Source organism: Miscanthus floridulus, chromosome 15 (assembly GCF_019320115.1).
Source record: "Miscanthus floridulus cultivar M001 chromosome 15, ASM1932011v1, whole genome shotgun sequence".
Lineage (NCBI taxonomy): Eukaryota > Viridiplantae > Streptophyta > Magnoliopsida > Poales > Poaceae > Miscanthus > Miscanthus floridulus.
In genome coordinates, this window is record NC_089594.1 from 41,281,555 (window position 1) to 41,425,733 (window position 144,179).

General features: G+C 42.1%; 1 pseudogene; it reads right to left on the reverse strand.

The window, feature by feature from the left end:
• Positions 1–12,589: 12,589 nt before the first annotated feature.
• On the reverse strand, positions 12,590–110,082 carry LOC136507405 (uncharacterized; annotated as a pseudogene).
• Between the last annotated feature and the right edge of the window lie 34,097 nt (positions 110,083–144,179).

Sequence of the window (144,179 nt, forward strand, 5' to 3'; positions counted from 1 at the left end):
TGTGCTTCGTTTTCCGGCAGTGCTACCCTTCGTTGTCGTCCGCTTCTGTACCTGGTGTGCCTATATCTATCAATCTATTCTTTCCATGTCGCGTTGGAATCGATGTAGTCTACTGTATGACAGCGGAGTTTAACAGGCTTCATGTTTTCTAAATTTTTAGTTTAAATATTAATTTTGACTAATCTCTATTCACACTGCTTTCCAAATTAAAAATAACATGGAGATTAACAATCATCTTTTTGTGCGCCACTGTTAACTTGATTAATAGCAACATAAATATGTTTGTAAATAATAATTTGGTTAGTGTAAACAATTACCATGTATAATTCGAATAAATGATCTGACATGTTACGTTATTTTGCAAAGTTAAAATCTAACTTGCTTAAAACTATACGATAATATTTATAAATAAAAAATGACTTGTTTTAACTCAGCTTTTGTATTAAAATTTAATTTATCTAATCTGAATTAATAACTCTTCAATGGTTTTGTTTAATGATAATAAATCAAGCTTGTAGTTGTTTTCTTTTCTTTTACAATATAAAACTCCCATTAGTCATTTCTTTTTAACAATAGTTCCGTAATTGGCATTTCTTGCATTCTCTCGATCGTAGCAGCGAGTTCTCTCTTAGCACGCTATTTTAAAGCTCTCGCTCTGCTATTCTTAGTTGCTTATATGATTGCCTATGTGTGGTGCTTGCTACGAGTAGACAAGAATTGTTTCTGGACGCTGAAGATCAGAAGGTGATGATCGAAAGCTGATGGTATAAGAGTTGAGCAAGTGCTTAAGGCAAGTATAGCATGGGACATCCTTGTTACCTATTCACATTTAATCACTTAATTCATATTGCATGAGTCTACCTTGATGCCATTAAGGATATCCTAGATATTTGATATCTTGTACCTTGAAACCTTTGGGTCATTGCATTGGGTAGTTTTTGCTAGTGCTTAATCAAAACCATGATCTTGTAACTTGACTAATGGTATATGCAATAAACATTAAAATATGACTTTTTAGTAACATGGAAACAGGGGGTTGGAGTATTTAACTACTTTCTAAATGCTTCAGATTCCTCTCCCTAAGGACTTATCTGTAAGAGATCATCCAAGACTTACAGTATAGCTGTGAGGGCCATATGGCTCTGGCTTTAGCTCAGTATGAGGACCTTTTCTAGCTTGTTAGTGGTTACCTTTATGGCGCATAAGGGTATGTTTCCTTTTCTGCTAGGTTGTGTGTACCGTGCTGCGATGCCCACGCGTGCCACTCCTAGAGATGGGCCACATACGCCTAGCGGCCATAACTTGTTAGACAAACCTTTGAAAGGCTTCATAGTGAACCCTGCCTACCTTCCTTGGAAGTGGGTCAAGAGATTAGCTACCTCGGGCGAAAGGGTAAATCATGACTCACAGTGAAAGTGTACAACCTCTGCAGAGTGTAAAACTGTTATAACAGCCGTGCTCACGGTCACGAGCGGCCTTAGACCCTTATGAAATAGAGATGATCACAAATGGATAATTGTACTAATGATCAATTGTTTATGCTATACATTATTCATGTTTACCTGATCATGTGTTTATGGGAACGATAAATTCTTTGCCACTCAATTACTTAAAAAGATGATCTATTAAAGCTAATCGCAGTTAAACCAGTGTCAGCCTTTTTGAGCATCATGAACCCCATGATATAATTGTTAAGTATGACATGTACTTACGCTTGTTTTACTTTTCTATACATTTGATAAAAATCCCGGATGGGTACCAGATTGCTGGTTTGGACGAGTTAGGCTTGTGGTCAACTAGTCAGTCGTCCCTGTGGATTTGGAGTCTTCGCCTGAAGATCGGAGTCGACTTTCCATTGTCTATGCTCTGAGGGTACTTTTCTTTTACTAATACATTATGTAATAAGTATTGTCTCTTGATATTACCCTTATTTGTGGCTATATGTGAGATTTGACTTCCTAGACTCACATATAGTGTGTATCTGGTTTTGTCTTTAAAACCGGGTGCTACAAAGTGGTATCAGAGCAATGCTAACTGTAGGACGCAAGCCTAGTAGAGATTGGTCGTTCTAAGGTTTAGAATTTGCTACAAAACTATTTTTTCATCTCCTTGACTAGTTGAATTGATTATTTCTTATCCTTGTCCTATTTTCTTCTCTCCTTGATAGCTTCCTTTGAGCTATTGCTTCTTATCTCCATGATTTTAATTTCTTGGGTTTACTAAAGTTTTCTGATCTCACCTTATTCAAATTTGCGATGGCCTTTCATCATAATCCACTCTTTAGGATGCCCGCCATTGCTATAGAAGCACGTATAGTTTCGATGTTGTGATGCATGCTTCTCTTGGTTGGTGTGTTGCTTGTTTGTCATCCCTATCTTTGTGATCCAAAGGAAGGCCCTGAAGACTACACCAACACGAGGATCTTCGTATGGAATATTCAGAGTTTAGCAAAACTTTTGTTAAGTGGGGTAGCATCCTCTATAAAGCATCATTGACCTTTATCTTCCTTGCTATCCTGTGTAACTCCCAAATCTACTTTATCATGCAAGTTCATCTCATGAATCTCGAATCAAAGAAGTGTGGAGGCGTGAAGATCTTCTTTATCTTTCTCCCTAGTCTTTCTGAATCTCAGGACGAGATTCCTGTTAAGTGGGGTAGTTTGTCACACCCCCAAAATTTTTGATTTTGGGTTGTGCTTAGAAAACAATAAATAAAATAAATGATTTCAGTGTTGATATAAAATTTTCCAAGATTAGTTTAAGATAGTGCAAATTTAGTTATAGAAAAATGTGAGCTTTCAATCTTTTCCAAATTATTTTGATGGGTTTTGCTTGATGTGATGTTTTCTTGTTGCATGATTTTGTGTGGTGAGTGAGAAATGTTTTAAAAACACGTTTAGTAAGTCGTTTATCGTTCTCTGGCATGTCTCTATTTTTTTAATCAAATACCTGCTCTCTTGATCTTAATCTTTTCATTTGGAGATTCATAAGATCCTTTTTCTTGTGCTCCAAATCACTTCTTTGAGTTCATAATCCATCGGCCTATCTCTAAAATCTTTCTGGGAATTTTTTCTGGCTTTTTTTGGAACCTTTTTCTATTTTTCTGTGAGCATAATCTAATTTTTAGATGCTCCAAAATATTCTTTCGTGGGCTCCAAATATTTATTTGGGTTCCTCATGTTCCATAATGTCTCTGAGATTTTTCCCTGAATTTTTAGAGGTTTCAGAATATTTTTCGCGGCTTAAATATCAATTCTGGACTTTTCTAGAATTATTTTATCCATGAAGTTAATTAATTCTGAAAATAATAAATCTCTCATTTTTCCCAATGCTCAAAGCCCATGTGCAATAATCTTAATAAATCCTAAAGGCCCATGCATTTATTTACTAATAGGCTTTAATGTTTATTTAGGCCCATTAGTGCTTGTGGAGAGTGCAACATCAATTAGTACCATATTACTAGTTGATGTAGATGTGGGGAGTTTTTCTCCCTATAAATTTATACCAACCCCTTAGGCAAAGCACACCAAAACTATCGTAAGGGGAGCCCCTAGTTTGGGAAATCCCTCGTGTGGTAAATTAGATTTTTCTCCTCATTCTCTCGTCGTTGCCATCGTCGTCGCCACCGCGCTGCCTAGCCTAGCCCAGCCATCCTCTCCTCGGCAACAAGTAAGGCCGCCTGCCATGTTCTTGCCGATCTCCAACGTGGCTGCGTCCGATCGAGTCTTTATTCCCAACAATCTGCTATTTGCTTATCAACAATCATAAGGTACCTCTCTTCGTTCTTTGCATCTTATCAACCTTGTTTGTATCAATCCATTATAAGACCTATCCCTGATGATAATTCCGGCGAACTCCAATGGTGTGCACTGTGGTTCGTTTTCCGGCAGTGCTCCCCTTCGTTGTCGTCCGCTTCTGTACTTGGTGAGCCTATATATGTCAATATATTCTTTCCGTGTTGCGTTAGAATCGATGTTGTCTACTGTATGACAATGAAGTTTAACATGCTTCATGTTTTCAAAATTTTTAGTTTAAATATTAATTTTGACTAATGTCTGTTCACACTGCTTTCCAAATTAAAAATAACATGGAGATTAACAATCATCTTTTTGTGCGCCACTGTTAACTTGATTAATAGCAACATAAATATGTTTGTAAATAATAATTTGGTTAGTGTAAACACGTACCATGTATAATTCGAATAAATGATCTGACATGTTACTTTATTTTGCAAAGTTAAAATCTGACTTGCTTAAAACTATATGATAATATTTATAAATAAAACATGACTTGTTTTAACTCAGCTTTTGTATTAAAATTTAATTTGTCTAATCTGAATTAATAACTCTTCAATGGTTTTGTTTAATGATAATAAATCAAGCTTGTAGTTGTTTTCATTTCTTTTACAATATAAAACTCCCATTAGTCATTTCTTTTTAACGATAGTTCCGTTATCGGCGTTTCTTGCATTCTCTCGATCGTAGCAGCGAGTTCTCTCTTAGCACGCTGTTTTAAAGCTCTCGCTCTGCTGTTCTTAGTTGCTTTTATTTGTTGCTTGTATCATTACCTATGTGTGGTGCTTGCTACGAGTAGATGAGAACCGTTTCTGGACACTGAAGATCAGAAGGTGATGATCGAAAGTTGATGGCATAAGAGTTGAGCAAGTGTTTAAGGCAAGTATAGCATGGGACATCCTTGTTACCTATTCACATTTAATCACTTAATTCATATTGAATGTGTCTACCTTGATGCCATTAAGGATATCCTAGATATTTGATATCTTGTACCTTGAAACCTTTGGGACATTGCATTGGGTAGTTTTTGCTAGTGCTTAATCAAAACCATGATCTTGTAACTTGACTAATGGTATATGCAATAAACATTAAAATATGACTTTTTAGTAACATGGAAACAGGGGTCTGGAGTATTTAACTACTTTCTAAATGCTTCAGATTCCTCTCCCTAAGGACTTATCTGTAAGCGATCATCCGGGACTTACAGTACAGCTGTGAGGGCCATATGGCTCTGGCTTTAGCTCAATATGAGGACCTTTTCTAGCTTGTTAGTGGTTACCTTTATGGCGCATAATGGTATGTTTCCTTTTCTGCTAGGTTGTGTGTACCGTGCTGCGATGCCCACGTGTGCCACTCCTAGAGATGGGCCACATAAGCCTAGTGGCCCTAACTTGTTAGACGAACCTTTGAAAGGCTTCATAGTGAACCCTGCCGACCTTCCTTGGAAGTGGGTCAAGAGATTGGCTACCTCGGGCAAAAGGGTAAATCACGACTCACAGTGAAAGTGTACAACCTCTGTAGAGTGTAAAACTGTTATAACAGCCGTGCTCACGGTCATGAGTGGCCTTGGACCCTTATGGAATAGAGATGATCACAAATGGATAATTGTACTAATGATAAATTTTTTATGCTATACATTATTCATGTTTACCTGATCATGTGTTTATGGGAATGATAAATTCTTTGCCACTCAATTACTTAAAAAGATGATCTATTAAATCTAATCATAGTTAAACCAGTGTCAGCCTTTTTGAGCATCATGAACCCCATGATATAATTGTTAAGTACGACATGTACTTACTCTTGTTTTACTTTTCTATACATTGGATAAAAATCCCGGATGGGTACCAGATTGCTGGTTTGGACGAGTTAGGCTTGTGGTCAACCAGTCAGTCGTCCCTGTGGATTGGGAGTCTTCGCCTGAAGATCGGAGTCGACTTTCCATTGTCTATACTCTGAGGGTACTTTTCTTTTACTAATACGTTATGTAATAAGTATTGTCTCTTGATATTACCCTTATTTGTGGCTATATGTGAGATTTGACTTCCTGGGCTCACATATAGTGTGTATCTGGTTTTGTCTATAAAACCAGGTGCTACAAAGTGGTATCAGAGCAATACTGACTGTAGGACGCAAGCCTAGTAGAGACTGGTCGTTCTAAGGTTTAGAATTTGCTACAAAACTATTTTTTCATCTCCTTGACTAGTTGAATTGATTATTTCTTATCCTTGTCCTATTTTCTTCTCTCCTTGATAGCTTCCTTTGAGCTATTGCTTCTTATCTCCATGATTTTAATTTCTTGGGTTTACTAAAGTTTTCTGATCTCACCTTATTCAAATTTGCGATGGCCTTTCATCATAATCCACTCTTTAGGATGCCCGCCATTGCTACAGAAGCACGTATAGTTTCGATGTTGTGATGCATGCTTCTCTTGGTTGGTGTGTTGCTTGTTTGTCATCCCTATCTTTGTGATCCAAAGGTAATGACACTTTTTATTTTCGTTTGAATGGTGGATTGAAATATTATGAATGGGAGTTAAGGTTAGGAGGAAAATTATGTTTGGGAACTATGGGCTATGGTTTGGAGGAAGATATTAGTTTGTTTTTGTCGATGTTAAGGTTAATTATTTAGTTAGAAGTATGTTTACCATGTATAATTTTGTTGCTATAAGTGTTGGTTATATTATTTGAGTTGCAATGAAAATGATTATATTTTACATTAATTTGTGTTGTTTTGATTGATGTTTAATTTGAACCATTTTATTAGATGGAAGACATGTTTCGGGAGCAGTTGTGGCGAAAACAAGGTCGTCCTAGAGAATTGTACCCCGACGAGTCTAGCAAAGATACCCCTGTCCCTCCTAACCTCCCTGTCTCCAAATGTGACTGTGGTTGTCCAGCCAACGTGTTTCAATCGAGACATCCAGACACAGCGGCTCATTGTTTCTACACATGTAGTCGTTTTAATGTAAGTAATTGTTTCCATATGTTTTTTCTTCATTTGTATTACTAGGTTACTAATATTTTGTTGGAATTTTGTTGTGTAGGCCCATGAGAGGTGTTTTTTCTTTCAGGGGATCAACGGTGCAGACAAGTTTGATACCAGGTACCTCCTTTTCGACGATTGGTGGAGAGGGCGACATCCACGAGAGCACTTCGAGCGGTGGGTTCCACCTCCCCCTAACCCCCCTCCAATGATGGCTAAGGAGAAGCACTTAGCCATAGTTAGATGACTTGAGGAACCTCCTCTATGCGATTGCGAATATCAAGCTATGATAAACCCTGAGAATACGTTGGAGTTTGTGTCCAAACAAGCACGAAGTAAGTGCAAAGTGTATGTGTTGAAATGTTGAGCTATATGTGTTCATGTGCTAATGTCACCTTATTTAGTTGTTTTCAATGGCGAAGTGTCATTTCAAGGAGTGGTTGTATGGTCCTAAGAACCAATGGCCGGAAGAACCGCCAAAGGTTAAGGAAAAGAAGAAAGAAAGGGTAATTTACAAAGCACCTCCTGTCATGTGCGAATGTGGTGTTAAATCCAACATGGCCTAGTCCCTTCGGAGCTTGGCATAGGCCATTATTATGGCCATATGGTTGACTATGATGAGGTTGGTTATTTTTGTGGTAAACATGAAATCGTATTTTGTTTCTTTTGCTAAGACATATATGATATGATTTTTCGTTTGAACAGAGCACTAGGAAATGCAGGTGGGAATGCTATGATGGTCAAGCTAAGTTCTTGGATGAACTGAAGGGGAGGCAAGTAATTGCATGGAAGAGGGGATATGAACCTGACTACGTCAACCTATTCATTAAACATCACAAAGACAAGATGCGTGGGTTTGCTAGATAGCGCATTATTCGTAACCCGATCGATGTTGGGCTTGACAAATGGGGATTAGAGAGACGGAGGGTGTTAGAGGAGGAGAGAGCAAGCAAGGAGGCAAGGGAGGAGACAAGAGTACAGATGCAGGTCTTGAACGAGCATGTTGTTGCATTATGTGCCAGTGAGTGCTTGAAAGCCATTTTTTCGTTGCCTGATTTTAAATGTAATATAATCGCATTGCTAACTGATTGCATTTTATAAATGAAGGGATTGGATACAGCGAGGACCATGACGGAGAGGTGGCTCATGCAAGGTATGAGGAAATGAAGTTAGATGAGCACAGAACTCGAGCTGGTCGCACCGTTCAATCCTCAATTATGTTGTCTGATGAGGGGGACGAGGATGAGGACGACACTACCAGACTGAGCGAGCTCATCGCTCTAGCAGAGGCGGGCTTGCAGGCGGAGGAGGATAAGGATGACACTGGCATACCCAGTGAGCTCATCGCTCTAGCAGAGGCGGACTTGTAGGTGGAGGAGACTAAGGACAACACTGACAGACTGAGCGAGCTCATCGCTCTAGCAGAGGCAGGCTTGCAGGCGGAGGAGTATGACGGCGTGTTCTTTACTCAGGCCGTAGAGGCTGCAGATGAAGTGGAGGATGCTTACTATAGGCGAAAGACAGATCAGGGCAATGCAGATGACCCTAGACATAGCAACAGGGTTGTGGTAGAGGATTGGTACTCAGACGGTGAGTTGCTTACCTAGTATGTTTCTAACTGAGGGTTTTTGATTGCGCCGTCTGTTAGTTCCTTGCTTTATTAATGATCAATGTAGCTATGTACTAGAACTTTCATTGTGTTGTCTTGTTTTCCTTTTGAACTATTGATGTATTGTACCCATGTATCATGTACTCAGATTACCCATGGTCGATCTTAAGTGATCCCATCCGTTTGTCACCCTCTAACCCATCCGTTTGTCGCTCTTCGATGAATCCAAGTTTTTTTTAATAATAGCGAATGCGTTGAGAATTTCTAAAACGAACAAAATTGAGTAAAATTATTTCGAATACAGTTGGCTAGCATATATATCTTGCATGTTTCCCATGTATTTTAAAATAGTATCATGTAATTTATGTTATTAGCATCAGATCAATGTAAAATAATAGGGCCCACGCGTGCGGCACATTTGGTAGATCGATGTTCTCGTTTGGCATGCAACCCTAAGCCCAGGTTCTGCCACGCCATAGCCCATGGTGCGATAGTGACGCACCAAGGCCCACGGCGCGGCAGGACCTGCATGTAGACAGTAGTGGACCAGCCTCAATTCCAATTAAACGAGAGCTGTTGTCGATGCTATAAACAACTACAAGTGCTGTCGCAACGCATTGAAACGAATATGAAGCAAATATATGGAGTTCGTGTGCAAGTTGACAAGTTGCCACATAACATTTTATTGGTTCATGAGTCTACAAGTTTCGAACAACAATATTCGTTCGACATAAGTTCAACATAACTAACTAAGTCCCAGGAGTGTAAGGATCCCTCGGACGCCTCTGTCTCTTTGGATTTGTAGGCAACACAGTGGGAGTGTAGCCAACGTCGGTGTGGGGCAAGGGCACCTCTGCGTCGATGTCAGTCAAGAAGTGTGCTCGGTGCAGGTCGTTGTACTCCACCTCAAGAAGGGGGTACAACTAGTGCTGCATGGGAGGGGCCATCCTGTTACAAATTGATGAACAAAGGGTTAGAGTATTCAAATTAACAATATTCAAATTAACATGTAATACGAACACAATATGAAAGCACATGTATATATTCAAAGTAACATTAACAATATGAAAGCACCTGCTGCCCTCATCTTCTTGCCTGCTAGCCTTGTGACCAGGGTCTTTGCAAACAAAGCAAAGATTCCTACCACAGGTCTTATTGAAGTCTGCCCTCCGTACATGTCTTCGCCATACCCTCTCATAGCATCCATGTCCCCCTTGAGTTACTTCTTCTTCCTCCTACCCTTCGCTACCTTCATTAGATTCAGATGCGGCACGTAGTCATAACCATTATAAGGTGGCCACTGCGTCAGGTCAAGGTATGGCTCGAAGCTCATCTCCCAAATACTAACGGTGTTCGAACATAGATACAAGGGTGACATATATGGTAGATCCTCATAGTTGTACCCACGAACCCTACAGGCCATGATCATATGAGAGCAAGGGGCATGCATGATCTAAGGGATGTTGCAACTACACTCTACCTTTTCAAGATCAACTCGGTAGTTTCGTCCACCATAATGTTCGCCGCCCAAGCTTGTGCCACCCTTGCCCCGTACACTAAAGATATGGCAGCGGGGTCCATACGGCTCAATGGTGTGCTGCTTGGCCAATTCCTCGACCTCCTTCAAATGTTCTGCTCTAGCCTTTCCAAAATGCCCCTGCTCAGCTATATTTCTTTGTGCAAGTTCCCACCTCTTGACAAAATATTTGTTACACTTATGAAAGGAGAACTCAACAATTCTAAACATAGGCAACGATCGAACTTTGGTGAATACACGGTTGAAGGACTCTGAGGAGTTAGAGGTCATGATGCCATACCTGAAACCCCCCTTGTCATATGCTACACCCACTGAGCCTTCTATTCCATCTGCGCCTCTAACCGGGCCTTTCTCGCTTCATTTATCATCTTGTCTAGTTCTCTCTTTGTCTCCTTGAACTGGTGCTCTGTACGTACACAACATAGAGCATTTACCTTGTCACGTACCTCCTGCTTCCTCTGACACCGCCAAAAATTAGTGGCAAAGTGTCTCATACACCATCTATGCACTAGAGGCGGGAACCCATCTATATGCTCAGCTGTAGCATTAAGAAGCCCTAGGTGATGGTCCGAGATCAAACATATAGTGCGAGATGGGCCAAGCACTTGTACACGTAGAAGCCGCATGAACCATGACCATAATTCATTGTTCTCTCCCTCTACCAAAGCAAATGCCATGGGTACTATCTGGTCCTCAGGATCAACAGCAGCAGCCATCAAGGTGCCCCTGTACTTTCCTGTTAGGAAAGTGCCATCAACAAGTACGACTGGCCGACAAAACTGCAATGCATGTTCTGTTTGCGCGAACGACCAGAACACACAATAGAGGACATGCCTCAACGGGGCCCAAAAATACATCCCTCTAGTATCCACAAACCATTTCAAGTCAGGGTTGTAGTAATGCATTGCACATAAGATGCGGGGCACCCCGTTGTACGCTTCCTCCCAACTACCCCAACGAATCTCCAGGGCAATTTGCTTAGCACGCCAAGCCTTTCCATACTTCACATTGTACTTAACGAATCCAGATATGGACTGTTGTAAAGAAGACACCGAAATGTTGTTATTGTCATCAACGAGCCCCAATAAACAACGGGCAAGGTAACGTATAGTGAGCTGATGATGATTTTCCTTCCCCCTATTTGTTAGGCAAGTGTGGGGTTTGACAACTTTACTTATCCTCCACTTGCCATCACTCTGTCTCTTTCATGTATTTAACCTCCACATACAACTGTTTTTGCATATCACGTGGTACCTCAACTCCTAGTCCGAATGAGTGACACTGTACGACCTATGGTGATACACAACATAGTCCTAAAGGAAGAGCTTCATCTCTGACATTGTATTGAATATCATCCCCTTCCTAAGGGTTTCTTTCTCATGGTCATACAATGATTTCCTACACCTCTGGAGATCGGTGTCACAAACTGCCATATCCGTCATGCTGACATCCCTATAGTTCGGAATGCCCCTGAAAGGTACGTTCAATGACCTTAGTTGCTCAAGCTCAATCACTGTGTAAGGTGGTGGTGGAACATACTACTATGCTTCGCTAATTCTGCCCCATGAATCATAGGGGGTATCATTTGCTGGTAAATCTATGACTCGTCTACCCTAAGCCTGGATAGCATGCAAAACCTCAGTTGGTACTGGTAATGGCATACCATGAACAGGTACTGGCATGGCATCAACCGGTGTGGGCATAGCATGTCTACCTCCCTGGTCATCATCTGAATCATCCGAATCACTGCTAACTACATCACTAATCATGTCCTCCTCCTACTCCTCCTCTTCCAGTTCGAACTCATTCACATCGAAATCATTGCTTATATAGCCTACTTGACTTGAATGAAACTGCTCCTACGTCAATTGACCGTCGAAATCCATGTTACCCTGAGCTGCTTCCCCTTTGACCCCTAGTTCTTGCTCATGGCCTCCAACACTGTCAATGGACAACCCGTCTAGGACACCCTGCATCCTGTACCCATTCTCCACCACCACCTCAGCCATGGGCACATAGGAACCTTGGAGCACCCTAGTGTAGTGGGACTAGTGAGCAAGGTCGCGCAAGGGCATGAGGACATAGTGTGCCCTAGTCTTCCCAGTATCAAACCTCCCCTTTAGTGTGAAATCACCGCCAAACTTTGCATTCAAATGGACACAAAGGTCATTGAAGCTAGGAGGTTCATCAAATCATTCCAATTCTTCTTCCATATCCTCAAACATACCATCTTCTCTCCTAACACTTCCTCCATAAAAAAACTCTAACACAACAATCCATCTACAAAAGCAATTCAAGAAACTACATCAAATCATCGAAATCATCGTACGTAATGTCCATAGTAATATTAATACTTATTCTAACTATAACTATACTAACTAATCTAATATTAACATCTATACAAGGCTAACTACAACAACTAATTATACTAAATACAATGTATAACTAGACTCATTAACTGTACTAACTAAACTAACTAACTTTACTATCTATACTAACTTACTATATTGCCTATACTAACTAAACTAACTAACTTTACTAATTATACTAACTATACTTAACTAATTATACTAACTTTATTTATTTTACTAACTTACTATACTAACAATGTTGATTCAATCAACAAATACACTAGGGGAGTACCTCACGGCGAGGGCACGCTAGACTAGGCCAGGAGGCGTGGGTGCGGCAGTGAGGGCGGTGGCGGGCGTCTGTGGTACGGCGGGCTGCCGCCGTGCGTGGTCGGAGGGCATGGCGGGCGGCCGGAGGGGGTGGCACGCCGGCGTGCGGGCGCGGTGGGGGCAGCGGGCGGCCGGCGGCCGTGGCGCGGCGGGCGCATGCGGGCACGGCGGGAGTGGCGCGCTGTCGCACCCAGTTTTAAAGACAAAACCAGATACACACTATATGTGAGCCTAGGAAGTCAAATCTCACATATAGCCACAAAGAAGGGTAATATCAATAGACAATGCTTAAATTGCCACAAAGAAGGGTAATATCAATAGATAATGCTTAAATACATAATGTATAAGTATAAAGGATATAACCTCAGAGTATAGACAGCGGAAAGACAACTCTGATCTTCAGGCGGAGACTCCAAATCCACAGGGACGACTGACTGGTTGACCATAAGCCAAACTCCTTCAAACTGGCAATCCGGTACCCATCCGGGGTTTTCATTGGATGTAAAGCAAGTGTAAGCTCACCATGCTTAGCAAGTATATCAAAGGTATCTATGAGGCTCAAAAGGTTTGACACTGTTTGACTGTGGTTTGCAATTTTAGTTGATCAAGTTTTAGCATCTTGTATCACTACTTTAGTGAACAATCCCAATTCCCAAGTGATATTAAAGTATAGTCAAGTTTATATCAATTCTCAATCATCCACCATCCACAGTAACCACTAATCTTGAAGGATCCAGACCACTCGTATCCATGAGCATGGCTGTTATAATAGGTCAAATATTTCTGTAGAAATTGTACATCTTTACCCACCAAGCCGTGATTCCTAATGCCAGGGTTTGCAAGGCCCACTACACCTCTTCCCAGGAAGTGTGGCAGGGTTTCACTATGAAACCCTTAGCTAGTTGCACTAACTAGTCATAGCTATAAAGGAGTGACACATGTGGGCATCGCAGCACGGTACACACATCCTAGCAAAAAAAGGAAAGATACCCTCTTACGCTTACTGGAGCTATAGACAAGCTAGTATAATCTAGTTAATAGGTTAAAGTCAGAGCCATATGACACTCGGGGTTGTACGGAACCTCCTAGGTTGCCGCTTCAGGATTAAGTCCTTATGGAGAGGCACTAGAGTACTCAACCCCGTACTCTAGCCCCCTATCTGTTGCTAAAAAGCTCCATTTTATCACATTGCATATAGCCTTTAGTCATGTTTAACAATTATTTTATGTTAAGCGCTGCAGCATCTATCCAAAATGCCTACCCAAAAACCCTAGGTATCAAGGATATGTGGTACAATAATTCATCTAGGTAAAGTCCTTAAAGGTATTTCAAATTAAACACATGCATGAATATGAATGGTAATAGTTCATAGGTAACAAGGGGTCTTTGGTACACTTGCCTTAAATACCGATCCTTCGGTAAGCTTTAATCTTCAATGTCCTTCTTCTTCTGGATCACCACATATATCTCACCGACTGGACGTAATCGTAGAACACCACACAACGTCCATACACATACATGCATAGCATACAATTGCATCTATATTAGAACAATACACCAATCATAGAAAAATAAGTAAAAGAGTTTGAAATATGATTCTACATATCGCTACGAACACACAGTCGCGAGAGGTACGCTAATCGTAGCTACGATTGAAAAGATACATCTACGGGAAGATTTTTGCTTATAAAACAATATACTAAAAGAGTGAGATCGTCGCTACAATCACAGGAACGCAAGAATCACCGATAACGTAACTATCATTAAAAAGAAACGACTACCGGGATTTTATATTACAAAAGAGAGAAATAGCCTATATGCTTGATTTATTGAGCAAAACTATATGAAGCATATTAATTCATATTACATAAAATCACATTTTATTTTAAAACCCGAGTTGAACTAGTCATATTTTATACATAAACATGCATGTATCATTTAATCAAATTAACTTTAACTTTGCAAGAGAAAAATGCATGTGAAAGCATCTTAACCGACTTTATATAAATCATGTTTAAACTAAGCAAATTATAATTAATAAATACATATTTAAGTTGACATTAATTAACAAGTAATTATAAAAAGTGGATACTGTCCTAGGTTGCTGTTATTTAGAAACAGGTTTACATAATCATTAATCAAATTAATATTTAAATTATAATATTATGAACATGCGACATGATAAACATTGCTAATAACATATAGTTCACGTCAGCACGAACCAAACGTAACTTAAACGGTACAAAACGGAATTAGAACTTAAATTGCTTTTAATTAAAAAGTTATTGAATAATCATTAATCAAATTAATATTTAACTTATAAATTTCCAAGATGTGAGACATGTTAAACATCGCTGCTAACACGTATCACACACTGCGATGAAACTCGCGCAATCGAATCGAAATCAAAACCTAAATCGATTTTTCTTAAACAACGATTAATTAATTATAGACACAATTAATATTTTAATAAAATAAATTTATAAACATGTGATATGAAAACTAATAACTCTACTACGTAGATCTCTACGACATAAAACTAATGCAACTGGAACGAACTGAAACGGAATTAAAACGAAGAAGATTTAACGAACCAGTGGCATTCTCGTAAATACGACCATCTTCCTCGGTCTATCTACAGAACGTACGTGGCCTCCATGGTTGAGTGCTGCTGCTGTACTCACATCAGGGAAGGAGGGCCTCGGCTAGGGCTTGTCCAGCCGGCTAGGACAAGGCGGCAGCTGCTCTGCGCACAGTGCGCACGCGGCGAAGACGAAGCGGCGCCCGGCTGGGCCAACCGCCTCCCCACGATGCACGCACGTGCAGGGCAGCGACGGCGGCCTGCTGCAGCCAGGCGATGGCCGAGCATAGGGGCTTGGGGCACGAGAGATGCATGCACTGGATCTGTACGGCATTGAGCCGAAGTGCGAGGCCAAGCTCTGCACCCTAGATGACCGGAACGAAGGAGCTTTGTGGTCGCTAATGGAGATCGCCGAGAAACCTCGCCGAAAAAAGAAAAACGAATGGGAAATGGTCAAGCGGTGATGAATTCGAGAAAACAGATACACTATGGTGTAGAGAACGCCGAGATCGACCTTGTGGTGGTAGTGGTTGACGCCGGAACGCGATGGTTTGGCCGGAAAAGCTTGCCGAAGAGTTCGCCGGAAACCTAGCTGTGCCGAACTTCGGCGTCCGATCTGCGGCAATAGGAGTGGCGGCTCGCGAAACCGGCTGTACTTCTGGAATCCTCACGTCGTGGTCTATTCCGGCATATATATAGGTCTAGGGTTGGCAGATTTTGGAAAATCAAGATATTTTAGCATTTATTGATTTTTAGAATTAAAATAACTACAGGAAATCGGGAATTACTATTTAGGCTCCGAAAAATTCTAGAAAAATTTCTAAGGATAAATGGAAGAATGAGGAACACAACCAAAGTGGTTTAGCTCCCGAAAAAGACTTTTGGATTGATCGAGAAAAAAGACAAAGCTCAAGAAATAGAAATTTAATCCCGTGAAAGGTCGAAAAGATTCCCGGAAAGAGAGGTATCATTCTAACGCGTCTTAAAACCTTTTCCAAGCCTTTGGATTTTGAAAACAAGGCATCTTATCTAGCTTTTGTTTTTGCAAGTTTTCAAATTCTTTTTAAACCACTACTTGAAAGTAATATTTTAAAGATTGAGATTTGAATTTATTTTCCAAACCACTCATCACAAAAGTATCAATGCAACGACATGTATGCGCAAACATGTTGCTACTCTTATGTTGGATTTTAATTTTCTTTTACCTATGTTTTTATGAGCACAAAACAATTAATAGAAATAATTTTACTCTTTTTAGAAAGTAGCTAATTTTAGGATGTTACAATTCTACCCCCTTAAGATGAATCTCGTCCTCGAGATTCAGAGAAGAAGAGCAAAGAAGGGAGGGATGCTTCAACTTGAGATCTTCTTCACTTCCTTGAGCGACATCATCTTGATACTCACTTTGTGTTCTATGAGAACTCATCACGTGGCCACTCTTGCAGATTTTTGTTCCATCTTATTCCAAGTCCGATCTTGTTGCTTCTCTTAATCTGTTCCAATGAATCTTATTATCCATATGTTAAGCTTCCAAAAGATCTTGCTTAGCTTGAATCAGAACTTTGAATTCTATGGTTCATTTTTTATGCATTTTGAAATGTTTTACTTTTCAAAAGGAAGACTTTTAATCAAAACCAAACAAATTTTCTTTTTCAACTCCTTCTGAAATAGCTTTCAAAATATGTTTTATGTTTAGAACTCAAGAAAATATTTCAACCATGTTTTGAAACTCTTTTGAATAAATGTTTTTAAGGTTTTGAAATAAACCCAACCATTTTCAAATCATTGGAAACTCAGGTAAACATACTAAGCTTTGTTTTTCAAACTCTTTTGAAAACTCGACTTTATAATCAAATCTCAGATAAAGAGTAGACAAATCAACTCTGGTTCTTTTGAAATCTATTTCAAACAAGTGATTTTCAAAATTTTAGAAAACAAATGAAACATTCGACTTCATTTTCAAACCATTCTGAATGAACTCTTTTGGGATTTCTGAAATCAAACCAAATCAATTTCAAAAGTACTTTAGAAATGAAGAGAGTAAGTTTTCAATTCCCATTTTCTTTTGAAGTCAAACAAAAGGCATAATACACATGTTCAAGTTCTTTTTGGAATAAGACTTTTGAGGAATCAAATCAAATAATTTTCAAACCTTTCAAACCATTTTGGAAGACTCCTTTTAGAAACACACTTTTGAAATCAACTCAAACCTTTTCTTTTCAAATTTTGTTTAATTGTAATTCAAAGCCAAAAGTGCTCCATTTCCAAATGCAAATTGTTGCAAACTTTTGAACCAAAATTTTCAAACTTTTGTAAAATATCTTAAAAGCATTTTGAACACCTTTCAAATAAAATTTGAAATAAGACAACTCAATTTTTTTAATCGGTCTTTTTCAAACAACCCATTTTAAAACACTTTAGAGTCATTTTAAAAGTATTTTAGAATAAAACGGTTCAAAAGTGTTTTAGAATTAGACTTTGAAGAGTAACCGAATACATTTTACTCTTTTTTAAATTTAGTTCAAAGCAAAGTGGATTTTCAAATCTGATTTCACTTTCAACTTTTTGAAGTTTTAGGAATAAGATACTTTCAAACTTTATGAATATCTATTTTTAAACTAAAACCTTGAGTGAAGCAGTTCAAATCAAATTGTTTTCTTTTGAATGAGCAAAAGAGTCTTTCAAAATTCAAATCAAAACTTTTGAAATGTCTCAAATATAGTCTTTAGCAACTCTTTTTGAATCTTTTAAATTTTAATACTCTTTTCAAATCAACTCTTATTCTTTGGCGAAATACTTTTGAAATTATGTTTTGAATACCAACTCTTGAAAATGAGAAAACAAACTTAAACCCTTTTTGATCTTAGTTCGAATCAACTTTTGAAGAAGTTTTTCAAAGTTCTTAAATCAAAAGGTTGTTAATTCATTTTCCAACATCTTTTGAAGATTTTCATTTCAAGGAAAGAGCTTTAAATAGAAATCAAAACCAATCCAATTGTTTTCAAGAGTTAATCTTAGTCTTGAGCATTCTTGCAACTCTTTTGTATACGTCTATATCCTAGGTACATGATGATCGAACTCCCAACCATAGCTAGCTCGAAGATCAATCTTGACATGGATCCAAACTCCTTGTAGTTCACCAACTCGCAACACTCTTAGCTTGGCTACCTTTAATATAAATGAAATTGTGAGCATAACCCACAAATTCACTGCACTCATTACAAAGATTCAACTCAACCATAACATATATACAAACCATTCAAACATGAAATACAAGCTCGTTACTAATTGTTCCTTCTAGCTACTTGGTAGACATTCTTAGGGCAAAACTTCTCAACATGGCTTTGAAAATTTGAATAGAGGTGAGACTAGAAAGTTTGCAAGAGATCAAGAAAAACAACTCAAGGAGATAAGAAAGTATAGCTCAAAGGGAGCTATCAAGGAGAGGAGACAATAGGACAAAGATTGGAAATATTGAATTCAATGAGTCAAGGACATGGAGAAATAGTTTTATAGTAAAATAGGTTTTTACAAATGACCAGTGCTAACTAGGCTTGCGTCCTACAGTCAGCATTGCTCTGATACCACTTTGTCGCACTCGGTTTTAAAGACAAAACCAGATACACACTATATGTGAGCCCAGGAAGTCAAATCTCACATATAGCCACAAATAAGGGAAATATCAATAGACAATGCTTAAATACATAACGTATAAGTATAAAGGATATAACCTCATAGTATAGACAACGTAAAGACAACTCTGATCTTCAGGCGGAGATTCCAAATCCACAGGGATGACTGACTGGTTGACCATAAGCCTAACTCCTTTAGACGGGCAATCTGGTACCCATCTGGGATTTTTATTGGATGTAAAGCAAGTGTAAGCTCACCATGCTTAGCAAGTATATCAAAGGGATCTATGAGGCTCAAAAGGCTTGACACTGTTTGACTGCGGTTTGCAATTTTAGTTGATCAAGTTTTAGCATCCTATATCACTACTTTAGTGAACAATCCCAATTCCCAAGTGATATTAAAGTATAGTCAAGTTTATATCAATTCCCAACCATCCACCATCCACAGTAACCACTAATCTTGAAGGATCTAGATCGCTCGTATCCGTGAGCATGGCTGTTATAACAGGTCAAATATTTCTATAGAAATTGTATATCTTTACCCACCGAGTCGTGATTCCCAATGCCGGGGTTTGCAAGGCCTACTACACCTCTTCCCAGGAAGTGTGGTAGGGTTTCACTATGAAACCCTTAGCTAGTTGCACTAACAAGTCGTATCTATAAAGGAGTGACACACGTGGACATCGCAGCACGATACACACATCCTAGCAGAAAAAGGAAAGATACCCTCTTACGCTTACTGGAGCGTTTTGCGCCGCTTCCTCGCGCCCTGGCACGTCTTCACCGCCATGGCGTCTTCGTCGTGCGCTGTCAAAGCCAGACGAGCTCCTTCCCGCTATAAATAGCCGTACCGTCGTCGTCCCTCTCCTCTTTTCCTGCCTCTGCTCGCCGCCGACGACCTCGCTGCGCTCGCAAAATTCGCCGCCGTCATAGCGTCTGGAGTCAGTAGCATCTGCCAGTAGCTCTGCCTCGTCTTCCTGCTCCTCCCAAGCTTGGTCGTGTTGCTCCTGGAAGTCCAGCACCACCGCGCGACGTCGTCTTCCCCGAGTCCAGCCGAAGCTCCGCCGCGACCCACCTCACCGTGGCCAGGGCGATTCAGTACGCCTCCGTCTACACCAAGGACACCCTCATGATCACGGTGAGCTCCGGAGCGTGATGCTCGCCTTTCTTTTGACTCTACTGCACCGTAGCCCTAGCTACATCGACCACCATCGGGTCCGAGCCGCCATGGCCGGCGTAGGGTTCTATCTGGGGTGCCTGTTGCTGATCTAAGGGTTGGGTTAGGTTCACGACATGGTGTAGATCACGTTGGTACAGTCCATCTCACCGGAGAAGCACCGCCGGCGCGTTTTGCCGATCGGAACTGACCACGCTGCCGTGCGTTAGCATTGAGTCACTGACAGTGGGGCCTAGCTGTTAGTGCGAGTGAGGAAGAAGAACAGTGATAATTTTTATTTTCTGAATTTGTGAATAGTGCTGAAACTTTGGGAATTTGTAGGAAATTCATGATAGCTCCAAAAATTCTAAAATTTTGTGTGTGTCTTCTGTACATGTTCTAGCATGATTTAAAAATTTGAAACTTGAAATTTGAATAAATTTTTAATGTTCAAATATTCAGTCCATTAATTGAAAAATGCAATTTCCATGATTTTTGTAGGTCACTGTATAATTCCAAAAATTTTGAAATTTGTTTTGGTACACTAATTTGTCATGAGGAATCTTACATAAAATTGTCAGGTCATTTGGAACAAGTTCATTTTTGGGCTTAATTCCAAATTAATTTAAAAATAGATAAAAGCAAACCCTAAGTGTTTGATTAGTGTTGGATCTTGTTTTGGTCATGTTTTGTGACTAGTAGGGTTTCAAGATCCATTTGGTCAAGTCACATGTGTGGTTCTTAATGGTAGGATTGCAAGTTGGTTTTGTTGGCTTGCAACTGTACCGTGAAATAAAATCATTTGCGGGTGTTTTTACATTTCATGTACCATGAAAGCATCATGTTTACATTATCATCATGTTAAAGCATATGTTATCATTTCATGTAGAACCCGAGAACGAAACGATTCTAGTTGAGCAAGTTCTGGAAGAATCCCCGATTGTCACGGGATTCGATAATTGTGGTACTGATCCGGAACCTGAGATCGTCAACGAAGGCAAGCCCCAATTTATGCATTAAACCCTTACCTTGTTTACTTTGAAAAGTTTATCAACTATGTTACTTATTGCATTAAGTTAGTTTATTCAAATGTTTCCTACTTGATGCATTACCTACCTTGTTACTTGTTTACCATCCTTGGAGATGTTTTTATTTACAAAGGCGTAGAATGCTTAGTATGCTTTATAGTAGGCTTTCAAAGTAAAAGTTTCGATACAATCAAAGATGGCATACTAGCCAAAGAAATAAAGAAGGTAGAATGAACTAGAGACTAGTTGGGTGACTTATCTTGAATGTTGGGTAATGTTGCCGACTATGTCGCTTAAAGGCCACTCATTGTGGATCTTCTGAACGAGACACTTTGTAGTACTGGTCACATACTACGGTAAGCCTACTTCGGCTAAATCCGATACTAAGACGAATGCCCATGCACTGGGAGTGGAGAGATGGCGGGAGTAGCATGTACCCTCATGGCTGGTATGTGGCCGGATTTGAGGTGTGCTGTGCTCTCGGGTGGCGTGGAGACGGCTTAGTATAGGAAGATCCGGTAGCGAGGTTGATATATGCAAGATTAAGTTCTACATATGTCGTGTGATAAGGAATCCCCAGCTGGGACTTGAATCAATTTGAATTGCCGGTGCTCCGCGGATATGGAGACTCGATTCATTACAGAAGTAATGCAGGACTGGTGAATTACTAAAATATGAGAAAAGAATGGAATGAGAAGGAAAGGAATACGAGAAATGTACATTTAGTTTGAGATAATGAACAAAAAGTACTTAGTGGTAAAACTTGAAAATAGAATGAAGAATAGTAAGCTTTTGGCAAAGAACTTTTGAATCTTGCTACATCCTTACCTTGTCCCAAACCCCTGCATCTCTAAAGTCTTACACCCCGTTACGTCGGGTTAGTCTTATTGAGTACCTTTGTACTCAAGGTTTGTTAACCCTTGTTGTAGGTGAGTCGCATGCGCAGGCTTGTTTTGGTCCCTGCTGCATGTCGGTGTTTGAAGTCAACGACGATGAGGAGTAATGAATGGCCTTTGGACAAGGCACTAGTTTGTATGATAAATAAAGTTAATGTAATATTATCCCGCTACTATGGTTGTATGACACTTATGGTATTGTAAGTTTGAAAACAACTGGTTTGTAAACTATGTTATCTTAAGACTTCCGCTATCTTTTACTCTGATGTATATATTTGATTAAACTGTTGTAATTTGCAATGTCTGTGATTGGGATCCTGTTTGAAAAGAGAATCGTGGATGATTCGGGTTTCCCGAGGACACCCGACAGACCTATTGAGTTGTTGGGAACTCGTGAACGCTATCCGAGGTCTGTTAAGACAACGATAGGTGCACGTGGGCCCAATTCCTTAGGAGGTTCTACCACAGCTGGTATCAGAGCAGTTCCCATCTAAGATCATTGTAGGTTACTTTGGAAAACCTTCAAAATGATTTGGATCAAAGAAAGTAAACTTGATAATTTACAGTTCAAATTTCTTTCTTCTTACCTTTGATCTAGCCTCAATCTTGTCTTATTTGAAAGTTTGTGGCGGATAATATGCTTAGGTTTGTCCTATGTATTAAAAATCTAGTACTTATGATTATATTAATCTTTTGTACTTAGATTCGTAAGATCGATTCATGCATCATGCTTAAGCACATTGCATAATAAATCCCCTTAATAGTGGTTGGGTAAGTAATGTCAATCCCATTCTTGCTAACCTCCATTATCCTCAAGCTATTCTTATAATCCTACCTTAAATCCTACAGGCTATGGCAAAGACCAAGAAAACCGCACGCAAGTCCACCGGACCTCATGGAGTCCCTCGTCACCAGTTGGCACCAAGAAATCACGAGCTTGGTGAAGGAAGTTCCAAGAACCTAGGAGAGGGAGGATCTTCGAGCAACCCCGCCAACGTCGAGAACCTTAACAAGGAGCTCAACACTCTTCGTCGAGCTCATGTCAAAGACCAAGAAGAGCTGGCAGAAATGCAAAGAGGTATCACCATGACCATGGAGCTGTGGAATGAAGCCTGGACACGAGAAGATGCGGCCAATGAACATGTCAATGAGTTGGAGTTCTACGTAGAAGACCTAGAGATGGACAATGCCATTCTTCATGAGAATGTCCACCTGTTGTACGCTCAACTTCATCCTCCTCATGGGGATGGTGAAGTTACCGATGAAGAAATGATTGTAGCTCCAGGAGAAGTCGAGAATGAAGAAGAGGAGGAGGATCCTGAGGAGTTAGTGTACTTCTCAGATGAAGATGAGGTTTCATCCGATATGGGCACGGATGTCGAAGACTGAAAGCTTGGAGTAGTAGTAGTTCCTTTACTGCTTTCCTAGAAAACCAGGGTTGTCTTGTGGGATACAAGACATGCAATATAAATAAGAACCCTTTGTAGCATGCAACCTTTTAAAAGCTTTCAATAAAGAATAATGTAAGTAAATGTGTTTCTCTAATAGATGCCTCGTCCTATCACCCGAACTAGTGCTAGTGGCTCGCATGATGATGATGAGTGCCCAAATCCTCCACCAATGCCCTCAACTATGGCAGATGCCATAGCTGCACTCGTCAACGCAATGGCAGAGAATGCTAGGCTATTAAGGGAGTTGGCGCAGAACCAGCAGGCACCATACCCTAATCGTGGCCATCGTAATAATGGAAATGATGAGTCAACCTATGTGGATTTTACTGACACACGTCCGCCTATATTCTCTAAGGCAGATGAACCTTTAGAAGCTGATGATTGGCTTAGGACAATAGAGCAAAAGTTCGAGCTGATCCACTATACTGAGGTTCAAAAACCAAGGTTTGCGGCACAGCAACTCCGAGGAGCTGCTGGTGCCTGGTGGGTAAATTTGGTAGCAGTACAGCCCGCTGGTCACCAAATCAACTGGAGGGAATTCAAGGATGCCTTTAGGGCACATTATATTCTGGATGGTGTGATGACCATGAAGTTGGAAGAGTTCTTGGCTCTTAAGCAAGGGGAGCACCCGGTGATGCATTATGTTGGGCGTTTCAACCAACTGTCACAGTATGCTATTGAGTATGTGAATACTGACAGGAAGAAAAAGAATCATTTTCTTAGAGGCTTGAACACTAAACTTCAGACCATGATGGCAGCCTGTGGTAATGCAACTTACCATGAGACAATCAACATTGCTATCGCTTTGGAAGAGAATTACCACCGACACAAGGAGGCGAAGAAGAAGAAAATATTTGCTTCCGGATCATCAAGTGGCAAGCGTCAGAAGATAGTATACCATCCTCAGAATCATGGCCGTACGCCATTCCGCCCACAACAAGGCCAAAGCAGGCAGCAAATCTTCATTCGCCCTGCAACTAATACGCCTTATACTCATCAAGCACCGCAGCAGCAGAACAATACAAATAATGCAAACCGCAATGCTACTCCCCAGAATCACAATTTTCCATGCTATAATTGTGGTAAACCCAGGCATTTTTCCCGAGAATGTCCATATCCTAGGAAGAACAATCCTGATGCACCCAAAGCCCCTGTTAATCAAGCTCAGAATCAGTACAAGGGCAATGCTCAGAACCATCAAAAGGGTCCGACTGAGAAGAAAACTGGAAGGGTATTCTATACGCAAGTGGAATCTATTCCAGAAGGAGAACCAATTATGATGGGTATGTTTCCCATTGCTAAGCATCCTGCAATTACCTTATTTGATTCTGGTGCATCCCATACATTCATCAATCGTACATTTGTTGTAAAGCATGGGATAGCTATTGGGGAAACAAAAGAACCCTATCATATACAATCGCCTGGGGGACGAATCAGTACAAGGGAGGTAGTTCAGCATGTACCTATTGATTTGGGAGGTTATGAGTTCCCTACCAATATGCTGATATTAAAGGATCAAGATATAGATGTGATCCTTGGTATAAACTGGTTAACTCAACACGGTGCTATCATAGATGTCCTGCGTAGAACCATAAGGGTAAATGCACCTGACAGCAAAACCCAACTTCTCATCCAACTTCATTTTCCTAAGAGTACAGTGGAAACAATCTGTGCAACTATTGTTGAAGGAGCTGAGGAAATTTCAGTGGTATGTGAGTTTACGGATGTCTTTCCCAATGACCTGCCTGGTCTGCCACCAGACCGAGACGTAGAGTTCAGAATTGATCTAAAACCAAGGACAGCACCAGTGTCCAGAAGAGCATATAGGATGCCACCGAAAGAATTAGCAGAATTAAAAATGCAACTACAAGAGTTGTTAGACAAGGGTTTCATTCAACCCAGTTCATCACCTTGGGGATGCCCTGCTATCTTCGTGAAGAAGAAGGACCAAACCTTGAGGTTATGTGTTGACTATCGGCCATTAAATGAAGTCACCATCAAGAACAAATACCCCTTACCCCGAATTGATTTGCTTTTTGATCAACTTGCAGGAGCTAAGGTATTTTCGAAGATAGACCTAAGATCAGGCTACCACCAGATTAAGATCAGACGTGAAGATGTGCCGAAGACAGCATTTACTACCCGATATGGTCTATATGAGTATCTATCATGTCTTTTGGGCTAACCAATGCCCCGGCTCATTTCATGTACCTGATGAACTCAGTTTTTATGCCCGAGTTGGATAAGTTTGTCGTGGTGTTTATTGATGACATCCTTATCTACTCTAGGAGCAAAGAGGAACATGCGAAACATCTCCGTATTGTTCTACAAAGATTAAGAGATCACCAATTATATGCCAAATTCAGCAAATGTGCATTTTGGTTAGAGGAAGTACAATTTCTGGGTCATGTGTTATCTGCTGAAGGTATAGCTGTTGATCCGAGCAAGGTAGAAGAAGTCCTTAATTGGAAAGCACCTACAACTGTTCATCAAGTTCGTAGTTTTCTGGGGTTGGCAGGGTATTATCATCGGTTCATCCCTGACTTCTCCTGAATTGTGAAGCCAATTACTGGATTGTTGAAAAATCAAACTAAGTTCGTATGGTCAATAGAATGTGAAGAAGCCTTTTAGACATTGAAGAAGTTGTTGACAACTGCACCAGTGTTAGCACAACCGGATATCGAGAGGCCATTTGATATCTATTGTGATGCATCTGGAGTTGGTATTGGCTGTGTTCTTATGCAAGAAGGCAGAGTCATAGCATATGCTTCCAGACAACTCAAGAAGCATGAGGAATATTATCCCACCCATGATCTTGAATTAGCTGCTGTTATCCATTCACTAAAGATTTGGCGACATTATTTATTGGGTAATATCTGTCATATTTATACGGATCACAAAAGTTTGAAATACATCTTCACTCAGTCAGAGTTGAATATGAGGCAAAGAAGATGGTTAGAACTTATCAAAGATTATGATTTAGAAGTGCATTATCATCCGGGCAAGGCTAATGTGGTTGCTGATGCCCTGAGTCGCAAGCGTCATTGTCATTGTTTGATTGTAGAACCAATGCAGTGAACATTGTGTCAAGAGATGGAGCATCTGAATTTACAAATCATAGAACCAGGTTTCCTGTCCAATATTGTAGTTGAGTCCACTATCAAAGATCAGATCATTGCTGCTCAATAGAAAAGTAAGGGCATAGCCCATATTAAGGATAAAGTCAGATCTGGAAAACCAACATGTTTCAAGATTGATGAATCAGATGTCGTATGGTTCAAGGATAGGTTGGTAGTACCCAAAAATCCAGAGCTGCGAAAGCAGATTCTTGATGAAGTTCATTCTATAAGATACTCCATTCATCCGGGTAGCAACAAAATGTATCATGATCTGAGAAAGAGATATTGGTGGACCAAAATGAAAATAGAAATAGCTCAATATGTGGCCAAGTGTGATATTTGCCAGAGAGTCAAAGCAGTTCATATGAAGACTGCAGGTCCATTACATTCGTTGCCAGTTCCATCTTGGAAGTGGGAAGATATCTGTATGGACTTTATCGTGGGACTACCCAGGACATCTGCAGGCTACAATTCAATATGGGTTATTGTTGATCGTCTAACCAAGATAGCTCATTTCTTACTAGTCAGAGATAAATATCGAGCGGAACAGTATGCAAAGCTTTATCTTGATAGAATCTTCAGTCTACATGGGGCACCCAAGACCATTGTCTCTGATAGAGGGTCATTGTTCATATCTAAGTTTTGGAAAAGTCTACACGAGTCTTTGGGAACTAAACTTATCCATAGTTCTGCTTATCATCCGCAAACAGACGAACAGACTGAAAGGGTAAATCAAATTCTTGAAGATATGTTAAGAGCATGTGTTCTTTCCTTTAGTGCTAAATGGGATGAATGCCTTCCCTTAGCTGAATTCTCATATAACAACAGCCATCAAGAGAGCATTAAAATGGCACCATTCGAAGCACTGTATGGCCGTAGGTGCCAAATGCCTTTAAATTGGTCAGAAGCTAGGGAACGTTGGTTCTTTGGACCGGATGTAGTCAAGGAAGCTGAAGAGAAAGTTAAACTCATACAAGCCAATATGAAGGTAGCTCAATCCCGACAGAAAAGCTATGCTGATAAGAGGAGACGACCGCTAGAATTCAAAGTAGGAGATTATGTCTACCTCAAGGTATCACCGATGAAAGGAGTTCATCGTTTTGGGATTCGGGGAAAGTTGGCACCCCGTTATGTAGGTCCTTTTCAAATCCAACAATGATGTGGACCAGTCGCCTATCGCGTCAAGCTACCAGATCACATGTCAGTGGTGCATGATATCTTCCATGTATCTCAGTTAAAGAAGTGCCTTCAAGTACCTGACCAAGAGATCGACTTTGGTGATGTAGAACTGGAACCTGATTTGACTTATGCCGAGTACCCCATTAGAGTCTTAGATCAGAAAGATCGAGTCACTCGGAGACGTACGATCAAGTTCTACAAAGTACAATGGAATCAACACACTGAAGATGAAGCTACTTGGGAGTCCGAGGATTACTTAGAAGAGAATTTTCCTAACTTCTTCGCTTCTATCTAGTTGCAATACCTTGTCTATATTGTAACTTGTCTCGTTTGTCAACAGAATGAAAAACCCCCTCACTAGTCTTTTGAATAAAGTTATGATGTGTTAGCCTGACACATTTCCTTTTCCATTACTTAGCCTTAAGTTTTAAATCTCGGGACGAGATTTCTTTAAGGGGGAAGGGTTGTAACACCTCTGGTGTTTTGACCTAATACTAAAATTTAACATGTCATCATGTGCATTGCAAAGCATTCATATAGTATAAAGTTTTGAATGCATTCACTAAATAAGGTTTATTTCATAAGGTTGTTATTTCATGTGATGTGTTTCAAAAACCCTAAATAAAGATCATGACCACAAGGGTCAAATTTCATGTGATCATGTGAGGCCATGTGTCATTTGACTCAAATAACCCTAATGGGCCATGTTACTGGTCAAAAATCAAAATCTAAGTAAAAGGAAGACAAATCAAATTTGAATTCATATTCAAATTATAAAAGTCCTTTTTGCCCCTTTTGACTAATTCAAAATCCATGAGGAATTTGGGTTTGAGGCAAAAAGCAAAGTTGGAGATTATTTTATGTAGATCAACTTTGGTATTCAAAGTTTTTCAAGTTTACATATAAAATTTGGAGTAATTTTGAAATGATTCAAATGCTCAAATGCACCCCAAATTCAAATTTCAAAATGGAGGCAGAATTTGAAAATATTTCTAGAAGCAAAGTTGTAGAGTTTGAAAAATTGAACAACTTTCATTTTTGGAGATTTTCAACTTCTTTAGAAAATTTGGGAGTAATTTGAAAAATAGACTCAGTGGCAGTTCTGTAAATAATTCAAAAATTTGGATTTACATCACCGCTTACCGCCGGCGCCACGCCTTTGCCGCCGCCGAGCGTTTTGTGCCGCTTCCTCGCGCCCTGGCACGTCTTCATCGCCGTGGCGTCTTCGTTGTGCGCTGTCGAAGCCAGACAAGCTCCTTCCCGCTATAAATAGCCGTACCGTCGTCGTCCCTCTCCTCTTTTCCTGCCTCTGCTCGCCGCCGACGACCTCGCTGCGCTCACAAAATTCGCCGCCATCATAGCATCTGGAGTCAGTAGCATCCGCCAGTAGCTCTGCCTCGTCTTCCTGCTCCTCCCAAGCTTGGTCGTGTTGCTCCTGGAAGTCCAGCGCCACCGCACGACGTCGTCTTCCCCGAGTCCGGCCGAAGCTCCGCCGCGACCCACCTCATCGTGGCCAGGGCGATTCAGTACGCCTCCGTCTACACCAAGGACACCCTCGTGATCACGGTGAGCTCCAGAGCGTGATGCTCGCCTTTCATTTGACTCTACTGCACCGTAGCCCTAGCTACATCGACCGCCATCGGGTCCGAGCCGCCATGGCCGGCGTAGGGTTCTATCTAGGGTGCCTGTTGCTGATCTAAGGGTTGGGTTAGGTTCGCGACATGGTGTAGATCACGTTGGTACAGTCCATCTCACCGGAGAAGCACCGCCGGCGCGTTTTGCTGATTGGAACTGACCACGCCGCCGTGCATTAGCATTGAGTCACTGACAGTGGGGCCTAGCTGTCAGTGCGAGTGAGGAAGAAGAACAGTGATAATTTTTATTTTTGAATTTGTGAATAGTGCTAAAACTTTGGGAATTTGTAGGAAATTCATGATAGCTCCAAAAATTCTGAAATTTTGTGTGGCTTCTGTACATGTTCTAGTATGATTTAAAAATTTGAAACTTGAAATTTGTATAAATTTTTAATGTTCAAATATTCAGTCCATTAATTGAAAAATGCAATTTCCATGATTTTTGTAGGTCACTGTATAACTCCAAAAATTTTGAAATTTGTTTTGGTACACTAATTTGTCATGAGGAATCTTACATAAAATTTTCAGGTCATTTGGAACAAGTTCATTTTTGGGCTTAATTCCAAATTAATTTAAAAATAGATAAAAGCAAACCCTAAGTGTTTGATTAGTGTTGGATCTTGTTTTGGTCATGTTTTGTGACTAGTAGGGTTTCAAGATCCATTTGGTCAAGTCACATGTGTGGTTCTTAATGGTAGGATTGCAAGTTGGTTTTGTTGGCTTGCAACTGTACCGTGAAATAAAATCACTTGCGGGTGTTTTTACATTTCATGTACCGTGAAAGCATCATGTTTACATTATCATCATGTTAAAGCATATGTTATCATTTTGTGTAGAACCCGAGAACAAAATGATTCTAGTTGAGCAAGTTCTGGAAGAATCCCCGGTTGTCACGGGATTCGATAATTGTGGTACTGATCCAGAACCTGAGATCGTCAACGAAGGCAAGCCCCAGTTTATGCATTAAACCCTTACCTTGTTTACTTTGAAAAGTTTATCAACTATGTTACTTATTGCATTAAGTTAGTTTATTCAAATGTTTCCTACTTGATGCATTACCTACCTTGTTACTTGTTTACCATCCTTGGAGATGTTTTTATTTACAAAGGCGTAGAATGCTTAGTATGCTTTATAGTAGGCTTTCAAAGTAAAAGTTTCGATACAATCAAAGATGGCATACTGGCCAAAGAAAGAAAGAAGGTAGAATGAACTAGAGACTAGTTGGGTGACTTATCTTGAATGTTGGGTAATGTTGCCGACTATGTCGCTTAAAGGCCACTCATTGTGGATCTTCTGAACGAGACACTTTGTAGTATTGGTCACATACTACGGTAAGCCTACTTTGGCTAAATGCTATACTAAGACGAATGCCCACGCACTGGGAGTGGAGAGATGGCGGTTGTAGCGTGTACCCTCGTGGCTGGAATGTGGCCGGATTTGAGGTGTGCTGTGCTCTCGGGTGGCGTGGAGATGGCTTAGTATAGGAAGATCTGGTAGCGAGGTTGATATATGCAAGATTAAGTTCTACATATGTCGTGTGATAAGGAATCCCTAGCTGGGACTTGAATCAATTTGAATTGCCGGTGCTCCGCGGATATGGAGACTCGATTCATTACAGAAGCAATGCAGGACTGGTGAATTACTAAAATATGAGAAAAGAATGGAATGAGAAGGAAAGGAATACGAGAAATGTACATTTAGTTTGAGATAATGAACAAAAAGTACTTAGTGGTAAAACTTGAAAATAGAATGAAGAATAGTAAGCTTTTGGCAAAGAACTTTTGAATCTTGCTACATCCTTACCTTGTCCCAAACCCCTGCATCTCTAAAGTCTTACACCCCATTACGTCGGGTTAGTCTTGTTGAGTACTTTTGTACTCATGGTTTGTTAACCCTTGTTGCAGGTGAGTCGCATGCGCAGGCTTGTTTTGGTCCCTGCTGCATGTCGGTGTTTGAAGTCAACGACGATGAGGAGTAATGAATGGCCTTTGGACAAGGCACTAGTTTGTATGATAAATAAAGTTAATGTAATATTATCCCACTACTATGGTTGTATGACACTTATGGTATTGTAAGTTTAAAAACAACTGGTTTGTAAACTATGTTATCTTAAGACTTCCGCTATCTTTTACTCTGATGTATATATTTGATTAAACTGTTGTAATCTGCAATGTCTGTGATTGGGATCCTGTTTGAAAAGAGAATCGTGGATGATTCGGGTTTCCCGAGGACACTCGATAGACCTGTTGAGTTGTTGGAAACTCGTGAACGCTATCCGAGGTCTATTAAGACAACGATAGGTGCACGTAGGCCCAATTCCTTAGGAGGTTCTGCCACAATAGGTAACAAGGGGCCTTTGGTACACTTGCCTTAAATACTGATCCTTTGGTAAGCTTTAATCTTCAACGTCCTTCTTCTTCTTCTAGATCACCACATATATCTCACCGACTGGACGTAATCGTAGAACACCACACAACGTCCATACACATACATGCATAGCATGCAATTGCATCTATATCAGAACAATACACCAATCATAGAAAAATAAGTAAAAGAGTTTGAAATACGATTCTACATATCGCTATGAACAAACAGTCGCGAGAGGCACGCTAATCGGAGCTACGATTGAAAAGATACATCTACAGGAAGATTTTTGCTTATAAAACAATATACTAAAAGAGTGGGATCATCGCTACAATCACGGGAACGCAAGAATCACCGATAACGTAACTATCATTAAAAAGAAACGACTACCGGGATTTTATATTACAAAAGAGAGAAATAGCCTAAATGCTTGATTTATTGAGCAAAACTATATGAAGCATATTAATTCAGATTACATAAAATCACATTTTATTTTAAAACCCGAGTTGAACTAGTCATATTTTATACATAAACATGCACGTATCATTTAATCAAATTAACTTTAACTTTGCAAGAGAAAAATGCATGTGAAAACATCTTAACCGACTTTATATAAATCATGTTTAAACTAAGCAAATTATAATTAATAAATACATATTTAAGTTGACATTAATTAACAAGTAATTATAAAAAGTGGATACTGTCCTAGGTTGCTGTTATTTAGAAACAGGTTTACGTAATCATTAATTAAATTAATATTTAAATTATAATATTATGAACATGCGACATGATAAATGTTCCTACTAACATATTGTTCAAGTACCAAATGTAACTTAAACGGTACAAAACCGAATTAGAACTTAAATTGCTTTTAATTAAAAAGTTATTGAATAATCATTAATCAAATTAATATTTAACTTATAAATTTCCAAAATGTGAGACATGTTAAACATCGTTGCTAACACGTATCACATACTGTGATGAAACTCGCACAATCGAATCGAAATCAAAAACCTAAATCAATTTTTCTTAAACAACGATTAATTAATTATAGACACAATTAATATTTTAATAAAATAAATTTATAAACATGTGATATGAAAACTAATAACTCTACTACGTAGATCTCCATGATACGAAACTAACGCAACTGAAACGGAATTAAAACGAAGGAACGACGAATATTTAACGAACCAGTGGCATTCTTGTAAATACGATCATCTTCCTCCATGGTCTATCTACAGAACGTACGTGGCCTCCATGGTTGAGTGCTGCTGCTGTAGTCCCATCAGGGAGGGAGGGCCTCGGCTGGGGCTTGTCCAACCGACTGGGACAAGGCGGCAGCTGCTCTGCGCACAGTGCGCACGCGGCGAAGACGAAGCGGCGCCCGGCTGGGCCAACCCGCCTCCCCACGATGCACGCACGTGCAGGGCAGCGATGGCAGCCTACTGCAGCCAGGCGATGGCCGAGCGCAGGGGCTTGGGGCGCGAGAGATGCGTGCGCTGGATCCGTATGGCATGGAGCCGAAGTGCGAGGCCAAGCTCTGCACCCTAGATGACCGGAACGAAGGAGCTTTGTGGTCGCTAATGGACATCGCCGAGAAACCTCGCCGGAAAAAGAAAAACGAATGGGAAACGGTCAAGCGGTGATGGATTCAAGAAAACAGATACACTACGGTGTAGAGAACGACGAGATCTACCTTGTGGTGGTAGTGGTTGACGCCGGAACGCGACAGTTTGGCCAGAAAAGCTCGCCGAAGAGTTCGCCGGAAACCTAGCTGTGCCGAACTTCGGCGTCCGATCTGCGGCGATAGGAGTGGCGGCTCGCGAAACCGGCTGTACTTCTATAATCCTCGCGTCGAGGTCTACGCCGGCATATATATAGGTATAGGGTTGACAGATTTTGGAAAGATGAGATATTTTAGCATTTATTGATTTTCGGAATTAAAATAATTACAGGAAATCGGGAATTACTATTGAGGCTCCGAAAAAATATCTCTGAGCTCCAAAAAATTCCAAAAAAAATTCTAAGGATAAATGGAAGAATGACGAACACAACCAAAGTGGTTTAGCTCTTGGAAAAGACTTTTGGATTGATCGAGAAAAAAGACAAAGCTCAAGAAATAGGAATTTAATCACGCAAAAGGTCGAAAAGATTCCCGGAAAGAGAGGTATCGTTCTAACGCGTCTTAAAACCTTTTCCAAGCCTTTGGATTTTGAAAACAAGACATCTTATCTAGCTTTTGCTTTTGCAAGTTTTCAAATTCTTTTTAAACCACTACTTGAAAGCAATATTTTAAAGATTGAGATTTGAATTTATTTTCCGAACCACTCATCACAAAAGTATCAATGCAATGACATGTATGCGCAAACATGTTGCTACCCTTATGTTGGATTTTAATTTTCTTTTACCTATGTTTTTATGAACACAAAACAATTAACAGAAATAATTTTACTCTTTTTAGAAAGTAGCTAATTTTAGGGTGTGACACGCGCCATAGTGCGTGGCGAGGCCGGCGTGGTGGGCGGCGTGCGGCCATGGTTGGCGGCAGGCACGGCGGGCAAGCGCTGCGTCGGGCACGCGGTCGGGCAGGCTTGGAGGGCAGGCGCGGCGGCGGCTAGGCGGACAGGCACCGCGGGCGCGGTAGGCAGGCGGCCAGGCGCAAAAGCCGACTAGGACACGGGTAGGCACGACGGTATTTATCCGGCTCTGCCGCGCCACCGATCAGGGTGCGGTCGAGCCACGCCAAGATCGGTGGCGCGACAGACCCTGCCATGTCACCGGTCAGCGCCCCGGTCGTCGCCACATCAACCCTATCACCGCACCACCATGCATGGCGCGACACAGGCATTTCGCCGTGCCAGGGAAATGGGCGTGGCCAAAAGTGTTAGTTTTGAAAAAAAATAAACAGTGTAAGGTTTAAAATTTGTTTACAAAAAGTGTTAAAAGTAAAAAAAATTCTGAATCAACACCCCGTAGTTGTTTTGTTTGATTCTGGAGCTTCACATTTATTTATGAGTCAAATATTTGCATCCAAGCATGATCAAAGGGTAGTTACTATAGATAAGGGTGGTTATTGCATAAGTGCAGCCAAAAATAATATCTCTACCAACCAGATAGTCAGAGATGTGCGCATCTCAATAAGCAACCTAGAGTATACCTTAGATCTTGTAGTATTGCCAGGGTTGGGGATAGATGTAATCTAGGGTATGAAATGGATGAGTGGCCATGGAGTTCTCATTGACACTTCGACTAGAACCATCATGTTGATAGAACCCTAGGGTAACGATGCTTTCTTAGTGCCACTTCCTAGAAATTTTGATCTCCAAAACTTCATCGGTGCTATTTAGACCTCGACCCTCCTTGATATTCCAGTGGTATGTGAGTTTCCGGATGTGTTTTCAGATGAATTGCCCGAGTTGCCACCCGACAGGGATGTAGAGCTTAAGATTGAGTTATTGCCGGGTACAGTTGAAATCTCTAATTTGGTTTTGATGAATTGATGAAACCCTAAGTGCTAACCTAGTTTATCAAAGTGATGATGAGATAGGTAGCACTACTCCAAGTGATGAAGCAATGGTGAAAATCATGATGATGATGATGGCATGGTGATCATAAAATGCTTAGACTTGGAAAAGAAGAAAGAGAAAAACAAAAAGCTCAAGGCAAAGGTGAAACTTGATAGGAGTTTTTTTTTGTTTTGGTGATCGAGACACTTAGTGAGTGTGATCACATTTAGGATCGATAGCCATACTAGAGGGGTGAAACTCATATCGAAATGTGGTTATCAAAGTGCCACTAGATTCTCTAACTCATTGCATATGCATTTAGGATCTAGTGGAGTGATTAACTCCTTAGAAAATGTTTGTGAAAAGCTAACACACATGCACAAGGTGTTGTACACTTAGTGGTGGTGGCACATTTGCAAAGGAGAAGAAGTTGGTGAAGAAAAGGAGTTGAAAGCGCTGGTCACGGGGTGACTGGACACGTCCGACATGAGGACCGGACACGTCCAATATCTACTGGACGCGTCCGGTATTCTGGCCAGGCGTGGGCAGAGTTGTCGAGGTGACCGGACTCTGGCTCATAGCAGTGACCGGATGCTGAGCAATCACTGTTTAGCGTCCGGTCATGGTGACATGGGGTACGGGTGTTGGTCTAGAGAGGACCAGACGCAGGGGTGCATCCGGTTGGCCACACCGGATGTGTCTAGTCACACTTGAGCGGCTCTAGGAGCTCTCTAGACTAGACCGGACGCAACCCCTCCTATGTTCGGTCGGCCACACCAGACGTGTTCGGTCGCTGTTGAGCGGATAGCCATTGGGCGCGAATGGCTAAACAATTTGAAAGGGACATGTGGTGGTCAGGTTGTGACTGGACGCAGCGACTAGACGCATCTGGTCACCACACCAGACATGTCTGGTGCACACGACCTGTGCGTCCGGTCATCCCGCAGTCAGCCCAATAATTGAGCCAATAACTCTATTGTTTGGGGGTGTCTATAAATATCGTTTGGCTAGCTCTAGCTCACTCTCTTGGCCATTTGTATTGATATAGCAACCTTGTGAGCTTAGCCAAAGCCCTCCCACTCATCTCCATCATTGATTCATCATCTTTGTGAGATTGGGAGAGAATCTAAGTGCATTGCTTAAGTGTTTGCATCTAGAGGCACTTGGTATTCGTGTTTCGCTGTGGGATTCGCTTGTTACTCTTGGTGGTTGCCGCCACCTAGATGGCTTGGAGCAACAAGGATCATCGAGTGGAGGTTGATGATTGTCTTCGGCTCTAATCGTGGTGATTATGAGGGGTTCTTGACCTTTCCCCGGTGGAGAGCCAAAAGGTACTCTAGTAAATTGCTTGTGGCTTGTGTGATCCTCATCTTGCATTAGTTGTGCGGCACCCTATTGAGGGTTTGGCGTGTGATGCCAATTAGCGCATGAACTACCAAGTAAGTGAATCGCCACAATCAGGACTAGCTTGTCGGCAAGCAAGTGAACCTCGGTAAAAAATATTGTGTTATCATTTGATTATGAGGTGATTGGTCTTCATTGGTATTCACTCTTATGATTGTTGGTTCATTCCTTGACTCGGCGGTGTAAGGAAAATGGACCCTTGGCCCATTTACTTTGGATTTTGGTGTTTGATGACCAACACAACCAAATTGGACTAATGAATTTGCAAGTGTTTGTTTTGTAGTTCAATAGGGTGCAAGACGTGACTTGGACGAAGGCGACGTGATGATCCGATGATCAACACCTTAAGCAAGACCTTAGGAGCACAAGAGAAGACCCAAGAGATCAAGCAAAGTCCAAGCATGAAGATAGGAACCAAGCCATACGCAAGATCGCGAAGAAACGAGCTCACAGAGGCGACCAGACGCTGGACTGGACGCTGGTGGCTCGGTAGTCGAGACGACCGGACGCTGGACCAGTGGCTCTATAGTCGGGACGACCGGACGCTGGACCGGTGGCTCTGCAGTCGGGCCGACTGGATGCGGGCGGCAAAACCGATCGGACGCAGGGAAGCAGCGTCCGATCGAGTACAGTAAGGTTCTAGAGCAGCAAATCTGTGACCAGACGTGTCCAGTGGTAGGCGATCGGACACTAGCTAGCGTCCGATCAATATATTGCTAGCTCAACGGTCGGGACGACCAGACGCGTCCGGTCAGGACAATTCAGCGTCCGGTCAGTAGCAGTTTCGCGGGAATTCGACCTCAACGGCTACTTTCTCAGTGGGGCTTATAAATACAACCCCCAACCGACCATTGGAGTAGTGTGGAGCTGAGGAAACATACCAAGGGTATTGATACACCATTTTAGTGATCTCCACTTGCATAGTGCCTAGTGATTCATTAGGTGATTAGCGTAGGTGCTTTGTGAAGTGCTTAGGTTGATTAGACCACCGCTTATGCACTTGTTCTAGGTTTAGGCCTAGTGTTTAGTGACATTTGCATACCTCTTACCACTCGGTGCTTGCGAGCACCATTGTTGTATATCGGAGGGGCTTGAAGTCTTGCAAGATCACACCAACCGCGTTTGTGGTGTGGCCGCCATCGTGTATCGGAGGGAACAAGGCCCGCGGCGTTTCGGCCGGAAGCTTGATAGTGAAGACGGCGGGAGCATCCGGGAGAGGCTTGCTGGAAGGCACGTCGGAGACCCACTTGCACGTGGGGAAGGCCCGAGGCTATCCACAGAGTTATCCGATCGGGAGCTTGGCCCTTGCGAGGGATTCCTTGCGAGGGGCTCCAACAAGGACTAGGGGGAAGCTTGCGTGTTTCTCGATACCTCGGTAAAAATACTAGAGTCATCGATGGGAGTTTGCATATCTCTACCTTGCTCTTTAGCTTCTGCATTTACATTGATTACTTTACTACGTTTGTGGTAGAGATAGCAACACACTAGCAAAACCATAGTTGCACATCTAGATAGTTAATCTTTTGCATAGGTTTTGCTAGGGTTAGAAAAAGAGGCTATTGTTTAGAGTTAGAATTTTTAAGTTGCCTAATTCACCCCCCTCTTAGGCGTTACGGTCCCTTCAATTGGTATCAGAGCCGGTTGGCTCATATTTGGACCTTTGGCTTAATCACCGTTGAGCCGACGCTATTGTAGAGTGGTTGGGATGGATACCGCTAGGCCTCCACAATTTGATGGCACTAACTTGCCATACTATAAAGCTAGAATGGCTTTCCACCTTGAGGCGGTTGATTTGGGTATATGGAGAGTCACTCGTGACGGGATGAAACCCATCAAGAATCCTGAAAAACCCACAAAGAGTGATGAAAAAGAAATGCACTTCAATGCTAGAGCTAAAAATTGCTTGTTTGAATCACTTAGTATGGATGTTTTTAACCAAGTATTCACTTTAAATACGGCACATGAAATTTGGTTAAAACTCCAAGAGCTCCATGACGGCACAAGCAATGTCCATGAGCAAAAACATTGTCTAGCAAAGAAAAACTATGATTCCTTTACTATGAATGATGATGAGCTTGTTCATGATATGTATTCTCGTTTGAATCTAATTATCAATGAGCTCCATTCTATAGGGTTATTAAAGCTAGATGATGCAAACATCATGAGGAAGATCATCTCTGTGCTACCACAAAAGAAATATGCAAGCATCATCACCATCCTTCACAACATGGAGGACTTGAGCAACATGACCCCAGGCATAGTCATTGGCAAATTAGTGGCATTTGAAATGTCACGTAAGATGGGTCAAGAAGAAGCTTCTTCATCAAGCAAAGCTCTCGCTTGTAGCGAGAAAAAGAAGATGAAGGGCAAGCAAGTTGAGACAAGCTCAAGCTCAAGTTCCTCAAGTGAAGATGAGGAAGAAGATGAGGACGATGATGATGATAAAGATTCAAGTGATGATCAATTTCCCCCCTCCACCTCCGATCTTGATGAAGAATCAATCAAAGTGATCAACAAGGTGGAGAAGATGATCCAAAGGCTCAATGTCAAGGGTGTGCCCATCCAAATTCAAGATTTCATTTTCACAAATCAAAGAAATGAGCAAAGAAAGAGAGGATGCTATGGATGCGGCGAGTTGGGGCACTTTGTGGAAGTTTGTCCTAACAAGCTCACACCCAAGACAAAGAAGAAGGCATGCAAGAACCAAGCCCTCACATCAATAAGATCATGGGATGATTCTTCAAGTGAAGAAGAACCCCATCACAAGAGGCAAGGCCGCAAGCACTCATCATCAAGCTCTTCTCGTGTGTGCCTTATGGCACGAGATAACAAAAGCTCTTCCTCTAGTGAAAGTGATAGTGATGATGATATGCCTTCTTATCATGAACTTGTGCAAGACAATCTTAATTATGCTAAAGCGTGCACTAGTCAACACAAGAAGATCAAAAGTTTAAAAGAAAAGCTAGATAGTTCACAAAAAGCATACAAAACCTTGCTTGAACAATATGAGAACTTTGCTAATCTCAATGTTGAACTATCTACTAAAATTGAGAAACATGAGACTAGTGCAACAACAAATGCATGTGCAATCAATGATGAGCAACTCTTAAAGAAAAATGAAAAATTAAAAGAAAAGTTAGCTAGCTCACAAGAAGCATATAATAGCTTGCTTGCTAAAATGGAAACCATGTGCAAACATTGTGATGAGCTAACTAATAAAGTTGCTAATCTTAAAGCCATTAGCACAACCCCCACCAAGGCATCTAAAAGGAAAAGTTCTATCTTTAACATGTCTAAAAAGGATGCCTCTACTTCTTGTAATGATTTATGTTTAGACTCACCTTTGTGCAACCAAGTTTGTGTTGAGAAAGTTGTTGTAGATACATGCACACAAGAGATTGCAAAGGAGAATGAGAAACTCAAGCAAGAAGTAGCTCACCTCACCAAGGACTTAACTCAAGTGAAAGGCAAGGCGAAGCAAACCCAACTTCATCAAGATAACACCGTCAAGGGAGTGAAGAAGCTTGATGAAGGACAAACTGTGGTTTGTTACATGTGCCACAAGGAAGGTCACAAGTCCTATGAGTGCAAGGTGAAGAATGGGGGAGGATCAAAGAAGAAGGAGAAAAAGGAAATAAGTAAGCTCTCCAACACCTACACCAACAAGGTGGACAAGAAGGTCTCCACACCTTATCTCTTGAAGAAGAAGAAAAATGACAAGGTGGTGGCCATCAAGGTGAACAAGCAAGCCAACAATGGGGTCAAATGCTTTTGGGTGCCAAAGGAAATCATTTCAAACATGAAGAGCACCAAGAAGGTTTGGATCCCGAAAGGGAAGTGAGAAGTCTGTCGGACATCGGGGAATTTGGAGACTTGGCAAAGTTTGGGTGCATTTCATGGGGTGCATCATGATGGATAAAGTCATTGCCAAGTAGGTTAGTGAATACTATGGACCCAAATTCCCCTTCCCATGTTAGGTAACTAGATGTCATTACTTTCAATTAGTATTCATTTCAATTGGTATTGTTTTTCAATTGATATACTCTTAAAGCATCTAGTTATCTTTCATGCCTATGTTTGCATTTACATGCTTAAATCTTTTGTCATGCATTCAATAGGTATAACATATGGTAGGCTTGCTCGGTTTCATTATCAACCCTTGGAGCAAACCTACATGGTTTAAAATTGTTTAGGAGCACGGCACATAGCTTGTTTTACAATTATTTATCTAATATGTGCCAAATTCCAAATTGTAGATAATCTCTCCCAAATATCATCTTTTAAGTGGTATTTTGATACTTAAATCAATGTGCACAAATCTTACAAGTATTCAACACTTGTGTGCACAAATTTAGGGGGAGCTTAATCTACAAGTTGGATACTTTGAGACTAACACCTTTTCAAGCTTATCTTGTGTGTAGTAGTCTCATTGCAAGGAAAATGGAGTCACCAGAGGAAAGCATTATCCTTCAATTGGTAGAAATCAAATTGATTTTTCACATGTGGTATTTCTAAACCGATATCACCATGTTGATCTCACTTTGATATTTATTTGCATTCTCCATGCATTATATAGATTAACCTCTCTTGTGCAATAAATTGCTAATTATGCATATGCTTTGCTTTTTATCATATGTATGTATAAATTTAGGGGGAGCTTAGTCTATATAATGTGATAGTCAAGTTTTGTGACCTATTCCATGCTAATCAAATCCTTCATTTGGTTCACAAAGTTTGACCCTCCCTTGTGCTACTAATGTATTCCTTTTGGGTGTTTGGTGCCAAAGGGGGAGAATTTGAAGGACCAAAGACAAGCATTTAGTTACAAGTAGTAATGGTCCGAGAAAGGGAGGAAAGTGAATTATGGGTTAGTCTTCCGAGAAAGGGAGGAAAGTGAATTATGGGTTAGTCTACGTAATGGGGGAGATTTTTTTTACAAAGCTAGGCTTTAATCCATAATATCACATGGGGACATTTGCAAGGGCAAGACAAGCTTTTAAGTAAAGTTTTAATTGGTATCTATCAATTAGTATCATATAACCTTGCCCTTTGCATTGCATCCTAGCAAGTAGGTAGTTTTTAACTTCCAAATTCTTTTTATTTGCTTGCTTTGGTCATGTTGGCATCAATCACCAAAAAGGGGGAGATTGTAAGGAAAATTGACCCTTGGCCCATTTACTTTGGATTTTGGTGTTTGATGACCAACACAACCAAATTGGACTAATGAATTTGCAAGTGTTTGTTTTGTAGTTCAATAGGGTGCAAGACGTGACTTGGACAAAGGCGACGTGATGATCCGATGATCAACACCTTAAGCAAGACCTTAGGAGTACAAGAGAAGACCCAAGAGATCAAGCAAAGTCCAAGCATGAAGATAGGAACCAAGCCGTACGTAAGATCACGAAGAAACGAGCTCGTAGAGGTGACCGGACGCTGGTGGCTCGGCAGTCGGGACGATCGGACGCTGGACCGGTGGCTCTATAGTCGGGACGACCGGACGCTGGACTGGTGGCTCTACAGTCGAGACGACCGGACGTGGGTGGCAAAACTGACCGGAAGCAGGGAAGCAGCGTCTGATCGAGTACAGTAAGGTTCCAGAGCGGCAAATCTGCGACCGGACGCGTCCGATGGGAGGCGACCGGACGCTAGCTAGCGTCCGATCAGTATATTGCCGGCTCAATGGTCGAGACGACCGAACGCGTCCGGTCAGGACGATTCAGCGTCCGATCAGTAGCAGTTTCGCGGGAATTCGACCCCAATGGCTACTTTCTCAGTGGGGCTTATAAATACAACCCCCAACCAGCCATTTGAGTAGTGTGGAGCTGAGGAAACATACCAAGGGTGTTGATACACCATTTTAGTGATCTCCACTTGCATAGTGCTTAGTGATTCATCAGGTGATTAGCGTAGGTGCTTTACGAAGTGCTTAGGTTGATTAGACCACCGCTTATGCGCTTGCTCTAGGTTTATGCCTAGTGTTTAGTGAGGTTTGCATACCTCTTACCACTCGGTGCTTGCGAGCACCATTGTTGTACACCGGAGGGGCTTGAAGTCTTGCGAGATCACACCAACCACGTTTGTGGTGTGGCCGCCACCGTGTACCGGAGGGAACAAGGCCCACGGCGTTTTGGCCGGAAGCTTGATAGTGAAGACGATGGGGAGCATCCGGGAGAGGCTTGCCGGAAGGCACGTTGGAGACCCACTTGTGCGTGGGGAAGGCCCGAGGCTATCCACAGAGTTATCTGATCGGGAGCTTGGCCCTTGCGAGGGGGCTCCAACGAGGACTAGGGGGAAGCTTGCGCGCTTCTTGATACCTCAGTAAAAATACCGGAGTCGTCGACGGGAGTTTGCATATCTCTACCTTGCTCTTTAGCTTCCGCATTTAATTGATTACTTTACTACGTTTGCAGTAGAGATAGTAACACACTAGCAAAACCATAGTTGCACATCTAGATAGTTAATCTTTTGCATAGGTTTTGCTAGGGTTAGAAAAAGAGGCCATTGTTTAGAGTTAGAATTTTTAAGTTGCCTAATTCACCCCCCTCTTAGGCGTTACGGTCCCTTCAGATGGTATAACCATCTTGCTCTCTCTCTTTACATTTCCACAAACTAGTTGTTAAGCTCTTTAGTGTAGCTAGTCATGATAGCTTGTTAGTTTGGTTAGTGTGGCTCTTTAGATAGCCTTTGAGAGCTCACTAACTTAGTGTAGTGACATAGCCATTGTGTGGATAGAGACTGTAGAAACTAGAATTGTGGTAGGTGGCTTATAATTTTAGTAGGCTAGCGCAACACTTGCTTCGCCTCATAATTGTCTAACCGGTTTGCTAAGTATTGTTGTAGAAATTTTTAATAGGCTATTCACCCCCTCTAGCCATTAAGACCTTTCAAGTGGTATCAGAGCCGAGGTCACCGTGATTTGAGGCTTAACAACCTTCGGTGTCAAAATGGCTCAAATCAACAACACAAAGTAGGCACCCCAATTTGATGGCTCCAACTATCCCTATTGGAAGGCTAAGATGACAACATATATCAAGTCAATCAATAGGAAGGTTTGGAAGGTGGTGGAGACCAAGATTGAGATTGATGATGAAGAGGCTCCCACCGCCGCTGAAGAGATGCTACTCCAAAATAATGACATTGCTCTTAGTGTCATCCTTGATGCTTTGGATGAGATAACATTTGAGCAAATCAAGAACATTGAGAGAGCTCATGAGGCATGGAAGAAGTTGGAGGAATCATTTGAAGGCACTCAAGCCGTGAAGGGTGCAAAGGCATACATTCTCAAGGAGAAGTTTGTAAGCTTCAAGATGAAGGAGGATGAGAGTGTGCCGGAGATGTTCCATAGGCTTCAAGTGCTTGTCAATGATCTCAAAGTACTTAGAGAAGAGGTGAAGGACAAGGACTTCTCTCATAAGTTCTTGAGATACTTACCCTCAAGATTTGGCACAGTGGTCACTATTCTAGTGAGGAGTGGTTTGGACACCATGACACAAAGCCAAGTGTTGGGAGATATAATGACCGATGATACATATAGAGATGATAATGAGAAGGAAGAAAAGAAGGAGAAGAAAGATGAGAAGTAGAAGAGTGTGGCATTCAGGGCCACATCATCCAAGGGCAAGGCAAAGCAAGAATCATCAAGTGAAGACGAAGACTTGAGCTTTGATGAGATGGATGATGAGAAGATGGCTCTCTTTGTTAAGGGATTTGGCAAGTTCATGATGAAGAAGGGCTACTGTGCTAGAAGAAAGAAGTCTTCATCCAAGAACAAGGAAGAGTCGAGAAGGTGCTTCAATTGCGGAAGCAAAGATCATCTTGTTGCTCAATACCCCTATAATAGTGACAATGATGACAACAAGAAGAACAAGAAGGACAAGAAGGAAAAGAAATAGAAGAAGGAAAAAATGACCTTCAAGAAGAAGAAGAAGGGTGGTTCATATGTGGTCACTTGGGATAGTGAATGCTTCCTCAAGTGATGATGATGATAGTGATGATGACAAGACCACCAATAAGAAGGCACTTGCAAGCATTGCTATCAATGAGAAGCCTTCTCTCTTCGACACTCTATCATGCTTCATGGCTAAGGCCACTAAGGTACAAACTTGTGATGATGGAAGTGATGAGGAACATGATAATGAAAATAAAAGTGATAGTGATGAGGATGAACCAACTAAGGATGAACTACTTGACATGCTAGATGATGCTAAAGAACACTTTGACATTAAGAGAAGGGAATGCAAAAGCTTGTGTAAGGAACTAAAAGCCCTTAAGCAAGCCTTTGATGAGCTCAATGCATCTCATGAGAGGCTAGAGGAAGCCTATGAGAAGCTTGGCAAGGCTCACAAGAAGCTTGAAAAAGCTCATTTCTCTTTGCTTAATGAGCAAAATGAGAAGAAGCATGTTGAGACATGTGATGTAGGCTTAACTTGTGATATAATTGATGAATCATTCCATACGCCTATCATTGTTGCTCCCACTAACCCTTCTTGTAGCACTTCCACTTCCACCTCATCTAGTAGTGATGGTTTCACTTGTGACGCCTCACTAATGGTTGAGAATGAGACCCTCAAGAAGGAGGTCAATGAGCTCACTCACACCTTAGCTAAGGCCTATGGTGTTGAGGACCGCTTGCTTATGTGCTTGGGTAGCCAAAGAGCTTCTCTCTACAAAGATGGACTATGTTATAAAATATGAAATGTACTATTTCTGATATTTTTCTAGGAGAATAAAATGGAGCTAGATAAATGTTTTTTTTAAATGTTTTCAATCGTGTAAAATGCATAACTTGAGCTTGGAAAGTGATAAAATTGTGATTTCAATTTTGTTGATCTTGTGTTGACATTATCTAGCTAAGAAAAATAATTGGAATACGATCTTCCTATTTAATCTTAAATAATTGCTAGTTTCTAGTGAAAATAAATGGGGCAAAAATACATAACTAATGATCATGCAATTTTTTGCACAGTGTTATGGTACTAGGATGTGTGTAAGAAAAATATGAAATATGTTGTTTGACACTTTTCACTAGGCTAAACTATTTTTTTTCTAAAAAATGAGCCTATGCAACTTGTCATTTTTGTAGAGATGGATATACTTATCCAAATGGCATGAAATTTGAATAGTAGACTTTTGGGGACATAAGTAGGCTACTATAATTTTCTCTGAATTTATGGTGCAATTTTGATATATTTTCCTTATTTCACCTTAGTGTCCAAATAAATTAATAAATGCATTTAAATAATTTATTTGGGCTTGACCATCATGTTTTCTAGAGTGTATATGATGCCTATGAACTTTTGGTACCATTAGTTGTGCCCAAATTTGATTGCTTATATGCAGTGAAATATTAATTGCTCTATAATTCAATTTTAGTGACTGTTTGGATAGTTTCGACTGTGAAGTAAATTGCATGGGTAAAATGATGTTTCTGTGAATCTTGTCAATAACAAAGTGGTAGATAACTTACTTATCTTGCTTGTGTCAATTTTTTATGGCAATAGGCTAAATGGTTTGAGAGTTATAGCTGTTAGAAGTTGGTCTCCAGAAATGCTTATTATTTGGAAATTTCTGGACAGACCTGGTAAGTTTACCTATTTTGACTAGGATAATAGTTGAATCACCTTTTATTGATTAAATGAAAGTTGTGGGAAATTTTATAAGCTTTCCAGAAAGTCTAAGATCATAGTATTTAGTTGAGTAGAACTTTGGATATAGCCAAAATAAGTAGCTGTTGTTTACAGCAGGAAATGACTAAGTCAATTGTAGTTGTTTGTCTTATGTGATGCTTGTGTAGATGCTTAGGCTAATTGAGAGTACTTCTTAGCTGTAGGTTCTAGGCCTCTTATAGATGATGAACAACTTTACCTTAGGTTGCTAGAACTTGGTGAGTGTATGCTTCGTGTATTATAGAAGAGATATGCACCTACTCACTGAAGACCAACTAGAAGAAAGTCATACCTCTACTTGGTCAATGAATGTTAAACTTATCATACACCTTGCAGATAACCCTGATCAGGCATATGCAATTTATCATCTCATCTCTTATGCATTCATGATACTCATTTGTGCATATGCATGCAATAGGTTCCCCGGAAGGAGTGACGCTTCTCGAGTTTGAACCCGAGCATCAAGAGCAGCAGCAGGCCACATAGGAGCGGGAAGTTCAGGCGAAAGGAGGAGTCAATGTAGAAGATCTCCCTAAGTGTCCTAACCACCAACCTTCCTTGTTCTTGAAAGGCAAGCCTTGGAGCATTATAAACCTCCTATGTTTTTATAAATATCACTTGCGTCCTTTATCTTTGATGCATTATGTTATAGGAGTTGATTGGAACCACTTGATGCATAGGACTACCTTGTCTAGATAAATATATCTTGAATCCTTTGTAGGTCCAGGATCGAATATATGCTTAGCCTTGCTTAGTCCGGTAGAAGTCGGGTGATTTCCTATCACCTGCAAGATATAGGTAGATATCTGATCACGGTTGGATATAATTGCTATCATGGAAATAACCATGTGTTGATGAATGAAAAGGAGATCAGACAGGATTGTGATAGAGAAGCACAAGACATGGAGGTCTTGGTGCCTATTTATCCCCATTTGTGTTGGTTAAGGACTAATTCATTGTACTTCCTCATGTCATGTTGATTGCATTCCTAACACTTAGTTGGCCAGATAAGTTGTTCCGACCACGAAGCCGAGTAGCTCAATTCAGGCCAGGGCCTAGTAAGTGAAAGTGCGCACACTAGAGGTAGTAAGGATGTGCAGAGAGCTAATGGCGTGAGTCCAAGGTCAGGTTCGAGTCCCGATCTTCGTGGCAGATTGGTAGAATCTCTGAGGGTGCGGCGCTGATCGGACCCGCGAAGTTGGTTCCTGAGTTGTACCAAAGGTGACCCGATGCGACCCTAACGGGGGAAGTATGGGTTTGTGTTAGGAATAATTCTCCAGCTAGGTAGGAATCAATTTGAATCGCCGTCTCTCCCGGATAGTGAGAACTTGACTGAGCAGCGGCAATGTAGAGTAACTTAATGGAAACTTGATGGTTAGGATGATACTCAAATTATAATTATAACCGGATATGGTGACTAATGCTTGTTAGCTTAATCAAGTGATTGCTCTAGTACAGGTGCTGATCTAGAGATGTTTAATTGAATAGGTATTCAAATTGATGCTAGAGTTATTAAATCTCCAAGTTATGTTACTTAAGCTTTTATGCAAAATGTTGTCAAGCTAACTCCACTGAAAAAGCCTTGCATACTCCTTGGTGTCATAATATTTTTGGTTTATGATGGGTATGTCTAGCTGAGTGCATTCTCGTACTCAGGGTTTATTCCCTCTTGTTGCAGATGACATGATGTATCATGGGTATTGTAAGAACTGCCTTCATCCTGGCATGGATGAGGACTAAACCATGGGGCATGGTACTCCTGAGTTATTCCCTTCTATTCTACTTTTGCTGGAAATGACCGTGGACTGGCATATTTTTGAACTAAGTGTGATATTGATGTCAAACTACTTTGCTTCCGCTATTTGAACTTGGTTTGTAATAACTATGTGAACTCTGATGTATGTGAGATACTTGTGAACTATTTGTGAACTGTGATGTAACATGTGACTGGTTGTGTTGAATCATGTATAATCTTGGTTTGTATGTTGGTTTGTTTGAGATCTTTCATGATTTCATCGGAGTACCGGATTTATATGGGCTCAAGTATAATGGTTTGATCACATCGGTGATTGCTATTGTACTTGTGCTCTTATAAATTGGATGATTCTGTTACACACAACATAGTCAAGCACCAATGGTGTTAACGTTATTTAGTTCATTTTTCAACATTGGGTAGCACTTTGAGGATGATAGTCCTGCACTAGTACTATTGTAGTACTTTGTGTATGGACAATGTGATCACTTAGGAGTAGACCTTGTATATTTATAATTAAATTGGATACACACTTTGAGGATGAAAAATTCCAGAGTAGTACTATGGTACTACCTTGTGTATAGCCAATTCGAAAACAAATAAAGATGGTCACCCAAAAGTGTAGACCAAATTGTTTCAAAACTTGATATTGGGTACGCACGTTGACAAATGAATCCCGCAATAGTACTATGATACTAACTTGTGCATGGCCAATGTCAAAGTTAAGAAACTTGAGAAATCTACCGAAAGCATTTGCATAAATAATATAACTATTTAGAGCTTTGTATGGAAAGCTAATGGACTTAATATTTAAATTGCATAAGATAAAATGCAATAAATAATGTGGAATATATTGTTATTGGGAATGCCAAAGTCAACACTTTGAATAATATATTCAACACAAATTGTACATTTATTGGGAATTGCATGGAGCAACACTTTGAACATGAAAAAATATAGAAATGTCACTACTACACAAAATCTTTTGCGCAGCGTTTGCAAATAGGTCTCGGAGGCGGGCATGCTTTTAAACCGCCTCAGTTAATGCCTGGATTAACCGAGGCGATCATTTTTTATTAACCGAGGCGGTTAAAAATAACCATCTTCTAAAATCTATTAACTGAGGCGGAATACCCCCATTTTCGGAGGTGGACCTCTTATAAGGCCCGCCTCAGTTAATAGTGGCCAAGCCCACTAGCAATCAGAAAAAGCCCAAACCAGCCCGATATCACCCCTGAGTATATATACAGTGACCTAGAGTTTCACTCAGTCCCTCACTCTCTCAATCCCATCGCTCCCTCTCTTTCCCCTGTGTGGAGCGGTGCTCCCTCTTCCCCGCGCGGCGCGCGGCCTCCCTCTCTCCCCTATGCGGCCCTCCCTCCCTCTCCCTCTTCCTCACCCTCTCCACAGCCGGTGGCGGCTCCTCCCTCTCACTGGTGACAGCGGCGGCCTCTTTCTACCTCTCAGTAGCAACGGCGGCGCCTCTCCGTCTCCACGGCGATGGCAGCGCCTCTCCCTCTCGCCGGATCTAGTGGCGGGCGGAGCAGCAGCAACAGTGGGCTGGCCCAGATCCGAAGCAGCAGCGGCCTCTCTCCCTCTCCCAGGTGACGACGGCGGTGCTCCTCCCACCCCATGCCGCGGCGGCGCTCCTCCCTCCCCTTGGAGCAACGAGGGGGCCAGATTCGGGCGGCGGCGGCAGATCCGACGGTGGAGCGGTCAGATCCGGCGGTGGCGACTTCGGGGAACCAGATCCGGCGGTGGGCCCTCCCCTAGTGGTGGATCTGCGCCCTCCCATCAGCAGGCCCTCTCCCCCGAGCTCTCCACCGGCGGTCCGCAGAGCAGCTACGGCGGCGCCCCGTGGATGGGCTCAGCGGGTCCGTTGATGGGCTTGCTAGGCTTGTCCATGGGTTTTCATTTTTTTTGTTTTTTATTTGATTAACCAAGGTGGGCGGCCAACCACCTCCGTTAAGGCCACGATTAACCATGACCTTTGCATCGAGGCGGTTGGCTTGCCCACCTCGGTTAAGCGATTTCGTTCGCCTCCGTTAAATTTCCTGTAGTACTATGTGTAATACATTGCATGAAAACACATATGTATTATATACGTAGTCTAAAATAGTAAAGTAACTTAGACTCACTAATGAAAAGTACAGCAAAATTAGCAATTATCAGAATGGTTAATAAGCTAAATAAAGCAGAGATAAATAACTATTGTTAATCTATTAGGAACAAGCTAGCCAACGGCCACTAGGCTCATCCGGCATGAATGTTGTATGAGGGTGCCAGCAAAGCTGAGCATGCAGCCAGCTAGCTAGCCCAACCAACAGAGGCTGATCAGATAATAAGAACGAGGAGCATTTAGGATCGAGAACCCCAATTGGCTCAAGCTCAAAACCGTCACCGCCGCATCCTGCAGAAGTGCCACCACATTGCCTGTAGAGCCATCACGGTCGCTGATTCGCACCGTTTCCAGCGGATTCAAGCCCCTAGACAGCACTCTATCCTCCCTTGAGGTGCTCAGGCTGGCGAGAGGGCACGTCCCTCATCCTCGTCGGAGGAGAGGTGCCCCGCGCCGATGTTCTCACTTGGCCCGGCATGGCTGTTGGGGTGAAACCTCACAAAGGGTCTGTGAGGAACCTAGATCTAGGTCCAGTGGACGCCGAGGCGGCGGTTGGCTGCAGCACCAACATGGACACATCATGGAGTGGGCGTAGCCGACAGAGGCGAAAGAGGCGGGGCGGCGACCTCTGGTATGTCGACGACGCGACTGCTCGAAGCCTCGCCACATGATATCGAGGGAAAGCGCGTTGGGGCTGTGCGACGTGCCGCCATTGTTGGTGGAGAGCGGCTTCGTGCCCTCCTATAGCCTATCATGGTAAAGGACGATCAGTGTTGGCAATGCCGGCTCAATGTCCATAGGCTTAGGCGCGGCCCAGTTAAAGGGGCCAATGACGTTAGGCACATGAGGTGGGCAGGGGCTATGTCCATGGTCGGTGCGAAACCTCGGTAGCCACGGCAGACACAGTCTCGGTCCGTGCTTGGGGCAGATAGATCTCATTAGTGGCGCCGGGGCCACTACAACATTGGTGGCATGACGACGTCGTCCACCATGCCAACCAACTTGCATCCAAAGCCCCCGTCCTCTTCCCCAGCGTTCATCGAGGAGGTAACAAAAAGTGTCGAATGTTAGACTCCAGAGATCACCTAGAGTAGCATCTAGTCAGGTGGTTCTTTGTATTTGGGACGAACAAGTATAAATCCTAATGAACCACACTATAGAGTGATAGAGAGATAAGAGTGGATGGGAGTGTACAGACCATTAGAGGGCGCTGTCGAGGAAGATCCGGTCATCTCTTTGGTCGGTGAAGCTCTGCACACGGGCAGCGATGGTCGGAGAAGAGTTGGTGAAGTCCGGCGATGCAGTAGCTGTGCAGTCAGGCCGACGGTGATGATGGTGGCGTCTTCCCGTCGCTGGCTACGCACCCTTACGAGATCGGACTTAGGGTTTGTTGGTGGGGCGGAGTGGCTCACGGTGAACCTCGTACTATGAGCCACCGGCCCCCACCACTTTATATAGCGCAGTGCGACGGGGGCCCACCAACCATGTAGGGTTGGGCGCCCCCGATCAGGGCGCGTGACCAAGGCCCAATAGACCATTGGGCTTATTGGCTGAGAGATCATTCCAACATTCTCCCCCTTGATCTCACACTATTACTTTTATCTTTAAACTTTAAACTTCAATCCTTTTCTCCTTACTCGTTTCTTCACAGATGATGCATAGAGCATGTTTCATCATCACGGTCAATCGCCGATAGATTTAACAGCTACAATGCACGTCTCTGATCTGAAATAGATACTTTAACTTTTGGGCCCTTTATAGTCCAAGAATCATAGGCTTTCCCTTAAACCCATGCCAGCTACATGTTCTCTAAACACATTGGGTGGTAAGCCTTTTGTAAGCGGATCCGCAAGCATCTTTTCGGTACTTATATGCTCAAGACTTATCATTTGATCCCGGACTCTATCCTTCACAACATAATACTTTATGTAAATGTGTTTGGCAGCACCACTTGACCTATTGTTGTGAGCATACTGTACTGCTGGATTATTATCGTAGTATAACTTCAGTGGTCTATAGATGTCGTCAACCACTTTCAAACCGGGTATGAACTTCTTTAGCAAGTTCACCTGCCCCGTTGCCTCATAACATGCTACAAACTCGGCATACATCGTGGACGATGTAGTGACAGTTTGTTTTGAGCTTTTCCATGAAATAGCTCCCCCTGCGAGAGTGAATACATATCCAGACATGGATTTTATATCATCTCCCGCATAATCAGAATCCGAGTACCCCACCAATTGGAGAGATTCTGATCTTCTATACATCAACATGAGGCCTTTCGTACCTTGCAAATATCGCAAGACTTTCTTTACCAATTTCCAGTGTTCCATTCCTGGATTACTCTGAAATCTTCCAAGCAACCCGGTAACAAAAGCTAAGTCAGGGCACATACATACTTGAGCATACTATAAGCTTCCGACAACTAAAGCATATGGAACCGCTTTCATTTGATCGAGCTCGTACTAGTTCCTGGGGCATTGAAAATCCCCATATCTGTCGCCCTTGACTATAGGAGTAGGTGAGGGACTACATTTGTGCATACTGGATTTCTTTAAAATCTTTTCAATGTATGCCTTTTGTGACAGTCCTAATACCCCTTTACTTCTATCTCGGTGAATCTCGATCCCTAGAACAAACGAAGCTTCACCAAGATCTTTCATATCAAACTTTGAGGACAAAAACTTCTTTGTCTCCTGCAGCAAACTCACATCACTACTAGCAAGTAGAATGTCATCCACATACAGAATGAGGAAAATAAATCTCCCATTCTTAAACTTTGCATAAATGCAATTGTCCTCAACATTCTCTTTAAACCCAAAATTCTTTATTGTTCTGTCAAACTTCAAGTTCCACTGTCTTGAAGCTTGCTTCAATCCATAAATGGATTTCTTTAGGCGGCAACCCATTCTTTCCTTTCCTTCTACAATGAAACCTTTTGGTTGTGCCATGTAAACATTTTCCTCTAAATCTCCATTTAGGAATGCCGTCTTTACGTCCATCTGATGTAATTCTAAATCATAATGTGCCACTAATGCCATTATAATTCTGAGAGAATCCTTACATGAGACTGGAGAAAATGTCTCATTGTAATCTATCCCCTCTCTTTGTGTAAAACCTTTCACCACAAGTCGCGCTTTAAACCTTTCTATATTCCCTCTGGAGTCATATTTTGTTTTGTAGACCCATTTGCAGCCTACTATTTTGGCTCCTTTAGGAATTTGTTCTAAATCCCAAACACCATTTGAACTCATAGATTCCATTTCATCTTTCATAGCTTTCAACCACTTTGATGAGTGTTCGCTTCTCATGGCTTCTTCATATGAGGTGGGATCACCCTCCATATGAAACTCTTCAGTATTATAGATTTCATAATCATCAGAAATAGCTGATCTTCTAACTCTTTGAGACCTTCTAAGGGCCTCCACATTTGGCACATTTACTGTTTGAGGCTGTTATTGCTCCCCCTCATGTGTGGCAATAGGGTCTGTAGGATTCTAAACCATGGGTTCCTCATCCTCATTTGTTGTTGCCATAGGAGGAATAACAATAGGTGCTGGCACCACAACATCTTGCGTTGTAGGTGTAGCAGTAGCAGGTAGCTCGAAAAATGGCTCCTGAACCATCGGAGTGGGTGCATACACCCGTTTCTCCTCAAGATGAATTTCTCGAGCTACCATGCTCCCCCTCATCATTTCATCCTCTAGGAAGACAGCGTGTCTCGTTTCCACAAACTTTGTATGTCTATCTAGACAGTAGAAACGAAAACCTTTTGACTTTTCTAGGTAGCCAATGAAATGGCAACTTACTATTTTGGGATCTAACTTCCCAATGTTTGGGTTAAATACTTTAGCCTCAGCAGGACTCCCCCACACTCGTAAGTGTTTTAGTGAGGGTACTCTTCCTGTCCACAATTTATACGGTGTTTTGGGCACCGACTTACTTGGTACTCTATTGAGAATATGAATGGTGGTTTTTAATGCCTCCATCCACAGGCTCAACGGTAAGGTGGAGTAACTAATCATACTATGCACCATATCCATCAAGGTATGGTTACGCCTTTCAGCTACTCCATTCTGCTGAGGTTCGCCCGGTGTTGAATACTGGGCGACTATACCATTCTCCTATAAGAACCTTGCAAAAGGTCTAGGAACTTGTCCATATGGGGTATGCCGACCGTAGTACTCCCCCCTACGGTCAGACCTGACTATCTTAATCTTTAAATCATGCTGATTTTCAACTTCTGTTTTAAATATTTTGAATTTATCCAATGCTTCTGTTCTTTCTTTAATTGGATAAATATAGCCAAAATGAGAGTAATCGTCTGTGAATGTTATGAATGAATCATAACCATCCACACTTTTCACAGGAAAAGGACCACATATGTCTGTGTGAATTATCTCTAAAATTCCTGTGCTTTATTTGGCATCCTTTTTAATTTTCTTTACATACTTTCCTTAAATACATTCTATACATTGCTCTAAGTCAGAGAACTCCAGTGGAGGAAGAATTTCATTCTTAACTAGTTTCTCTATTCTCCCCCTCGAAATATGGCCTAAACGACAGTGCCATAATTTCGACGATACATTAGGAGTTCTCTTTCGTTTTCTATTTGCATTGTTCGATGAGGATACATTCTCATTCACATCACATACGGAATTCACATTTTCATGAAGTGATAACAAATAAAGCTCGTCTTGTTGGAAGGCAAGACCAATACATCTATTATTAAACAATATCTGACATTTGCCATTTCCAAAATGGCAATCATAACCATCGTGGTCCAACTTTGAAACACTAATCAAGTTTCTTTGCAAAGAAGGTACATAAAGAACATCTCTAAGAAAAAAGTATGAAGCCATCAACAAGCTCTAGCAAAAGATCACCAATGGCCTCAACATCTGCTTTACTCCATTTGCGACTTTAATGAAACTTTCGCTTCTTTGCAAAGTTCTCATCGAACGGAATCCCTGTAAAGAATTAGCAACATGAATAGTTGCACCTGAATCAATCCACCAAGTAGATTTTGAAAACTTGACATACAAGGATTCATTTACGAACGTAATAATGTTCTCACCTTTCTTTTTCATAATCATCTTTAGGAAATCAGGACAATTTTGCTTGTAATGTCCCCTGCCCTTACAATGAAGACATTGATCTTTATCCACTAGGAATTGCTTGTTCTAAGACTGTTGCATGGGACCCTTTCCAGGTGACTTGGAGGAAGAGCTGTTATTATAGTTCTTTTTCTTATTATCTTTTAGGTAGTTGATAGTACCACCCTGTGAAACTTTTATTCTTTCTTCCTCCTGCACACACATGGCTATGAGCTTTTCCAAATCCCATTTCTCGGGCTGTATGATGTAATTAACAACAAAAGTGTCAAATTCTTTTGGCAAAGAAGCAAAAATCAAATGAATAAGAAACTCATCCTTGAGAGCCAAATCCATTGGTTTGAGCTTAGATGCCAAATTGCTCATTCTCAGTATGTGCTCTCTAATGGTACTGCCGCCACCAGAGTACCTTTCTGTCACCAGCTGCTTGATCAGCTGGGTTGCATATGTCTTTGAAGAGCCAGTGAACTGACTCTTTATTCTTTCTAGGTACTCTGTGACCGTGTCATAGTCTGGAATTGAGCCCACTATTGCAGGCTCAATTGTATTCTTTATCACAACCAAACATTTCTTATTGGCTGTGACCCACTTTCTATGTTCAAGATCAAAAGACATCTTTACGGGAGCAAAGTCCCGCTCTCTGTTCTGCCATGCAGCATCAGTCTCATCAGTCTCCCTCACCGGTGCCTCAGGTTCTTTGGGACACGGTGTGGTGACTACCCAGTCAACCTCAGCCAAGATGAAGGCCAAGTCGATCTTTTTCTTCCATTCAATGTAGTTATCCCCTTTGAGAGTTGGGATATCTTTGATATAAGCCATCAAGGAGTATCCTTCGGAAAACACAATTTCTCTTTAAAGTGAGAACATAATATAATAACAACAATTGCATGCCTTAGTTTCAACGTTGATCAAAATTAAAACATACAATTTATCCTTTTACATTAATTCTACATCACCGTTGGGCAGAAATAGAATTAATGTATGACAAAAAACTATAATAACATCATAATGTTGCAATTAATCAACGTTGGTCAGAATAATAATAATATTATGATAATTTGATAACATGTCTATTTTCAAAATTAAATTCTCCCATTGGTTTGAATTTAATAATGAAAACAACAACTTTAAATACGCAGCGGAAACTTTGAATAAAATTCTCATGATAATATTTTCCAGAAGCAACTTTACTATTTACTGAACAAAAAATATCGTTGGATAAATTTTGTACAGATATTATCATCAAAATTCAATTCAAATTCATCAAATATGAATCAAATCAGTTTCTGGAAAAGGAAAAAAAAACTGAATAAATTTTTTTACTGTGCACATGGCCATTTCAGCCCGAAGGCCTCTGGCAATGTAGCCCAGCACGGTGCTTGGCCCGACTCGCGCGCCGCTTCTCCCCGCGCCTAGGCCATAACCTAGGCCTGGGCCGGGAAAGAGGCCCAGCGCAGCCGCCGGCACCGCCCCGCCTCGATCAGCGCCGTCCATCCAGATCGGACGGATGAGCGCGCGCCGCGGGGAAACAAAACCCCCATCCGGCCGCGGGTTCCCTAAACCCTAGTTCATTCTCTCCCCCCCCCTTCTCTCTCATCGCGCAGCGCATCTATGAGAAATAGCCGCAACAGCAGCCGTCCTCGGTGGCCGAGGGAGAAGAAGAGGGGCTCCGCCCCGCGCCCTCTCGCCAGCGTGCATGCTCACCCGAGGCTGAGCACGCCACCGTCGAGGGGCCGCATGGTGGTGCCCTGTTGCCGTGACCGCACGTGCGAGGTGCCGTGCGGCTCGTTGCACTGTCCCACGCGTCGTTCGGGAGCGACGCCACGGTCTCCTTTCCGTGCGGTGGCGATGCCGCCGGCGGTGGGGAAAGCCTAGGCAAGCTCCCTATCTATAGGGTTAGGGTTGGGTTCTATTGTATCCGAATCGAATACACTTTTCATTCATTTTTCCTTTGCTTTTGATTTAGAAAACCCTAGATCTACACCCTAGGCTGGCGAACTGCTAGGGTTAGGGTTCGATTTGTTCCTTTTTCTTTCCCCGATCCAGATCCGGATCGGTCAAACTTTCTCATTTCTTTTCCTGTCCCCGATCTAGATCTATGAACTAGACAGGCGTCTGATACCATTGTTAGACTCCAGAGATCACCTAGAGTAGCATCTAGTCGGGTGGTTCTTTGTATTTGGGACGAACAAGTAGAAATCCTAATGAACTGCACTATAGAGTGATAGAGAGAGGAGAGTGGATGGGAGTGTACAGACCATCGGAGGGCGCTGTCAAGGAAGATCCGGTCATCTCTTTGGTCGGTGAAGCTCTGTGCACGGGCAGCGATGGTAGGAGAAGAGTTGGTGAAGTCCGGCAATGCAGTAGCGGTGCAGTCAGGCCGACGGTGATGACGGTGGCGTCTTCCCGTCGCTGGCTGTGCACCCTTACGAGATCAGACTTAGGGTTTGTTGGTGGGATGGAGTCGCTCACGGTGAACCTCGTACTATGAGCCACCGGCCCCCACCACTTTATATAGCGCAGTGCGACGGGGGCCCACCAACCATGTAGGGTTGGGCGACCCCGATCAGGGCGCGTGACCAAGGCCCAATAGACCGTTGGGCTTATTGGCTGGGAGATCATTCCAACATCGAATAGTTCGGCGTGAATCCGGCGATGGTCGAATGGGAGCCCATGCCGACGGCTCAGTGGAAGATCATCAAGACAAGGCCGATGATCAAGATCACTGGAGGTACATAGCATAGGCGCGACATCGTACCTTTGATCTCCTTCTCGGTATTGAACTCGAACTACCTTCTCTTTCTGTCCTCCATCTCAAGAGCACAGTGTTGCAAGCAAAAGTGCTGATAACGTGTGAAATGTAAATGGAACTGAAACAGAGTAAATGGTAAATGAACCAGCAAGCTTATCATTGATCATTATGCATGTGTATTTATACATGGGAAAGGACGTCAAGGATTTGTGCACTCCAATCAAAGGATGTTCCAATCCATGAGAAACTTACAAGTAATTTGCCATTTACTGTGTTGTAGTTCCATTTACATTTCACACATTATCAACACTTTCGCTTTCATCTATATGCTCTCGAGAGGGAGATAGAACGGGAAGAAGGTAGTTCAAGTTCAAGACCGAGAAGGAGATCGAAGGTACGATGCCGCCCCTGCGCTACGTACCTCCAATGATCTTGATCGTCGACCTTGTCTTCATGATCTTCCACCGCGCTATTGGCATAGGGCTCCTGTTAAACCATCGTCAAATTCGTGCCAAGCTGCCCGAAACTTTCTGTTACCTCCTCGGTGAATGCCGAGGAAGAGGATGGGGCTTCGGATGTGAGTCGGTGGGCATAGTGGACATCATCATCACACCACCAATGCTGCAGTGGCCCCTGCACCACCGATGAGACCTATCTGCCCCGAGCACGGATCGAGACCGTGTCTGCCATGGCTGCCGAGGTTCTGCACTGACCATGGACACAACCCCTACCCACCTCCTGCACCTGACGTCGTCGGCCCCTCTAATTGGGCCGCCCCCGAGCCGATGGACATCGAGCCGGCATCGCCAATGCCGATCGTCCTTCACCATGGCGGGCTAGAGGAGGGCACAGAGACACTCTCCACCAACAATGGCGGCATGCCACTTAGCCCTAACACGCTTTCCCTCGAGTGCGTGTGATGAGGCTTCGAGCAGTCGCGCCGTCGATGAACCAGAGCTCGCCGCCCCACCTCCTCCGCCTTTATCAGCTCCGCCGATTCCATGACGCGTCCATGTCGGTGTCGTGGCCAGCCGCCACCGCAGCCTCCGCCGGACATAGATCCGGGTTCCTCACACACCCTCGATGAGGTCCCTCCCCAACGGCCTTGTCGGTCCAAGCGAGAACAGTAGCGCCGGGCACCTCTCCTCTGACGAGGATGAGGGACGTTCCCCCTCGCTAGCTTGAGCACCTCGAGGGAGGAGGGAATGCCGTCTGGCGGCTTGAATCCACCGGAAACGGCGCGAATCGGCGACCACGATGGCTGTACAGGTGATGGTGGCGACACTTCTGCAGGATGCAGCAGTGACGGTTTCGAGCGTAAGCCAGTTGGGGTTCTCGTTTCTAAATGCTCCTCGTTCTTATCTAATGGGCCTCTATTGGTTGGGCTAGCAGGCTGGCTTGCATGCTTGGTTTTGCTGGCACGCTCGTACAGCATCCATGTTGGATGGGCCTCATGGTCGGCTAGCTAGCTAGCTTGTTCCCAATAGATTAACAATAGTTATTTATTTCTGCTGTATTTAGCTTGTTAACCATTCTGTTAATTGCTAATTTTGCATTTCTTTTCATCAGTGTGTTAGTCTAAGTTACTTTATTGTTTTAGACTACGTATTGTACATATGTGTTTTTCATGCAATATATAATACATTTTCTATCTGTGTTCATGTTCAAAGTGTTTGCTCCATGCAATTCCCATTAACACGTGCAATCTGTGTGGAATATATTATTCAAAGTGTTGCCGCATTCCCAATAACAATATATTCCACATTATTTATTGCATGTTATCTTATGCAATTTAAATATTAAGTCCATTAGCTTTCCATACAAAGCTCTAAATAGTTAATATTATTTAGGCAAATGCTTTTGGTAGATTTCTCTCATTTGGATAACGCAAAGTTTCTTAACTTTGACATTGGTCATACACAAGTTAGTATCATAGTACTACTGCAGGATTCATTCGTCAACATGCGTACCCAAAATTATGTTTTGAAACAATTTGGTCTACACTTTTGGGTGACTACCTTTATTTATTTTCAAATGGGCCATACACAAGGTAGTACCATAGTACTACTGTGGGATTTTCATCCTCAAAGTGCATATCCAATTTGATTATAAATTATACAAGGTCTACACCTATGTGATTACCATGATTCTTTTTCACATTGGCCATACACAAGGTAGTACAATAGTACTAATGTGGTATTATCATCCTCAAAGTGCTATCCAATGTTGAAAAATGAATTAAATAACGTTAACAACATTGGTGCTTGACTATATTGTTCCACAAAAAAGAGAATGTCCCTTTATGTATTTCAAGTTTACCTTGATTACTCACATTTCACATTGCTTGTTTAACCATTGCCAAAAATTTTAACAAATATGTGGCCCTACATATGTAGGCACAATGGCTGCTAAAGTGTTTGAGGCCCTCGCTCTTGACGGCCACAACTTCCCCACTTGGGCGATGGATCTCAAAGTGAGTCTATCGTTTCGGGGAATGCACCAGGATGTTTCAACTCCCCAAGAGGTGTAGCTCCTTTGGCTGATCCTTTTCAAGTACAACGCCTTATTTATAATAAGGAATCACATCCATCCTGATCTGAAGGCTGAGTATCTGATGGAAGAAGACCCACATGCTCTCTGGCTTGCTCTTCAAACATGGTATGAATAGCAGAAAGCAATCATCCTACCGGAGGCTGTCAATGAGTGGAACCATCTCCATCTACAAGATTTTAAACCTGTCGAAGAGTTCAACCATGTTGTTCATAAGTTCAGTTCCAAACTGAAGTTTTGCGAAAAACATCCTACTGATGCAGAGAAAATTGAGAACACATTGTCTACCATGCTTCCCGCACACATGATCCTTCAGCAACAATACCGTTTATTATGAGGTTTCACTGTTTATTCTGAGGGTATTAAGACATTACTTCAGGCAGAAAGGCATAGTGAGCTCCTACTTTGGAACTCAAAGTAGTTCCCTTTGGGAACTAAACCTTTGCTAGAAGTTGAAGTACATGCTAATACTCAAAACAAAACTCAAAGGGATGCCACTAACTCTAGCAATCCTAGACCTAGAAACTTTAAAGGAAAGAACTAGTGCAAGAGACATTGTAAGTCTCGTGGTGCTAACATGGGAAATGATGTTTCTAAATCAAACAATAACAAATCTAACACTTGTGACAAGTGAGTTTGCTACATCCACCCGACTAAGAAATGTCGCACCCCTAAACACTTGGTGGAATTGTACTTGAATTCTGTGGGATGTGGACACTCCAATCAAGGATGTTCCAATCAAGGTGGACAATTTGAAGCACACTTCAACTCCCAACCTGATGTCAACATTTTTCCATCCTGACATCATTATGCAAGATGCCCGTGGGTGCTCCTACTCTGCTCCTGCGGGACCAAGCAACACTAAGGCACTTCCACCACCTGATGGGAACATTGACGATACAGAGAACATGATCATGGAGTTTGCTTCTAGTGACCTATTTGGAGACTTCAACTAGGCTCCTACACTTTGAGATACCTTGTTTCATTATGCCTTAATCATGGATGTTGTTTAATTGTGGATGTTGTAATAGGTTAATTGTTGTCCGTACTTTACTTTATAAAGCACAATTAGTATTGTAATCTGTATTAAGCACAATTGATACCTACATATTGTATGTATTATATATATTTGTTGAGAATTACATGTTCAAATTCTCCATTTTATATAGATTGTACGAGAGTCAATCTGATGGATGAGGAAATGTGCCTAGTGGATAGCAGTGCCACTAACTCTATACTCACAGAGATAAAATATTTCCAAACTCTCACAAAGAACACAGGAAATGTTTTAACAATCGCTGGACGCGATGCTGTAATAGTTGGCTCTGATCGGGCTACTATTATGCTCCCTATAGGTACATCGATAACAATTGAGGATGCACTATTGTATCCCGATTCAACTCATACCCTACTAAGTTATAGAGATATCCGTAAGAACATGTTTCATGTTGAAACTCATGAGGACAACATTGAGGAGTTTCTTCTCATTACAAAAGATAACGGATATGGCAAACAAACACTTGAAAAAGTTCCCTCACTCCCATTTGAATTGTACTACACATAAATCAAACATGTACCACATGTTGCTTACAAAGTAATTTTCTAGAATGTTAATGCATTCTAAACTTGGCATGATCGCCTTGGCCATCCTGGTATTGAGATGATGAGAAAAATTATAAGCAGTTCTGTTAGTCACACTTTAAGTGATGCAAAATTTTCCCAATCCTTAGATTTTGTGTGCACCACATGTGCCACTAGGAAATTAATTTTGAGGCCCTCTTACCTCAAAATTCATGCTGTAAAGTTCCTATAACACATTCAAGGTGACATATGTTGTTCCCATTCAACCTTTGTCTGGGCCATTCAGGTATTTCATGGTTCTAATAGACACATCTACATGATGGTCTCATGTGTGCCTTCTTTCCACACGAAACCATGCATTTGCCAAATTTGTTGCACAAGTTATCAAACATAAAGCACAATATCCTAAACATCAAATCCGATCAATCCAAATGGATAGTGCCGCTGAATTTTCCTTACGTGCCTTCAAAGATTATTGCATGGCTTTAGGAATTCAAGTTCAGCACTTGGTCCCATATTACTCAAAATGGGTTGGCAGAATCTCTCATCAAGAGTGTGAAACTTTTTGCAAGACCTTTACCACAGAATTGCAATCTACCAACATGCATGTTGGGGTCACGCTTTGCAAGACCTTTACCACAGAAGTGCAATCTACCAACATGTTGGGGTCACGTAGTCTTACATGCTGCTGACTTGATTCAATTGTGTCCCAGTGCATACCATGAAACCTCACGTTGGAACTAGTACATGGAAATAAACCAAATATTTCCCATCCGCGGAAGTTCGATTGCACTACATATGTATCAATCTCACCACTACAGCGTACATCTATGGGCCCACACAAGAAATTAGGGATCCACATGGGATATCAATCTCTGTCGATCATTAATTACCTAGAACCCCTTATAGGGGATCTATTCACTTCACGGTACGCTGATTGTATCTTAAATAAAGAGACCCGACATTAATTTCAATGAAACATATTCTGGAATAACATTCCAATATCTTATATCCCTGCCTGTTCAAAATTGTCTATCTATGAAGTTGATGGACGTAGTGACTGCATAGCTATATGGGTCACATGATTCGGACATATATATGAAGGTTCCTCATGGAATCTCTATAACAGATCCAAATGCAAATCACAATATGTATTGTGTAAAGTTTCAGAAGTCACTCTATGGCTTAAAGGGAAGAATGTGGTATAACCGACTTAGTGAATTCCTTTTGCTGAAGAGATACACTAACAATGATGATTGTCCATGTGTTTTCATCAAAAGGTCCCAAATGGGATTTTGCCTCATATCAGTGTATGTTGATGATTTAAACGTCATTGGCAAACCATAGAATATTGATGAAGCACGCAATCACCTAAAGATGGAGTTTGAAATGGAGGATTTGGGGTCAAACGTCATAGTGACGTCATTGGATAGGAGTAAAACATATTGTCACAACTGGTTTTAAAAACAAAAAACGAATGCAAACTATATATATGTTAGGATCAATTTCCATACATATAGTGATGTCATTAGTGAATATTCAAAACAATGTTTATTACATATAAATGAGTAACTTTTAATTAAAAAGAGAGACAATGGTCTTACAAAAGCATAAGCGAAAACTCTACACTCGTAGCTGAACTCCATACCACAGGAAGGTCGACTGGGGCTTCCGTGCACTGACCACTTCTGACAGACTTCTGGAAACTCGTCGACATCTTCATCAATCTTCTGAGCAACTTTTAGCATTTTTAGTTAGCAAGATTTTATTAGAGCAACCTAATTACTATGGTGAGTAAAAAAAGAATCCAAACCTTAATTAATTGCATAAAGAAATTATCATCACCAAGATTAACCACTACTACATCCATCATTTGTAGGGGCGGCTCCGGACCATTTGTAGGGGCGGTTTTGCCGGTCGCCCCTAAGGAAGCGTTGCTAAAAATGCCCGATTTGTAGGCCGGTACAAATCCGATTTATAGGGGCGGTTTACTATTTGTAGGGACGACTGGATATAGAGCCGCCACTACAAATTTATTTTCAAAAAATTCACGAATCTAGGCCCAAAAAAATAGCAAAAAAAATTATCCGGGAAGGCCCCCATCGGTCAGCCACCTGCCCGCTCCGTCATAGGCCGCCGCATTTTTCACGTGAAAATCGCGCGCTTCGCAGCCTATGGGTTTTGAACCCGTGACCTCGCCCTCGCGTGGTACTTCTGTAACCACAGCACCTCACACTCACTTGTGTCTATTATAGATTTTCTTTCCCCACGTATTATCCTAAATCATGTTTAAATTGATTGTTTGAGGTCCTAAACGAATTTAAATGAAAAAGTTGTCAACTACAAAGTTGTATAACTTTTCGAGATCTACAACTTTCATTTGGGTAGTTTCTACATCAGAGGTCGTTTACAAAATCTGAATTTCAAATTTGAGAAATTCAAACGTAGTTTTCCTTGACAAGATGATTTCAAATCAAAAAGTTGTCAAGTACAAAGTTGTATAACTTTTCAAGATCTACAACTGTCATTTTGGTTGTTTCTCCATACGAGGTATTTTGAAAAATTCAAATTCTAAATTTGAGAAATTCAAACATAGTTTTCCTTGACAAAATGATCTAAAATAAGAAAGTTGTCAACTACAAACTTTTATAACTTATCAAAATCTACAACTTTTATTTTGGTTGTTTCTGCGTACGAGGTCATTTGAAAAATTCAAATTTGAAATTTGAGAAATTCAAACATAGTTTTTCTTGACATGATGATCTCAAATGAAAAAGTTGTCCACTACAAACTTCTATAACTTTTCGAGATCTACAACTTTGATTTTGGCCATCTTTTCATGTGACTTTGTTTGAACAATTCAAAATTTGAATTTTAAAAAATGACTACTTCAAACAACATTTTGAACTGCTAAATGATTTCAGTTGAAAAATTCATCAACAACAAAGTTGTAGAACTCATCAAGATCTACAACTTTTATTTAGGTTATTTATTCATCCGATAAAGTAGTAGTATACATTGTTCACAAATTTACATATCTCTCTTATAGTTTTATGAAACTATATGAGAGATGTAAATTTGTGAACAAGTTTACCATCACTTGCTCGGATGAAGAAATGACCAAAATAAAAGTTGTAGATCTTGATGAGTTCTACAACTTTGTTGTCGATGATTTTTTTCATTTGAAATCATTTACTCCTTCAAAATGTTGATTCAAGTTGCCATTTTTTTAAATTCAAATTTTGAATTGATAAAACAATATCACATGAAAAAATGTCCAAAATAACAGATGTAACAACACAATAAATTGATATAGCTTAATTTTATAATTTTTAGGAAAAATAATCAAATTTGAAGTTATTACGAGGGAGAAAGACTAGTTACAAGTTTTAGCCAGAGATTAAAAAGAGAAATCAGAGTTTTTCAACTATTCAGCATGTATTTGTAGGGCGGCTCTATATCCAGCCGCCCCTACAAATTGGATTTGTAAGGGCGGCTAGATATAGAGCCGCCCCTACAAATATGACCATTTGTAGGGACGACTAATAACACCTGCCGCCCCTACAAATGGATAGATTTGTAGGGGCGGCTCGTTTGTGAACCATTTGTAGAGGTGGCTCAATATAGAGCCGCCCCTAAAAAAAGGCTTTGCTATAAATCATTTTTGTAGTAGTGAAGCATCTTCCAACAAGATCCATTCTAATCATGTGAGGGTCCACGGCCTGTTGCTACGAACACGACAGCACAAGAGCGACGAAGGAAATGAAAGACCTACATGCTTCTGTTATTTTATTTAATAAAAGAAGGTAATGGATATTTTGGAGAAACATCCTAAAGTCAACTAACATTTTAATTAGATTATTGAGGGATGATGTGTGTAACATGTGAAGGCATCATGGTCAAAGAGCATGTAGATATGAGATGTGATTATGATAGAATGAGCTTGCTATCCGTCGGTCAGCCAACGGTTGCCATCGGAAGGGTTCGGGAAACAAAACTATGGTATGATTTTGATTAAGGAGATTTATCTCGAGTTGTAGAATATGATGAGGCACAGATTATGGTTTTGGTCATGAAGGCTCTAGAACTTATTGAAGGTGAGGTGACTATATATACAAGGTGGAAAACGAGACTGGACCTACTGCTCACTTTCTTGTCACTCCTTAGAGATATGATGATGTCCTTCTGGAGCTTCATAGAGGATATGTATGAACACACTAGGACAATTGGGTGCTCTGAGGCATATGCTAGATCAACGAGGAATGAGGTTAGGATGACTAGTGCACCCGATGAGCATGCTCGGTGGCAGAAAGCGGCAGGTAGCGGCAGCGATGTCAATCGAAAGGTAAAGCTAAACTGATCTCATGGGCAAGAAACTTGGTGGTATTATGCGCAACAAGTAAAAACACAATATGACAAAAGGAATTATTGATATGATCAAAGGTTTGACGGGGAACACAGTTGAAAACCGATGTTTTAAGGACACGCACATCAGCGACATTGGAAATCATGGTCTTCGCTGCATAACATAAGGATCCCTTTTGGAGGATTCTTATGGACTATATCTAGTATGTTATGGCAAAAGGGCATGATGTTTAGAGCATTAGTTCATTGGGGAACGAGAATGCAAAATGGGTTGCATGGCTGATTTCTGGATAGCAGGAGTAGCAGTTACTATGGCCTCGATATCGTTGCACCTATAACCAAGCCAACTTGCAGAGACATATGCAAGTATATGAGGCACATCACAGTTGAAGGGTTCGAGGATTGGATTGATGGATTAACGGGGAACGCGAAAGCCATTCAGAGCTGCAAACTATGAGGATAGCAGGCATGGAGATGAAGATATCTCTTGCATCTCATATCCTTTGACCAAACCATCTTACAAAGGCGTGTGCAGGTATCATAACTAGATTGTAGTCAAAGGGTTCAATGACCAGAGTCACGAAACAGTGGGGGACGCCATTCCATCAGCGGCAGCAAAACTGGTCGTGAGGACAACAACTTGTATCAGGGCAAAATAGCACCGGGGATCAACCAAACGTCATCTATGGCACACGATATGCAGCAGGAACAAGAAAACAAGACGAGGAAGATGATGGAACGTTCTCACCTAGGGTTAGGGTTTGGTGGTGAGAGGAGACGCGGTCGACGGCAGGCGACGACATTGACGACGTGGTACGGCGGGGCATCCTACTCGCTTTGACGCTGATCGAGGCATCCTGCTCGCACTGCTACTGGTTGGGGCATCCTCCAATGTGGCAGTAGCAACCACCACACCATGTACAACAACGAGGGTGGTGGTGATCTCCTCCATGGTGTACTCGAGTGAAGAATGTAGTTGCGGATAGGAATCCATGTGTCATCGGCACTCCATTTTGGTGGAGGGAAGGGGGAGGGAGGTAGGGGAGAGGAGGCGGCGATGGGGATGATGAGGAATAGAGGGAGGTTGCCCCTTCTATTCTGTATGTGAAAAAGGGGAAATGGGCGGCCACAAGGAGAGAAATGAGAGGAGTTAGCATGGGCTTGGCCCAAAATGATGGGAGGCCCATATACTTGATCCACTAACAAAACAGAGAGATGTGGGGGTGGGCTAAGGCTATAGATTTGGCCTAAGGGGATAGAAGATGGAATAGAGGTGTTGGAGCTCCCGGTGTGCTTAGTTGACTACTTGACTACTCATTGGAGAATATTGGCGCGATGTGACTTGATTACGACTCAGGCGGCTCGCTTAGCAGCTCGCTTGGTGGCTCGGCGGCATGGCGGCATGGTGGCACAATGGCATGGTGGCTCGAGCGGTTCGGTAGCTCGGCGACATGGTGGCTCAGCAGCACGGTGGCTCGAGCGGCTCGGCGGCATGATGGTACGATGGTACGATGGCACGGTGGCTCGAGCGACTCAGCGGCACAATGTCTATGTAGAGTCATAGGCAAACGGGCATAATCGAAGCCTAGCAGAGTCAATTCATGTGGGGAGGCGAAGCCCTTGAGCGTGTCCAACCAAGGCGAGGGCGCAGCCCGATTTGAATGGCGATAGTATACATCATCTTAAAGATGTTTAGCATGTTGAAATGAGTAATTTGAGAAAAATTATGGAAAACATATGGAGAAAGCACAGGGCCACCACTGTTGTTGACAATTGTCAAGGTAGACAAAGTTATATATATGTTAGAATATTCAATAGAAAAAACCATGACTTAGCTTGTTTGTATTAATGACGTTGGAGTCACTTTTCGTGAGTGTAGATCAGTAGCAAGGGAATTTATTTCTGGCATGCATGCTCGAGGCTATATGTAGATGCAGTCAAAACACCATGATGGTTTGTTTACTTATCTTCCATGGTGTTGTAGATAATACATCGTCCTTTGCTGGTTGATGTTGATCTTAGTGAAAATCACAATGCGTCGCCCTGAGTTGCCTCGTAATGTCGAGTCGATAGCGAGGACCACGCGAGCCATCGATGAGGGCTGACGAGCACCGCTGAAGGATGATGACGAGTCGATGCCGGGTGATGCAGCCAAATTCTTGAAGTTGACCTACATGCTGCTAGCTTGCCGCATGTAGCCGTCTCCTTGATTGGTGCCGACAAAGCGCAGCATTGGACCTTCGGAGAACTCTTACGAAGAGCGATGTGCCTCAAAGCCTTGAGTTGATATCGCTGTCTCATGGAGCCGAGTCATCACCGTAGATGGTGTTGATGATGGAAAATTCTCATCTGGTTCTCCCTAAGCATAGCTGATGATGAAGCGACAGACAATCCGACCAGTTGGTTGGCGAAGAATCAAGCACCGAGCAGCCCAACCAACTGGTCGGCGGCGAAGTGAGCACCGAGTAGAAGTGAGCGCCAAACAGTTCGATCAACTAGTCAGATATTGCATTATGGAACATCTTAAACGTGGAGATATTTAATTATGGAAAATAACCGGAGAAATAATAATTGGAGGAGCATGGTGAAAACTCAAAGAAAATAATTGGAGAAAGCTGTATTAAATGCAGATATAGTAGAGGTACTAAGCTTTAGTCAAAATGTCTGATCGGCGACGTATGATGTTATCTGGTCAGTGTCAACGAAATTGCCCCGCCCTCGAGCTTTCCAGCCTGTCGTCACGGCAGCAGTCGCGGTCGTCATAGCGTTGTTCTACACGGCAATCATTGCGACACGACAAGTGATCAAAATGAGTAGTCCGGGCGACATCGTCCTTATGCCATTGGTTGGCCTTAGGTAGATCAGATATGGAGAGATCGTTATCGTAGCCGCATTCAATCTGGTCGGAGAAGCGATGCTGCATGGTGGGTTTAGACTGCTCAATGCAGTCGGATGAACGCGCGAAGTCATACATGTATTCGTAGTCGAACGGGCATAGTAGCTGCAGTCGAACGTGGTTTGCATGAATTGTTCATGCATGCACGTACACTTATACACCTTGGCCATGCTTGCTTGGTAATGTAGATCGTGTTCGACTCGGGAGAGCTTATCGACGGTGTGCTGGATTAGCCATTGTCGATGACGAGGAGCGTAGTCGACGGGTGTCACGTCACGCTGACCACAAGCCGACGACGAGGTCCATGCTATCGATGACCAGAGCCACCGATGAGCAAACGATGTTGGCGAGCTATCGATGTCGCCTGAGGACTGGACAACGAGTGCTGTAGCAGAATCGACTATATATATACTTCCATATCAAAGCTACCCGAAAGTAAATACGTCCTATATATACATATAATTATGCATACACAGTCATATCAAAGCTAACCCACAATTAAATACCTCTGCATATATATGAGACATATATATACTTTAGTATCAAAGCTAACTCTCCCCATAGACCGCATGCTCACATCTTGCGGTCATGCCACTGTGATGATGATTGGCATCTTACCTTGGGCGTAGAGGCATTTGATCCATACATTACCACTCAAGTGAATGGCATCCATACAATAGCACGCCGTATGGACGACGAAAGTAAAAACCCCCAAGTTAGTACTTAATTAGCCACCTAAAGTCCTTAACTGGGCATAAAGGAAGTGATCACTAGCACACTATAGATTCAAACTCTAGGTTTTAAATCACCTATATATATAGCTATACATTGCTAAAAACTAGTTTTGGAAAACAAAAACCTTTGTTTTAAATACACATGTGGCAATTAATGTTGAATCTTGCTCTGATGCCAGCTGTAGCAGAACCGACCAATTTATAAGAGCATAAGTACAATGGCAGCCCGCAAGTGGTCACACTATCATACTTGAGCCCATATAAACCCGATAGTCCGTCGAGTATCATGATGGGTCTCAATTAACCATCAACATGCAACCAAGATCATACATGATTCAATATACATGTCACATGTTACATAAGGTTCACAAATACAGTTCATTCATCTGAGTATGAATTAAGGTTATTACAAACCAAGTTCAGTAAATAGTAGCTGAAGCAAATTAAAGTTTGAAACTAACATTTGCCATCATAGTTTAAATACATAGTGCCAGTTCGTGATCATACTCCCACAAAAGCATACAAGAAGGATTAATAAGAGATGCCTGCCTAGGGCTCACTCCTCATCCACGGTGGGACAGAAGCATTTCTTGTAATAGCCATGATAAACTGTATCATCTGCAACAATGGAAATAAAACCCTAAGTATAAGAAGGTACTTAGCTAGACTTACCCGTCATAAACCAAAAACAAAGTGACTCCATGGATTATGCAAGGCTTTATAAGTGGAGGTAGCTTGACAACATTTTGCATAAAAAAGTGACTAACTTAGTTGTACAATTATAATTCGGTCATCAAGTTAATTATAGCTATTCATCTCTAGATTAGCAACTAACCTGTGCCAAACATGTAGTATATCATTTAGTAGTATACAATAGTAACCATAGCCGGTGTAGTAATTCCATGTTCATCTAAACCATCATGTTCCATATCATAGTTACTATGATGTTGGTACTAGCCAAGTTTCTCACTATCCAGGAGAGATGGTGATTTGAATCGATTTCAACCATCTGGCAATTTATTTCTAACACAAACCTAGGCAGACCAGATCAACGATCACCTTAGGTAACCTTTGGTACAACTCAGTTCCACATTTCACGGGTTAGCCCAACGCCGCACAATCAGGGACAACCAGCTGCCAGGATGTTTAGGCCTGGCCTGCCCTTGGTCTCACATGTGGCTCCCCGCACATCTTTACTACCATCCAGAGTGCACATTCTAATAGAACGGGCCTGGCCTGAGTTGAGCTACTCGGCTTCGCGGTCGAAACGAGTTATCCAGCCAGCTAAGTGATAGGCATGCATTCAATCTTGTTAGAAGCGCCCAACAATGGTATGGTCGTTAATCGGCATAGACGGAATTGCATGAGTCAACCTACACATAGACTCCGCTCGGCCTCCATTTACATTACCCCATGGTTCTTTTCCAATAACTAAACAAACACTTATGTAAATCATTTTTGGGACCACAAGACAATAACTAGAGTTATATACATCAAAATAATATTATTGTGGACATTCTGGAAAGCTTATGAAATTACCTACAACTTTATTTTAATCATCTTAATGTGATTCAACAGTTATCTAGGTGAAACAAATCAATCCTTAAGATCTATCTGGAGAGCAAGCATTCCTGATAGCAGACTTCGAACAACCATAATTCTTAAACCATAAGGTCTATGACTATGAAAGTTTAACACAAGGTAGATTAGTAAGTTATCTACAACTTTGTTACTAACAAGTTTTATAGAAATGTTTACACTAGAATTTGGAAGAAGAGTTGCAGGGATTTGGAAGCTCCTAAAAATCATGTCATCAAGGAATCAGCTATGTGGAGATCGGAGCTAGTTGATTCTGGCGCAGCACAAGAATCGGCTTTCTTCAGATAGCGCCAGCAGATAACGACAGAGGCTACGATCGGCACTAGGATGAGACAAGCTAGACTCTACAAAAAGGGAAAGATTAGAGTCCAAGTTATCTTAAATTAGGAATGTTTTCATTATGCCAAAGATTGTATTGAGTCATACTCGAGTAAGGTTCGTTTTTAGGCTTCGGGTATAAATACCAAACCTCGGCTATTGTAAAGGACACAATCAATCAAATACAAGTCAATTACTTTTTTCGGCTTCGGCCACCTCTTAGGAGTAGGAGTAGAGTAGATCTCGGCGAGTTCTTCAGCGAGTACTGCTGCATCGATTCGGTCGCCTCCACTGCTTGTCTGTAAGTACCATCATGGTTTATACCTATATTCGTATGGCTACATCGATCCGGTCGACCCCCACTACGACTCTGGTATAGGCTAGTTATCGACTCTTGTCTAATTCAAGTATGGCCTGTGTGATTCTACCTCACACCCCACTACTTAAATTAGATCAAAGTCAAGTCATCGGCTCTACCTTAGTATGGGAGTCTTTGGTAGATTCGTTAAGTTACCGATATTGCCTATTGCTTTCATTGTTTATCTAATTACAGCAATATCACTCTGCCCGATTGAGATTGATCCGAATTGGCCTTATATCTTATTTAACTCATCGTTTGCTAATCTAAAATTGATCTAATCTACATCTTAAGTGATGAGTTATGTTTTTATCGGCTGTTTTGCGTCAACCTCAGTCGTGCATAGCGTGCGGTTAAGGCATGTTTGATCTCAAGTAGATCTATTAGTTAATGAAAACCATTCCATGGCCTGTCATCACGGCCTGTGGGATTCTACCTCTCACCCCACTATTAGCACCGTGGCCTGGGGATCGTTAGTTGGTAGACCCATTCCTGAGAAGGCATGACCTTAACTATGCGCTATGCCTGAATCGGTTGTTTAGCCGATATCGAGCGCTTTCACAAACAGTTCACATTATGAGATCATTGAAGTAGAGATAAGTTGAAAGATATGTTAGCCCCATGATCTTATTATTGTATTAGGGCCTGCATGATTCTGTCTCATGCCCCACTGATATTAGTAATGAGTTAGGGTCGTCGAGTCTATTGTTGTTTGTACGGCCTGCAAGATTCTGCCTCATGCCCCACTGGTCATGGCGATAGATGAGATCTAACATGTTCATTAGATTTATCTTTATTAAATGGTTAAGTGGTGTTGAATTGTTTCTTTATATAAAAAGGAGTTCGGTTACTTGTAATCATTGGCTCAGTATAAACCGATCATCATTGATATCTTATTGCCATTGATTAATATTTGCTTAAATAATATTTATCCTGAATGATAACCGATTCTTCTTATACAACCCTATGAGCTTTAATTGATTTATTCTTATGAACATGCTGGAATCGACTATTTAGTCGATCTCCTCTCATATCGGCTCTCAGAGCCACATATTCGGGACTGTCTGGCAACACCGGCACGTACCGCCCTTAATTACTGATGAGCTTTCTCTCCTTGTCAATTGCAGGGTCAAATTGACTGGCACATCTCGGGAGGATTGCGCAGAATTGACCACCCTTGCGCTGAAGCTAGGCGGATCTGCTCCATCGAGCGGACCCTTCTGGCTTCCTACGTGTGTCCTCGGCATGGAGATGGAAAATCTGTGTCGACACACGTTTCTGGCGACCACGATGGGACACCACAATCATCATGGCGGTTCACAACAACGACAACATCCTTATGGTACATTATGAAGACCTACCTGACGAAGATAAGGATACCATCAACAAAGCTACAGAAGAATTTCAGAAGTGTTTGTTGTCCTACACCAAAACACGTGACAGCACAATTATTTAGAAATTTCCACTACTAAGAGTTCTACTACATGGGTAGACAAATACAGTCGAAGCTGAAGACAGGCGTTTCTTTACGAAAGCCATAGACAAATCTGTTTGTGATGCCATATCTGGCCGCAATGAAGCTTTTGTTGACGCATTTCACAACGCCATGAAAGAGGCAATTCATGGAATTCTAGTTGGTCAGGTTGGATTGACTTCTTAGAACATTCTAGATCCATCGACTCAAGGGACTAATCAAGTCGGTACCAGCCATCAAAAAGCAGCATCAGCTGGTAATGGTGACATTCAGACACTTCAAGGTTCATCTGAACAAACTCTAGGTACTACTACGAATCAAATACAGTACAATCATAGACCGTCAATACAGCACGTGCAATAGCCAGCGGGACAAAGTCAGAACCAGATGATCAATTTTGGCACATAAGGCCACATACCATCGTCGGCTCAAAAAATAGCACCATCAATTCAAAGGATCTGTAGAGATATAGATCCTTATGTCTATAATCAGAGACTTCAAGCAGCAAGCCAGCAAAGGACCCAATAGATTGAGATTCCATAAGGCTATCACTATGGCATGGATTATAACACCCTCCACATGATGCCAAATCTAGGGTATCAAGGCATGTGGGATTTCAATCCATAGATGGGTCAGCAAGTACCGAGAAATCCAAATCCGCAAGCTAACGGGTTGCTGCTGAAGGTGACCGAGATGATGAAGAATCAGTTCGGTCTAAAGCCAAAAGGGCTGACCTTTTCGTACAAACGCCCATATCCAGAATGGTATGATTTGGTCGCTCTTCCTACAAATTACAGGCTCCTAGAGTTCGCCAAGTTCATTGGTCAAGACAGTACAAGCACAATAGAACATGTTAGTCGGTATCTTACACAATTGGGCGAAGCATTAGTTGAGGATGCCCATTGAGTTTGTTTCTTCTCCTTGTCCCTATCAGGGCTAGCCTTCACTTGGTTTTCGTCACTACCAGTCAACTCCATTGCTAATTGGGCTGACCTAGAGAAGAAGGTTCATACATATTTTTTCACTAGGACTGGAGAAAAGAAGATAACCGATTTGACAACCATGAGATAGAGGACTAATGAATCGGGCATTGAGTTTCTTCAGAGATTCCGAGAGACTAGGAACTTATGCTTCTCATTGAACTTGGCTGATGATCAGCTAGCTGCTTTAGCTGTCCAAGGAATGTTGCCAATATGGAAAGAAAAGCTGCTATGACAAGAGTTTGACAATTTGGGTCAATTGGCTCAATGAGTGACAGCGCTCAATAGCCAATTCCAGAGTATGCGCAGAGATACCCGATTCTAGAAGAGTACCACAGTAGCCAAAGCTTATAATCCATATTCAATTGATGAAGGCTATGAAGATGAAGAGGAAGAAGTTGCCACAGCTGAATGGAATTGGGGTAAGAAGACAGTGATGGTACCCAATCCTTAGGGAAGAGGAATCGAGGAGAGCTATGACTTCGACATCACAAAATTGAACAAGCTCTTTGACTTCTTACTTGAGAAGGGCCAGATCAAATTGCCGGACAATCATGTTATGTTGCCCCCTGAACAATTGAAGAATAAGAAGTTCTGTATGTTCCATAATGCTACTTCTCATTCCACTAATGAGTGCAGAATTTTCCGGCAGCATATACAGAAGGCTATTCAGCAAGGGAGGCTCAAGTTCGATACGCCTCGGAAGATGAAAGTTGATGATAATCCTTTCCTAGGAGATCAAAATATGGTTGATGTTGGGCTATTCAAAGGAAATACTAAGGTCCTAACATCGACCAAATCAAGAGAAGCTGGAACAGTTGATTCCAAGATGCAAATATCGGCTGATGAATACAGAGAGATTAGAAAACATCATGATCAGCAGAGGAGCCGATATGAGCAGGGGGAAACGTCAAAGGATGGAGCGATGAAGCCACGAGTCACATCTTGGATCCTATTGAATAAGTGGCGGTGGTAGAAGGAAAAAGATTATCAGCGATGGTTAGAGGATAAAAAATACCAGCATCAACTGGAAGAAGAAAGGTATGAAAGGAAGCAAGCCAAATCGCACTGGAATTGTCCTTTCTTCAGATATTGCTGGAACGAAGGTTTGAAATTGCCTACTAGACATAACTGTCCAGAATGCAACAATCAATATTGGGAGTTTAGGCAATCTCAAATCAACCACCGGTCTATCCATGCCCAGGATGCATATCATCATAATAACATGAATCGACGCTTAAAAAATAAAAGTATTCATGATCGGCTAGGAAAAAGAGTTGTTGACCAAGACTGGGCTGATCATGAAGAAGGAAGCAACCAGAGGGAACATGTTTGGTAGGAAGGCCAATGGTGCCCCAGAGGATTGACAAGAAGCCAGAAGAGGAGGGTGCAGTGCCTAAGGAATAAGGAGATGGAACAGGCTCAGGCATCCAGTAAAACTCAAGTATGGCGTGCCAAGCAAATAGCCAATAGAAAGCAACCATTGGCTAATATTCAAATAGTTTTTCTATTGCCATCAGAATTCAGAGTCAGTGGTGAAAGCCCACAGCCAATCCAAGCAGTCGGCTTTGGAAATTTGTTTTAATGGATAATCCAATAGATGGTACAGATGGTAAACTAGGACACGGCTTCACGTCGGCTGATGAATTGGAAGAAGTGGATATTGGTTCTAGAGATAGACCTAGGTCGACGTACGTAAGTGCTAAATTGGATCTGGAGTATAAGCGGGAATTAATTAATTTATTGAAAGAATTTAAAGACTGCTTTGCTTGGGAATACTACGAGATGCCTGGTTTAGACCGGTCAATTGTTGAGCATCGGTTGCCAATCAAACCTGGATATCGGCCATTCAAGCAAGCTCCAAGGAGATTCAATCCGAACGTGCTTAATGATATTAAAAAAGAGACTGAAAGGCTACTGGAGGCGAAGTTCATCCGACCATGCCGATATGCATAGTGCATATCGAATGTTGTCCCTGTATACAAGAAGAATGGAAAATTAAGGGTTTGCATTGATTTTAGGGATCTGAACAAAGCCACACCCATGGATGGTTATCCAATACCGATAGCCGATATGTTAGTGGATGTAGCAGCCGGGCACACGGTTATTAGCTTCATAGATGGCAATGCATGGTATAACCAATTTTTCATGGCTGAAGAGGACATAGCGAAAACTGCTTTCAGGTGCCCCGGCGCAATCGGCTTGTTCGAGTGGGTTGTTGTAGCACCCAGTTTTAAAGACAAAACCAGATACACACTATATGTGAGCCCAGGAAGTCAAATCTCACATATAGCCACAAATAAGGGTAATATCAAGAGACAATACTTATTACATAATGTATTAGTAAAAAGAAAAGTACCCTTAGAGTATAGACAACGGAAAGTTGACTCTGATCTTTAGGCGAAGACTTCAAATCCACAGGGACGACTGACTGGTTGACCACAAGCCTAACTCCTCCAAACCAGCAATCTGGTACCCATCCGGGATTTTTATCCAATGTATAGAAAAGTAAAACAAGCGTAAGTACATGTCATACTTAACAACTATATCATGGGGTTCATGAGGCTCAAAATGGCTAACACTGGTTTACTGCGATTAGCTTAATAGTTCATCTTTTTAAGCAGTTGGGTAGCAAAGGATTTATCATTCCCATAAACACATGACCAGGTAAACATGATTAATGTATAGCATAAACAATCAATTATTAGCATCATCATTATCCAATAGTGATCATCTCTATTCCATAAGGGTCCAAGGCCGCTCGTGTCTGTGAGCACGGCTGTTATAACAGTTTTATACTCTACAAAGTTTGTACACGTTCACTGTGAGTTGTGATTTACCCTTTCGCCCGAGGTAGCTATTCTCTTGACCCACTTTCAAGGAAGGTCAGCAGGGTTCACTATAAAGCCTTTCAAAAGAATTCATCTAACAAGTTAGGGCCACCAGGCGTATGTGGCCCATCTCTAGGAGTGGCATGCGTGGGCATCGCAGCACGGTACACACTTCCTAGCAGCAAAGGAAACAAACCCCATGCCTGAAAGGTAACCACTAACAAGCTAGAAAAGATCCTGATACTGAGCTAAAGCCAGAGCCATATGGCCCTCATAGCTGTACTGTAAGTCCCGGATGATCGCTTACAGATAAGTCCTTAGGGAGAGGAATCTAAAGCATATAAACACTCCAGCCCCCTATTTACTTGTTACTAAAAAGTCATGTTTTAATGTTTATTGCATATACCATTAGTCAAGTTACAAGATCATGGTTTTGATTAAGCACTAGCAAAAACTATCCCAATGCATTATCCTAAAGGTATCAAGGTACAAGTTATCAAATATCTAGGATATCCTATTTGGCAACAAGGTAGACACATGCAATATGAATTAAGTGTTTAAATGTGAATAGGTAACAAGGACAATCCCATGCTATACTTGCCTTACACACCGATCCTTCGGTAAGCTTTAATCCTTAATGTCCTTCTTCTTCTTCTGGATCACCACGTGTATCTCACCGACTGGACAATCGTAGAACACCACACAAACATCCATACACATACATGCATAGCATACAATTGCATCTATATTAGAACAGTACATCAATCATAGAAAAATAAGTGAAAGAGACTGATATACGATTCTACGTATCACTACGAACACATAGTCGCGAGAAGCACGCTAATCGAAGCTACAGTTGAAAAGTTCCAGCTACCGAGAGATTTGTTTAATATATGGAAAATAAACTATAGGCTTCATTTATGTTAACTATATGAATTCATATACAAAAGATATTTTATAAACAATATGGATTGATTTAAGTCAATTTGAGATTTATATTATAAAACAAAAGTAATACAAATTATATTTTATGTATAAAACTCAGTTGCATAATCATTAATCAAGATATGATTTAAATCACGTTATTTCAGAAATATCAATATAGTAAACACTATTACTAATGTGTAAATCTCGTCACTACGGATCTAATGCAACTTGAACGGACTATTTCGGAGTTAGAATGAATAAGTTATGATTTAAACAAGTTTTACTTTAGTTAGATAATAGATTAAATATACCCATGAATTTGAAATATTGGAAACATGCCTAACAGTTGTATGAACATGTAGAAAACATAAATACGATCCTATCGCAATTCGAACGGATCAAATCGGACTCAAAACGCAAAAGTTACGCATGAAATAAGATCTAGTGGCATTCCTGTAAATATTTGAACTCAAAATTGAATTTAAAACATTTAAAATCTGAATTTAAATGGATTTTGGACTGGGCATACTATTTCTGGAAATTACAGGGTTTAAAACAGAAGAAAACAGGACCTAAAAGAAATCAGTTTGAACTAATTTGGATCGCGGGTTGATTACTGGAAAACGCGGGGGCTTTTCTGCAAAACGTGCAAGGCTTGACTGGGGTTGACCCGTCTGCTGACTAGGCCAACACGTGGCGCTCTGGGGTTGGATCGGTGCACCATGTGGCTCAGTGGACCGGCTGACGCAGCGGGGTGGACCGGGTCTACGGTCCATGGTGGACCGGTCACTTAACCCGAATGGGTATCTAATCGTGGTCGTTCGTTCCCGATCTGACGGCGTAGATGAGATCAGGACAGCAGCCCACCGGGGAAGAAGCTCCCGATGGCGGCGCCATTATCGCCGACGGTGCGAGCTTGTCGGTGGTCACCGGTTCGGTGATTCCGACGGCCAAACTCGACGCGGACTACACCTAGACGATGCGCGCGGTGATGCGAATTCGCTACAACAGAAAGGTAGGGCGGGGGAAACATGTCGGAACAATAGCCCCGCGGCGGCGCCATGACTGGTGGCTCGGACGCTTACCGAAACGGCATTGTAGAGCACTATTTGAGGAACGGGGGGCATGGAGAGGTGAAGAAGCTCACTACGAATCGTTTGGAAGGGAGCTTGGCGTCCGGGAAGGCTCCGAGGGCACTGGTAGACGGCAACGATGGCTGGAGAGAGAAACATGGCACGAGTGAGGTTGAATCCGGGTAAATCTAGGCCTAAAAGGGGAATTTACAGCACCTACGGTCGCGGGGGAGTACAGCGAAGCTCCAGGAGACGTCGACATCGTGGATTGGGCACCGGAGTGGGGAAGATTGCCGGTGGCGGTTGCGACTGAGCTCGACCGTGGAGGGGAAAGGGAGAAGACAGGGCTCGGCTCGGAGCTTTATAGGTGAGCAGGCGCGGCGTACAAGGAAGGGGAGCGGGGCACGTGGGTGCTTGCCTTGCGGGAGAGACGGCGGCGGTGGCTTGCCGTTCGGGCGTGCGCCATCGACGGGGGAGAGAAAGGAAAGGGGCGCGAGGAAGAAGGAAAGGGAAGGGGACGGCAACGCTGATGTGCGGGGCCGACTTGCAGCGAGAGGGAGAAGCGACGCGTGCGGGCGTCTGACGGCATGGGGCCAGGAGCGCAGTGAGGGAAGGGAGAGAGCGGCGTGCGGGCGTCTAAAGGCCGAGCGCTTGCGGAGCAGTGCTGAAGGCTGAGCAGGCCGGTGCAGAGCAGGCCAAGCGGATGGGGCGCCAGCTGGGCCACGCGCGGGAGGAAGGAAGAAAGGGGAGGAGGCTACTGGGCCGAGCGTGGGAGGGGGAAGAGCGGGCCGGCGCGTGAGGGAGGAAAGAAGGAGTGCACCTGGGCCGATCAGCAGGCCAGCAGAACAGGCCGAGCGGGCCACGCGAAGCAGGCCGGAAGGAGGGAAAGGGAGGGGCAGCTGGGCCGGGTTGGTTCCTGTGCTGGGCTGAAAAGGGAAGAAAAGAATTTCTTTTCCAAATCTTTTTTTTCCTATTTTGTTTTCAAAGCCAATTCAAAAGTAAACCAATTGTAAATTTGAATAGAGTTTTGAACATACTTTTCATCTCAAATATAATTGAGCAATTTTGGTAAGTTTCCACAAATAAACTTTTCCATTTTTTTAATCCTCTTATTTTCAAATTTTATTTTCTTTCAAAGCCATTTTCAAACTCTTTTCAAAAGCATTTTAACCATTTTGACTAAAACCACTCAACCAATAAAATTAAATGCAATAGCATGTATGCATCAAACATATTGCTACCTTATAATGTATTTTAAATTAATGAAAAATTTTATTTTCCTATATTTCATGTGCACAAAATTCATAAATAAATCATTTTAACTCTTCTTTAAAAGAGGCAAATTTTAGGGTGTTACAATTCTACCCCCCTTAAGATGAATCTCATCCTCGAGATTTGGAAGACGTCGACTAAGATATGGGAATACTCCATCCTTGGATTTTCTTCACTTTCTCGTGCAGTTCCATCGTCTTGATAAAGATCCACTTTACTTTGCAAACCTGTTGCTCTTACTCCAAGTAATTTGCCTCACTAATTCCAAAACTTTGATAGGTACCTTGAATAACTCTCAAGTAACCCTAATCACTAGGCCAAAATTTTCTTTTCTCATATGTTCACCTTTCAACAAGGCTTCCTTATATTCTTGGCCCGAAAGATGATCTACAACCAATCTTCAAAACATTGATGATCTTGGTGAAGTTGCTTGAACTAGGAATACAACTCTTAATCCTTAGTGTCATCCAAACCTTCTTAGCATGATTCCCCGTTGCTAAGGGTATCGACCATGACTTCGCTTCTCGAAGTTATTGCACTTTTCCGAGTCACAATTAATCTCATTCCAATGAGGTTATCACAAGCTCAAAGACTAACTTGGTGAAGGTATCCTATATATTCTTGTGATCCTCCTAGATATTACTTTTACTTTCAAGAAGATGGTACTTCCATGCATCGCAACGGATAACTCCAGATAACAGGTTAGTTCAACTCATGCTATAAGGACACATCATACACCTTCACAAAATGCATTATCATAGATACAAAGCTCTTGTCCTAATCTACAAGCTAATACTCAGGTTTTACTTTGACCTCTTGGACTCCTTCAAACACTTGACTGAAGTCTCATAATCCAAACTAACTTAAAAGCTTCTCGGGTAGCTTTATCAACATCTTGCTGGTCTTGGATAAACCTTTCTTGGACTTCTAACCAAAACTCATTGAAACTCTGAGTTCTCTCTTACATCCTTGAGTACCACCATGCTTCCATTGCGCACTCTGATTTCCGCTGTGCAAACTCGAACGTATGATACTTCATCTTACCAATTCTTCCATTTGACTACCCCCCTTAAGATAAGGTAAAGTAGGGGATACCAAAGTATAGCTTGCATCATCTTGTGATTAAAGTCTACTATTGTTCAGGATTCCCTCAGGATTTTTGATCATCCAAAATCAGAGATGTGAACCGATAAAGACAGGTAGCTCCAAAGATGGGATAGAAAAAAAAACAGAAGAAAACCATAACCCAACTATTTATTTCAGTAATCCTTATACCTTAAACCTATAAACTAAATGAAATTGTGGGAACACCCAACAAGATCATTGCAATCATTACAAAGATGCAAAACAAGCATAAACATAATGACAAATCAACAAAGCACTTAAAAATGCATAACTCATTCTTTGACTCAACTTGCGATACTATCGTTTTTATTACATAAGGGGCACAACTCCTAATTCTTAAAAATGGCATGATTATAGGGACATCTCTCGCATGGGAGTGACACGTCATCCACTACATCAATTTCACCATATGCTTCTTTTGGGTTGGGTATCACTGACACTTCCTGGTGACAGTCCGGTTGTGATTTGACTCTGGCTACTTCCATGGTGTACTTGTTGATTCTTCTGTGGGCAAGATTTAACATAATGTCCTTCCTACTGGCAATGATAACACTTCCTCTTAGCTGGATCTTTTGTGATGTCATACTCCACAGAATTGTTGCTTAGAGTATTGTTAGCTTGCTGACTCTATAAGTTCATCTTTGTTTGACTAGACCGCTTTTTAGCTCGCTTGATCTTTCGGGGTTGAAACTCTGTGTAGGTGATTGTCCACCCATCTATGCATACCTCATGTGGAAAGACTGGAGTAACCTTAGCTTGAGAAACTTCCAATTCTTTAGAGTCTGAGTTTAACTGACTAGGGATTGGAGCGGGATGTGACAATGTAATAGAACTCGAATGTTGATTTCTTCCTGATTCTGACTCTGGTGAGATCTCCTCTCTCTTCTTATCCACATTGTCCTCAGGTATAGGCTGAATACCTTCATACTCAATTCTTTCTCCTAATGGTGCGGTTAGAAGCACTGAACGCTGGGCATACTTGATCACTCCTTTACAAGCAGATAGCCATCCTATTCCAAGAATGATATCAATGTCCACTAACTCTAATACAATAAGGTTTGCTTCAAATTTTACTCCTTTGATGTTAAGACTAACTCTTGGGCATTTGTGGTTTGCCTTCATTTCTCCTTCTGGGGTCTTAACTATCACTGGTCTCCTCATTGGAAGCATAGTTATCTTATGTTCCATTACATACGCATTAGAGATAAATGAATGTGAAGCTCTGGGGTCAAACAACACTGTGGCGGAAGCTGAGTTTACTGAAATGAAACCATACACAACCTCCTTTGCTCCATGAGCAGTAGTCATATCCACATTATTCAATCTTCCTTGGATGTAGTTTCTCTTTGTTTTACTTCCTTGCTCCTGTTTCTTCTGGACCTTCTGTTCCTACTTCTGCTGTGGTTGATCCTGACATTCATATGCCATTCTTCCAATATCATCATTAGACTTCATATTCTTCCAAGCTTCTGTTACTTGTCTCTTCACTGGTCCCTTTGGTATGTTGGTTTGACCTTGTGGCAAGCACTGTTGAAAACTCTTAGGTTTAGTCATTCCTTCTAGTGCTTGTTGTTGCATAGCTACAAGCTTCTCCTTGTTGAATGCAGTCAAGGGCAACGTAACTTGGTCCTCCTGACCTTTGATACCGGTGGTCTCCTCATTACGATCCATCTATATAGACAAGGATAGAGGATTGAGAATAGAGACAAAGTTTTCATAACAGACAGAGGCTGATGTGAGCATAAATTTTAGCAAATAACAAGGTTGGAGAGACAACAAGAACTAACCAAGATAAAAGCATGCTAAAACATCCAGTTCTATCTAGGCTTGCGTCCTATAGTCAGCATTGCTTTGATACCACTTTGTAGCACCCGGTTTTAAAGATAAAACCAGATACACACTATATGTGAGCCCAGGAAGTCAAATCTCACATATAGCCACAAATAAGGGTAATATCAAGAGACAATACTTATTACATAATGTATTAGTAAAAAGAAAAGTACCCTCAGAGTATAGACAGCGGAAAGTTGACTCTGATCTTCAGGCGAAGACTCCAAATCCACAGGGACGACTGACTGGTTGACCACAAGCCTAACTCCTCCAAACCAGCAATTTGGTACCCATCCGGGATTTTTATCCAATGTATAGAAAAGTAAAACAAGCGTAAGTACATGTCATACTTAACAACTATATCATGGGGTTCATGAGGCTCAAAATGGCTGACACTAGTTTACTGTGATTAGCTTTAATAGTTCATCTTTTTAAGTAGTTGGGTAGCAAAGGATTTATCATTCCCATAAACACATGACCAGGTAAACATGATTAATGTATAGCATAAACAATCAATTATTAGCATCATCATTATCCAATAGTGATCATCTCTATTCCATAAGGGTCCAAGGCCGCTCGTGTCCGTGAGCACGGCTGTTATAATAGTTTTATACTCTGCAGAGTTTGTACACGTTCACTGTGAGTTGTGATTTACCCTTTCGCCCGAGGTAGCTATTCTCTTGACCCACTTCCAAGGAAGGTTGGCAGGGTTCACTATAAAGCCTTTCAAAAGAATTCGTCTAACAAGTTAGGGCCGCCAGGCGTTTGTGGCCCATCTCTAGGAGTGGCATGCGTGGGCATCGCAGCATGGTACACACTTCCTAGCAGCAAAGGAAACATACCCCGTGCCTGAAAGGTAACCACTAACAAGCTAGAAAAGATCCTCATACTGAGCTAAAGCCAGAGCTATATGGCCCTCACAACTGTACTGTAAGTCCCAGATGATCGCTTACAGATAAGTCCTTAGGGAGAGGAATCTAAAGCATATAAACACTCCAGCCCCCTGTTTCCTTGTTACTAAAAAGTCATGTTTTAATGTTTATTGCATATACCATTAGTCAAGTTACAAGATCATGGTTTTGATTAAAAACTAGCAAAAACTATCCCAATGCATTATCCCAAAGGTATCAAGGTACAAGTTATCAAATATCTAGGATATCCTATTTGGCAACAAGGTAGACACATGCAATATGAATTAAGTGTTTAAGTGTGAATAGGTAACAAGGACAATCCCATGCTATACTTGCCTTACACACCGATCCTTCGGTAAGCTTTAATCCTTAATGTCCTTCTTCTTCTTCTGGATCACCACGTGTATCTCACCGACTGGACAATCGTAGAACACCACACAAACATCCATACACATACATGCATAGCATACAATTGCATCTATATTAGAACAGTACATCAATCATAGAAAAATAAGTGAAAGAGACTGATACACGATTCTACGTATCACTACGAACACACAGTTGCGAGAAGCACGCTAATCGAAGCTAAAGTTGAAAAGTAACAGCTATCGAGAGATTTGTTTAATACGTGGAAAATAAACTATAGGCTTCATTTATGTTAACTATATGAATTCATATACAAAAGATATTTTATAAACAATATGGATTGATTTAAGTCAATTTTAGATTTATATTATAAAACAAAAGTAATACAAATTATATTTTATGTATAAAACTCAGTTGCATAATCATTAATCAAGATATGATTTAAATCACGTTATTTCAGAAATATCAATATAGTAAACACTATTACTAATGTGTAAATCTCGTCACTATGGATCTAATGCAACTTGAACGGACTATTTCAGAGTTAGAATGAATAAGTTATGATTTAAACAAGTTTTACTTTAGTTAGATAATAGATTAAATATACCCATGAATTTGAAATATTGGAAACATGCCTAACAGTTGTTTGAACATGTAGAAAACATAAATACGATCCTATCGCAATTCGAACGGATCAAATCGGACTCAAAACGCAAAAGTTACGCATGAAATAAGATCCAGTGGCATTCCTATAAATATTTGAACTCAAAATTGAATTTAAAACATTTAAAATCTGAATTTAAACGGATTTTGGACTGGGCATACTATTTCTGGAAATTACAGGGTTTAAAACAGAAGAAAACAGGACCTAAAAGAAATCAGTTTGAACTAATTTGGATCGCGGGTTGATTACTAGAAAACGCGGGGGCTTTTCTGCAAAACGTGCAAGGCTTGACTGGGGTTGACCCGTCTGCTGACCAGGCCAACACGTGGCGCTCTAGGGTTGGATCGGTGCACCACGTGGCTCAGTGGACCGGCTAACGTAGCGGGGTGGACCGGGTCTATGGTCCACGGTGGACCGGTCACTTAACCCGAAGGGGTATCTAATCGTGGTCGTTCGTTCCCGATCTGACGGCGCAGATGAGATCGGGACAGCGGCCCACCGGGGAAGAAGCTCCCGACGGCGGCGCCATTGTCGCCGACGGTGCGAGCTTGTCGGTGGTCACCGGTTCGGTGATTCCAACGGCCAAACTCGACACGGACTACACCTAGATGATGCGCACGGTGATGCGAATTCACTACAACAGAAAGGTAGGGCGGGGGAAACACGTCGGAACAATAGCCCCACGGCGGCGCCATGACTGGTGGCTCGGACACTTACTGAAACGGCGTTGTAGAGCACTATTTGAGGAACGGGGGGCATGGAGAGGTGAAGAAGCTCACTGCGAATCATTTGGAAGGGAGCTTGGCGTCCGGGAAGGCTCCGAGGGCACTGGTAGATGGCGACGGCGGCTGGAGAGAGAAACATGGCACGAGTGAGGTTGAATCCTGGCAAATCCAGGCCTAAAAGGGGAATTTACAGCACCTATGGTCGCGGGGGAGTATAGCGAAGCTCCAGGAGACGTCGACGTCGTGGATTGGGCACTGGAGTGGGGAAGATTGCCCACGGCGATTGCGACTGAGCTCGACCGTGGAGGGGAAAGGGAGAAGACGAGGCTCGGCTTGGAGCTTTATAGGTGAGCAGGCACGGCGTACAAGGAAGGGGAGCGGGGCACGCGGGCGCTTGCCTTGCAGGAGAGACGATGGCGGTGGCTTGCCGTTCGGGCGTGCGCCATTGGCGGGGGAGAGAAAGGAAAGGGGCGCGAGGAAGAAGGAAAGGGAAGGGGACGGTAGCGCTGACATGCGGGGCCGGCTTGCAGCGAGAGGGAGAAGCGACGCGTGCGGGTGGCTGACGCACGGGCGTCTGACGGCGTGGGGCTAGGAGCGCAGTGAGGGAAGGGAGGGAGCGGCGTGCGGGCGTCTGAAGCCGAGCGCTTGCGGAGCGGCGCTGAAGGCTGAGCAGGCCGGTGCGGAGCAGGCCAAGTGGATGGGGAGCCAGCTGGGCCACGCGCGGGAGGAAGGAAGTAAGGGGAGGAGGCTGCTGGGCCAAGCGTGGGAGGGGGAAGAGCGGGCCGGCGCGTGAGGGAGGAAAGAAGGAGTGCGCCTGGGCCGATCAGCAGGCCAGCAGAATAGGCCGAGCAGGCCATGCGAAGCAGGCCGGAAGGAGGGAAAGGGAGGGGCAGCTGGGCCGGGCTGGTTCCTGTGCTGGGCTGAAAAGGGAAGAAAAGAATTTCTTTTCCAAATCTTTTTTTCCTATTTTGTTTTCAAAGCCAATTCAAAAGTAAACCAATTGTAAATTTGAATAGAGTTTTGAACATACTTTTCATCTCAAATATAATTGAGCAATTTTGGTAAGTTTCCACAAATAAACTTTTCAATTTTTTTAATCCTCTTATTTTCAAATTTTCTTTTCTTTCAAAGCCATTTTCAAACTCTTTTCAAAAGCATTTTAACCATTTTGACTAAAACCACTCAACCAATAAAATTAAATGCAATAGCATGTATGCATCAAACATATTGCTACCTTATAATGTATTTTAAATTAATGAAAAATTTTATTTTCCTATATTTCATGTGCACAAAATTCATAAATAAATCATTTTAACTCTTCTTTAAAAGAGGCAAATTTTAGGGTGTTACAGTTGTGATGACCTTCGGTCTAAAGAATGCTGGTGCCACTTATCAAAGGGCAATGAATTATATTTTTCATAAGTTGATCGGTAGGATTGTTGAAATTTACATTGATGATGTGATGATAAAATCAAAAGGATACAAAGAGCATCTAGCTGATTTGCGGGAGACTCTAGAATGCATGAGAAAACATGGTCTAAAGATGAATCCTAATAAGTGTGCCTTTGGGGTATCAGCTGGGCAATTCTTGGGTTTTATGGTCCATGAGAGAGGGATTGAGGTCGGTCAGAAGAGCATGAAAGCAATTGATGATGCGGTGCCCCCAACTACTAAGATAGAGTTGCAATCTTTGCTTGGTAAGATTAATTTCATCAGAAGGTTTATTTCAAATTTGTCGGAAAGGGTTCTTCCGTTTTCTCCCTTGTTGAAATTAATGAACGATCAAGAATTTAGATGGGGTGACGTACAACAGAAGGCGTTTGAAGAGATTAAAGAGTATATGAAGTGTCCACCCATGCTAGTTCCTCCACAGCAGGGTAAGCCTTACAAGTTGTACATATCGGCCGATGACAAAACAATTGGATCGGCCCTGATACAAGAGTTTGAAGGAAAGGAGCGAGTGGTTTTCTATCTAAGCAGGAGACTTCTAGATCCAGAAACAAGATATTCTCCCACTAAAAAGTTATGCTTGTGCTTATATTTCTCTTGCACCAAGTTGAGGCATTACTTATTGTCGGCCAAATGTACGGTTGTTTCCAAGGCTGACATAATCAAGCACATGTTATCGATGCCAATACTAAATGGGAGAGTGGGAAAATGGATTCTCGTGTTATTAGAGTTTGACTTGAGGTACGAATCGGCTAAAGCAGTCAAAGGGCAGGTAATAGCCGATTTTGTCACCCAGCATCGTAAACCAAGCATGAATTATGTAGAGCAGTACCTTGGACGTTATTCTTTGATGGATCATCTTGCAAGCAAGGTGGTGGCATTGGTATTGTTATTATTTCACCTTGGGGGGCAAATTTTGAGTTTGCCTTTCCAACCGAGCCAATGGTTACCAACAATCAAGCAGAATATGAGGCTATTCTGAGAGGGATTCAACTTCTTCATGAGGTAAAGGCCGAAGCAATTGAAATATTTGGAGACTCACTGTTAATTATTAATCAGTTGATCGGCCTATATGAGTGCAAAGAAGACACTTTGAGGAGATATTATGACGAGTGTCAGAAGTTGCTCAAAGAGTTTCCTCATGTCTCATTTCAGCACATTCCAAGGGCACAAAATCAAGAAGCTAACCATTTGGCTCAAAGTGCACCAGGTTATCGAGTAATTCAAGAAATCTTGAGCAATGAAACCTTGGATAATGATTGGAGAATTGAGATAGTCGACTACCTTAGAAATCCGTCATGAAAAGTTACCAGAAAGCTAAGGTATAAATCGACTAAATACATTTTGCTGGATGATCAGCTGTATTACAAAACAATCGATGGGGCCTTACTCAAATGCCTAAATCAAGAAGAGGCCAAGGTGTTGATGGGCAAAGTGCATGAAGGGATATGTGGAGCTCATCAATCGACTTATAAGATGAAATGGATTATCCGTAGAACTAGATATTTCTGGCCAACAATATTAGAAGATTGTTTTGAATATTACAAGGGATGCCAAGACTGTCAATGTTTTGGTAATATCTAGAAGTTGCCTACATCGGCCATGAACCCAATAATCAAGCCATGGCCGTTTTGGGGCTGGGGAATTTATTTAATTGGCCAGATCTTTCCACCGTCGAGTAAAGAACATAAGTTCATATTGGTAGCAATAGATTACTTCACAAAGTGGGTTGAAGCAGTCCCCTTGAAAATGGTAACTTCAAAAAACATGGTTGATTTTGTCAAGGAGCATATTGTGTATCATTTTGGGATTCCTCAAACCATCACTACCGATCAAGGGACCATGTTCACATCAGAGGAATTCAGAGATTTTGCTGTCAGTATGGGGAGCAAGCTGCTAAATTCGTCTCCTTACTAAGCTCAGGCTAATGGTCAGGTAGAGGCGTCTAATCAGATTATGATTAAGCTAATCAAGAAGAAAATTGAGGAACAACCCAGGAAGTGGCATTCGATGCTTAATGAGGCACTATGGGCATACAGGATGGCCTATCATGGATCAATTAAAACATCACCTTATGAGCTTGTGTATGGCCATAACACAACTCTTCCTTGGAAAGTTCAGACCGGATCGAGGCATGTTATATTACAGAATGATTTGACAGTCGAAGTCTACAAAAATCTTATGATGGACGACTTAGAAGACTTAAGTTGCCTTTGGCTGCGCGCTCTCGAAAATATTGAAGCTAATAAACTAAGGGTCGCAAAATATTACAATAAAAGGGTCAAGAATAAGAAATTTTTTGAAGGAGATTTGGTATGGAAAGTGAAATTGCTGATCGGGTCAAAGGACAATAAGTTTGGCAAATGGTCACCCAATTGGGAAGGGCCTTATTGGATCAAATGTTGTGCGCCCGGTAATGCTTATATTTTGGAGACACTAGGAGGAGAAGAAGAGTTCGGCCGAGCAATCAATGGGAAATATCTAGAAATATTATCCCAGTGTTTGGATTAACACTTAAGTAGCTGATTTATTTGGTCAACAGCTCTAATAGCCGATATCAGAAAGGTATCACCTCTAGTACAAAAAATGAACCCAAAGGAACAGAAGCCAGTATGATGCGTATCGCCTATAGGGGGAAAGCAAACATGGATGAAGTGATACGTATAATATGAAATATGAGACAAAGGAAAATCATTCAAGACGAGGGAATTGTTTGCTAAAAATCACCTATTACAAGCTACGGGCTAGAAAACAATTTGCTTACTACATCATCAGCCAAAGTATTGAAAGCTACAAAGTTGGTGGCACTAAAGAATTCCTTAATCAAACGCTCATGATCCTCGGGAGGCACTGCATCCGGGAAACCATGAGGAAGAAGCCAAAGATTGTGACCAGAGCGGGCTTGTGCAGTTGCCAACGCTGTGGCAGCACCATGACGAACGCCATGGAGAGCAACCTCCCTGACGTGGTTTGGAATGTCATGCAAATGGACTACTGAAATGGCACCACTGGCATTGACAAATCCCGCCGCGTGATCTACGGCTGATCAAAGGCTTTCCAACTAAGCAGTTAGATCTAAAAAAATTCAAAGAAAGGGTTGATCAGAAGATCTCGAACGCAAAGTTAAGAAAAAAGCGAAGGAGATTGTGGTAGCCATCTTACCTATGATTCTGGCTTCAGCCCTGGCCAACCATTCCCTCAGATCTGCCTCAGAGGATGATCAGATTTGAATCATGGCCAGAGCTGACTCTGTGAGGGAAAGACAGTTGGTTAAACTTTGATCATTCCGATCAATGGAAGTGATTAGATCATCATTATCGATTTGCCTCCTCGAAGAACTGGGAAGCTGGCGATGAATCAGTGTTGAAGACGATCTCGAAGATTGAACTAAGTCGACCCTGTGCTCCAGGGCGGTGGAGACATCCCGAGTAGCACCTTCCCGGTGATGAAGACGCTGGCGCGATGATGCGGGCCCATTAAGAACTTCCTCAGCAGGCCTCTTGCTATTCTCCATGATCTCAAACCTACAGAAAAGCAGGGACTATGCTAAAGACGCATAAGGTTTGAGATGAGACGGGTAGTTTTCTGAGCCCCAGCCATGGCCCGCATATATAGCCCGGGGAGGCGAGGAGATGGATTTCGCTGAGGGAATGAAAACTGAAAATAGATACAGAAATGGATCGGTGCTCTGGAATTTCAGGGGAGAGATAATGAAGAGATAACAGATTCGGACTTATTGCTTCCCTAGATTATGAAACGTTGTGGGATGCATACGAAGAATTTACATTAACCAGAAATCAACCCACCAAGACTTCTTTGGATTGAAGGGAGTCCGGGCCCCCACAAGGCCAAAGGTCATCATGAACCAGATCACATCGGCCGGATAATGGAATTATACCATAAGAAGGGGAAAGGCCGCCCGCTTGGCAGACGCCTAACTAGTTTCTCGGTGATCAGGAACTGCGGGAAAGAAGCCTATGGCTCTCCCAGCGGGCATTTGATGAAGCAAACAAGGGGAAGGTGTCCACACATTTTAGCCCTTGCAAACACTAGAACAGCTTTGCGAGCATGGAGAGAAGACTCAGGTGGTATCATAAGACTTCTTCTAGCCACAGTAGCTGATCCTCTTGCTCGACAAGGTGCTAGAATGAGCGACACAATCACCCTATACACAAGAATTCTTCTAGCCACTCAAGATCTTCATAGCAAAAAGATGGACCATGGAGGGTCCGGCGAAGTCAGAGTTCGAGAGGGCAGGTAGAAGAGAAACATAGCTAAATCATTAAGCTGCTCTCACCAGGGGCAGATAGGCATTTTATAGCTGGTCTAGAAGGATGAATCCAAGTGCCCGTGAAGCAATGATGCTCTCGTAAAAGTTATGAAGCATGGGCTCATGAGCTGACATAGGCGGCGACAAACAGTAGACCCCAGATCAAGATTCTCTACCCATGACTGCATACCCATCGAAGATGAAGACGTGATGATTTTGGAATAAAATTACTTTTATTCCAGAATTGGGGGGCATGTGTTTACACCAGAATTTGGAAGAAGAGTTACAGGGATTTGGAAGCTCCCGAAAATCATGTCATCAAGGAATTAGCTGCATGGAGATCGGAGCTAGTTGATTCGGACGTAGCACTAGAATCAGCTTTCTTTAGATAGCGCCAGTAGATAACGATAGAGGCTACGATCGGCGCTGGGACGAGACATGCTGGACTCTACAAAAAGGGAAAGATTAGAGTCCAAGTTATCTTAAATTAGGAATGTTTTCATTATGCCAAAGATTGTATTGAGCCGTACTCGAGCAAGGTTCATTTTTAGGCTCCGGGTATAAATACCAAACCCCGACTATTGTAAAGGACACAATCAATCAAATACAAGTCAATTAGTTTTTTCGGCTCCGGCCACCCCTTAGGAGTAGGAGTAGAGTAGATCTCAGCGAGTTCTTCAGCGAGTATGGCTGCATCGATCTGGTCAACCTCCACTGCTTGTCTGTAAGTACCGTCATGGATTATACCTCTGTTCGTATGGCTGCATCGATCCGATCGACCCACACTGTGACTCTGATATAGGCTAGTTATCGACTCTTGTCTAATTCAAGTATGGCCTGTGTGATTCTGCCTCACACCCCACTGCTTGAATTAGATCAAGGTCAAGTTATCGGCTCTACCTTAGTATGGCAGTCTTTGGTAGATGCATTAAGTTACCTATATTGCCTATTGCTTTCATTGTTTATCTAATTACACCAATATCACTCTGTCCAATTGAGATTGATCCGAATCAGTCTTATATCTTATTTAACTCATCGTTTGTTAATCTAAAATTGATCTAATCTACATCTTAAGCGATGAGTTATATTTTTATCGGCTATTTTGCATCAACGTCAGTCGTGCATAGCATGCGGTTAAGGCATGTTCGATCTCGAGTAGATCTATTAGTTAATGAAAACTGTTCCATGGCCTGTCATCACGGCCTATGGGATTCTGCCTCTCACCCCACTGTTGGCACCGTGGAGTGGGGATCGTTAGTTGGTAGACCCATTCCTATGAAGGCATGACCTCAACTGTGCGCTATGCCTGAATCGACTGTTTAGCCGATATCGAGCGTTTTCATGAACAATTCACATTACGAGATCATTGAAGTAGAGATAAGTTGAAAGATATGTTAGCCCCATGATCTTATTATTGTATTAGGGCCTGCATGATTCTGTCTCATGCCCCACTGATATTAGTAATGAGTTAGGGCCGTCGAGTCTATTATTGTTTCTACGACTTGCATGATTCTACCTCATGCCCCACTGGCCATGGCGATTGATGATATCTAACATGTTCATTAGATTTATCTTTATTAAATGGTTAAGTGGCGTTGAATTGTTTCTTTATATAAAAAGGAGTTTGGTTACTTGTAATCATTGGCTTAGTATAAACTGATCATCATTGATATCTTATTGCCATTGATTAATATTTCCTTAAATAATATTTATCCTGAATGATAACCGATTCTTCTTATATAACCCCATGAGCTTTAATCGATTTATTCTTATGAACATGCTGGAATCGACTATTTAGTCGATCTCCTCTCATATCGGCTCTCAGAGCCACACATTCGGGACTGTCTGGCAACACCGACATGTTTCGCCCTTAATTACTGATGAGCTTTCTCTCCTTATCAATTGCTAGGTCAAATTGACTGGCACGTCTTGGGAGGATTACACAGGATCGACCACCCTTGCGCTAAAGCTAGACGGATCTGCTCCATCGAGCGGACCCTTCCGGCTTGCTGCGTGTGTCCTCGTCACGGAGACAGAAATTCTATGTTGACAAGAAAAGACCATTATCATCATGAAATTATTAACTCAACCGAAACTATACATGCAACCATCTAGTTGAATTATAAAGCAATAATTAACTAGATGCATACAACCAATTGCTTTTTAGCCTTACTAGGAACATCAACAGATCATATGCATCACAAGCACCATAGAAAACATCATGGTTAAACATAACTAACTTATTTATATCCATTTATTAATTTCCTTAAATAATAGGGTGATTTAAAGGATAAATAGTTCCAGTGATTAATAAATTCTAATAAAATTGCAATAGCCTAAAAATGACCTCAATAGGCTACTGTACAAATTTTATGCCATTTAGATAAGTACAACTACCTCTACAAAAATGACAAGTTACATATGCTCATTTTAGCAAAAATAGTTTAGCATAGTGAAAAGTGTCAAACAACAAATTTAATATTTTTCTTACATTCCTCCACGCATAAGAATACTGTGTAAAAATTTGCATGATCATATGTTATGTATTTTTACGCCAATTAATTTCACTAGAAACCAGCAATTAATTAGGATTAAATATTAAGACCATATTCAAATTATGCCCACTACAAGTTTAGTATTTTTTCTAGCTATAGCATGCCAACACAAGACCAGCAAAATTGGAATCACAATTTTATCACCTTTCTAGCCCAAGTTATGCATTTAACAAGATAGAAACAAAATAAAAAGCATTTATCTAGCTACATTTTATTCTCCTAGAAAAATACTAGAAACAGTGCATCTTATATTTTTATCAAATACTACACTTCAAGATGAAACTAACAAAATTTGGTTCACCAAAATTGGACACTCCTAGCTTGAGATATTAATTTTTGAAACATGCATTCAAATCTCTAAAATAAATCCAGAAAATCAAATATCATACACACTGATAGCCAGGGCCCGCGGTCAATGGGGACCCACTCGTCAGCGAGACCAAAATAGGGGACGGTGCTGACCAGCGAGAACTTGCTGATGGTGAGGTCTCTGGTGGTAGCGTCTTCACCACTGTACTCTCCTCACCCCCGCACATCGACTGGTAGGTTTAGTTGTCTCGGTGGCTCACCGGAGGAAGCTCGACGGCGGCCATGGCGGACGACGGAGGTCGGTGGTGGTACGCTAGCCATCTCTGGCTATGACACACTTAGGCGAGGATGGCTACTCCATCCTAGTGACCTAGCGGAGCTACACGGCGCAGGTGAGGGCTCAGGGTGGTGTCGGTGAGCTCGGCCGCGTGCAAGGCCGTTTGGTGGCGCACGGAGCATGGTGGTGCTCATGCTGTTCTAGCTAAACAGCGATGAAAGCTGGGTCTCCATCATGCCACTAGTGAGGCCTAGGGTTACTCAACCTAAGGCATGAGAGAAAGGAGGGAGACGGTGAACCAACTCAGAGGCAGCGAGCTCGAGTGCCACGACGGCCATGGCAGACGCGGGCGGTGTGGCGACTCGTTTCGGCGCCGTCAAGCGGTGGCGTCATCCCTAACTATGGCCTAAGCTTCTAGACTATCGTGGTGCTAGACCAAAGAAAATTAAGGCATGCGGTGTGGTGAAATGGTGGGGCCGTGGTGAGCCGCGAGCGCGGTGGTGTTCTGGTGACGATGGTGGATGCGGTGAGGCAAAATGCCGCTCTACCTAGGTTCAGTAGATGGTGCTGGTGGCTCGAGGAGGTGGAGGTGATGGCATAGCAGCTATGGCTGAGATGAATCAGTCGGCAAGGCTGCGTTAGCGATGAGTGGTTGCGGCAGAGCTGCGGCGATGCTACGGTGGTGCTTGGCGTGGCACTGCGGAAAGGCAGAGCGAGCAAGAGGGAGTGAGAGCGGGTGAGTGGATGGAGTGGTGGGTGCGCGGTGCTTAAGTGCACGCTCAGGCCTGACCAGCCAGGCCAACGTCAGCATGCTACGGCCACATGGCAGCCACGGCCTATGGTCGATCGGCCACGATGCCGCGTGAGTCCATGTGGTTCAGACCGCTGAAACCGACTAACAGTGCAACTTAGTGACTGAATAACTCCTAATCTGTGGTGAATTGGCAAAAACTTCCTTAATAACTATTGTAGAGCTACATGAGATCTGCAACTTTGTTTTAAGAACCATCATCTAATTCTTACTGGTTAACAAACTACATTGCTCCAAAGTGAGGTACTTTGAAACTGAAAACCGTTTCAACACATAAAATTTTGCAAGTCTCAAAACAACATTTTGTTGATACTTGTGAGCTATTTTTGAGCATGCTATGCACTGAATTTGACCTTGACCCAAAAATAAAAGTTGTTACCCTAGTCAAGTACTACAACTTTTATTTAGGTCACATAGCCATGGAAACAATCTAAGCTACTGTTTACCTTTGGTCAAACTAGCATCATGAAAATGGCATTTCAAATGAAACCAACACTTAGAAGCAAAATTGGCCTAGGTCATGAATACAAACATTGTTCTATTTATCATCCTAGATGTGTCTAAGGTATTTTCATGACCTCACAACCATCTCATACATTGGTCATACATGATTGCAAGCATAAACATATATATATAAATCAACATTTAATGTGACAATGTATAGGAATGATATGAAATTTCATATGCTCATGTTCATGAATGCTTGGATGATGCTGGTGCTCATGAAATGCAGGTGTCAAATGCAATGCTTAACACTAGGGCGTTACAGCCCCTCCTCCTTATAGGAATCTTGTCCCGAGATTTGAAAGGCCTACCATTCCTCATAAAAGGTGAGATAAACCTCATATAAATAATCCTCCCATTCCCACATGGCATCTTTTTCACTGTGGTTATTCCACACCACTTTGTAGAACTTAATGACCTTGCTCTGTGTTACTCTTTCCATCTCTTCTAACACTCGGATTGGTTTCTCTTCATACGTCAAATCCGATTGGAGCTTAATGTTGGTGGGTGCAATGGCTTCCTTAGGTATACGAAGACATCTTTTCAACTGAGAAACATGGAAGACATCGAATATCGCACTCATTTCTGGAGGAAGTTGTAACTTGTAAGCGACATTTCCTTTCCATTCAATAATCTTGTATGGCCCTACATATCTAGGCGCAAGCTTTCTTTTTACTCCAAATCTCTACATTCCCTTCATAGGTGACACTTTTAAGTATACATAATCTCCCACTTTAAAATTTAGTGGTCTTCTTCTTTTATCAGCATAACTCTTTTGTCTTGACTGAGCTGCTTTTCATATGATGTTGGATAATGCGTACCTGCTCTTCAGCTTCGGTGACAAAGTCAATGCCAAATTATCTTTTTTCGCCGGGCTCAATCCAATTCAAAGGAGTTCTACATTTCTGACTGTACAAGGCTTCAAAAGGAGCCATCTTGATGCTCGCTTGATAACTATTGTTGCAGGAGAACTCAGCTAAAGGTAGCCATTTCTCCCATTAACCCTTGGAAGATATAACACAAGCTCTCAACATATCTTCTAAGATCTAGTTTACTCGCTCGGTCTATCCAGAAGTTTGTGGATCATTTGCTAAACTTTTGATTAGTTTAGTTCCCAAAGCTTGGTGCAAGTGTTCCCAGAAACAAGCTATAAACTGTGGTCCCTGATCTAAGACTATGGTCCTTGGTACTCCATGTAGTTTCATGATTTGAGAAACATACAGTTTGGTGTACTTCCCGGATAGATATGTTGTGTTAACTGGTACAAAATGTGCTGACATGGTGAGGCGATCTACAATGACCCATATGGAATCATGACCTTGTTGAGTCATCGGAAGGCCTATAATAAAGTCCATACTTATTTCCTCCCATTTCCAGTCTGGAATAGGCAAAGGCTGAAGAAATCCAGCAGATTTCAAATGAACGACCTTTACTCTACTGCAATTATCACACCTAGCGACATAGGCGGCGATCTCTTTCTTCATTTTGGTCCACCAACAATAGGTTTTCAAATCTTGATATATTTTGCTACTACCTGGATGGATAGACAACTTGGATGAATGAGCTTCATCTAAAATTTGATTTCTAAGCTCATGGTCTTTCGGTACCACAAGTCGGTCCTCAAACCATAGCACACCTCTTTCATCTAACCTGAAATGCTTGGTTTCTTGTTCTTTCATCTTTCTCTTGATGTGAAATACACCTACATCTGTCTTCTATAGTTCCATGATTTTGCTCTCAAGTCAGCAACTAATAGTGATATTGTGCATCACAACAGGATGTAACAAATTAAATGCATCTTCCAACAAGGCTTCCAAAGTGTTGCAATGAGATTTCCGACTAAGTGCATCTGCTACAACATTGGCCTTTCTCGGATGGTAGTGCACTTCCAAATTATAGTCCTTGATTAGCTCTAACCATCTTCGCTGTCTCATGTTCAGCTTAGGTTGAGTGAAGATATATTTGAGACTTTTGTGGTCAGTATATATATGACATACATTTCCCAACAAATAATGTCTCCATATCTTCAACGCATGAACAACTGTTGCAAGCTCTAAATCATGCGTAGGGAATTGACTTCATGCTTTCTCAATTGCTGAGAAGCATAGGCAATAACTCGACCTTCTTGCATGAGCACTCACCCCAAACCTATACCCGATGCATCACAGAACACATCGAAAGGCTTTTCAATGTCGGGTTGTGCTAGAACAGGAGCTATAGTTAACAGGGTCCTTAGGGTGTGAAAAGCTACTTCACACTCTGACGTCCAACTAAACTTTTCATCCTTTTGAAGTAGTCTGGTCATGGGCTTAGCTATCTTGGAGAAATCAGGAATGAAATAATGATAGTAACCTGCTAACCCTAGAAAACTCCGAACTTCATGAACCGAAGTTGGGGCCTTCCAATCCATGACCTCTTGTACTTTAGATGGGTCTATAGAAATTCCATCTTTAGATAAGATGTGACCCAAAAAAGGTACTTTGCTCAACCAGAATCACACTTGCTAAACTTGGCATGTAACTTATGTTCCCTCAATCTGGACAAAACAATTCTCAGATGCTCTGCATGGTCTACCTCATTCTCTGAGTAAATCAAGATATCATCGATAAACACAACCATGAACTTATCAAGCTCAGGCATGAATACCGAATTCATCAAGTACATGAAGTAGGCAGGAGCATTCGTCGGTCCAAAAGACATGACCAAATACTCATACAAGCCGTACCTAGTGGAGAAAGTTATTTTAGGTATATCCTCTGGCCTGATCTTAATCTGATGATAGCCTAATCTCAAGTCGATCTTGGAGAATACCTTTGCTTTTGCCAACTGATCGAACAAGATATCGATACGAGGCAAAGGATACTTGTTCTTAATGGTCACAGCATTAAGCGGCCTATAATCCACACACATTCTCAAAGACTTGTCCTTCTTCTTTACAAACAAAGCTGGACATCCCCATGGAGATGAACTAGGTTGAATGAGACCTTTGTCCAATAGTTCTTGTAACTGAATTTTAAGTTTAGCTAACTCATTTGGTGGCATCCTATAGGGTCTTCTTGAGATAGGTGCCGTACCTGGCACTAACTCAATCTTAAATTCCACATCCCTATCAGGTGATAAACCTGACAACTCATCTGGAAATACATCAGGAAACTCACAAACCACTAGAATATCACAAAAGGGTAGTGGCTTGGATAGCGCAAGACAAGTTTTGGAGATCAAAACTTCAGGGAAGCGGTACTAGAAAATCATTACCTCCCTTTGGTTCTGTCAACATAATTGTCCGAGTGGATGTGTCAATGAGAACACCATGGTCACTCATCCAACTCATGCCTAAGATCACATCTATGGCTAATCCAGGCAATACTATTAGATCCATCGTGTACTCCCTCTCTTGTATAGAGATGAGCACATCTTTGACTATTTGGTTTATAGAGATAGTAGCCCCAGCCAAACTTATGTTATAACCACCCATGTTTACCTCAATTACTTTTTGATCATACTTAGATGCAAATGCTTGACTCATAAATGAATGAGAAGCTCCAGAATCAAATAAAACAATGGTGGGATGTTTGTTAACAAGAAACATATCAGCTGTGATAACCTCTCCTACAGGAACTTCTTCAACAGCGGTGTAATGCACGTATCCAGGATGTGCTTTAGGATTTGCCTATCTCTAATTGCTCTGGTTTTGATTGCTGTTCTTCTTAGGATGGAGGCATTCCTTGGCCTAATGACCCAACTGATTATAGTTGAAGCATGGCTGATTGCTCCTAGGTCCTGCTGAGCTTCCTTGCCCTCTGTTTTCCTTGGGTAGGGCAATGGTGAACGCCTTACAAAACACTTTTTGAGGTCAGTTGGCCTAGACTTTTGGTGGAGGAGGCCTAAACTTGGGCGCTGGCGGTCAAAACTATGGCCTAGCCACCACTGGAGCTCTAGACTGGGAAGACCCTAAGGCGACTGCCTCGCTGCTCTCTTGCGGCCCTTCGCCGCTGCGTGTAGATTGTTCTAGTTCTCCTGAGTCAAGGCATCACTGATGAACTCATTATATGTGGTGCACCTCGAGTTGGCCATGGTTTTCATTAGCTTAGTGCTAGGGCCTCTCTTGAAGCTTTCAATATTCTTTTCCTCTATATCAACGAACCCTGGGGCATAATGGGACAAATTGTTGAATGCATGCATGTACTCCATAAGGGTCTTGGTCCCTTGTGTGAGTCATATGAACTTAGTTGCTTTCATGTGCATTAGCCCTAGGGAATGTGATGTCCCCTAAAGGCTAACTTAAATTGCTCCCATGTGACCTATGAGTTGGTAGGTAGGGAGGACAGGAAATGGGTCCACCATATCCAGGTCGTTCCCTATAGCTGATGGGATGCATATTCTGCCTTTTGATGCTCCGTAACCCTCAATAGACAGAACTTTTGCTCAATTGTGTTAAGCCATTCATCTGGCTAAAGTGGTTCTTTGGCCACCTTGAAGATAGGAGGCTTGGTGTCCAGGAAATCCTTGAAAGAGCTGTATTGATTTAGCTTAGGCCCCCATTGTTGCTGACGGGCGCAAGCAGTGTTCTACGCAATGAGGCGCAGTGTTTCCTCCATTGTTCTCTAACTACCCAAGAACTATGTGAAGAATTCATTCGCAGACAATGGTGGTGGTGGTGGTAAGTCATCGTCGTTGCCACCTTGGTTGTTGCCTGCTCCCACGTGAGTGTGAGTCATTTGCAAAGTTGCAACAATAAGTGATTAATGGATGATGTCAGGAGATTGCAGATGAATTGTATAATCATGCCAAACTAAAATTACTGGAGAGAATCTTAAATTCATACAATAAAATAGAGGCATAATAATTCATTCTTGCAACATGACATCACCAATTTGATCACTTATCGGGCTTGTAGCGCGTTAACATGCATGTCATAATCACCAGTAAAATGAAACTAGAATTTCATTAAAGTTCAACCCATCGTGAAACAACATGCAGAGTGCCAATATTACACGGAAGTCAAATCATGAATACCAAACTTCAAGCTACAAGTCCATTACATAATTAACAGGGATACATCTAGTGCTCTAACTAGTCACTAGGCAATGCTAATCTTCCGCGTGCTTGCTGTCGAGGTTAGAGATAGGATCGCCCTCACCCTCTAGCTCTACTTCCTCTTCCTCCCAACCATCATCCTCGATCAACATCTCTGGATCTTCTTCGTCCTCATTAAGGATCGGGTGCAGTTGGTTGTTCAGGAAATGCACCTCATGATAAACATCAACCACCATGTTCTAGGTCTGTGCAAGCTGCTGGTGCAAGTCCCTCTCGACATGGTCCTACTTTATGCTCAAGGCTTGGGTCCTGTCTCGTTCTACTTCTACCATAGCTACATGATTGTTTGCTAGGATCCACTGGCACGTAGCTGTGAATGCCTCGGCACGGGTGGCCTCTAGCTACTCCCGTAGTCCTGCTAACACTGCTTGATCATCGGCTCTTGCCTCTTAGGTGACAGCTCTCTGCTAATCAACTTGCTCCATTTGGGTGTGGAGATTTCCCAAAGCTACATAAGCTTGATCAGTTTCCCATCGAGCCTCACTTGCTGCTTTTTTGTTCTTGCGCACACACTTATTTAGCTTATGCTGTGCAGCTTCGGCTCTCATGAGCTTTATCCATGCAAGTGGTATAGGACTCCTACCAGAAGTCCCTAGTGTTCTGACGAGTATAGAACATCTTCATCATTGCAAACATTGCGCTCATAGCGGGACTAGAACTGTCTATCCACTCATCTCGGTCTTAGATCAACGCATTACTGTTGCGTTGTGCCCATACTATTGTGGATGGATCCACCCAAGGAAAAATACTAGCGGCACTGCCGGTAAGCTCATCCCTGTGCTGCTGACAAATCGGACTCAACACCTCAAAAGCCACTACTTGGGCAGCTTCCCAAGAAGTTCTTCCTTCAGATTCCGCCCTCTATTCCTACCAGAAGGGTGCTTGGTTTACGAGCTGGTATGGTCAGCTGTACTTCATACCATGGTTGTCCCTCTAGGTATACTTCATTCTAGTAATAGAGGGGCAATTCATAATACCCCGCATAATGCAAGACTCTCCAAAGTAGGGCTAGAGTACCAAACATCAATAGGAAATTCTCACTTCCAGCCGGTGCTGCCATCTGTACCAACAACATGGTGCAACTCTCATGAGACAAAGTCATAATGGATAGGAGTCACATAACTGAGTAAGAGATTTATAAGCGGAGGAACAAGGCAAGTATGAAATAATGATTTATCATGATGCATGCACGTTCTGTACATCCTCACAAACTTAGGAAAAATTAAATCTACTAACGGCATACACGATGGCATACATACGTTCTCTCATATATAGTGTAACTAGTCGGGCTACATGTTTCGCTGTTAGTGTACCTACATAAGAATTTCATTTCAGCCCAACCAAACAAGTATATATGCAAAATGTAAATCTAGGCTCTAGGTTGCAAGCTAAATACTTCCATATATATATACCCATATATATACTTCCGTATCAAAGCTACCCGAAAGTAAATATGTCCTACATGTACATATAATTATGCATACACAGTCATATCAAAGCGAACCCACAATTAAATACCTCCGCATATATATGAGGCATATATATACTTTAGTATCAAAGCTAACTCTCGCCATAGACCGCGCTCTCACATCTTGCGGTCATGCCACTATGATGATGATTGGCATCTTACCTTGGGCGTTGAGGCATTTGATCCATACATTACCACTCAAGTGAATTGCATCCATACAATAGCACGCCGTATGGACGACGAAAGTAAAAACCCCCAAGTTAGTACTTAATTGGACACCTGAAGTCCATAACTGGGCATAAAGGAAGTGATCACTAGCACACTGTAGATTCAAACTCTAGGTTTTAAAACACCTATATATATAACTATAAGTTGATAAAAACTAGTTTTGGAAAACAAAAACTTTGTTTTAAATATGCATGTGGCAATTAATGTTGAATCTTGCTCTGATGCCAGCTGTAGCAGAACCGATCAATTTATAAGAGCACAAGTACAATGGCAGCCCATAGTAGTCGCACTATCATACTTGAGCCCATATAAACCCGGTAGTCCATCGAGTACCATGATAGGTCTCGATTAACCATCAACATACAACCAAGATTGTACATGATTCAACATACATGTCACACGTTACATAAAGTTCACAAATACAGTTCATTCATCAGAGTACGAATTAAGGTTATTACAAACCAAGTTTAGTAAATAGTAGCGGAAGCAAATTAAAGTTTGAAACTAACATCTACCATCATAGTTCAAATATATAGTGCCAGTTCATGATCACACTCCCACAAAAGCATATAAGAAGGATTAATAAGTGATGCCTACCTAGGGCTCACTCCTCTTCCACGGCGGGACAGAAGCAGTTCTTGTAATAGCAAACTGTACCATCTGCAACAATGCGAATAAAACCCTGAGTACGAGAAGGTACTCAGCTAGACTTACCCATCATAAACCAAAAACAAAGTGACTCCAAGGATTATGCAAGGCTTTTATAAGTGGAGGTAGCTTGACAACATTTTGCATAGAAGCGACTAACTCTGTTGTACAATTATAATTCGGTCATCAAATTAATTATAGCTATTCATCTCTAGATTAGCTACTAACTTGTGCCAAACATGTAGTATATCATCTAGTAACATACAATAGTAACCATAGCCGGTGTAGTAATTCCTTGTTTATCTGAACCATCATGTTCCATATCACAGCTACTACGATGTTGGTACTAGCCAAGTTTCTCACTGTCCGGGAGAGATGGTGATTCGAATCGATTTCAACCAGCTAGAAATTTATTCCTAACACAAACCCAGGCAGACCAGATCAACGGCCAGCTTAGGTCACCTTTGGTACAACTCTGGTCCACATTTTGTGGGTTCGCTTAGCGCAGCACAATCAGGGACAACCAGCTGCCAGGATGTTCAGGCCTGGCCTACCCTTAGTCTCATGTCTGGCTCCCCGCACATCCTTACTACCATCCAGAGTGCGCACTCTAATAGAACGGTGCCAAGCCTGAGTTGAGCTACTCGGCTTCGTGGTCGGAATGAGTTATCCAACCAGCTAAGTGATAGGCATGCGTTCAATCTTGTTAGAAGCACCAAACAATGGTATGGTCCTTAATCGGCACAGACAGAATCACATGAGTCAACCTACACATAGACTCTGCCTGGCCTCCATTTACATTACCCCATGGTTCTTTTCCATGATAGCAAATATAGCCAACCATGCTTCGGTACCCACCTATATCTCGTAGGTCATAGGAAATCATCCGACTTCTACCGGTCTAAGCATGGCTAAGCATATATTCGATCCTGGACCTACACAGGGTTAAAGGTGTATATATCTAGACAAGGTAGTTCCATGCATCAAGTGTTTCCAGTCAACTCTTATAACCTAATGCATGAAAAATAAAGGACTCAAGTAATATTTTGTAAAACATGGGAGACTTAGAATGCTCCGGGGCTTGCCTTTGAGGAAAGAGGTTGGCCGGTGATCCGGGCACTTAGGGAGATCTTTGAGAGTTTGCTCCTCTTCTCCTGGAGCTATGGCCTGAGGCATCTCCTGCTGATCCTCCTCTTCTTCTTCGTTGAACTCCAATAGAGTTATTTCTTTGGACGATCCTATATGCATGAGCATGAAATAAGATATCATGAATGCATATATGATGACATGTATAATATGATATGATGTAATGAATGCATCCTCATAAGTGTTTTCAACAACTTTGCATCAAGTAATAACAAGTTGCATCTTATTTTACGGAGTAGGTGCTTATCTCTTCTCTAATAACTAAACAAACACTTATGTAAATCATTTTCGGGATGATAAGACAGTAGCCACTTGTTTTGACCATAACTAGAGTTATATACATCAAAATAATATGGCTGTGGACATTCTAGAAAGCTTATGAAATTTCCTACAACTTTATTTTAATAATCTTAATGTGATTCAGCAGTTATCTAGGTGAAACAAATCAATCCTTAAGATCTGTCTAGAGAGCAAGCATTCCTGACAGCAGACTTCTAACAGCCATAATTTTTAAACCATAAGGCATATAACTATGAAAATTTAAGACAAGGTAGATCAGTAAGTTATATACAACTTTGTTATTAACAAGTTTTATAGAAAAGACCATTATCATCATGAAATTATCAACTCAACCGAAACTATACATGAAGCCATCTAGTTGAATTATAAAGCAATAATTAACTAGTTGCATACAACCAATTGCTTTTAAGCCTTACTAATAACATCAATAGATCATATGCATCACAAGAACCATAGAAAACATCATGGTTAAACATAACTAGCTTATTTATATCCATTTATTAATTTCCTTAATAATAGGGTGATTTGAAGGATAAATAATTCCAGTGCTTAATAAATTCTGATAAAATTACAGTAGCCTACAAATGACCTCAATAGTCTACTATACAAATTTCATGCCTTTTGGATAAGTACAACTACCTCTACAAAAATGACAAGTTACATAGGCTTAATTTAGCAAAAATAGTTTAGCATAGTGAAAAGTGTCAAACAACAGATTTACTATTTTTCTTACAAGTGCCGCCGACAAGGGACGATAACAAGAGCCACGACATGCTGATAAAGGGCCACCGCGAGACGACAACGGGATCCACATTGTCGGCGAGGGGTGTAGTTAGGTTCCTGCCAATAATTGCCATGTAGACAAATAGAGATGTACAGGGGGTATACATGTGTCGGATATTTAATTGAAACAAAAATATAGATTAGCTTGTTTAATGGGCAGCTGGATGTGCTAATCTCAAGCTAGGGTTGGATCTTGAAAGTGCTAACGAGCATCAGATCATTGCATGTCTCTTTGTAGATGTACGCCCTCCTTTAGATCATGCCTGTAACAGAACTGTCTAATTTATAAGAGCACAAGTACAATAGCAATCACCGAAGCGATCAAACCATCATACTTGAGCCCATATAAACCCGATAGTCCGATGAAATCATGAAGGATCTCAAACCAACCAACATACAAACCAAGATCATACATGATTCAACATAACAAGTCACATGTTACCTCACAGCACAAATAGTTCACAAGTATCTCACATACATCAGAGTTCACGTAGTTATTACAAACCAAGTTCAAATAGCGGAAGCAAAGTAGTTTGAAATCAATATCACACTTAGTTCAAATACATGCCAGTACCACTGTCATTTCCAGCAAAAGCATAATAGAAAGGATAACTTAGGAGTACCATGCCCCATAGTTTAGTCCTCATCCACAGCAGGATGAAGGCAGTTCTTAAAGTACCCATGATACATCATATCATCTACAACAAGAGGGAATAAACCCGAGTATGAGAATGTACTCAGCTAGACTTACCCATCGTAAACTAGAAATAATATGACACAAAGGCGTATGCAAGGCTTTATCGGTGGAGTTAGCTTGACAACATTTTGCATAAAAGCTTAAGTAACATAACTTGGAGATTTAATATCTTTAGCATCAAATTGAATACCTATTCAATTAAGCATCTTTAGATTAGCACCTATACTAGAGCAATCACGTGATTAAGCTAACAAGCATTAGTAACCATATCCGGTGTATTAATTTGAGCATCATCATAACCATCAAGTTCCATCAATTAATGCTATGTTGCCGCTGCTCAGTCAAGTTCTCACTATCCGGGAGAGACGGTGACTCGAATTGATTCCAACTAGCTAGGGAGTTATTCCTAACACAAACCCATACTTCCCCTATCGGGGTCATGTTGGGTCACCTTTGGTACAATTTAGGTACAGTCACAGGTTCGATCAGCGCCGCACCCTTTGGGATACTACCAGTCTGCCAGGAAGTTTTGGCTCGGCCTGCCCTTGGACTCACGCCACTAGCTCCCCATACATCCTTACTTCCTCCAGTGTGCGCACTTTCACTTACCGGGTCACGTCCGGAGTTGAGCTACTTGGCTTCGTGGTGGGAATGACTTATCCGAGCAACTAAGTGCTAGGCATACGTTCAACATGACATGAGGACATACAGCGAATCGGTCCTTAACTGACATAGACGGGGATAAATAGGCACCAAGACCTCCATGCCTTGTTGCTTCTCTATCACAATCCCGCTCAGTCTCCTTTTTATTCATCAACACATGGTTATTTCCATGATAGCAATTATAGCCAACCATGATTAGATATTTACCTATGTCTTGTAGGTGACAGGAAATCACTCGACTTCTACCGAACTTAGCATGGCTAAAGCATATATTCAATCTTGGACCTACCAAGGATTCAAGATATATTTGTCTAGACAAGGAAAATATATGCAGCAAGTGTTTCCAATCAACTCCTATAAACTAATGTATCAAACATAAAGGACGCAAGTGATATTTGTAAAAACATAGGAGGCTTATAATGCTTTGAGGATTGCCTTTCAGAAACAAGGAAGGTTGGTGGTTAGGACACTTAGGAAGATCTTCCACGTTGACTCCTCCTTCTGCCTGAACCTCCTGATCCTGGGCTGCCTACTGCTCCTCCTGATGCTCAGGTTCAAACTCGAGTAGCGTCACTCCTTCTGGGGAACCTATTCCATGCATATGCACAAATGAGTATCTTGAATGCATAAGAGATGAGATGACATGATAAATTGTATATGCATGAGCATGGTTATCCACAAGATAGATCTTTATTGAGTAGGTGCATATCTCTTCTATAGTACAAGAAATATACACACCAAGTTCTAGTAACCTAAGGTAAAGTTGTTTATCATCAGTTAGAGGCTTAGAACCTATAGCTAACAACCAATCTTAATTAGCCTAAGCATCTACACAAGCATCATGTAAAGCAAACAATTGCAATTTGACTTAGTCATTTCCTAAACTGTAAACATCAGCTTTTATTTTGGCCATATCAGGAGTTCTACTCAACCAAATACTATGGTCTTAGACTTTCTAGAAAGTTCATAAAACTTCCTACAATGTTCTTATAGTCATCTCAAGATGATTCAATGGCTATCCAGGTCAAACAAAGCAATTTCCTAGATCTATCCAGAAATTCTAGAGAAAAAACATTTCTAGAAACCAACTTGTAATAGCTATAACTCTTAAACCATTTAGCCTATTGCCATGAAATTTGACACAAGCAAGATAAGTTATCTACAACTTTATTATTGACAAGATTCACAACAAACATCATTTTACCCATGCAATTTACTTAATAATAGAAACTGTCCAAAACGGTCAATATAATTGAATTATAGAGCAATTAATAGTTCACTGCATACAAGCAATTAAATTTGGACACAACCAATGGTATCAATAGTTCATAGACATCATACACACTTTAGAAAACATAATGGTCAAGCCCAAATAAATTATTTAAATGCCTTTATTAATTTATTTGGACACTAAGGTGAAATAAGGAAAATATATCAAAATTCCACAGTAAATTCTGAGAAAATTAAGCCTACATATTACCCGAAAAGTCTACCATACAAATTTCATGCCATTTTGATAAGTATAGCGCTCTCTACAAAAATGACAAGTTGCATAGGCTTATTTTAGCAAAAATAGTTTAGCCTAATGAAAAGTGTCAAACAATATATTTCATATTTTTCTTACTTTCATCCTAGCACAATAACACTGTGTAAAAATTTGCATGATCATTAGTTATGTATTTTTACCCCATTTATTTTTACTAGAAACTAGCAATTAATCAAGGTTAAATACGAAGACCATATCCCAAGTATACCTACTATAGGTTTAGTATTTTTCCTAGCTAGAGCATGTCAACACAAGACCAGTAAAATTGGAATGACAATTTTTGCACTTCTCTAGCTCAAAATATGCATTTTACAAGATGGAAACAACTTTAAAAGCACTTATATAGCTAAATTTAATTCTCCCAAAAAAAATATCCCAAATAGTAGGTTTCATATTTTTATCAAATAGTACCATTCAGGATGAATCCAACAAAGTTTGGTTCACTCAATTTGGACACCCCGAACTCTAGATATGAATTTTTTAAGTTTGAATCAATTTCTGAAAAAATAAAGGAAACATTTAAAACTAAAATCGCTGTGTACCTGGCTCACTACACCTGCTGCGACTGACTGCTGGGCCCCGTAGGTCAATGAGCTCCACATGTCATCAACACAGAAGCAGAGGACGGCGCTGACCGGTGAAAGCTCGCCGACACGCGAGGTCTCCGGTGAAACCCTAGGCACCATCGTGTTCCTCTCGTCAACCCGCACCCAGGGGTACCCTAGGTTGGGTCGACGGCTCACCGGCGAGCATGGAGGATGGTGGTGGTTGCGCGGTGGTGCGCCGGCCATCTCCAGTGATGACACAGCTAGGTAAACATGGCTACAGCTTCCACGGACTCTAGCGGAGCTCTCTGGTTAGGTCTAAGCCACGACGGAACAGCGGTGAGGTCCGGCCACGTGCGCGGAGCTGGGCGACGCCCGGTGCATGGTGGCGGCGCTTACCGTTCTGGTGAGGGGGCTATCGATGACCTACCTCCATCATAGGCTATGGATCTAGAGCTCAAGGCGACTCGATAATAGGCACCAAAGGGGACTAAGGATGACCGGTTGAGGTGGGCCGCGGCGAGCGCGTGCTTGCGGCCATGGCGGGCGTGCACAATGCGGATGTGTGTTCTGTCACTGACGAAGCGGTAGCGTTTAAATGAACGGTGGATCTAGCTTCTAGGACCTACGGCAAAGACCGGATGAGGGAGAGAGAGCGGAGATGCATGGGTTGTTGCTGGCCATGGGCGAGCTCATGCTCAGCCACGCACCGTGGCCATGGCAGCGATGGCGGTGCGACAATGTGGCCTTACCGGTGCTCGGCTAGTGGCGCTAGTTGCTCAGGAAGGTGGAGAAGGTGATGGCCGAGTGGTGTGTGCGAGCAATCGTACAATGACGCTACGGTGGCAGTGAGCAAGCATGGCGAAGGCACGGCGGCAATGGAGACGGCGCTCGGTTTCGCTTGGCGGGCGAGAGAGAGGCAGAGCGAGGGCGAGAGAGCGAGAAATGGAGGGAGCAGTGATGTCACCTCCCTCTTCACCCCCTTCAGCCTGACCAGCTAGGGCAACGCTTGTGTATGGCTGCCACATAGCGTGGATGGCCTTCGCTGGTCAGCCACGACGCGCCCGGCGAAGGGCCGGTTCAAGCCGTCTGATGAGCCAACTTTGCACCTCTATAACTCCTAAACCATGCGTAATTAGCAAAAACTATATTAGTGAAAGTTGTAGAGCTATGTGAGATCTCCAACTTTGATTTAGGAACCCTCATCTTATTCTCAATTGTTATCCAGTGACAATGCTCCCAAGTGAGGCACATTGAAACTATAAATGGCTTTAGGACAGCAATTTCTCCAAGTCCAAAAACAATGTTTGTTTACTACTCTAGAGCTGTTTTGGACTATGTTAGGTACTGAATTAGCTCATGACCCTTAAATAAAGTTTGTTCCACATAAGATAAGCTACAACTCTTATTAAGGGTGCACTACCATGCAAACACTCTATGCTATAGTTCAACTTTGGTCAAAGTAGGATCATGAAAATTAGAGTTTATAGAATAACTATGACTTAGGGGCTGTTTTGGTCCATGCCAAGAATACCAAACTTTTTCCATGTACCATCCTAATTGTGTCTAAGGTGTTTTAGTGATCAACATCAACCACTTCCCTTAACAAGAATGACCATAAAGCATACACATGTTGCAATATAGAATAACAAAGGTATGTTTCATATGAATGTTTCATATGTTTATGCTCATATATGAATGAATGATGCTTATGCTCATGCAATGCAAGTGCAAAATTGCAAGCCTAACACCTAGGGTGTTACAATGCCCGGTGACGTGGTCGATGAGCCAACGATGTTGATAGTGAGATGCGACAATGAAGGATGCCGTGGGACCGGTGAATCGATGATGATGAGTCGATGGTGTGAGCCGCATCTGCTATTCATGGTCACAAAGACAAATAGAGGCATCAAGAGACATGCAAGTATATAAGAATATTTAATTGTAGATAAAAAATCTAACATAGCTTTATAGTTGGGCGTGTTCAATCTTGTGTTGGAGTTGTATCACAAAATATTGATGATCGAATCCCAGCCGAGGGTGTACAGGCAAGCCTCGATATCTTTGACGATTACTCGCAATCGATGTGCATGGCTCGAGAGGCTGCACATCTTTTGCCTGCTCATGGTTAATAGATGTAATTTAATATATAATAAGCCATACTAGTAGGTGCCACCGCCAAGGCCTAATGACTGCATCTCGTGTCAACATGAGATCGAGCCGATGATGATATTGTCGGTGTGGGGGGCATCAATATATGGACTCGGCAACATCCACCACCGCTAGTACATCGGTGCAAGGGGTGGAGTAGTTGCATAGGTTTGTGCCATATATGGCCAATGGAGCCTATCCACTGTGTGAGCCTATATGGTCGTTGCCTGCATCGCCTGCTGCCCCTGCACACACACCCAGCTATTGGTCGTGCTCCCCATCCATTGTGTGCCACCTTCGCCTTGGATTGGAGAGCGTCGCCGCTAAGTGACTGACTCGATCCGTCTATGTGCGCCTATCCTGTGCCTGTACGGTGTGCCCAACCCCATCTCTAAGGCCCACGGCCGCACAAACGGGGGTGGCCAACATCCACGGCCACACAAATGCTAGCCAGCGCGTCACCGGGACACACCCACCTCCTCCATGAACAAGGGGTTAGTTGTGGCGCTCGTGGACAAAACCTTTGTTTGCATTGTTCACATGCATGTGAGTTGTGACCATTTATGTATCATCCTATTTCATCAATACTCATAATAGCCAGCAAAGCACACAAAGCCTAAGCCACGCTAGCACTACTCAACTATCAACCCCAATGGGAAAGTAAGGAGAAAGTGATACATCATATAATGGTTACTGCCTCATTGTAAACTCATATGAGAAAACCTTTATAGGAGAAAACTCCTACTTGTCATTGATATCTCCCTGAAACCCTTATGGCAAAAACAAGAAATATGACATATGCATGCTTATGTTAATATTGTCTTAATAAAAACTTTATATGAGAAACCTTGTAAGTAAAACTCATACAAAGAAAAGAGTGCAATATGATGCTTTGAACAAGTCAACATCTAGGAGATTTCTCCCCTAGAACCTTGCAAATCTCGAAGTCGTCGCATACCAATTCCTTGAACACATTTCTAGATAGAGGAAGCTGGTAAGGACTTGGTAAAGAAATCAGTGAGATTATCACATGATTTAGTTTGCAAGATGTATATTTCATCCATCCATTTTAACTCATGAGGATAAAACAACTAGGAGGAATATGCTTGGTTATGTTGCTCTTCATATAGCCTTCTACATCTATGTAACACAAGCAAAATTATCTTCATAGATAATTGTTGGAGAATCGATAGCACCAATGCCACATGACTGTTGTATGTGGTTTATCTTCTGTGAAGCCAAACACAATCACATGAGGCCTCATATAGTCCATTTATTTTAGAATGATTTGTTGAGGTAGCCACCAGAGTCTGTTTTGAACACTTCCATGAAATGGTTATTCCTCCATGTCAGAACACAAAACCTATCTAGGATCGACCATTATGGGGATCTAATAAATATCCAGCATCTATGACTCAGAGGGTAGATGAAAGCTATGGCCTGGTGTATGGCGGGGATGGGATGTGGGGGTTTGTGGATGGCGATGGAGTTCTCATCGGTTGGGCGGCCATGGGAAGGAGCGCTTTGGGGCCAAGGGTGTGGAGCTTTTTTTTCATGGGAGGCCACAGGAACAAGTGTGTCAACACCGAGGGAAGGAGCGGTTTTTTTTTCTTTCGGGAGTAAGGCTTTCATTGGGACGAACGAAAGTTTGGCGGACGATGCAGACACTTCATGCTGTAGATAGTAGATAGAGATATATATTCCTAGGAAATTTTATAAGGGCCCTGCTACAGCGTGGGTGTGTAGGATTTAAAATTTCCATGCGCTCTCCTTCTCACACAAAAATTTTTATTCACAAAAAAAACACAACATGTCTTCTTCCTCTACTCCAGTGCTCTCGCCCCTACCACTGCCACCACCCTGCCACGGCGAGGTAGGGTTTCACAGGAGCTCCGCAGCCATAGCAACGGAGCCCCGGTCAAACCCTAGCTTGCCCGTAGCGCCACTTTCTCCCCCCCACCCGCTGCCACCACCATGGCCAGAGCTACAGCCCGACCTAGCCCGGCCACCACTGCCGCCGCCTGCTTCCTTAAACCACCCACCGCCCATCCCCACTGCCTGGTTGGCCTTCCTGCACCTGGTCAGCCCCTTCTATACCCACTAGAGTTGGGGAAGATAAGGGGAGAGCTCGCCAAAACCCTAGAAAGCAGATCCAGGAGGAGGAGGTGGTAGTGGTGGTGGTGGAGGCCTACCTCGACATGGCCACAACCCACCATGGTCGCCGCCATGGACGCCATTGCGGGCGTCACCGGAGGGGAGAGAGGGAGGAGCTCGCCGACGTGGGTGGGGGCACAGGTGTGGGCGCAAGGAGACAGTGGGGCATGGGCGAGGGAGAGGAGCTCACCGGTCATCGGTGAGAGAGAGAGAGCGGTGTGGGAGAGAGAGAGAGAGCGAGAAAGTGCATATGGGGAGGGGACAAGGTGCGTCGGGGTGTAGGGCGTTCGGGCCTGCGGGCGCACGCCCAAAAAGTAGCATTTGCCATTTTATAAACAAAAACAGATGAAGCAACTTTTGAAGTTTTTGCTGATTCTAGGTTCCTCGTTGAAACCTCTGGTAGTAGTGATAGAATTTATAGATAGGGTAGCCTAAGCTAGGAAATGGTGCATAAACTACAAAATAGGGATAGGTGTTAGCGTGGTAATCTTAGGGTCTATTTGGTAGAGTTCCACCATTGAAAAGGGTGAATCTGGATCTATGATTCATCATGGAGCAGCCCCACTATGGATGCGAGATCTACCGTGGATCTACCAAGAAACTATTTGGCTACACAGCAACTCTAGATCCAAGCAAGGGTATTTTCTTTGGAATTATCATATTTTCCCTTGGGCTCTAGCATTTCCATCTATATCAATGACACCCGGACCAACGCGTCAGGAGAAAAAAGGCACGGGCTTCTTCCTTCAACAAGCTCGTGCATGGGGGCTGACTGGGGTAGGCTAGGTGCAAGAGTGAGGCTAGCTAGGGGAGCACGCACGGGCACCGTAGGGCTAGCTAGGGCTGTGTAACATCCTGAATTTTGACCTAGTTTAAAAACCACTAAAAATTTGAACTTTTTAAAACTTTGCATAGGAACCAACATATACAATTAATTAACCTAGGTATTAGTATAAATAGGCAACATAGAAATTAGAAATTATATGTGTAAGATTGTGTGCTTGAGTGTTTGCTTGCTTGTGGAACATATGGTGGTACTTTATTTTCAAAGTTGCATTCGAATTTGAATTCAAACCGTTTCAAAATCGCTTAATAGGAAGTATGGAAAATAGAAAAGGGAAAGGAAATAGAAAAGAGCTATTGGGCTCCCTCTCCCTCCCCCTCTCCTTCTGGCCCATAGTGTGGCCCATCTCCCTCACCCCTTCTTCCCTCTCCCATGTGGGCCAGCCTCTGGCCTAACGCAGCCATGGCAACAACCCACGTCCCCCTCTTTCCTCACCTCCTCACTTACAGGTGGGGCCTAACTATTTACTCCTTCCTCCCCACACGGAGCCCACGTCCACACTGCCATACTAGTCCTGCCATGGCCCATCCTAGTGCTAGGGAAGATGAGCATACAGTCACAGGGTTGACAACGCCCCGAGCCGTCCCATCTCCCCCTCTCCGTCCTCTCTATGTCCACAACGCGTCAACGTCGGCAAGGCAGCCGGCAAAGGAACCCCACTGACATGAGGACAAACATAGTACGAATAGACATGGAGGTGTCTAGCTCACCATTACCAAGATCAGGCACATGCACGAGGTGGAAGTATCCACCAGTGGGAGAGAAAATATCTCGCCACCGCCACCGATGTTGTGGGCCTATAAAAGGCTCGGCCGGTGAGCCTCCACCTCAACCATCACCACTATGAGCTCCGCCGTGAGCTAGAACATACCATCTCCCCCTCCGTTCTCCCCTTCTCCCTATCCATAGGCCTTAGGTCCATTTCCCCCAAATCGGGTACCAACGACACCATTGGAGCCTTCTTCTTCTTCTTCTTCCCTTCTCGATGTGTCCCCGACCAATTGGAATGGCAGGTGAGTTTCCCTAGATCCTTCTCCACCTATTGGTATAGCTAGTTTCCCTCCCTCACCTCTGTGTTATGCTGTCCCTGTGCATCGTGCACCACCGAGCCACCATAGCCGCCGGCTAGCCATCGGCGAGGCTCAACTAGTGATCACGCCACCTCCACTACACTCCTCACACACCCACACACACGCACATGTAGTTGGTTAAGTAGGATAGATTCATTAGGAGCACAATCACCACTTGCCACCGCCGCACTGGCTCTAGTGAGCCACCACCACCGCCTTGGGTACTCGCTGCCACCGTTGACCTCACCATCGGCCGCGGCGAGCCTCCTCGAGCGTCGTCCACCACTCGAACACCTCCACCAAGGCCTGATGTTGCCAGCATAGCTTACCCCAGTGAGCCCGAGCCCTCTCGCCTATTCCGGTAAGGCACCAGCGAACTTTGTCCAGCCACCATCTCCCTCTCCCCCTCTCTATTGGGTGGGACAGGGACGAAACGGCGTCGCCGTTGTCGTCCGTCCCCGTCCGTTACCTCCTCCTCCCCTTTCTCTCTCTGTCACGTGGGCATGGCCTTAACATGACTACCACCATCCCCCACTGACTTGGTAGGATGGCCCACCTATCACACACACACACACACACACCACACACAGCGCTGGGTGCACAGTGGAAATTGCTAGGTACACCCGGGTAGTGTACATAGAGTGTTAAAAACCTATTTTCCTAGTTTAGAAAAATTCCTAGAAAATTTGTAAATAAACTAGATGACATAAGGAATTTAATTATGTACTTTTTATCCATATTTTATGTATGAAAATTTGATCATAAAATTCCACTTAGATTTCCATCTAGAAATAAACTTCTAAAATATACAACTTTTGAACCCTAACTCCTTTTTACATGAAACCACCTCTAAAATTCATTTAAAATCTAGCTCTATCTTTTGCACTTAGTACCACCATATTGTTCTATGTTTGCTTTTGCCTTTATTTGTGTTTTAGTGGTGGTCTTATACGATCGCTACGCTCGGGCGACGACAGTGATCGTCAGGAGAACGAGGACCCAGATTTCGTAGACGTGCCGGATGGTGAAAGAAATGAAGGCAAGTCCTAGTTCCCCTCTCTACCATCTTGCTTTAATTCAATGAAAATGTTTAAAACATGATTATTGGATTATTACCCTAGAATATGAGCTTAGTTATTGTGAAATGATTATTGTTGAATTAAGATAAATGGTTATCTTGTTAATTTATGAGCTCCAATTTATGAATGAACTTAGGGATAATAATGGAACTTAAAATTGGTAAACTTGAAACTAAACCCTGATAGGGGGCGAGTGGTGGTAATCTATGGAGGTAGTTTACCATGACAGGGATGCTTAGAGAGGATTCCTGTGGGAGATACTCGCCTTGGTCACATAAGCACCGGTTCGTAGTCCCTCTCGCCTAGTGAGATATTATGTACAACCACATGCCTATATTGCTAGGCTTGATCTCTCACCCTGTTAGATAGAAGTATAATTTCTACTATGAGGCCGGTGTAGGTAGTGGAATATCAGGAGCAGACACAGGGGATAGGATTTCTTGTGGTCTAGTTAGCGTGGATGCTATGTGATCTTCCATGTTAACCTTTTGAGATCTTGGACGCGTTCGAGCCCATGATTAATTTTTTGGCCATGTTCGAGCCATGTTGTTACTTATTGTGATGATTTGGTTTTATCTTTTTGGCATGATTAGGTATCCTCCCGGTTTATGTGTGTTTCCAACCCCTAAGAAGCCATAGTAGAGTTATGTGGACATCTAAGGTCGCATACATTTGGGTATGGGGTCTTGTTAGGTCTATTTTGTCCACTGATCATGGATGAGGTTGCACCTATCATGTGGGGAAATTTGTACACCTCTATAGAGTTAAGTAAACCTATTTGAATAGCCATGTCGTTGGAATGGGCAAATGCTAGGATGGGATACTATGATTAGATTTGCTTTTTTGTGAAATGAAACAGGTAATGGAATTGATGTTAACCTGGGAACTAGTGGGAATGGTAATACTCTGTTAGGACCCAACCCTTAATTATAATCACCACTACACTTCTATTTCCACCCTATGGTTAGAGCTTGCTGAGTATGTATGTACTAACCCATTGTTGACCCACAGACTTTAGCATGAAAGAAGACTATGACGTCGAAGAGGAGACGTACCATGAGGATTAGGAGTCATGTAAGGAAATAAGTTCGTAGGAGTATGACATCGAGGCTAGGGTTTCGACCGTGCTCAAGTTGCCTGTGGAATAGGACACCACTTGGCTCTATAATAATACCGCTCTAGAGACTACCAGGAATAATGCCATTTCATGACTGTAATATTTCGCTAGATATGTAAGCCTAAGATCATGTCCCTTTGGGCCATGATTGTAAGATCCGATTTCTAGATATCAATAAAGCTCGGAACCTTTTATTATATATCTATGTACCATTCTTGTGATTTGTGCGTACTTGTGCGTGATCCTGGCGCAAGTACGGTTGCACTTAGGACTCTCAAAATGATGGGCCAATGGAGTGGTATTAGAGCCAAGCTTGACCATAGGACGAAGCCCTCGGATTGGAACACGTTTAATAATTATAATAGTGATAGTAATAATTGTAAACATAATAAAAATATAATAGATGAACTTTTCTTATTATCATTTCTCATTTGTGTCACAAAAATGTTTCTAACCCCTATGGTGAAATTTTTGCAGCAATGGATGGTATATGGGAGCATTTGGACTGTTTGACCATTGGAGGATTCCCACCACTCCTTTGGGAGACACTCTAGCTCTTGGGTCACATGGAGCCTCCCATGTACTACTATTGCAAGTACGATGTGGAGGGTGTACTCAAGTGTGAGATGCACCTTCATATTACCGAGCATCCAATAAGCATTGAGTTCAGGGTTAGATGCATCCTAGCAATCGGAAGAGAACTGAGTGACACATGCTAGATTGCAGCATGCCGGGCTCTCATGGATATCTGTTAGGAGTATGAAGCGAAGGTCAACAACACTCATGCAAGATTCTTCCTAGTGATGGATCAAACTTCTCTCATTTGGCGTAAGGAGATTAAGGCAATGGAAAAGGCTAAACCCCAGACACTAGAATACACTCTAATGACTATAGCCAAGTACCTACATGCCCTCGACATTCTCTATGAAAATCAAGGACGAGAGTTAAAGATAAGGAACACTAAACTCAAGGAAGCAGAAGCTGAAGTACAAGCACTAAGGACGGAGCTACTCATGCTAAACTCACAGTTGTCAACCATGAGAGAAGAAAAGGAGCAATACAAGCAAGAACTACAGAAGGCCCTTGAACGCCCAAAGGCGAGGAAAAGAAGAAAGAGAGCCTACTGAAGAATCAACCACCAACAATATCAAAGAAGACCAATGGGGATGCAAATACCACCGGACCCTCTCGAGTTTCCTTTAGGACTAGATCCTAAGGGATATGCATGTGAACTTCATGATGGGACCTTCGCGAGATATAGTTCATGTAAAATAAATAATGGGAACTGTAGTAGCTAGTAGTAGTGTCTAGTATTCTGAGTAGTAGTAGTACGCCTAGTGTTGCTTCGATGTCATTAGAAGTATGAGTTATCATGTAGCAATCACCCTAGCAGTTACTGTATGATGCATGCTTGTATCATATATGTATGACTATTCATGTGATATAATATATTGTGTGTTTGTTTATGCATGTGTGTCTTTGCTTGCTTGGTATTTTATTGCACCCAAATCCTAGATTATGTCTTCTCATCCTTACTGCTCCATAGCAACAGATGGAAAGGAGGTCCGATAGGATTCAGGATTTGTCGTGAAAAGGTCGCCGAAAGGTAGGTTCATGAAGAAGAGGAACCAGTTGCACCACAACCTAGAGGCAGGCAAAACAGAGACAATCACGAGCGTCGTAACCATAGGCATGAGCATGAGCAACCACAAGAAGATAATGTTCCGATTGTAGAAAAAGTACATGAAGGAGGTGAAGAAGAAGTTGAGCAAAATGTTGGAAATAACCCAGCACAAGGGGAGGAACCCCTGCCACCCCTACCAACATTGGTAGAGGTAATGGATCGACCGACACAATTATTGGAAAATCTTGCAAGAAGACAAAATAATGGCAATGGACAAGGAAAAATGGCAGCATTCATGAGGCTTCACCCACTAACATTCGACAGTGCAAAAGATGACCCAATATCAGCAGATTATTGGTTACGTACCATCACCAAGAAATTAAATGCAGTACGAGCCACCAAGGAAGAAAAGGTTACTTTAGCCACCCACCAACTGTTAGGAGCCGCTGGTGAATGGTGGGAAAACTACCAAGATGTAGTTAATGAACCAAAAGCTATCACATGGCAAGAATTCATGGAAGAATTCCGTGAATATCACATTCCAGAAGGAATCATGGAGATAAAAGCAGAAGAATTTTGTTCCCTGAGACAAGGCCCAATGATAGTAAATCAGTATATCATGAAGTTTATGAAGCTAGCACGATATGCACTAGAGGATGTTAACTCTGACAAGAATAAATAGAGATGCTTTAGGAGAGGACTCAATGCATCCCTAAGAGAACAAATGGTCCTCACATCTACCTAGATTTCAACACGCTAATAAACCACACTATCTTGCTGGAAGAAGAACGTGTCAGAGGTGAAGGCGAACAAAAAGGCAAGTTCCTTATACAACGTGCTCACCAACAAGAAAGGACACAACGAGTCTGCACCAACAAACCGCACCCACAAGGTATCAGCCGACCATGCAGTATAGGTCATCTAGACCCAACACTTCATAGACCACATCCAACTACAAGAACAACAACAGTAGCAATAACAACAACAATCAGCCCAAGAATACCAATAATGCAGCAATGGAGACATGTTTTGGAAGCTGACAGCTAGGACACTGTGTAGCCCAATGCCCTTATAAAGCCACAAACTCTGCCCCTGCTCAGTCTATAACTAGCAATAAGATAGCTGCCTCAGGAGTCGGACGCACAACACCTTAGAACTCTGGACCACCAAGAAGGAATGCCCTGAATTTTGGGCAAGGCCGTGTGAACCACGTGAACATATAGGAAGTACAGGCAACACCTGAAGTTTTGTACAGTGAGTTTTTAGTTAATTCCACTTCAACAACTGTGTTGTTTGATTTTGACGCTTCACATTTGTTTGTTTCTGCCTGTTTTGTGCTTAAAAATAGATTTCAGCGCTTCGCATTCATTTGTTTTTGTCTATTTTGTGCTTAAAAATAGTTTAAGAATAGTGTTACTCCCCACCCCTCTTTTGATTCAAACCCTAGAGCTATCCTCAAATGCACCCTCAAATGCCCTCGAGTGAAGATATTGATAGATGGAGTAGAATTTCAAGCATATTTGGTAGTACTGAAGACAGAAGATTTGGACATAATACTAGGAATGGATTGGTTAAAGAGACACCATGGCACTATATCCTACAGTGATAGAGCAGTAACCCTGGTAAATCACAAAGGAATAAAGGTAGAATGTCACCCCAAGCTCCCAAAGCAGAACCAATGGTTTGCAACATATAGGCAACAAGCATTGAAAAAGTACCAGTCATATGTGAGTACCCCAATGTGTTCCTTGAAGACTTACCCGAAATGCCACCTGACAGAGACTTGGAGTTTATTATTGACATAATACCCAAAACTGCACCAATTGCAAAATGACCCTACCGAATGGCAGCCAATGAGTTGGAAGAATTGAACAAGCAACTACGGGAGTTACAAGAGAAAGGATACATTAGACCAAGCTCATCACCTTGAGGATCACCAGTTTTGTTCATAAAGAAGAAAGATGGCAGCCTCTCAATGTGTATTGATTATCGGTCTTTAAATGAAGTCCCCATCAAGAACAAGTACCCTCTACCAAGAATTGATGACCTATTGGATCAACTAAAAGGTGCCAAGTATTTCTCCAAGATAGATCTGAGATCATGCTACTATCAACTAAAGATTTGGCTCAGCGATATACCAAAGACCACGTTTGTGACTCGCTATGGACAATATGAGTTCACCATAATGCCGTTTGGGTTAACCAATGCCCTAGCCTATTTCATGAATCTGATGAACAAAGTCTTTATGGAAGAATTGGATAAATTCGTGGTAGTATTCATCGATGACATTCTTATCTATTCAAGAAGTGCTGAAGAACATGAGCAACATTTGAGAGTAATATTGAACAAGCTATGGTCACATGAGCTATATGCTAAGTTCAGCAAATGTGAATTTTGGCAACAAGAAGTCGCCTTCCTAGGACACATTATCACCACAGAAGGAGTAAAAGTAGACCCAAAGAAAGTTAAGGCCGTATCAGAATGGAAGCAACCAACAAATGTGACAGCAATTCGCAGTTTCCTTGGATTAGCGGTCTACTACTGAAGATTTATTGAAGGATTTTTGAAGATCGCAAGACCCATGACCACCCTGACATAGAAAGGAAAGGAATTCAAGTGGATGGAAGCATGCGAGAAGAGTTTCCAAGAGTTCAAGTGGAACTTCATAGTGTACTGTGATGCCTCTCGACAAGGAATAGGATGTGTCCTAATGCAAGATGATAAAGTAGTTGCCTACGCCTCCCGACAACTGAAGAAACACGAGGAAAATTATCCAACGCATGATTTGGAACTAGTAGTCGTAGTGCACGCACTGAAGATATGGAGACACTATCTTGTTGGAAATAAATGTGAGATATTTATAGACCATAAGTGTAATGACCCGAGTTACGATACACCATAGACTCTCATTTTGGTCACCCAAGTTCCTGTTAGATGAAATTCCCTAACCAATCTCAAGCAACCCGAACCAAAGGAAAGCATCGACATCACCGCAAACTAATCGACAATGTCCCAAGTCAACTACTGGTCAACTAGAGTCCACTAACTGGCCACCATAGAAGGATATCACTCCAAGGAATTAGCTCACGATGTTTTATCTATTAAGAAAGACAAGTAGGTCACTGTAAGATCTGAAGTGGATCTAAGAGTCACAAGATCAGGTTTCTAAGCTAGGTTAAGCAAATTCAGAAACTACTAGATGATCTGTTATGTATATCGGACCATCCGATAAACATGCAGAGACAACAAATGGAATGGGAAGTGAGTTGCCATCCATTATTGGACATGGTCCACATGTCAGCATGAGTGGGAGATATTTCCCAACACCAGACCATCAGCTCCACTCATCCTCTCCTCACTTCCCTCACACACTCTCTCTCTCTAGAAGGAAGAACAAGGGAAGGAAAGGATGAACTAGAGTGAGAAAGAGAAGAAGAAGAAGATGGAGAGGAGAATCAAGGTGCTAGAAGACAACAATATCAGCCCTAGGTCAAGCACTTTAGCTTCAACAACCTCTCATCCCATGGTTAGCTCAAGAGCTCTCTCTTCTCATTATCTTGAGATCAATCCTTCAACCCTAATCTAAGTATTCTCTCTTGCATGGATGGATCATGAAAGGGGCTTATATTGGATCCTCAATCCTGGTGACAAGGAACCCACCGTGAACCCAAGTTAAGTTGCCATGCCCAATCTCTCTTTATCTCTAGGATTTCTCTTAATTAAGGAATCACTAGTTACACTAGTTAACCCAAGCCTAGCTATCCTAAGGCTAGCAAATCACCTAAGTCACCATAGAAATATCTTGCGCATGCATGAAAGCCATTACCCAAGATATAGGCATGAATCCCCAAGTCTTCCCCCAAGAACCTAGGAGCATAGGTTCTATCGCCTAATTGATGGAGTGTCCATTAATAGGATAGAGTATCCACCAAACCTGAAGCCTAGTCACCAACAGCCTAAGTCTCTTAATGAGTGAGAATATCAGAGTGTCCGTAACCACGGTGGAGCATCCGATGAATTATACCGAACCCGTAACCTAAGAACCTAAGAGCACCCAGTTCCTACCAGAGCCAACTGAGGCAACTCACCTCAACACCTGGCACAGTGGAGTACCTATCAGCAGGACGGAGTGTCCGACAATCACAGTGAATGTGAGGTTAGTCAGCAAGTGCACTCAGTGGGTCACTAATACTAGATCCTATCCCATAGCAATAGTTCAATAGTAGATGTCTCTTCCTAAGTCCCAAGTAGAGATCCTAGTTTCCTTATCTATCGTGTGATCGTCTCCAATCCTTGGATCCTCTCTTTCATGTTTGGATATCTCGTTTTGTGAGGATCATGTGCGAGTCATCACTGCTAGCTTGGAATCGTCAGGATCGGCAGCACTAACAGGCAGGCACCCCACTATTGTGAACCCTACTTTGGATACTTATCAAGTCGCATTATGAGTTATGCATTGCATGTAGAGTTGGATAATGATCTCTTTCACATAACACTTAGAATTACTCGTTAATCTGTTAGAACCCTCTTATCTTAACAATGGGAATGGGAACGTTTAATGCTTATTGCTTAGTTGCTTGGGCAACGGTAGAAGTCAAGCATGAGAAGGGAACTCATACTCACGCATGTAGGATGCTACACCTAGATAATTAACTACTAAAATCAGTGAGGGTACAACTTGACCTATCTAACCAACCTAGTTAATGAATGATATTCCTAATATGATAATCTTGATGACAACTTGGATATCTTGCTCATGCGAGGGGTAGGTCGTCATGAGTGTGGGATTTTAGATGACATAGCTCATGGAGCAGTAAGGACCGTGTATTGGGATATGTAAGTCCGAGTAACCACCCATATAGACCACATGTCACGGATGGGGTCAACAAGCCAAGTAACTAGTTGTGACCTATTTATTTGTGAAACTGGCAAGGGGGGTGGCGTCAGTCAGGAATGTTCGAGACATTGATCGGGAACCCAGTCAAACCTTTCATGTGACACTCGGGCCGAATTAGGGAAAGGTTGGAAAGCGTGAGGCAACCCTTACTCGGGCACGGGTATGGTGGTTAGTCTTGATTTCCATGTGGGTATAGTTGTACACCTCTGCATAGTCTTGAAAGCCTAGAGTCCTTCGAGATGGAACTATTCAGTTGTTCTTTCTTTCTATACCCATGGTAGCATGAATGATGGATTATGAGCACTTTGTTATAATGATAAGTACTGTAATTCTAATGTTGAGCATAGCATGTCATATTCTTAACGAACATCATTGCCTTTCGCACTTATATAAATTCCTAATAATTACCCTGTGCATCCACCAAATACTATATGTTGGAATTAAGTCATGCGAGTATGCAATGTACTCATGGTGTAGTCATTAAGTTGTTTTGTAGGTACGTAGTAGACTGTGTCGAGCAATCGCTTGACCACCACTGCATAGTAGCACTTGGAATGGGCGTGTCTCCAAGCGTGTTACAAGTTAACTCTGGATTCCTTGGAGGAGCAACTATGAGTATGAACATTAGTTGGGTGGAGTGACCATGTCCACTGGATGGACCGGGATGTAAAACTTGTGTAAGGAAGTTTGATTTATTTGAATATAATTGTATTAGCTGAGTTCCATCTACTGGTCTAGTGATGGGTTAATAATTGGAATACTATGTGCCACTCAACCTAATCCTGAAGAGGAGTTGCTAGTGCGCTCCTAGGGGCCTTGAAGTTGTTAAATCGACATCCCCCATCAGCTTCGGTATTGATCCCTGATAGGGCAGGTATCGGGGTGCGACAATAAGAGTTTGAAGTACATTTTCACTCAACCCGATTTGAACCTATGACAAAGGAGATGGTTGGAACTGATAAAGGATTATGATCTAAGCGTACAATACCACCCGGGAAAAGCCAATGTAGTTGCAGACGCATTAAGTAGAAAGGCATATTGTCACTACATGACAACTCAAAACCAAAGACCGGAGTTAGCACAAGAAGTCCACCAACTGAATTTGCAAATTATACGACAAGGCACCCTAAATGTCCTACATATACGACCAACCTTGGAAGACCAGATAAAGCAAGCCCAAGGCAAGGGTTAAGAAATACAATATTTCAAGGAGCAAAGTAGTAAGAAGGAAGTTCCACGATGAACAAGGGAAGTTATGGTATGAAGAACGGATATGCGTACCAAAGGATGTAGCACTCCAAAGGTTAATATTGGATGAAGCACACACCATTCAGCTTATTCTATCCACCTAGGATCAACCAAGATGTACATGGACCTCAAACAAAAATACTAGTGGACTAGAATGAAAGGTGACATCGTAGAATATGTTGCCCAATGCGATACGTGTTGACGAGTCAAGATAGAACATCAATGACCAACGGGACTACTTCAGCCATTGCACATCCTAGTATGGAAATGGGACGAAATCAACATGGACTTCATAGTAGGATTGCCCAAGACACCAAATGGACATGACTCAATATGGTAATAGATCGATTGACGAAGGTGGCACACTTTATTCTAGTAAGGACCGATTACAAGGGTAACAAGTTAGCACAGCTATACATCGACAACATCCTTAGATTACATGGGGTACCAAGCCAAATCGTTTTAGATAGAGGAACTCAATTCATAGCCCAATTTTGGAAAAGCTTACATAAAGCTTTGGGAACACACCTACATTATAGCTCATCCTATCATCCACAAACCGATGGACAGACAGAAAGAGTAAACCAGATATTAGAAGACATGTTGTGATCCTATGTACTAACCTATGGAAAAGACTAGGAAAAGAGCCTATCATTCATGGAATTCTCTTACAACAATAGCTATCAAGCAAGCTTGAAGATGGCACCATTCGAAGCATTGTATGGAAGAAAATGCCAAACGCCATTAATGTGGTCTGAGGTTGGAGAAAGAAGCCTATTTGGCCCCAACATGATCAAGGACGCCAAAGAACAAGTAGCCAAAGTCCGAGAGAACTTGAAGGCAGCGCAAAGTAGGCAGAAGAGCTATGTAGATACCCGACGAAGACCGTTAGAATTTCAACCAGGAGATGTTGCCTATTTAAAAGTATCACCCATCAGGGACACCCGAAGATTTCAAGTCAGGGGAAAGTTAGCACCATGGTATATTGGGCCATATTGGATCATTGAAAAGATTGGGGCGCTAGCCTATCGCTTAGAATTACCTTCGGAAATGTTAGATATACATGATGTGTTTTATGTGTCGCAACTAAAGAAATGCCTGAGGGTACCAGAAGAGCAAGCACCTATGGAAGCCATGGATTTATAGGTAGATTTACAGTATTAGGAAAGACCTATCGAGATATTGGATATTGTCACTCGATAAACCAGGAGGACAATAGTAAGATTTCGCTGGGTACAATGGAGTAATCATATAGAGGCAGAAGCCACATGGGAAAGAGAAGACAATCTTAAAAAGAAATTTCCCTATCTATTTGAGGATCAATTCAAATCTTGAGGACTAGATTCTTTTTAAGGGGGGTAGGTTTGTAACACCCTAAATTTTTACCTAGTTTAAAAACCACTAATAATTTGAACTTTTTAAAACTTTGCATAGGAACCAACATATACAATTAATTAGCCTAGGTATTAGTATAAATAGGCCAACATAGAAATTAGAAATTATATGTGTAAGATTGTGTGCTTGAGTGTTTGCTTGCTTGTGGAACATATGGTGGTACTTTATTTTCAAAGTTGCATTCGAATTTGAATTCAAACCATTTCAAAATAGCTTAATAGGAAGTATGGAAAATAGAAAAGGGAAAGGAAATAGAAAAGAGCTACTAGGCTCCCCTCCCTCCCCCTCTCCTTCCAGCCTGCAGCGCAGCCCATCTCCCTATCCCCCTCTTTCCTCTCCTCCTCACTGACAGGTGGGGCCTGACTATTAGCTCCTTCTTCCCCACCACGTACAGCCCGTGTCTGTGCCATCGTACCAGCCCCATCATGGCCCATCCCGGCGCTAGGGAAGACGAACACACAGTCACAGGGTTGACAACACCCCAAGCCATCCCATCTCCCCCTCTCCCTCCTCTCTGTGTCCACAGCGCATCAACGCTGGTAGGGCAGCCGACAAAGGAACCCCACTGACGTGACCATGCATTGTGCTGACCTTGCTGGAGTACGAACGGACGTAGAGGCATCTAGCTCTAATTACCGAGCTTGGGCACGTGCGCGAGGTGGAATTATCCACTATCAGGAGAGAAAATATCTCACCGTCGCCACCAACCTTGCGGGCCTATAAAAGGCCCAGTCGGTGAGCCTCTACCGCAACCATCACCACTACGAGCTCTGCCATGAGCTGGAACATACCATTTCCCCCTCCGTTCTCCCCTTCTCCCTCTCCGTAGGGCGCTAGGTCCGTTTCTCCCAAATCGGGTACCGATGACGCCATTGGAGCCTTCTTCTTCTTCCCTTGTCACTGTGTCCCTAGCTAATTGGAGTGGTAGGTGAGTTTGCCCATATCCTTCTCCACCTTCTGGTGTAGCTAGTTTCCCTCCATCGCCTCTGTGTTATGTTGTCCCCATGCACCGTGCACCACCGAGCCGCCAAGGCCACCGGCTAGCCATCGGTGTGGCTCGGCTAGTCATCACGCCACCTCCACTACACTCCTCACACACCCATGCACATGTAGTTGGTTAAGTAGGATAGGTTCATTAGGAGCACTTTCATTGCTCATGATTAGATTTGCTTTTATGTGTATTGAAACTGGTAATGGAATTGATGTTAACCCGGGAACTAGTGGGAAAAGTAATACTCCGCTAAGACCCGACCCTTAATTATAATCACCACTACACTTCTATTTCCACCCTATGGTTAGGGCTTGCTGAGTATGTATGTACTCACCCATTGTTGACCCATAGACTTTGGCATGGAAGAAGACTATGACTTCGATGAGGAGACATACCATGAGGATTAGAAGTCACGCAACAAAATACGTTCGTAGAAGTATGACATCGAGGCTAGGGTTTCGACCATGCTCAAGTTGCCTGTGGAATAGTACTCAAAAGTGAGTCACAAACCTAAAGATCAATATGAACAAGATGCTTACTAGAAATAGAAGTCGATTACCAAAGAAATCTCAGAAGCAAGCTCATGAAGAACTTGATTCCACCAGGGTACAAGCCATAGAGAGAGCACCGATAGGCTAGGACTCCTCTAAAACTCTTCCCTCTCACTCTATCTCTCTATCTCTATTACAAGACTAGATCCTATCGAGGACTAATCCTCTCTTGATTGCTAGCTCTGATCCTGGTGGAGATATGGATTAGGGTTTCTAGCCCTCAGGATAAAATGCCAATGCCCTAGGGGGTGTAGGTAGGTATATTTAGGCCAGAGCATCAATCCTAAGCCCTCGGATGAAACCAACTTGAATAAACTATGAAGATGCAATCCTTAAGGCGGTGGAGAACCGACATAACAATGGAGAGGCTGATAGGGGGGCCCACAGGCTGGCCGACCTACAAGTGGGGCTAGCCAGCCCCACATGTTAGGGGCATGGGCTCCACTTCAGTGGAGAGCCTCCTGGAGTCTTCTAGAGTCATCCCACACTGTTTATGCGGTGGAATTCCGTAATTTTCTTTGACGAATAGGTCCTGCTTGGCAGTTTTCTGATTAAATCCTGCTAACAACATAGATTCACCAAAACTCATAGAATTTGTTAATTTAAACCCCTAAGTCTATAGTGGTGATCCATTTGAGCCATTTATGCAAGTTATATTGATGGTTGTGATGAATGTTAACTACCATCAACAAGCTCCCCCACACTTAGGCTTTTACTCGTCCTCGATAAAAGGATAGATTACTGAAGACATAACCTTAGGACAAGTCATCAACATAAAACCATTCCTAGTCATACATGCTCTATAGGATTCAAAGTGTCTACCATGAAACTTTGGGCTGTTGAAGAACGGAACAACTTGAAAGAGTTCACCATCTTCCTTCAGTCAAGTCAATTGGAGAAACATTTTAAGATTTTCGAAAACAAAACATAGCATACCTTCTCCTTTTGTAGTACTCTCAAATCACTCTATATATATGGTATTTTTGGATCCTTACCATGGCAATGATGACTTTGCCTTCTTTTTACCAATTTCTAAAAGCTTATGTGGAGCTCAAGTAGGGATAAATGTGAGAACATACTTGCATTGCATATATTGTAAAGTCAAAACATGGATCCAAGGAGAAAAATGTCATACTCTTAGATCAGGATGTGCATGTGTGTGGATATGTATATGGTGGCTAACCTAATTCTACTATGCTCCTTGAAACATATCTCTCTTTTTTGAAACTTGAAAACTTTGTAAGAAAACAAGGGCTATCTTATTCATTTTTCATTCTTCTTTCTTTTCAGGCGGCATCTAAGTACCCATTATTTTAGATATCTCGGACACTTGTCCATTTTTCAATATTTTCTTTTCTTTCTCTTTTTTTCTTTTATGAATAACTTTTGCATAGCCCATGCCTCTTATTCTGCAATTGAAACTTTTCAAGAGAGACATTTACAAGAACTTGGAGCATTTATCCTAATAATCATATTTTTGTGTCTTTTCCTAGTGTAGGAGTAGAACATTTTTGGGTGCATGGAAAACATGTTTTTGCATACTCCCAATGTAGGAGCAACAGATATATGTGTAGTGTACGTGATCTTGATCTTGAGAGCATGATAAGTTTCTCAACAAGGGTCACAAGGTTTGACCAAACTCAATACAATGACAAGTAGTATATGTAGAAGGTTCTCCTAGTCTATATGTCATATTTGGCTCTGGTGGGATATTGCTTACCACAAAGGAGAGATGTAGCTATTCTTTTTACTTTTTGAAATAAAATTCTCCAATAACGAGACATCAAGAATCAAGTTCTCATTATTCTACAATATCTCATTCCACAATAACTTAAGTAGCATGGGGTCCCTAATAATAAGTTCCCAACAGTAGCAAGACTTCGAGGAAAAGTATTATGTGAGTCTATCCTTTAGTCATGACTGAAATAATCTTTCCTCATGTTTTAAAGTTGTTTATCAAAGGATTTACAATTCAGTTCAAAACGGAAAGCATAACATATGAAAATAGAGTGTATTGGGCTCAAACATGACCGAGGACAAAGTTCGGGGCTGTAACACCCCTGGTGTTAAGCATCACTAAAACTTGGTCATGTCATCATCATGCATAGAAAGCATCCATGGTAGCTAACCATGCATTGAATTCACTAAAATCAAGATTAATTATAGGTTATGCAATGCAAATGTGTGGTGTAATGAGCAAGAATCAAAAATTCTTTTAAGGTACTTTGTGGCTTCTAATTTTTGAATTGCACTAAAATACTTGGAATTATACCCTAATAAACTTTGTAGTGTAAAGAGTGTACTTTACACTAGGATCGAGTGTTGGGTATGAATTCAAGTTCAAACCATTAAAATTCAAACTTCAAAATTGAATTCATGAATGAAATCCAACACTTAGACAAATCTACCTATCTTGGAAAATAGTTTTCGAATTCATTTTTGGGGAATTTAATTAAAAGAATTTCATAAATAACTTTGCTCAAACATTAGTACCATTGGTTAGTACAAAGTTTGTGCTTTGCAATGATGCTATTGATAGAGAGGTTTGTTTGCTAATTAATCACCAATTAATTCACCAATCTAGCTAATCTAACTGCTTTTGAAATCCTAACTTAAAAGTTCTATAGTTTAGTTTCAATCTACCCTTATTTCTTAGCCTAGATCTTCTAAACTAGTTAGAATTAGAGCTCGATCCTTAAAGCGAAGTTGGAGATCACATCAAGATGAACAAGTTTTATTCTTGTAGTTTTTCATGTTGCGATATGGAATCAGGTGAAAAGAGATAAAGAAGAAGCTATGTCAGGCATGAACAGTGCTCATCAGTGTCTTGCCTGCCTGTCTACTTCACTGCCACCACCGCTGCCCTTCAACGCCCCCTAAGCGCACGGTGACACGCACCTATTTCTGTGGCGTAGCTCAAGCAGGAGTTGGCAACCCCGCCCGCGTCGACCTTGCCATGATAAGCCCGGGCCTGCTCTCGCTGGCCAATTCATCGCCACCATCACATCTCTCTATAAATTGCTCACGCACTCGGCTTTGCCTTGCCTTTGTGCACCGCCTGCCCCTGTTCAATTCGTCTCTAGTTGTCGGAGTCGATCGCGCGCCGCCGTTCTTCCCTGCCACCATCCAAAGCGTTGTCGAGCTTCATGTCACCATGGCCAGGCCACTCTGGTGAGCCTATTGTCGAGCCATTTCGTGTACCCACCCTGCCTTGTCGCGCTTTTGCTCATTGGCTCATCAATTTTAGCTCTAGGAGCCCAGACGCACTGGAACGCCATTGTCTTCATCTGTTCACCTCACCAGAGCCACCATCACCATCGACAGCGCCAACTGCTCTGTCTCTGCTTCAACTATCAGGACGTGCAAGTCACGGTGAGCACCTCAGACGTGTAGATGTCCTTAGCTAGGCCAATTAGAGACGAGCTTGGCAGGAGCGCCGCCGCGCTGGCATGCTCTGCTCCGTCGTGCCGCCATGGCCGTGGGCGAGCTCGTCCCAAGCCCTAATCTACCCAACCAACCCCTTAGGCAGATTCATGAGGTCAAGGCGAGTGTGTAGGAGAAAACCCCATCACCACAGTCGTCACTGCCGGTCATTACCGCCTCATTGGAGCACCACCGTGCCACCAGTATCGTTGTCGCTGCCGAGCTCAATCCAACCAACCATCACTGCCAGAAGATGCGCGAGGGAGAGAGGAGCACACCGGGGTAGCCCGCACCACTAGGGACCTTGCCGTAAGCGAGTACCTGCCGGTCAAGGGCGTTGTTGCCACTGTCAGCGCGGGCATGCGGAGCTGTTGACTGGGCCCTGCTGGTCAGTGACCGCAGGTAGGGAGCGAGCGGGTGAGAAAAGGTTTTGGTGCTGTTTCTGTTTTATTCTTTTTCAAAAATAATCAAATTGACCTGATTCTTGTTTAATTCATATAAAATCATAGAAGTGTGATAAAGTTATGAAAATTTTTGTGTAGCCTCTTCATCATGTGCTCTATCTAGGAAAAATATGAAATGATGAAAAGTTTTAGTTTTTGCATGCTTAAAAATGACAAGTGTGATTTTGGATTGATTAATAAATGCTAAAATAATTAGTATGAATCATAAAAGACTTAAGTGTGATTTTGGGTTGAATGTAGACCTTGGGACACAAACACATCTGATGTTCCTTGGCAATTTAATTACCTATTGGTTGTGCTTATAATTAAAACTATTAATAATAGTACTACTATAGCTTTGAGAGTAGTTAACCTAACTTGATTAGTGAAGGAGAGTTGTACTCAAGCTATTTCGTTTTGTTTAGTCATGTTAATCTATGCTTAGCATCTCATCATTCTAAAGCATGCATATTTACTTACATTTAGTGATCAGAGTGGAATCCCATTATTGAGCAAGTCCCTGAAGTGGAATTCTAATTAGTCGGAGTTGGTTATCTTTTCAATGGTTTTCTGAAGTGCCTGACAACCCCAACACCGTAGGCAAGCCCCGGAGCATCAACCATTTCCTTGTGTTTTACAAATGTTATTCACCTAAGTCTTATGCTTGTTGCATTTAAGTAAATAGGAGTTGGTTGAATACCAATTGCTGCATGCCTACCTTGTCTTTCAATACCATCCATGTCATCCTGTTTATAATAGTATGTTAATGTTGCTTAGTCATTCTTAGTCTTTAAGAGTTGAGCAACAAGTTGGTTACAAATGTTTATCCAGGGAATGCCCTGTGATTTAATAATGATCATGAAGTTAATTTGAGACTGGGTGGACTCTTTGCTTGCGTCAAGTTTAAGTCTTGACGTAGTGCCCCGGCTGTGTTAATTAAGGACCATTCATTGCAGGCCTGTTGTGTTCAAGACTTTGTAGTACTGGCCACTTACTCTAATAAGCCTAATACATTGGCTATTCCATTATGTGAAAGGCCAACCGTGCACTGTGAGTGGAGAGATGGTGAGAGTAGCATGTACACATCATGTGCATCCGCCAGGAGCGGCATAGGGAGGTGGAGTACTATGCTCTCGGGTAGCGCTGGACCCACTCACATTTTAGAGGCTCCGAGTGAGGGTTGATATATGTGGGTTCAGATCTAGGCCTAGACCTACATATGTCGTGTGGTAAGGAAACCCCAGCTGGGCCAAATTGATTCGAATCATCATGCTCCTCGGTAACGGAGACTTGATCCTCTGACCACTCATCGTAGTTAATAAATGAAACAATGGTACTGGTGATCATGATGAGATGATTAATGAAGTGATTGATTTAGATTAGGTGCTAATGATAGACTTATAATTATGTAACTTGATCTAAAACATTGAAAGTAAGGATCAACCAATAGTAAGCTTTTCTACAAAAGATAATCTTGATTCTTGCTATAGACTTACCTTGATTCCCCGTAAGCCTGCATATCCTTGGAGTCTTTCCTTTTCACCGGTTAAGTCTTGTTGGGTACCTTTGTACTCAGGGTTTCTTAAACCCTTGTTACAGGAGGAGAGCCAGTAGTAGAAGAGTTTGTTGTTCACCCTTGGGCAGGGTAAAATCCCTATTGTGTGTTGCATAAAGTGGTACCTATCATGCTACCCTACTGCCAAGTTGGCTAATGCTTATGAAATGTAATAACTCAATGAATGGTCTATAAACTGATGGTTTGTAAGACTTCCGCTATTTATTCTGATGTAATTTATTTATATAATTTGTATAAACTGTTGTAATACTACAATGCCTTTTGCAATGTATCCTGCTTAGAAAGAAAAGTGGATGTTTCGGGTTTCTCGAGGACACCCGACAGACTACCGGGATTGTGTGACTTACGTGTGCTATAGTGAGAAGTATGTGAGGCAATGACAGGCACATGTGGGCCATATATTTTGGGCAGTTCTACCATAGTTGGTATCAGAGCATGTCATTATAGAGGTTGTTGTACTACTACTTAATAAAACTTCAAAATGAACAATACAAATGAATTTCAAATCTATTTTGGGTCAAAAGGTTACTTCTAACTTACCTTCTGTTTGCTGAGAGATTTTCGCCATACTTCTGGAGTTCGCATGGTGTGCCAACTTCTCCACCACATCGGAGTGCTTCAACTCATATAGTCCCTAATCTTGTAGGATGTTCTGCTAGAATCTTCTTACTTTTTTCTTAGTTATTTTGCTGGTATTCCTTATGATCATAAAGGTGGTAGATACACCTAGAAGTTATGTAAAAGTGGGATAGCATGTTTAATATTGCCCTATATCATAAATTGAGTGTGTTGCCACTCACTTGTGTAATATGTTTATTAAAATAATAAAGTTATGTAAGTAGAAATGTTAGTTTAGTTGAGCATTGGATCGTTCATGCATCATGTCTTTAACTAATCTCTAATTTACTTTTCCCCTTGCTAGTAGTTGGGTTAAGTATGTTGTCAATCCTATTCATGCTATCTTTCTTTTCCCCCTTGCTATTCTATCTATCTATGGAATCCTGGTAGCTGATGGTCTTTTCTTACCTTACAGCATGAGGACTCATTCTAGAAAAATAGATACACCTAGTTTGTCGTGTGGCCGTGCCAACACGACTGATCCACCACAAGCACCAACCATTGATGATACACTTGCTGCTCTGGTGAATGTCAGCGCCGGCAATGCGAGTATGCTCCAGACCTTAGTACAACATGGAATACCTGATCCCAAAGCCGACCACACTTATCATGACTTTCTAAAAACTCACCCTCCTGTATTTCATAAAGCTGAAGAACCTCTAGAAGCAGAAGACTGGATCCACACTATAGAGCAGAAGTTTGGTCTTCTCTGCTATAGTGGTATCTAGAAGACTCTGTTTGTAGCACAGCAACTCCAGGATCCTCTAGCGCATGGTGGGCAAGTTTCCTTGCAACACAACCTAAGGGACATTAGGTTCTATGGGCTGACTTTTGTACTACTTTTCGAACACACTATATCCTTGATGGTGTGAGGGATATGAAGATAGAATAGTTCCTTAAGATACAACAAGGAGATCAGAGTATGATGGAATACTTAGGCAGATTCAATTAGTTATCTCAATATGCCTCTGAATATGTTAGTACAAATATCGAGAAAAAGCATTGTTTTGTGCGGGGTCTCCACACCAAACTTTAGGTTATGCTGGCTGGCCACATCAATGCTAGTTATAATGAGATTGTTAGTATTGCCATTTCTACTAATGATAAGAACTGTCAGCATATATAAGGAGGCAAAGAAGAGAAAGAATTTGCTAGTAGAATCCTTTGGTGATAGTGCTCAGTGTTAGAGGATTGTTTATCAACCTATCCATCATTCCCTTTGTTATCCACCTCAGCAATAAGCCTAGTAGCAGTCATTTGTTCGACCTATTGTAGTTCTTACCTATCTACCCTAGCCGAATACCCCTGGTATTCGTTCCAAAAACTCACGAAACAGTCGACCGACTATTCTGAAGGATAGAGCTATTACCAAGATGGGTCGCGTCCACTATACTCGGGTTGAAGTGATTCCTGAAGGTGAACTTGTTATGATGGGTGTATTTTCCATTAACAAACAACCTGCAGTTATATTGTTTGATTTTGGTGCATCACATACGTTCATCAACAGCATTTGCCATGAAGTATCAGTTACCAATAGAGGTTGTGGACAATAGTTTCTGTATATAGTCTCTTGGTGGACGAATGGTCACTCAGGAAGTGATATATCAGATACCTATAGATCTAGTTGGACATACCTTTCCGACCAATCTTATTGTTCTTAAGGGTCAGGACATAGATGTGATCCTTAGCATGAACTGGTTATGCCAGCGTGGAGCTGTCATTGATACTCTAAATAGAACTATACAGTTGAACTCACCGGATAACAGTTCTAAGTTGTTTATCCATCTACCTACTCCTAAAAGAGCAGTTGAGAGATCTTATGGAACCACTATTAACGAAGTGAAAGATATTCCTATAGTGAGAGGGTTTCCAAATGTGTTTCTAGATGACTTACCTGGTCTACCTCCAGATAGAGATGCTGAGTTTGTGATTGAGTTGAAACATGGCACTGCTCCAATGTCTAGAAGAGCTTATCGGATGCCTCCAAAAGAGTTAGTGGAACTTAAGATTTAGTTGCAAGAGTTACTTGACAAGGGTTATGTTAGACCAAGTTCATCACCTTGGTGATGTCCTGTTATATTTGTGAAAAAGAAGGACAAAACCTTGAGGCTTTGTGTTGATTACCATCCGCTTAATGAAGTAACTATCAAGAATAAGTACCCCCTTCCTCGCATTGATCTACTTTTTTATCAACTTACAGGAGCTAAAGTGTTCTCTAAGATCGATCTCAGATCTGGCTACCACCAAATAAAGATTTGTCCTGAAGATATTCCAAAGATTGCTTTCACTACCAAATATGGTCTATATGAATATCTAGTCATAACCTTTGGCTTAACCAATGCTCCAGCTCACTTCATGTACCTAATGAACTCAGTTTTCATGCCAAAGCTTGACAAGTTTGTGGTTGTTTTCATTGATGGTATCTTGATATACTCTAAGAACAAAGAAGAACATGCGAAACACTTACACATCGTTCTAAGCCATCTGAGAGAACACTAGTTGTATGCTAAGTTTAGTAAGTGTGAATTCTAGCTTGATGAAGTGCCATTCCTTGGGCATGTTCTATCTACCGAGGGTGTTCCTGTTGACCTTGGCAAAGTGAGAGATATCCTTAATTGGAAACCACCTATTTCTTTTCATCAAGTCCACAATTTTCTAGGAATGGCAGGATATTATCGTTGTTTCATCCCTGACTTCTCCAAAATATCCAAGCCTATCACTGAGTTGTTAAAGAACCAAGCCAAGTTTGTCTAGTCACCTGAGTGCAATGAAGCTTTTGAAACCTTGAAGAAACTTCTGACTACTGCTCTTGTTCTAGATCAGTCAGATATTGAAAAGCCATTTGATGTTTACTGTGATGCTTCTAGTATTGGTATTGGGTGTGTACTGATGCAAGAAGGCCATGTTATTGCTTATGCTTCTAGACAGCTCAAGCGTCATGAAGAGCACTATCCTACTCATGACTTAGAATTAGATGTTGTTGTTCATGCACTCAAGATCTGGCGCCACTATTTATTGGGTAGCACTTGTAATATCTATACCGATCACAAGAGTTTGAAATATATCTTCACTCAGTCTAAATTGAATATGTGTCAGAGAAGATGACTAGAATTAATCAAAGATTATGATTTAGAAGTTCATTACCATCCGGGCAAAGCTAATGTCATTGTAGATGCTCTCAGTCGTAAGTCTCATTGCAACTATCTTACAGCAAGGCCATTTGATAGTACCTTGTGTCAGGAGATGGAGAAGTTGAACCTCAAGATTGTTTCACAAGGAACCTTAGACAATATCACTATTGAATCCACTATTCAGAATCAGATTGTTACTGCTAAGAAAGAGACAAAGGGATAGCCCATATAAAAGAGAGAGTTGTGGCTGGAAAGGCTCCATGTTTCCAAATTGATGTTGAAGGAATTGTTTGGTTTAAGAATCGTTTGGTAGTACCAAAAGTTCCTGAGTTACGTCAGTAGATCCTCGATGAAGCTCACTTGTCTAGATTCTCTATTCATCCAGGTGGTAACAAGATGTATCAGGACCAGAAATAGAGATACTAGTGGACCAAAATGAAGATAAAGATTGCTTGATATGTAGCTTAGTGTGATACTTGTCAATGAGTGAAAGCTGTCCATCTGAAATCTATAGGACCACTGAACCCTTTGCCTGTTCCATCTTGGAAGTGGGATGATATCAGTATGGATTTTATTGTTGGTCTGCGTAAGACATCAAAAGGTTGGGATTCTGTTTGGGTCATTGTTGAACATCTTACTAAGATAGCACATTTCTTACCAGTTAAAGTGTTATATCCTGCAGCAACATATGCTAAGTTTTATGTCGATTGAATTTTAAGTCTTCATGGGGTACCTAAAACTATTGTTTCTGACAAAGGTACACCATTCATCTCCAAATTTTGGGAAGAGTTGCATAAGTCAATGGGTACAAAACTTATCCACAGTTTAGCTTATCATCCTTTGACTGTAGGACAAACTGAGAGAGCCAATCAGATTCTGGAAGACATGTTAGAGCATGTGTTCTCACTTATTCAGATAAGTGGGATGAGTGTTTACCTTTGGCAGAGTTCTCCTACAACAATAGTTATCAAGAAAGTATTAAGATGGCACCTTTCGAAGCTCTTTATGGTTGAAGGTGTAGAACTCCGTTAAATTGGTCTAAACCTAGATATAGATGGTTCTTTGGAGTAGACATGGTGAAAGAAGCTCAAGAAAAGGTTTGGCTTATCCAAGCTAACATGAAAGCAGCACAAGTCTCGTTAGAAGAGTTATGCTGACAAGAGATGTCAACCCTTAGTGTTCAAGGTAGGAGATCATGTTTATCTGAAAGTATCACCGATGAAGGGAGTTAACCGTTTTGGAGTCAGGGGGAAATTAGCACCTCACTACATTGGTCCTTTTCCAATTATACAACAGTGTGGACCCATAGCATACCATCTTAAGTTGCCAGAACAACTGTTAGCCGTACACAATGTGTTTCATGTATCATAGTTGAAGTGTCTGCCAGTGTCCGAGCAGGCCATTGACATTGAGGGAGTCGAACTCGAACTAGATCTGACTTATGTAGAATATCCTGTTAGATTCCTAGATCAGAAAGATCGAGTTACTCAAAAAAGAACAATCAAGTTTTATAAGGTTCGGTGGAAGAAACATTCAAAAGAGGAAGCTACATGGGAATCAGAGGATTATCTGATGGAGAATATCCAGATTTCCTTGCATCTGCTTAGGTTGCTAACTCCTCTACAGTTGTAACCTTCCTTTTGATAGTTGATGTAAATTTTTGTAACCTCCCTTATTTTATGGAAACATTGCTTGTAATATGTGTTTGACACATTTCCTTTTTCCATTACTTAACCCTAGGCTTTAGGTGTTTTGTAATCTCGGGGCGAGATTTCTGTAAGGGGGGAAGAGCTGTAACACCCCTGGTGTTAAGCATCACTAAAACTTGGTCATGTCATCATCATGCATAGAAAGCATCCATGGTAGCTAACCATGCTTTGCATTCACTAAAATCAAGATTAATTAGAGGTTATGCAATGCAAATTTGTGGTGTAATGAGCAAGAATCAAAAATTCTTTTAAGGTACTTTGTGGCCTTCTAATTTTTGAATTCCACTAAAATACTTGGAATTATACCCAAATAAACTTTGTAGTGTAAAGAGTGTACTTTACATTAGGATCGAGTGTTGGGTATGAATTCAAGTTCAAACCATTAAAATTCTATCTTTAAAATTGAATTCATGAATGAAATCCAACACTTAGACAAATCTGCCTAAGTCTTGGAAAATAGTTTTTGAATTCATTTTTGGGGAATTTAATTAAAAGAATTTCATAAATAACTTTGCTCAAACTTTAGTACCATTGGTTAGTACAAAGTTTGTGCTTTGCAATGATGCTATTGATTGAGAGGTTTGTTTGCTAATTAATCACCAATTAATTCACCAATCTAGCTAATCTAACTACTTTTGAAATCCTAACTAAAACTTTTGTAGTTCAGTTTCAATCTACCCGTATTCCTTAGCCTAGATCTTCTAAACCAGTTAGAATTACAGCTCGATCCTTAAAGCGAATTTGGAGATCACATCAAGATGAACAAGTTTTGTTCTTGGAGTCTTTCATGTTGAAATATGGAATCAGTTGAAAAGAGATGAAGAAGAAGCTTTGTCAAGCATGAACAGTGCTCATCGGTGCCTTGCCTGCCTGTCTACCTCACCGCCGACGCCGACGCCCTTCAACGCCACCTAAGCGCATGGTGACATGCACCTATTTCCGTGGCATAGCTCAAGGAGGAGCTGACAACTACGCCCGCATCGACTTTGCCGTGATAAGCCCGAGCCAGAAGCCATTCTCTCCTTTCTCTCTCTGCTTCGCCATTGTCGAGCCCACTCTCGCCGGCTAATTCATCGCCACTATCACGTCTCTCTCCAAATTGCTTATGCACTCAGCTTCGCCTTGCCTTTGTGCACTGCCTACCCCCACTCAAATCGTATCTGGTCGCTGGAGTCGACTGCGCACCACAGTTCTTCCCCGCCACCATCCAGAGTGCCACCGAGCTTCACCTCAAAGTGGTCAGGCCACTCCTATGAGCCTATCGCCAAGCCATTTCATGTACCCGCCCTGCCTTGTTGCTCTTTTGCTCATAGGCTCATCGGTTTTAGGTGTAGGAGCCCAGACACATTGAAACGCCATTGTCTTTATCTATTCATCGCTGAGGATGTTCGCCGGGGTAGCCTCCTCCTTGAAGATGCTTTCGACGTGTCCCTCGGGGGTACCCATCATGAAGCATTTCTGGGAGGGGTGATGGCTCCCCCTGTTGGAGTCAAAGCCAGAGGGGGACCCTAGCTCCTCTACGAGGAGCTTGTGGAGAGATTTTGTGACCTATTCGATCACTCCCACGAACTCATTGTTCATGGGGAATGGGATCATGCACTGTGCCACAAGGTGGCTAAAAATTGCCACTGCGTTACGGAGACTGAACGAAAGCACTATCGGGGCGCTCCGTGCGGGGTGTTCTAGAGAGAGGGTGAGGCGGCGTGGGCCCTCCCTAGATGACTAGGGTCCAAGAGACATCGAGCTGGCGCTCAAGCCTCCCATAGTTGAGGCCGATGGAGGGGAGAGGTTGGATGGCGGCGTGAGCCAACGCCGACTCTCCTCCCACCGTGATGATGAAGTCCAAGTCACCGAAGTGCACGTGTCGCCCAAGACCCAGCTAATTCTGTGGCTAGCCATGGCCTGATGTTTACGTTGGAACGCACAAAGGTCCCCTACTTGGCGCGCCAACTGTCGGTGTTTCGAGTAAACACCAACAAGTAAATTTGTATTTATTGCGCGTTGGGCCCGGATGGTGTGCTAAAAGACACAAGGTTTATACTGGTTCGGGCAGAATGTCCCTACGTCTACTTTGCGGCTACTGCTCGTGTTATTAGCACTAAAAGGTTAATAGTAGGGAGTACAAATGAGCGAGAGAGGGATAGGTCTCAAGTCTCTAATGCAATGGTCGAATGAGTGCTAAGAGCTTGGATGCTGCTTAGCTATGTGGTGTGATGTGTGTGGAATCAATCCGTCTCTCTAGTGGGGTGTGTTTACACCAAAATTTGGGAGAAGAACGTAGGAACTCGCTGGCTTCTGAAATTGTGCCAATCAAGGAATCGATTGTGTAAGGATCGCATCAGCCGATTCAGATACGAATCTGGAATCGGATCTCTTGGGATGACATCAGTAGATAGTGATGATGAGCTACAGTTGGCGATAGGAAACTACATATCGGACTCTACAAAAAAGGGAAGGGTTAGGGTCTAAGTTATCTTAAATTAGGAATGTTTTCTTTTATGCCAAAAAATTGTAACAAATCGTGCTAGAGTAGGATTCATGTATAGACTCCGGGTATAAATACCGAACCCCGGCTATTGTAAAATACACAATCAATCCAATATACAAGTCATTTACTTTTTCAGCTTTGGCCACCCCTTAGGAGTAGGAGTAGACTAGATCTCGATGAGTTCTTCAGCAAGTAGGGCTGCATCGATCCGGTCAACCTCTACTGCTTGTTGTAAGTACCGTTATGGCTTATACCTCTGTTCGTATGGCTGCATCGATCCGGTCGACCTCCACTATGACTCTGGTATAAGTTAGTTACCGATTCTTGCCTAGTTCAAGTATGGCTGCATCGATCCGATCGACCCCCACTGCATGAACTAGATCAAGGTCAAGTTATCGGCTCTACCTTAGAATGGCAATCTTTGGCAGATTCATTAAGTTACCGATATTGCTTATTGCTTTCATTATTTATCTAAATTACAGCAATATCACTCTGCCCAATTGAGATTGATCTAGATCGGCCTTATACCTTGTTTAGCCCATCATTTGTTAATCTGAAACTGATCTAATCTACACGTTAAATGATGAGTTATGTTTTATCGGCTATTTTACGTCAATCTTGATCGTGCATAGCGTGCGGTTAGAGCATGTTGCGTCTTGAGTAGATTTATTAGCTAGTGAAACACGTTCCATGGCCTGTTATCATGGCCTGTGTGATTTTGTCTCACACCCCATTGTTAGCACCGTGGAGTGGGGGTCATTATTTGGTAGATCTATTCCTAATAAGGCATGACTTTAACTGTGCGCTATGCCTGAATCGGCTATTTTAGCCGATATCGAGTGCTTCCATGAACAGTTCGCATCACAAGACCATTGAAGTAAAGATAGGTTGAAAGATGTGTTAGCCCCATGATCTTATTATTGTATTACGGCCTGCATGATTCTGCCTCATGCCCCACTGATATTAGTAACGAGTTAGGGTCGTCGAGTCTATTGTTATTTCTACGGCCTGCATGATTCTGCCTCATGCCCCACTGGTCATAGCGATAGATGAGATCTAACATGTTCATTAGTTTTAAATTCATTAAATAGTTAAGTGGTGTTGAATTGTTTCTTTATATAAAAAGGGGTTTGGTTACTTGTAATCATTGGCTCAGCATAAACCAATCATTGTCGACATCTTATTGCCATTGACTAATATGTGTTCAAATAACGACATTTATCTTGAATGATAATTGATTCTTCTTATACAACCCAATGAGCTTTAACTGATTTATTCTCACGAATATGCTAGAATCGACTGTTTAGTCGATCTCCTTTCATATCGGCTCTCAGAGCCGCACATTCGGGACTGTCTGGCAACACCAGCACGTTCTGCCCTTAATTACTAATAAACTTTCTCTCCTTGTCAATTACAGGGTCAAATTGACTGGCACGCCTTGGGAGGAGTGCACAGGATTGACCATCCCTGCGCTGAAGCTAGGTGGATCTACAGCTCCATCGAGTAGACCCTTACAGCTTGCTGCGTGTGTCCTCGGCACGGGACGAAAATTCTATGTCGACACATGTTTCTGGCATGCCCAATGGGAGCCCACAATCGTCATGGCGGTTCACAACAACAATGACATCCTTATGCTGCATTATGAAGATCTACCTGATGGGGATAAGGGTATCATCAGCAAAGCTATAGACGAGTTTCAGAACAAGTGTTTGTTGTCCTACACCAAAACACGTGACAACACAATTGTTCAAAAATTTCCACTACCAAGAGTTCTACTACACAGGCAGACAGATATGACTGAAGATGAAGACAGACATTTCTTTAAGGAAGTTGT